At 39.9% G+C, this 122940-nt stretch overlaps 3 protein-coding genes and 1 non-coding gene across 4 annotated transcripts; 2 read left to right on the top strand and 2 right to left on the bottom strand.

The window, feature by feature from the left end:
- The first annotated feature begins 6220 nt into the window (after positions 1 to 6220).
- Positions 6221 to 68397, top strand: LOC135463484 (potassium channel subfamily T member 2-like). The gene is given in 31 exon segments (XM_064740741.1): positions 6221 to 6361; positions 21755 to 21834; positions 22843 to 22939; positions 23404 to 23490; positions 25669 to 25777; positions 27414 to 27488; positions 29149 to 29232; positions 29858 to 29961; positions 31299 to 31489; positions 31883 to 32043; positions 33564 to 33587; positions 33589 to 33701; positions 34573 to 34636; positions 38885 to 38993; positions 40324 to 40432; positions 40974 to 41123; positions 41538 to 41734; positions 42462 to 42557; positions 45007 to 45298; positions 46673 to 46778; positions 49674 to 49846; positions 51466 to 51537; positions 52076 to 52210; positions 56854 to 56965; positions 57678 to 57779; positions 58528 to 58611; positions 61027 to 61176; positions 61551 to 61677; positions 63036 to 63120; positions 64533 to 64697; positions 65894 to 68397. Coding segments are annotated over 30 exon segments (3543 nt in total). The 5' UTR covers positions 6221 to 6242; the 3' UTR covers positions 64669 to 64697; positions 65894 to 68397.
- Positions 68398 to 76360: 7963 nt separating this feature from the next.
- On the bottom strand, positions 76361 to 76433 carry Trnar-ucg (transfer RNA arginine (anticodon UCG)). The gene has a single exon. It is a non-coding gene; the product is annotated as a tRNA-Arg (tRNA).
- Positions 76434 to 76657: 224 nt separating this feature from the next.
- LOC135463653 (26S proteasome non-ATPase regulatory subunit 14) lies at positions 76658 to 87820 on the top strand. The gene is made up of 11 exons (XM_064741017.1): positions 76658 to 76823; positions 78335 to 78398; positions 79624 to 79698; positions 80567 to 80686; positions 82178 to 82248; positions 82943 to 83093; positions 84155 to 84262; positions 84651 to 84725; positions 85134 to 85259; positions 86543 to 86605; positions 86947 to 87820. The coding sequence occupies exons 2-11, from the start codon at positions 78351 to 78353 to the stop codon at positions 87043 to 87045; spliced, it is 936 nt and encodes a 311-aa protein (XP_064597087.1). The 5' UTR covers positions 76658 to 76823; positions 78335 to 78350; the 3' UTR covers positions 87046 to 87820.
- A 4495-nt stretch (positions 87821 to 92315) lies between these two features.
- Positions 92316 to 111854, bottom strand: LOC135463628 (signal transducing adapter molecule 1-like). The gene is made up of 16 exons (XM_064740969.1): positions 111734 to 111854; positions 109266 to 109350; positions 108410 to 108485; positions 107193 to 107291; positions 106802 to 106887; positions 106431 to 106500; positions 105212 to 105284; positions 103893 to 104029; positions 103024 to 103109; positions 100058 to 100152; positions 98910 to 98995; positions 97862 to 97952; positions 96418 to 96472; positions 95757 to 95931; positions 94581 to 94723; positions 92316 to 93773 (listed from the first exon to the last, which is right to left on the bottom strand). Exons 1-16 carry the CDS (start codon positions 111774 to 111776, stop codon positions 93596 to 93598), a joined length of 1578 nt encoding a protein of 525 aa, XP_064597039.1. The 5' UTR covers positions 111777 to 111854; the 3' UTR covers positions 92316 to 93595.
- Positions 111855 to 122940: the final 11086 nt, after the last annotated feature.

Below are 122940 nucleotides of genomic sequence, written 5' to 3'. Positions count from 1 at the left end.
TATTATTTTTAATGAGGGGAAACCAACCTGCTCAGTCTTAAATGCAGCATGCACCTTGCATACTGCCCATGGCCGAGACAGCGCCCTACGTTGCAGCAGCGCTGCCTGTTATTGTTAACACAATGCGGTTCCAAGCTTGTGTGGTCCACATTTACACAGCGTGTGTTGTGGCACAATCAAGCTTGGGATCTAAACGTGACAGCCCCTGTCTGGCCATATAAACAAGTCTACTGATGTATTTCTTCTTCCATCGATGTGTGACGGGGTCTTTGTAGGAGGCAAGGCCATATCGACCATCTCTCGTCAATGGTCCAGTCCACACTCGACAGGCTCCGTTTTCGTTATAAACACTGAAACTTTCAATTTTTGCAGCAATTTCTGCTCTGAACGTCTCCATTTTCAAGCGTAGGAATACTAGAACGTTGCATGTTGTTCATTTCAGGATGCCTATACACATGTTACCCTACACTGAACAGCATTTTACCGATTTTTCATCAAAATGGATATTTTCAAAAAATAAATAGCCCCAAGAAGCTATAAAACGGCTCAATCAATGCAAAACACATCACAGACATACCCACCAAAAATTATCAGGCTGCTGCGAAATCTAAGCGCATAGTGACATTTTTCACATTTTGGTGACTTCGTCAGTACAGGCCTCGGACCCCCATTAATTTTCCATAAGCGACAATGTTAACGTCTAGCACTGTAGCTCAGTCCCAAACATTCCGTGGCCAATAAGCTTTGGTGCATACCTGGCCCAGCCTGTGAGAAAGAAGCCATAAAAATCTTGACATAGGTTGACCGTCAAAATCTGGACCTTTCCATGCCGGCAGCTGGGAGGCGTGCCTAGCAACGCCAAGGGGACGTCACTCGCAGCCTCATCACTACCTCACACCTTGTGTCCTCTCGCCCAGAGTTTCAAACTTTCATCAATAAAGCTCATACCTCCTCAAAGTTTAGACAGTTTCCAGCATTTTAATACCAAGCATGCACCTGTGCACCAAAAATGGACGCCTGGGAGCAAAAAAAGACTTTATACCCTAAAATTCACAGAACTACAATCGTCCCTACCGAAAAACGGAAGTTGTAATGGGGGTCTGTGTCCTGGTGGGAGGAAGTCGGGCTAAATATGGCGGCCAGCATTGTGGTGGGAGGACATCGGGCTAAATTTGGTGGCCAGCATTGTGGTGGGGGGGAATCGGATTAAAAATGGCTGCCAGCATTGTGGTGTGAGGAAATCGGGCTAAATATGCCGTTAAACAACAATGAAATAAACTATCAGTTAAATATATAAGTATATATTGCACTATCGTATATACGCACATTCTCATGTAATTCTATTGCTCTATATCAGCTTGCGATGCGTAGCACTCCTCAGTCTATAAATGTGAAGAAAATAGCATAAGCATCGATACAAATAAGAAAGCTATGTACATACAGCACTGAATTAGGCAGTGATCCTTTTGACACCCTACGTAACCAAGTACATCTAAGCCTAAGACATCTGGTCCATCAAAAAACGGCTTGGAGGCTGGACGGAATGGCTGTGATGCCAGGAAATTCTAGGAGGTCAGAAACAACGTGAACAACCCGACAATTTTGACAGCAAACCGTCTGTAGGAAAGACATCCAGCAAAACGGAGTAGAAATGCCAGGGAAATTAAGATACTCCAGGCGTTTGCTTACATATAAAACACACTTGTGCTGTATCTTTCATGATTATTGAGTAACTCCAAATATTTATCTAGTATTTATAACATGTGATTATGTAGGCCTACGTTATTTGTCTGTTGAAGTTTGAGTCACTGGATGACGGTTATACCTAGTGTATGGTAACTGCGGATTTGACCCGCGCACTTTTGTGTTTATGCTTGTTTGGACTGGCGTCATATAATGCTTAAGTTAGACTCACAAGATCTGCTGCCTTTCGCCATGGTGTCATCCTACAGGAATTAAAAGGTAAACCCACAATGGCCTGGCAACCTCCTTCCGCACACATCCCCCCCCAATGGGGAACCTCACCTAATTGTAACAATCCAAGCGTTGTACTATCTTTTGCTCTATTCTTGTGTATAGTGTATAGTTTTGTGTATAGTCGTGCTGGTAAAGCTCTACAGCGTGACACCAGAGAACAATGTGGGTTTTCCGGGTTTTTTTTGGCACAGACTGGAAGCGGTTGTGGAGACAGGAAATGTTAAGCGACCATAACTCACACCGCACAAGTATATAATGTTACGTAGACATAAGCAGTTGGGCTAATTTGAAATACCTGTAATTTAAAACTCACTCAATTAACTGGAAAGTAATGTAAATATTGGGATGCTATCGTATACTGTATACATTACATGTCTAGACGGAATCGTCTGTGAACTGGTTAGCACTGGGAGAGAGCAAATTCCAGGATAAAAAAGTGAAGTTACATAAGGCAATTAAAAAAACCATTATTCTGTAGTTTGTATGGAAATTACAAAACCTTAAGAGAAATACGTTGTGATATTTTCGTCTGAAATTTACATAATTATTTGTTATAGATATTCGTCATGTTTACAAATCGATCGAGTTTACGCAGCAAAACTTTCCCTGTACGGCTAAAGTACGATTTTGAACAGAAATGTCCAAGCACCATACCACTCAGTTCTAAATCACTCGGTACTTTCCAGTTACCGCACGGCACTGGCCGCTAACTTCACGGTACTGTCCAGTGACTGCATGGTACAGTTCGGTAACCACACGATACTGCCCAGTAACCGCACGCGACAGTCCGGTAACCGCACAGGGCTGTCTGGTTAACCACACGGTATTGTCCGGTAACCGCATGGAATTGCTAGACAGCCTCACGGTAGTGTCTATGAACCGCAGAGTACTGCTCGGTAAACACAATGCTGTCTGATAACCATGCGGTACTGCATGGTAACCACACGCTACTGTCCGATAACCGCACGTTATGCCCGGTAATCACATGGTATGATACTGCCATAACCGCATCGTATTGTCCGGTAACGGCACGATACTGTCAAATACTAGTAACCACACGGTACTGTGTGGCGCTTGCCCACAGCACACTGTGTGGCTGGTCCGGTAACAGCACGGTACTGTCAAATACTAGTAACCACACGGTACTGTGTGGCGCTTGCCCACAGCACACTGTGTGGCTCATAACCGCACACTAAATCTACCAGCTGCTGTGCAGTACTATAAGGTTTATAACTGCACTGCTCGGCGTGACCATTAACTGTGCGATACTGACATCGCCATACAGAACTAAGTACCGGTAACCCTACCCAGTTTTGAACCTTTCGCTACAGGGCGACAGAGCCACATAATGCCGCTGGGTGGTGGCAAAGTACCAGGGAGGGGATACTGGGGAGAAAATTAGATTGCTAAAGCAGTGGTCAATTGATCCACCAAAATATGCCGTGATGTTCGGTTCCATGATCTGTTGATCTTTACGATCAAGTATATCTGTCCAGTAAACAGGAATGATTCTGGGAATGTGATTGCTGAGCAGAAAGTACATGATGCACGTTATTCAGCGTAATACAACGTACATCTATAGCTACCCGGATGTTCCACAATGTACATCTATAGCTGCCCGGATGTTCCACAATGTACATCTATAGCTGCCCGGATGTTCCACAATGTACATGTAAGGCTGCCCGGATGTTCCACAGTGTACATGTATAGCTGCCCGGATGTTCCACAATGTACATCTATAGCTGCCCGGATGTTCCACAATGTATATCTATAGCTGCCCGGATGTTCCACAATGTACATCTATAGCTGCCCGGATGTTCCACAGTGTACATGTATAGCTGCCCGGATGTTCCACAATGTACATGTATAGCTACCCGGATGTTCCACAATGTACATGTGAGGCTGCCCGGATGTTCCACAATGTACATGTATAGCTACCCGTGTGTTCCACAATGTACATGTATAGCTGTCCGGATGTTCCACAATGTACATGTAAGGCTGCCCGGATGTTCCACAATGTACACGTATGGCTGCCCGAATGTTCCCCAATGTATATGTATGGTTGCCGGGATGTTCCACGTGATGTGTGCACTAAAGAGGATTTCTGTTGGTGAAGACATTGTCGGCGTTTCTAGGTGCATGATGGTGAGAAGTTGGTCATGATTCTGTTGGGTCAACTTGTGGCGGTGGTTGTAAAGCGTTTGGTCGGGATCTGGCGGTGGTTGTAAAGAACTGGGTAAGAGCTTACGTTAAGGCGGGGAAACGGGCCAAGAGAGGTATGGTAAGGTGGGAAATCGGCCGCAGAGAGGTACGATAAGACGAGGAATAGGGTCCCATAGAGGTACGATAAAAAAATGCAAATTTCAAAATCCCGGCACAATTCAGTAAATTTCAAAGTCTGAAGTATATACAACGTGGTTGAAGTACTCATGAAAGTTACAAGGTCATAGAAAATTCGGTTGCTTAGTTATAGCCCGTCAAAAATCCACCGTCGATCACAACTCCAATTTTTTTTTATTGATATGAGGCATTTTGTGTTTTATATTTACTGTATGAAGATCGACGTTAACCAGAAAAATGTTTTTCTGAAACTTTCAACTATGTTTTTTCTGAGTGCTGTCAATGTTTCGATTTGGTTGATGTTGTAAAAATTGAGCTTTATAATGTAATCCGTTTTGTTGCCAATATCTGTAAGTCATCCTTCAAGAGTTCGAATCCTTGAAGTTTTTTGTCTTTGGAAACGTACTTTTGTGTGAGTAAAGATATAGGCTAAATTGTGTCAAATAAGTGTTACCACGGATTCGAATCGATAATTGTTAGGGGAAGCTGATACATGTACATAAGAGATGACAGCTATATCTCCGCCTTCCCATAACAGGTCCTTTATGACCAGTATTTTTACTGTTGCTTTCTTATAGTAACCATAAACTGGACGTACCATTTGACAGTGTACTGTCGAAGGACAGGGTTAAAAGATGGTAATATGAGTTGTCGCTTTTAAGTATACCATGACCAAGAAATACAATGACCAAGAAATAAAACGACCAAGAAATACAATGACCAAGAAATAAAACGACCAAGAAATAAAATGACAAAGAAATACCCTAAGGAAAAATAAGTAGATTTCTATAAATTCTTCAGAGCTTTCCACAGTTACAAATGAATTCCTTTCAAGGAAGGTCCGTCCTGAACAATGGAATGAGGAGATTTACACAGAACAAGAGATAATTTAATTTTACACCAGTTACCCGATAGGAATTATGGATCAATGACAGATGTCGGTGACGTTTATTGCAAAATCTGATCAGGAATGTATGCATATGCATTGATTTTATAGCCTTTGTGAAGTGCTTCAGGATCTTGGACACGGGTAAGTCCTTCATCGATCTGTCTCTTGGTGATTTGCTAAGTTAATGCTGTTAGTAGCTGTCATGTTAAAAAAAGGCCTGTTGAGAAAGTAACACATCACCACACCAAAGTAAGAATTTCCGACCACAAAAATGCGTTAGGCTGCAAACGACTTAACATCCAGTGTTGTCAAACGACCAAATGGGTTAGGACGACAAAAGGGGTTAGGGCGACAAATGGGATAGGACGACAACTCCGTTACGATACCCATGCAGTTGTGATATCTCACCTCAGGATACATCCACCTGGTCGCAAATTTGCACGTGGTTAACAAATGTTAACCGCACAGAAACCGTAACATGGCAGCCATACTTTCTCATGTCATACATCAGCTTACACATTCCACCAGCATAATGTCACGGTGCCTCCGTCTTCAAAACAGCCCTCAATATTGCATATGTTGCGCTGTATGCATTGCTAGATCGTATATATATTGATTTCACGATCCTCCGCTTACATCGTTCTTCTAAATACAACAAATTCGTGTTTGGCCTCTCATTCGGTCCTTTGTCATGCAGTTCTTTTGTAAATATTTTTCTTTTCGTGTGTAGTTTAGTATGGTAATGAGACGACCGTGCATGGCGTCTGTTTGGGCATAGCCTTACCGGATCAACGTACAAGTGACAGTCTGGGGTAAGATTTCGGTGTCGGATATCGACAAGGTCTGGCCGAAAACACGGCGCCTCATTTCAGCGGAGTGTTTTCTATCCTCGTTACCATGGTAACTGCCTATATTTTGGTGGCCAAGTTTGATAGATTAAACTCACGTGGACAGTGGAGGGAACCTAACACGCCTGCGCGGCTGTGTACAAGGAAACTCTCACCCAAGTGAAGTAACCGCCGAGTGGTAAACAAACATGGTACTGGAGGGGGAAGCGGTATCCGCGTCGATGGCAGAGATGCAACTTGACATGACGGCACTCGCTACAGAAGTCAAGGGAAGTGTAACCAAAGACAGCACTGAGCAAGTAGACAAGTACGCTTCTTTGTAAATATTTTCGAAAAGATATACGTATGTATCTGTGCTTTGTTGTTTTTCGTATGATTATTTTATATCGCCTGTACGATCCCAATCTTTGCCCCATTCCAACTACACGTGCCTTAACCCTGTATACATATACACAGGTACCCTCTAAACGCCCAACCCTCATCTGTGAACTATCAGCATGCCATTCCACTATTAAGTACGTTGTAAAATAGTAATGAGGCAGTCTGATTTAAAAGGCATATACTTGGATAAGTACCGGTAATTATAGGTATATATACGTGCCTATCTATATCAGCTGTGCCGAATTTCGCGTCCATGTATATGGGTTGGGTATCAGTGTTCTCGTAGATTCTGGCACCATCGTTACTGCGGTTGACGGGCTGCCTATTTATAGAAGGTTAGGCCAGGGTGGTGTAGCCGTTGGGTACAGCGTTACACATATACAGAGCCGTGTATTGTATGCGGCCACAATCATGTCACGTAGGGGACCGGACACACGTGATCTGTGGCGACAGCTTTTTGTCAGCTGTTGCGTTGATTAGTTATGTATGCATTATCGATAATCTGGAATTCTTCCGCGCCGAGACTTTAGCGCCTTTGACTAACGCCAGACTGTTTATTTACACAGCGATAAAACTTTGGGTTCTACAGCCAGTTACAAAGCTGCAAAGATAGATATACTTAGTGTTGGTAACATGTACGTAGAGGCTCTATAAATCTACTTTACGTCTTAATTTTGAAGTATTAAAATGACGTGAGAGGTGTTTGTAACATGTACGTTAAATCTACTTTAAATCTTAGTATTGCAGTATTAAATGACGTGAGAAACATTTAATGATAGCCGGTAAATCGATACGGATACGTGGGGCCATAATGAAACTTTATGTCACTGAATTCTTTGAGACAACGTAGGTGAAGAGCGTCGAAGAGATTGCTTATTTATGCACTCTTACCAGTATGCCTAGAACCACATGGCACTGCTAATTACAGGCCCTTCCTTGGTTCTTATAGCATACATGTACGCCGGAAAGTAGCGAATGTTCTCCTGTCAGTGTACTGTGATTTGGGTGAGGATAATGCCTGCTATTTTCAGGGACGTCAGTATGTCTGATTTAGCCAAATTGGTGTTACTGGTCACATATACATGTATAATACCAGCGGTCATCTAACGCAACTTGACATTTGCCTTAATCAGATTTGCAGGCCTATAATCATTCAGTCTGTTCATAGCGAGGCTTAATTCATTTACTTATTTGCTTGTTCTGTTGGCTAGATGTATGGGTATGCAAGTTATTCGCAAACTTTCTGACGTGTAGCATGTACGTCAGATTAGTGAATATCATTTTGTGAAATTCGTGTAAAACCACATGAGGGTACTACCGACTGGTTACTGAACTCGATGCCACGAAAATGATGGATCCATTGGAATTTTTCTTGCTAATCGAGAATGATATCGAACCTATGTCTCGATTACCCAGTAACTGAAAGACACGCATCTTATAACCACGGAGCCTCGTTCCGCTCCCATAACGAAACAGAAGCTGTACAGCAATGAATACATTCCCAGGGATATACGGCCACTTGACGATACTATCCCAGTCAGGCTTGTGTTCTAGTTTTTCTTGGCAGTGCATGCGTAAACTGTGGCGTTCAGAACGGCCATGACTTGGACACGAAGTAATTAGCGCACTACTAACATATATATATCATGTTACATTCTAACACGTCTCGTGAGCAACGAGTTTCCTGGTTTTTACAACAAAAGATAAGGATAAGGATCCTCACAGCCCTAACAACAAGTGTGCATCAACTCCTTAAGAAAGTAAGTCCCACGGTGAATCGCAGATCTAGGCCTATGCCATACAAACCAGGGATGAATATCCCACAATCGTATCCCAGGCGATAGTCGCAAAACTCAGTTCCAAAACAAACTAAAACATCACTTCCCAAGAAATGTGTGAGAAATAATAATACACACAGTAAAAAAAGCTAGAGACATGCATGGAAAAAGAAACCATCGCGGTTTCCAGTGATGCTAGGAAGACATAGATACTCTAGACATGATAGGCATATCAAATTTCAAACTCGTAGTCCGTGAATAATTTCAAGGTCGAATCCGAATATTGATCTTAGCCGTGCGCATTGATTGCTACTGTTCATAAAAAACACCCTGCTGTATCAATAAACGGGGATGCTTATACATTCCCTAGCGCCGGATTAGGCGTAATTACAATGTAGATACAACTGTGTATGAGACAGATCGCCGAAAATCCGGTACTTTTCTGTCTATATTTGCCCACAAGGGTGTTGTACTCATTATAGAATGAACGAAATCCTTGACACACAAGACACTAGTTTTAGAAGTGATAACGTATGTAATCAATATCATTAAGACGTACAGAAAAGAGAGAAAAAAAAGATCAGCGACGACAATGTGATATTTGGCAAGTAAATGCATAAAGAGTAGCAAACTTACACGCCCACTAGTACCATGGCTTAAGCAGAAGTAGGTAAGAAAGAAGGTAGTGATGTTAATTGCAATTTATTAGACGTCACTAGTTTAGAGTTACTGCAAAAAAGTCCGACATTCGTGTACCGCTAGTAGACCATCGTAGGAATTTCCACTAGAACCTAAAGCAACAGTTCCCAAGGCAACATGTTTAGAAATAATTCTATAAATAGTACAAACAAAGCTGGTAAGATGTAAAAGAGAAGCAATCGTCAGCTTTTAAATGATTCAGCCAAGATAGTGGTCAATCCAAGGATGATATCCAATTTCAAACTGGTAGTCGGTGAAGAGTTTCCAGGTCAAATACTAATATAGGTAGGCTAATCGCTCAGTCGAGCTTTGATTCCCGTTATTCATAAAAGCGCCATGCTGATGCAATATTCATGGATGCTGATACAGCCTCTAGTCCAAGGTTAGGCAGAATTAGATAGTAACAAATGTCATAGATCGCTAGGAATCTTGACTGATGTGTCCAAATTTGAGAGTATTTTACTCACTGCGGAATATAAGGCACGTAACTTAGGCCTTTTGATGGAGCCTGCATGACACACATTTCTTGAATCTGTAACTTGTTTTAGTCCAGTGCACAATTTCTTGCCCTGCTCGTACAGTCAGATGACTGCTGCAGGATGTCATGAACTCATGCGTTGTAATAGATATTCGTATACCAGCCCTCAACCAAAATAGAGGTTCTGGGTCAATAATCGCAACCCTAATCCCACTATAAACGCTCTGTGAAATTTTAGCAGGTTCAAATCCAATCCTTGCTGGTTAGTTATGGTATATACAGGCAATATGATTTGGAGGCTAACTTAAGAATGGATGTAAAATATTGGTGTCTGGAAACAGACCGCACCAGTGATGTAATACATGCGTCGAAACAGACATTCGTATACCAGTCGTCAACCAGTATGGACCGTTCCATGTCAATAATGGCAAAGCTAATTTCCAAAACGACGTTTCACACAAACTATCGGCTAAAAAAGTATATAAAGTACGAAAATAGGACGGAATGATGCAAAGAGAAGCAGTCAACAGTTTTCGATGATGTTGGAAAGACACAGGGTATGCTGTAGGCGAATGAGTGAAATCAGTATTCAACTCGTGGTGGTATGTAAGTTTTCGGTCGTAAATTTGTGTCTCAGTTGTGCTTCGATTGCAACTGTTTATATATCCAACCTGGCGATCTAATTAAAAACGATGAATATACAGCCCTAGTATCTGGTTAAGCAGAATTCAACGCGATGAATACTCATCCCCTACCCTCCGGTTAAGCGGAATTCGACACAATTATGAAGCCGACGACCAATGATTCTGGGCATTCCATCCATATTTACTTACAAGAGAATCATGCTCATTGTAAAACTTAGCAAGCTTAGAGTGAAAGCTTTTGCTGGAATAGGCTTAACGCACTAGTTTTACAGTAATAACTTGTGACGTTGATTGAAACTTCACATAACACACAGGATCTAACAAATGCCACAAGGTGAGGTATGTACACGCCAGCCATATTCAGGAAGACCCTTCGGGGTATTGCTCTCCAAGTTGTGATCATTTTCAATGTCTAGATTGCAAGTATCCTTCTTGTCGTAAAGTCTGCGAGAGATGAACCCGTACTGGTCTTTTTACCTAATTCTCCTTAAGCTATGGTGCTAGGGGGCGTTTAAATTGCTAGTATTTACAGGAACAGTTAGAATAAAATCCTGACTGAGGTAAACTAATAGGAGACCGTATTTCACTGGTTACGTGTGGCCATTTACCAGCTATTACACCGTCGTCGATGCTCTGATTTTACTGTCTATCCCGTACGTCTATTGCACTGTCGTCGATGCTCTGGTTTTGCTCTCTATAATGTACGTCTGTAATCATATTTATACAAGTATAGGCCCAGATAAGATACACTGTCTGGAGAGTCTATTGTTTCCTTTAAATCCAGCGAGATGGATATATATCTTTCATGACTTTTATTATATATGGATTGTTTAAAGCCAGCAGATCATCAGTATAACCAATTAGTGAATGAGAAAGATCGTAAGTCCCATACCAAATCGCTGCTTTGGACTAAATCTTTCCACAATGCCCTGACAAGTCAGGGGACAGAAGGCGGATTCCTATAAACCCATTATGAAATCAGGTCGCGGTGTCAACGCCAATACTTGTTACTTAGTGCGTGGAGGTAAGACAGGTACTTGACAGTAACGTGGTTTTCCGTGGGTTCTATACCCGGTCATCTGCATCCATAAACCCCACAAATCTTCTGCAAGACTCTTTCATGGAGCATCCATGACCATGGAATTCCAGTTGCTTGAACCTACCAAGACCATATTGTTTTCCCTTTTCATGAACCTTCCAGGACCATATTGTTTTCCCTTTTCATGAACCTTCCAGGACCATATTGTTTTCCCTTTTCATGAACCTTCCAGGACCATATTGTTTTCCCTTTTCATGAACCTTCCAAGACCATATTGTTTTCCCTTTTCATGAACCTTCCAGGACCATATTGTTTTCCCTTTTCATGAACCTTTCAGGACCATATTGTTTTCCCTTTTCATGAACCTTCCAGGACCAAATTGTTTTCCCTTTTCATGAACCTTCCAGGACCATATTGTTTTCCCTTTTCATGTACCTACCAAGACCATATTGTTTTCCCTTTTCATGAATCTTTCAGGATCTAAATGCTATAATGGGGCAGATTTAAACACTATGGCACTGTTCATAGCGTATATCAGGAATATTAAGCAGAATTAAGTGAAACATGCAGAGCTGTTAATTGAAATTTGTGAGACGTCGCTGGTCGAGAATTACACAAAATGCTATATTGGGGCAGATTTAAACACTATGGCACTGTTCATAGCGTATATCAGGAATATTAAGCAGAATTAAGTGAAACAAACAGAGCTGTTAATTGAAATTTGTGAGACGTCGCTGGTCGAGAATTACTCAAACTGCTCTGTTGTCATCACATTTACAAGCATGTACAATGGCCGGACCTCGGGAATGTTTAGTCCGTCAGGAGAATTCTGGTTTAGTCAGAAATATAATATTAAATTAAATATTACTGCCTACTGTCAATTTACCTCAGTACAGGTTTTATTCTAACTGTAATTCATCAAATCAGCGAAAACAATTTAAAATGGAGGTTTGAATAATGCTGGTTTCGTCCAGCGTGCATTTCATGTCAAATGCAGTGAAACTCTCTTTAGCTGCGTTGTCCAAAGCGTAACCGTTTCTCCTGTTCTTTGATTAAGACCTCAGTACAAAACTGTTTTGCCTTATTACATTAAGAAGGCTGAGGTGAGGATAAGTTCGATCGCAGCAAATAATATTGCCAAGGTCTGATAAACCCGTGTATAGATCGCACATACGTGAGTCGGACGCATTAATATCTGTTATCTGTTTTCATAGATTAACGCCAAATCCATGTTCTCCCAGCGAAAAAATGGCACGCTTGAGCACTTCCTAAAACTCACTGGCAGGAATTTTTTTGTTTTTTTTTTTTGGTCTGCAATCTGGATTTTGACTTAAATAGACTTAAATGTTTCCTCTACATTATGTATGTTACAGCCGCAAAAGATATGTGTCAATAAAGTGTCCTAAGAGACTGTTTTGCTTTATCTGGCAGAGTATTACTGGCCTAGCTTTACTCCCAGCCTCACATATCTGTATAAGGGAGGTTATGGTTGCCTCCGCGGGGCTCAGTGATTAGCCTGCTACCAGTTACCCAACTCTTCCTGTTTGTGCCGAATTGGTGACAGGAAGCGGTCGGGGATGTTTGTTGAAGACCACTTGTCTTCGGACAATATTGTGTACTTATCTGTACATTTCCTATGAGAAAGATCCCCCAGGGTTTACACCTGGGCTCTCCGGTTTCCCCGACGCATAATACTGTCCGCCACCGAACAAGTGAAATATTCTTGGCGCTAGACCACAATCTGATAGATAAATAAAAATTTATTTTTATTTATCTTTAAAATTATTTAAAAAATAAATAAAAAGATTAAAAGCACAGAATGGACTTCCTGAATGAGTTATAGGCCAGGCCACAGTTTTATGCCTGTCATAATCTCGCAGCACTGCCTGTATAGAGGACAATGACCTGTAGACCGTTAGATCTGGCCTTTGCTCTACACACAGGCCCTGTACCGGTATACGCACTTCTTACTATCGAATTTCACGTGGTTTAATGCGCCTCTGTAAATGTAGTCATGTGTTTGAATGTGACTTGTTTGTAAATAATAAGTTTTCTAAGTGTGATTAGTGCCTGGGATCGCTACCATATCTGCTTGACAGTATTGATTACTGATGACTGCTGCTATTGTCACTGTAAGTGACCGTGTGTTAGATGCATGCTCTTTTGCCCGTGTTAAAAGCTTTGCATTACATGGTTGTTTTTTATATCGGTCACATTTTTTGTTTAACTATTTGGTTGCAGTTTAACTGCAGTTTTATTGGTCAGGGACCTACACGCATAAGCCTGTCTGTGGTTTGTTATTTATATACATTTGGCATCCCCTGTTTCACCTGAGCTATAAGTCGGGAGGTTTGTCACGTGCCTGTCCAAGGGCGATGGTTTACTCTTGGCACGTCTGTTTCCTACACCCATAAATTCATTGCTGAATAGCTCCTTAACCACCACTCAAATAAATAAATAATAATAAAAATAACACATTTAAAATATTTACTTTGAAACCATATTGGCTTTCCTGATTTTACAGCGGTACACCAGACTTTAACAATTATTATCCGCGGTTAATACACTTAGCGGTGCATAGCATATTCCCCGTATAATATATACTAGAAAATTGACTGCGTTTTTATTGCGTTTTCTAAAACTAGTTTATCAACTATGTCCGAGTTGCTGTTATTGATGAAAAGCTGACAGAATCTGCTTATATCTATTTTCTTCACGGACAAATTCATTATTCTTGCCGCAAATTCAAAAAGGAAGAATCAAAAGTAAAATTTTCAAAGCTCTATTTATTTAAATGGAACAAATGCTAAGATGTCCTAATACAACAAATTATAAAATTATATTACCAGAAATCTATAGTTGACCCTACAGAAATGCCCAATTGTTCTTTGCTCGCACCCCTGTTAGGAAATTACAGATAGACAATGCACATACGGTAACAGAAGCTGTTCAACGGTAACACGTTGGTCCCTGTTGACACTCGAGATTATGTGTCCGATACGGCAGTTATAGCTTGCCTCTGTTGTGGAGTTTGTCTGGTTCTTCTTGATGTGGAGGGATATGAGATAATTCAACCTTAAATCTTAAAGTACACAATGCCGGTCTTATCATAATCTACTATAAAAGGAGTTGCAAACCTTGAATACACTTTTGAATCAGTTTCCATGCATCCAGGACAAAAGCCCCGATGAACAAAAGCCCCGCTGGACAAAAGCCCCGCTGGACAAAAGTCCCAGCTGACAAAAGCCCCGGCGAACAAAGCCTCGGCGGACAAAACAAAACCCGCAGACAAGAACCCCGCGGACAAAACTCCCGGCGGACAAAAACCGCCGAAAGTCCAAAACACATGATGTTAAATATTTGTTGAAGGGAATTTATATGGTGTGACTTCATCTGCCATCTGCAAATTTGTCATCAAAATGTATCCGTATGGCCCACTCGGATTCAACACGCATCCCTATCGGGCACTCGGGTTTAGCAGCTCTCCTCTTTTAAATGCTGTACACATACGTTTTAAAAACAGTTTGGCAAAAACTGACTTTCTCTGATGTCAAAATAATACAATTATCGAATGTTTTTGTCAAGCAATTATTAGTTTATTCTCCGAAGCATCTACCACTATAATCAATTTCATTGGTTGAAATTTGTCACCATGGTAGACAGGTTATAGCGTACTATGATTCACAGTATGATCTCGCGGCTGTCATAACGTATGCATTTTGAGTTGGTTTACACGCATTGTATGCAATTTTATGCGTATGCTACAACAGATATATTTTAAAATATAGATAATTTAGACATTAAAACCAAATCAAGGTTTCTCGAAGCTATCAACGCATGTCTATCAACGTATACCCTTAATACTGATCGAGGGGTTTATGTCCACTGGAGTTTTTGTCCGCGGAGATTTTGACTGCGGGGCTTTTGACCGCGGGACCGCCTATTTGTGTCTTCGGAATGGCGTTGCAGTGAGGCAGCACTATTCAACACATTGTCATTGACACCAGACACCTGAGCGGTAACACTTGGACCATCGAGAGAGGGTCGATTTAACCAGAAGGTAACTTTATATCATTAACAAGCGAACAAACAAACATGTAAACTCCAGGTTTCTGGGAAGAATCATGCTGCCCTGTCTATGAGGCATACATATTTTGATAAAGCTCGCTACATATGCCTTTAAGCTGTCAACGCGTATAAACCGATAAGCTTTTCGTTATTCTTTTGTCTAGCTCTTGCGGTAGAGTGTGAAGTCTCATGATTGTTCAGAGACAACCGCAATTTATGAATGAGTTTACCTGTAATTAGTTTTTATACCTGTCGAGGTTTTGTGGTAAACCTTTGGAGTGTGATGAAGGTGTCGATGGCCTCGAGATACCCGTTAACTTTTTAAGCGCCTTATAATTTGTGGGTGAAGTGCCGAGAGTGGGTATGATAACTTAGGTCGGCTTAGTGTGACATGATGTACTCCGAGCTGCCCTGCTCTACCTGCTCCATTTACACGGCCCGATGCTCAAGGGAACACCGGTTCTGTAATCACTCAACCGTGTCCACGTATACGCGCATGTCCGTGACAGCCACATGTAGGCTATATACCGAACACAGTTTCGTGCTACTTACATCACAGACGCTGTGGTTTCTGTCTGTGTAATTAGTCCAGACGCTGTCACAATGAGCTGTCGCAACACGCGCTTGACAGGCTGGACAAGACCGTGGTCGCGGCTGTTTACTTGCCGCTGTGACAAATGCCGTAAACACGACAGTTCCAAGCACAGGAAATCGCGACGCCAAAGTTTACTGTCGAGAAAAAGTTCCACGAAGTCCCAAAGCAGTGAGCACGATGCATACATGAGGTAAGCCTGGCAACGTCCTAACTTTATTACCACGTCTTTGCTAATAGCGGGGCCCCTGCGTTTGTGTAGGCTTCCACAAATTTGTAAGCACACTGGACATAACAGTTTACAAGTGTGCTAATACACATGCCTTTGCTATAAGCAGGTCACACGACTCTAAAGCCGCGAGAACTCTGGATAAGGCATAGACAATCGTGCTCCATGTAAACTTTTCCGTAGTATTCAACATACATCTTCACTCGCTTGATATACAGCGCATTAAACGAGGCGGGTCCAGTCACACGTCTGCATACATAAGTTGTCAGCTGTAATGTATATAGTCAGTCAGTGTGGTTCCTAAATACATGTGTTAAACTCCGCTAGAAAGAATGGCCTCGGGAGTCGTATTGTGTTCAATATGATAGCAACGTTAGTTGGACATACAAAGAGTTGCGATCAAAACTCAACTGAAATGCATATATTTGTTCTATACGCGTAAAATAATAAACTAACATGGTTCACGATTTGAGATATGCTGGTTAAATTTACGCGCCTAGAACATTGGTACTGCCTTTCTAGTGCCCCGGAAAACGGATGACCAACCCTGTTTAAAGAACTCAGTGATATCTTACTTTACACACCTCCTTACTGCTTGGTTAGTTTGTGCTGAACGTTGTTCCGGAAATTGGTCTTGCGGTTATTGACCTTGAACGGCGGTTATTGTTTACGCTTGGTATACGAATGTCTGTTAGGTTACAGGCACACACCCTACAGTCACTCACGTTACAGGTGTACACGTTACATGCGCACACGTTACTGGCGCATACGTTACAGGCACATACGTTACTGGCGCATACGTTGCTGGCGCATACGTTACTGGCGCATACGTTACAAGCGCACACGTTACATGCGCACTCGTTAGACTTCCCTAGATGAATTTGTTTGCCCTGAGCCGTTATTTATGAGTTTATCTTCCCAACACCGTTATGCACACTTCCGAAGATGAATTTGACTTAGGCCTACTCCGTTAGACACACTTTTCTAGATGACTGTCTGCTTCATCCCATAACATTCACTGCCCTAGGTGAATCTGTCCTACTCCAGTTTACACACTTTCCAAGATGAGTCTGTCTGCTCTACTCCGTTACACACTTCCCGAGATGAACCTGTCTTCTTTATTCCGCTATACACACTTCCTACTCCGTTATATACACTTTCCTAGATGAATCTGTCTGCTCTACTTCGTTACATACACTGTCTTAAAATGAATCTGTCTGCTCTACTCTGTTACACACACTTTCCTAGATGAATCTGTCTGCTCTACTCTGTTACACACACTTCCCCAAATGAATCTGTCTGCTGTATTCAGGATTAAACACTTTTAACTCCGTTAAACCCACTTCCCTAGGTGAATCTGTCTGCTCTACTCTGTTACACACACTTCCCCAAATGAATCTGTCTGCTTTACTCTTGTACAAACGTTTCCCTTGATGAATCTGTCTGCTTTACTCTGTTACACACACTGTCCTAGATGAATTTGTCTGCTCTACTCCGTTACGCACACTGCCCCAAATGAATCTATCTGCTCTACTCTGTTACACACACTTTCCTAGATGAATCTGCCTGCTCTACTCTATTACGAACATTTCCCTTGATGAATCTGTCTGCTTTACTCTGTTACACACACTGTCTAGATGAATCTGTTTGCTCTACTCCGCTACACACACTTCACCAGATGAACATGTCTGCTGTATTCAGCTATACACACTTTCAACTCCGTTACACACACTTCTCTAGATGAATCTGTCTGCTCTACTCCGTTACACACACTTCCATGGATGAATCTGTCTGCTCTGCTCCAATATCAACACTTCCCTTGATGAGTTCGTCATGTGTACCATACATATTGGCTGGACAGAAAACCCTTCGGTCATTGAGCAAGCAAAATTGAGTATAATTCGTGTTTAATGGTACCTAGATTAAGATTAGTGTGGCCGTGGCTGTGATAAATGTGTCTCGGTGTGATGTCCTTATAAACCCAGAATTATGTAATATAGGTCCTCTGTTTTGATAAAACTCTCAAAGCAGACAACAGGTGTGACGTAATACAACACACAGGGCGCGACCAAAACAAATGTGATGTAGCACCTTTAGAGTGCTACATAGTAATTATTTCCTTAATGACGTCACAGCGTACAACATCATGAAATGCTGAACCCCATGTGACGTGGTGTTATCCAATGGGATAAATTTACGTGAGGTATAATAATATGTAATAACATGGGTACAATGCACAGTACAGTATGTGAGGTACAACATATACACAGAATAGTCAGCCAGCTACGTATCATTGAAATGCATATTTACACGCTTAGTGAACATTTATTTATTTATTTATTTACATATGTGAATGACCGATACCATATTCACGTCAGCGGTAGGGGCCTACGTGATATCTTCAAAGATTAAAGTACACTGACCGCTGGATACATCTACACCTGACCAGGTGCACCCTGTGTTATCGTACTGGCTTAGTTATCATCAGTGAACAAGGTCAAATATTTCTAGACAAATATAGATGCAGAAATGTATCTGAGCATGTATATGTATGTTTCCTGGTGTGAATCCGGTTTATAATCCCACGTGGCGATCTGCGGGGTTTCAAGAATGAGTTCAACGGGCTGAACTATTCTGTTGATATAGGACTGTGTGGTTCTGATGAATAGGCTGTTCTGTTATGGCGACACGTATTTGTAAGACAAAAGTTATGTGAATGGAATATTCTATTGAGAGAGGATGGACCGAAGTCGGTGTGTAGAAGAGTTCGATAAATCATATGCTGTGAGTTTATATATGAAGATTATATATGAAAGATTGTCCCATGTTCTATTCGACCGGTCGAGACGACATACGAGACCTTGTTCCATATGGTACAGACTTCAGAACTCATAAGCTATGTGCGTGTAAAACAAAAAACTGGTTTGTTTATTAGATATAAAGACATATCATTATCGCAAGTTAAGGCGATACAATAAAAGTTTAAGGTCATATGCTTGACCTTTTATAAAACACATTATTATTTTCTGCTTTGTCATCTCTAATGCCACGTCATATATAAACCTTATCAAAGGATACTTGAAACAGTTTGGTTTTGTTTCTTAATATGCAGTTTAGCATGTGGCCTAACATATAAAACTACTAACTAAGGTCTCTCAGCTGTCTTTTTGGGCTGTAAAATTGGCTTTTAACTTTGGCTTTCCTTAGAGGCGAGGCATCAACCCGGAAATTAACGTGCCAATAGTGGTGACGTTCCCGGGATATTCATTGATGCCGTGATTTCTTAAAATATTCAATCACTAACGCGTAATATGCATTAAATAAAGAGTTTGTTACTAGATATAAAATATATGTCAGAGATATCTATCTTGCCCTTAAAACTGTGATCATCATTTTATAGTTGCTGTTTTTTTAAAGGTGGAGAAAACATAAAAAAATGACATAAAGTTCAGATGAAAGAGTGCGAAAAGTTATTTCCAAATGGAGTCTTCAATATTTTTTCTGATTTTTCCTTACAAAGAAAAAGACACTTGAATATAATTTTTGTATGGTGAGTATTTGGGTCCACCTTTTGGTATTCATAGTCTTTGTTTAATAATGTCATAAATGAGGATGTAACAGGTTTAATAAATATTTTTGCTCTAAAATTTGTTCTTTTCAGCTAACAAATCTATTAAACCTCAATTTGGATCATATTTATATTTTTAATATGTTCATAACGTTAAATGCATATGTTTCGATATAAACAACAAATTTACATTCAAATAAATTTTAGTAGACAAGCATCACATCCTGTTTAGAACATTATTATGCAACAACGATAAATACCAAACGTTGGTCCCAAATACCCACCATACAAAAATTTTTCTCTTAAAAAAAATGCAAATAAGTTTTGACGCTCTTTCATCTGATTTTGGCATCATTTTTATGTTTTCTCCTTCTTTAAGTGAGCTTTACCACAGCTTCTAGAGTATTCCTGAGCTCACGACCTTTACAGCCGACTCCGGTTTGGTGATAATGTGTTTAAAATCCAAGCACTATTTTAGCGTGTATGTAGACCTTTAATTTCATAGCTGCGTTTATAACGCCTTGTGGAAAATTCAAAAGTCACTTCAGGCCAACCGCATGTTTTTGTACGTCTCTGCCTGTACATGTGTGCATACATTTGATATTTATGCGTTCTGGTCGTAATCTAGTACGTATATCAGCAGGGCTTTACCAGACGTGAAGTTCACAAACAATTTATGGCTGAGTGAGGAGAGCGACCATAACATTTCAAATACAACTATCAGTGGGAATCTATGTACAAAATATAAAACGCTCTACTTTCGCCAGTATGCATGTATCAACATGCATTTCTAGTGATGGGAATGAAAGAGGTTGAGTATATAAAATGATGATGACTGTTTAGCAAACTATATACAATGGCTGTGAAGCAAAGGAATAGCTGAACCATCGCCAACTTTGTTAATCTTTTTGAGAGGCGCCATTTTACTGCCTTTCTACCTTTGAATTAAGTCAAAAAGTGTCAAATATGAATTAATCGTTAAAATGTCAACATTTTTGAAGTGATAAATCATAAAACTTGTTAAGTGTTGTGAAATATGAATGCCAACATATTATAATGTTACGCCGCGCGTTAATGATAGTTTGGAAGTTGTAACATGTTAAATTAGAAGATTTTAAACATTTATAATGCGGGACATAACACCTAAAATGTGAATTTGACATAAGATAGTGTTAGATTACAACATTTCCTAAGGATTTTGTCAATTCTCACATTTTAACAGTTTGAAACATTGTAAATGCTTACCCTTCACTACCACTCCCAAATTGTTGGATTTAACAGCATTCAAGTTATACACAACATTTCAAAAAAGAGCAATAAAACAGCCTTTTCGCCACGAAACCACTGGTAGACTGAAAGGCATGGTATGATCTTAGGAATTGTGCATGCGTGAATTTGGTTCTAATACATTCCCAAGATCATTCCAAAATGTTTAATCCGATGCCGACATGATTGCTACTGCCAAACAGGCCTAAAATCACTCTGGCATTATACAGCCAAAATAGATCGAATAATTATGTCGTTGCTATGATTTATAATGTGAGGTCAACTGGCAATGTTAATTGCAGCGACTTATATTCTCTGTACTGTTGTGACATATAATTATGTTGTTGGTGAGACCAGTGCGTTCCTTCAGGCTCTGCCTAGTTTCCCCTATCCATAAACCAGACCAATGTCGTGTTTATCTCAAATGTTAACGCTTCACCACGGCGGTAATCTATATATGTTCTGGGGGATGTATGCTATGATGTCATTAGGACACATTTTTATGGGATCAGGAATTCACAATCCACAACATTTTATACTTATATCACCCATGCGCACTGTTCAGTCAAATACCGTGTCTTAATTCCTATGTATTTTATCATCAAAACGTCAAAATATGGATAAATCTATACATTTTGTTCCTGTTTTCGTGCTTATGTATTCTGTAGGTTGTATTTTCACAATGCGATGGACTTCTAGAGAACGGATGTATGTAAAAGATACAGGGGGGAAGTTGAATGTTCTCAGGCAGAAAATAGGCATAAAAAAAACAGATGAACCTTCTCAAATTTCTACATCGTTGTATTCCAACTGCAGTTTCTAACTTTCCTTCCCATCATGATAATGACTGCAGTTTCGAGCTTTCGTTCTCATCATGATACTCACTGTTTCCTTGTTTCTTCTGATACTGGTATATGCATTTATATATATAGTTATGACAGGTTTATGTTTCTTTCAGAGCCCCTGTGAAGTATTTTACCTACGATTACTCAATCAAGAGGAGATTACAAAGTTTTCTTGTTGGAGATTCCAGATCACGTGAGTACATAAGCTTCCCGCCAAACCTTCGTAATCTTACCAGGCCGAAGTCACCGCTGTCTAAAAACGGAGGTAGAGTTAGTCACGTGTTGAATATTTATTTAGTTATTTATCTGATTTGTGTTTTACGCCGTACTCAAGAATATTTTACTTATACGACGACTGCCAGCATTATGGTGGGAGAAAACCTGGCAGAGCCCACTAAAAACCCACTATCATCCGCAGGTTGCTGCCAGACCGGACGCCAGAGGGGAATGCATGAGCTGGAATTGGACTCACATTTAGTGAGAGGCTCCTGGGTCATTGCGCCGCGCTGGCGTGCTTACCCCGCCGGCCACGGAAGCCCCCATGCGTTGGATGAACGTATATCACATCCAAATATTACATCTGTTTTATTCACCCTATGAATTTGCGCCTTACAAATGGCGTATTGATCCAAGTCTGCAGGTGGAACTGGTTTCTTAATTGTAAACTGTATGTCGGAGTGCAGACGACCCTGGTGAAGTCTTAACTTCAGTCAGTCCTAAATAGGTAACAATTTTCCCTATCTGGAAACATGTTTCCTGATTCCAGTTTGGGACATGTTGGGATTGTTTGAACATGACTTTTTGGGACATGTTGGGATTGTTTGAACATGACTTTTTGGGACATGTTGGGATTGTTAGAACATGACTTTTAACATGTTAACATTGCCAAGTGTGTAGAAAACCGTAACTAACCCTGCAGGCCCCCTACACACGTTTCGTGGCGTTTGCGATTTAATTTTTCTGAGAGAATCCCTTCTCACAGAATGTTGTCGTGTATTGTGGCAAAAAGGTGGCCACAAATTTATGCGCCAGCTCCTATGACAGCTTAAATTAACTATTCCAGCATTTGGTGGATTACGTTTAAATATGTATGTAAGTTAAACTCACGTGGTTATACTGGCGGTCATCGTGAGCGAGGTGTTTCATATGTGCATTTTGTTATATTTTAATAAAATTTTTTTCTATTCTTTTCTATTGATAGGTTTTTACAACACAGTATTTGACTTTGTGATAAAGCTGACAGCCTGTCTACTGTATATAACTCGTGTACAGCTTGATGACACCAGGGAGTATGAGTGGTAAGTTTGACTTATAACGTGTTGAATTTCATTTTTTTTTAAATGATTTAAAAAATTTATGAAATGCTTTTAAATAATCATTTTAAATGGTCGAGACGCTTTTAGAACAGTGCATGTGTGCAAGTTCTGAATTTCAGTTGAGATCACTACGGGTTTCGAACCACCGACCCTACAATCAAGTACGTAATCAACAGTGATATATGTGTACAGTGTAGAGTTGGATATTTTTCTGTCCATATGAATGTAAATTGCACATATACATGTGTACACACATGTTTGTATACTTTTCCTCACATATGTACACACGTTTGTATATTTTTTGTATATTTTTTCATGTCTACACACATATTTGTGTATTTTTGCTTACATATCTACACATGTTTCTATATTTTTTTATCACATATCTACTTACATGTGTGTGTATTTTCTCACATGTCTACACACATGTTTGTGTTTTGTCCCAGTGGAGGCCATCGTTGTGAGAACGGCACAACGGCCATACCTGAGAGTGAGGAATACACCATGGTTTTCTCTTCAACCAGGATAAATTGGTGAGTCTGCTTTAGCTGAATTCCACATGTGAGCAAAACTGGCCATGCTCGTGGCTCAGCTTACAGTTCTGTTAATTATGACGTCATGGGCCCGGTTGTTCAAAAAAGTATTAGCTAATACCGGTATTAAGTCATATCATATATCCACGATTGTAAGAAAACCAAACAGCCAGTACAGTTGTACACAGACCAAACGAAAGGACAGCAGACACAATTTTTTTTGAACTAGTGTAAATCTGAAGACTTGGCTTAAAGTTCAATGTGGTATTAAGTTGAACAACTGGGCCATGGTGTGTATTATTCATGAATAACTAGGTGACATGCAGTCAGAATTTCTGTCGAATTAAACGCTTCTAACAAGTTAACATGTTTATGTGACGTACATCTTTGGCATGTTGAGGACAGCATTTCTCGAAAAGACTGAGTTGCAGATTAACGGTTGCAACAATGCAGATGTGTATTTCTGAAAGCTACGATTGGAACAGTGCAGATGTGTATTTCTGAAAGCTACGATTGGAACAGTGCAGATGTGTATTTCTGAAAGCTACGATTGGAACAGTGCAGATGTGTATTTCTGAAAGCTACGATTGGAACAGTGCTGATGTGTATTTCTGAAAGCTACGATTAGAACAGTGCAGATGTGTATTTCTGAAAGCTACGATTGGAACAGTGCAGATGTGTATTTCTGAAAGCTACGATTGGAACAGTGCTGATGTGTATTTCTGAAAGCTACGATTGGAACAGTGCAGATGTGTATTTCTGAAAGCTACGATTGGAACAGTGCTGATGTGTATTTCTGAAAGCTACGATTGGAACAGTGCAGATGTGTATTTCTGAAAGCTACGATTGGAACAGTGCAGATGTGTATTTCTGAAAGCTACGATTGGAACAGTGCAGATGTGTATTTCTGAAAGCTACGATTAGAACAGTGCAGATGTGTATTTCTGAAAGATACGATCGGAATAGTGCAGATGTGTATTTCTGAAAGGTACGATTGGAACAGTGCAGATGTGTATTTCTGAAAGCTACGATTACAACAGTGCAGATGTGTATATCTGAAAGCTACGATTGGAACAGTGCAGGTGTGTATTTCTGAAAGCTACGATCAAAACCGTGCAAATGTGTATTTCTGAAAGCTACGATTGGAACAGTGCAAATGTATATTTCTGAAAGCTACGATTGGAACAGTGCAAATGTTTATATCTGAAAGGTACGATTGGAACAGTGCTGATGTGTATTTCTGAAAGCTACGATTGGAACAGTGCTGATGTGTATTTCTGAAAGCTACGATTGGAACAGTGCAGATGTTTATTTCTGAAAGCTACGATTGGAACAGTGCAGATGTGTATTTCTGAAAGCTACGATTGGAACCGTGCAGATGTGTATTTCTGAAAGCTACGATTGGAACAGTGCAGATGTGTATTTCTGAAAGCTACGATTGGAACAGTGCTGATGTGTATTTCTGAAAGCTACGATTGGAACCGTGCAGATGTGTATATCTGAAAGCTACGATTGGAACAGTGCAAATGTGTATTTCTGAAAGCTACGCTGAGAAGAAAAAAAAAACAGATCTCACTTCTACCTTCTGTCCTTACGGTGTAGCTGGGAAATCTGGTCACTATACCGACACTGTCTTCCACTGTTTTCTCCGGGTTCCTCCAACCAGAAACCAGACCGTCGCTACATACAGAAAAAAATCTCGAGTACAGCATTAAACACCAACGAATCAGTCAATCAATCATTCAACCAATTACTCAATCTCTCACTCACTCACTCAGTCTTTGTCGATCTTAATTCTGGGCCAGTGACGTCAAATAAATTGCGATTAACATCACTGTATTTTCTTTACCTAATTCTGCAATGTCCTACATTTTAAGCATATGAGCGGTGGTAATCAAATTCTTGCTAAGATAAATGGAGAAGAAGCCGTATTTCACTGTCAATAGCGCCATCATTTGCCAAATGTTATCCTGTCGTCGCTGCTCTGCTTTTGTTCTCTATGCTATATGTGGCTATTTATATTCTTCACATCTTACTCCTGTATTCATCACCTGTCACATGCCGCATTATTTACAGATTCGCTTTTTTAACCTTGACTTCGAAATTCCAGTATATTATCACAGATATAAGCTGTGGCGTGATTGTGCTTTACGGAGCAATTGTATATGTTTTACACAGGTACTTGTTGCTGTGGGTACACAGACCCTTTCCCCTGTGGGTGTTGGAAGTGGGACTGTCAACTGTAACACTTATCAAGGCTCTCATCACAGTGTACGTCACCTACAAGGTATGGCCCAGCAACGACAGGACGTAAATGTACTGAAAAACGCAGGTTTTTTGGTGCTCTCAAGGCAGCCGTTGTACCTTAAGCATGGATCGTACTTAAAACAGTTCGCGATGTGCCATGCTAACATAAAGACCTTATCTTATATAGACAAACGTGAATCTTAACAAACAAAGCATGTAATTTGCGATTGCCAAAACGTGTGTATGTATAAATTAAAACAAAAACGCCTGTTTCCGTGATTTGGGTAACAAATAGAGTACTGTTCGGCCTTTTCTCTGGGCTCTTTACAATTTCTTTTGGTGTCCCTTTTTTGTGTGTGATCTTGACGCCTGTAGAGACGATCGTCTACAGGGAAAATAGAAGCCATTTCACATGTTCTGACTGACCAGGCAGCTGAATCTGATCAGTGACATCTTTCTTGTCTGTCCTTCACATGACCTTGCCCATGACCTTGTACAGAGGTTCATGGATGTCATGCTTCATACAGCAGTTTATTCCTCGATTCATGTACCTGAAAGTTCCTGGATCGGCCCAGGTTCTCCTCCACATATTGTGTTGCACAATATCGCGTTTCTAAAAGTCTGGAACACCGAGGAATTGTTTATGATCAGTAACAGCTTTATTCCCAAGCTTGAATGTACTTTGGCATTCAGCTCCTGGATCATACAGATTATTCCTGATTCACAAGGAAAGAAACAACTCCTAACCTGTTCCAGGGATTAGAACCACGTGGTGGCCAAGACTTATCACATAGTGACACAAACTTGTCTGGCCAAGCCAAGCTGATCGACTCCCAAAAGACCGAGAGTCTTCCAGCGGTGACTCTCTGACTAATTAATAGAATGCATTCAAATGTATTAGTTACGCAAACATGTATGATAAGTAACAGAGTGCCAATCACAAGAAATTAGGCAGCAATTTAAGCAATTATGTACAGCAAAATATTTCTCATCTATGGTAATGTAAAGCGCAACAAAAGGCAGTACAATTACATAAAAATACACAGCACAATACTTTAATGACGAAAATGGTTATGGATGACTACAGCCTTCCGAGACATTTGTACTTGTAAAACACGAGAGCGTTTATGCGAAAGGGTTCTGTAAACTTTATGCATATCTGCTTCAATGTATTTTGTACAGTCAGAGTTTCATTGTACATGATAACACAGTGCGTGAGCTTGACGTCATGCTTAGTCACGGTGTTAGCCTTCCACGCGAAATGCTTTGTACAGAATGAATAGAAGTTGTTGCCCCCAGGATCCATATATTTATTTATACATTTATTTATATGTTTATTTATTTCTTTCATTGGTGTTTTACGCCGTACTCAAGAATATTTCACTTATCTGAGGCCTGCATGATGATGGGAGGAAACCGGGCAGAGCCCGGGAAACCACGACCATCCGCAGTTTGCTGCCAGGCTTTTCCACGTAGGACCGGAGAGGAAACCAGCGTGAGCTGGACTTGAACTCACAGCGACCGCATTGGTGAGAGGCTCCTGAGTCATTACGCTGAGAATCCATATTACTTTGTCTTTTAAATATAAAGTAAAGCTAGGTGTACAGATCCAATTTTAGCTAACACTTCAGTGTCGTACATATAAATGGGTGTATTTTTTGTCATTTATTCCGCAGATGAGTCCTATGGAGAAAATTGTGGAGCCTTTCTTTGTGTTGGAGTTAGTATCCTCTGTGCCCATGATCGTTACAGTAAGCCAGTTTCCATGTAAACCATATTTTAGAACCTCTCTTATTTTGTAAGCTTTATTGTTGTATGGAAGGTGTATCAGAAGTAATCTTTGTAATCATACTTTTTCCTTTTTTCGATATTTTAGTTTGTAAATCGCCGGATTTGGCCGTGGGATATTGGCGTTGAATGCTATCGTTTTTTAGTTTTCTTGACATGTTTTTTCAAGGTCGTTGAGCTTGTGCCTCCATTACCTTGTAAAAACACTTTTTCTTACAACTGTGGTAAGTTTATGATCGAGAGATATTTTACCATATTATTCATCAGTGGTTTTCGAGTAGAATTCTGATGTCGTATTCGACGCTTATATTTCGTTTATTTTTCTCAATTTGCTTCTTCCATGCATATGTCACTGGTCGTGTGAAGAAATAGTTTGGATTTGCTTTCCTTTACCTGTTCTCACTCTGTATAATAACGCTTTGTTCTATTTCACTGTAATATCTGATCTCCAGTCTCCTCGTGCAAAACCTCGTACTATCTGGCGTTAACTGACAACGAGCGGACAGTCCTGTTGTTACGACACGTATATGACTTTCGTGAACTCTGATTACCTTTTTGAGAATTACATGCATGTGCTCGTATGTTTTCCAATGCTCCATTGTACGAAAGTTCACATATACAGGGTCACAATTCCCCTCACCCTAGTTTTGAACTGCCGTTTGTAGTTGGGTATTTCAAACTTTGTTTAATGGTTCCGCTACAAGATTGTCTGCTGGTTGCCAAGTAACGGGATACAGACGAGATTCTGCGAGACTACCTCTACCCCTAAACATGAGCCCTTTCATACAAGTGACACATTCTTGAGTACGGCGTGAAACACCAATAAACCAAAGAAACATACATTGGAAAGTAAAGCATCTTGCTGTGAATTCAGATCTGCATAGACCAAATCTATGCGAGGATAAGTCACAGCAGAGATATGACTACCTTTGTGAATTCGACGACTCTTCGCGATGTTTTGCTCGTATAATCAGTCACAGCTGGTTTTCTCAGATTCTTCAAGGATTCCATTTACGTAGATTGAAACCCAAAAAATTGTTTGCAGTCACACCTCAAATGACCCGTCGACTGGTATGCCGGACAGCTTATCGACGGTAGTCACCTGATAGCATAAAATCATAATGACCTTGCGCATACGATTAATGAAGATGGTTTATGATGCTTGCACAAACCCTAATGATCAGGATTCGTCAGAATTTGTCGATCGTAGCTGATCGCCATTAATTGTAACTGATCGCAGCTGGTTTTTGTACCTGTAAGAACCACCTTCGACCACTCCTACAACACCGCGAAGCGCTGGCGATATCTTCAGCTTCATCACGGTTCGCAAAGATCATCCACGATTCATCGGTAGATCACTCCAAGATTCGTGACAAATACCCTCGATTTTTGCCACGCAGGCTGACCGTAAATGCAGGTGTCACTGGGAATTTAATTCTCCCATTTCAACCGTTAACCTGGTCGCCCTTAATGTAAGATTATACAATCATAAGGCCCTTAATGGAAGATTATACAATCATAGGACCCTTAATGTAAGATTATACAATCATAGGGCCCTTAATGTAAGATTATACAATCATAGGTTTCGTTATCTGATTAGAATCTGTGTTACAATTTATCCAGGTCTGCTGGTGGCCATTGCGGAACCTGTACGTCCCCACCTTCCTCAACATCTGGCTTGCCAAAGAGGCTCTCGAGAGTCTATTTGTGAGTTATTACTATTCATCTGCTTTTGTTTTACTTGTTTATTTTTCTTATTATAGATGTCGTAAACGTTTATATATTGGACGAAAGTGGCCATTGGTTTAATAGAGATGAAGGCAAGACATACACCTGGACGCTGATGCTAGCGCTCAGTTGTTGGAAAGTGTATTAGCTAATACTGGTATTAAGTCGTACTTTATATTTAATTCTTTAGTCAAAGCCAACAACCAATGCAGTTCTCCAAAGTCAAACAGCAGCAGTTTCATTCATAATATAATGTTACACATTTTTGACATGAAGTACAAAATTGAAGATTTGACTTAAAGTTAAATCTAGTATTAAGTCTGAAACGAGTTTTGAACAACCAAGCCCTGTTCTCTAGGCGAGAATGATGTTTTGTTTTTAAGAATAACCATTTTTACAAATGCTAAATCTTGCTTGCAAATCAACAGTTTTACTTTGCAAAACCTATGTGCATTAAAAATTGGTTTGCGTAGAGATCTAGAAGAGAAAGGGTGTTTTCCAACAGGTAAATATATTCCAAATTATAACTGCAAAACGATGACAAACGTTTGGGGTATTTGTTGACAAAACGCTTCAAATTCTGTTGAATCCATTTTAACTGCAGCACGACCTTCACCTCACAAAGCAGAGGTTTCAGTGTATCGCGGTGACGATGTACCAGCAGATGTTGATTTTAACAGCTACCCTGGTCTGCCTCATCATTACCACGTAAGTCAGTAATTACATTTACAGCGTCTGAGGTAAATCGACAAGTGGCCGTATTTCGCCGGTTACGTGTGACCATTTGCCGGCTGTCACACTAATGTTGCTGCTCTGCTTTTTCTCTGTTTGCTGTACGTCTTAATTACATTGTATTCTTGCATACACCAGGATTGTGCTTGTGGACTGAGCATCTCCTAGACCTGGTCCCTCTGCATTGTTTTAATGGTACTGTGTGTTAAATGTGATGACCACCAGGTATTTTGAATAATTCTAGATCAGTGACATCCAATAAATTGCAGTTAACATCACTGCATTTGTTTTACCTAATTCTGCTTAAGTAATGGTACTATTGCGCGTGTAATTTGCTACAATTTATGCATTTACACGGACAGTTAGAATTAAACCCTAATTCGGGGAAATTGACATGAGACCCTATTTCACCGGTTACATATGACCATTTACCAGCCATTACGCTGTCGTCGCTGCTCTGGTTGTTCTCTCCGCACTGTACGTCTTAATTATATTACGTACCGTAGCAATCTGCTGTGTTGTGGTGTACATTGTACTTTCTACCTTGTCTGTTTAGCGCGTGTGTGATATTCAGTGTAACTTTCTGCTTTCAGTGTTTACTGTGTGTGTGGTATAAAGTGTACCTTTCTACGGTTTCTGTTTACAGCATGTGTGGCATTCAGTGCTGTTTTGTTTACAGCGTGTGTGGTATTCAGTGCTATTTCTGTTTTCAGCGTGCGTGTCATTCAGTGCTGTTTCTGTTTACAGCGTGTGTGGTATTTGGTGTAACTTTCTGCTTTCCGTGTTTACAGTGTGTGTGGTATACAGTGTACCTTTCTACTGTTTCTGATACAGCGTGTGTGGTATTCATTGATATTTCTGTTTACAGCATGTATGGTATTCAGTGCTCTTTCTGTTTACAGCGTGTGTGGTATTTGGTGTATCTTTCTGCTTTCAGTGTTTACAGTGTGTGTGGTATACAGTGTACCTTTCTACTGTTTCTGATACAGCGTGTGTGGTATTCATTGATATTTCTGTTTACGGCGTGTATGGTATTCGATGTTGCTATAATTGTTCCATTGTGCTTTCGAGAGCGTGTGTGGGTATTATACGTTTTATCTGTTTACACCGTGTGTGGTATTCAGTGTTATTTCTTTTTAAAGTGCATGTGGTATTCAGTCCTTTTTCTGTTTACAGCGCGTGTGGTATTCAATGCTACTTCTGTTTACAGTCCTTGTGGTATTAAGTGCTATTTCTGTAATACAGCGTGTGTGCAGTAAACAGTGCTATTACTGTTTACCTCATATGTACCTTTGTACTTCTCTTGTTTACAGCGTGTGTGGTATCCAGCACATCCAGCGGGCCAGTCAGCTGGAGCGGCTGTCGCTTTTTGAGTCGGTCTGGTTTGTTATCGTCACCTTCTCCACCGTGGGGTATGGGGACATCTCACCTGACATCTGGCTGGGGCAGCTTTTTATGATGCTCATGATCTGTGCAGCTTTTGCTTTCGTTCCCAGACAGGTTGGTGTTTTGTTTTTAGCCAGGAAATGGGGGAAAGTAGCAACATCGCCAATTATAGTAATCGACTATAGGTCTACATGTAGGCATTATACACTGGCTTCATGGCTTAGGTTTAACAATTCTTATTTTTCTTAAAGGGTTCATTTCTGTTTAAATATCAAATTTTGATAGTATTTATTTCTCTTTAAGAAGTTTTCAATGTTCGTTTCCTAAATTTGTGAATGATCTTCTTCCATGATGTTTGTGTGTTTCAAAATTATTGTTACCTTTATTAGTGTTTATGAAATAGTATTTTTCTCTGGCTGATTTATTTGAGGATTATATTTTACATTGTGTGTCATGCAGAGACTTAAATCTCCTCCAAAGTTTATTTAATGCGTGTATGCATTTCAGTTAGAGATTATAGCGTCCACTTGGATTGAGCGTCAGAAGGAGGGCGGGACTTTCAGTCAGCACAGGGCGTCACGCACTAAACACGTTGTCGTCTGTACCAGCACGCTCTCCGCCGATACGCTCATGGACTTCCTCAATGAGTTCTACGCTCATCCAAAACTAGAGGTATGGTGATGACAAGTTTATACCAATTAAACAATAGTGTGATTGGTGAAAATAGTTCATATGCTGAACTAAATGATCTCAGTTTGAAGGTTAGTAGTTCATCAGTGAGGGCTAATTTGACATTGCAAATTTACTGATAGTTGTTACTTTTGTTTTTAAACTAATCCGTTACCGTAAAATCAGATAATATGATTGAAAAGACAAAATAACATCGTTACAAAATTGGAATCTTTGTACGTGTAGCTCCTTACTTGGGCTTTTAGTCTCCGGTCTGGTGTACTGAGTCACACGAAAAAAAGAGTCCGTCAATAAATGAAACAGCCCTTGACCCGTTGTCCATTCCACTGAATCAAGTTTAGCCTAGAATCTGTCATTCGGCCTAAGCGATATTCCGACAGTTTCTGGACAATGCATGTTTCTTGGTCTCCAGTTTTATTTTTTTATTTATTTGATCGGTGTTTACGCTGCACTCAAGAATATTCCACGTTTACGACGGTGGCCAGTATTATGCTGGAAGGAAACCGGGCAGAACCCGAGGGTGAAACCAACGACCATTCGCTGGTTGCTGTCGCACCTTCCAACATACGGCCGGAGAGGAATGTTCCCGAATTGGACATTAACATGAGCTCATCAACTTAAATACAGCGTTATTTATAATCTTTTGTCTGGCTCCTGTCGGAAGCCATCCAGCTAAAGTTCGGTCGTCCCACTTACCAGTGGAATGGCAGACACAATCCAGCTAAAGCTCGGTCGTCCCAGTGACCAGTGGGATGGCAGACACAATCCAGCTTAAGTTCGGTCGTCCTACTGACGAGTGGGATGGCAGACACAATCCAGCTAAAGTTCGGTTGCTCACTGACCAGTGGAATGGCAGACACAATCCAGCTAAAGCTCGGTCGTCCTACTGACCAGCGGGATGGCAGACACAATCCAGCTAAAGTTCGGTCGTCCTACTGACCAGCGGGATGGCAGACACAATCCAGCTAAAGTTCGGTCGTCCTACTGACCAGCGGGATGGCAGACACAATCCAGCTAAAGTTCGGTTGCCCACTGACCAGTGGGATGGCAGACACCATCCAGCTAAAGCTGGTTCGGCTACAGCTTTCGATCAGGAGATTTGTCAGATACCCGTATGTGATGCAATAGCCAGGTTTCCTTCACCTCAAAAAACAAAAAAAATGATCTCCATCGTATGAGATAAAAAATTCATGATGACTCATATTGTTGTCTTGTTTGTCTTGTTTGTCTTGTTTTGGCGTGAATCATTGTAATGATTGGAACGCCAACAATTTTATATGTGTCTGTCTGTCTGTATGCTACAGAGCCGATGTTCCCTACAATGTTTTTGGCTGCAAATACCAGCTCTGTACGATGTTGTTATTGTTGGTCATTGGTAATTTTTTTTTGTTTTAATATAGTCCATATTCCAGAGTTGACTATTCTATTGACATTGTTTCTGGATTAGCTTCAAATGTAAAGTAATATAATAAGAAAGACTGCGCTCTTCTCCTTGTTGCCAGGATCACATGGTAGTGTTGCTCTCCCCCCAGCGAACTGGACCTCACCATGCAGACCATCCTGAGGGACCCCAAATGGGTCAACAGGGTCATGTACATACGGGGGTCCGCGCTGAAAGACGCCGATCTCTCACGTTGTAGGTAAGACCGTTGTAGGGTCATATATTTATTTATTTGATTGGCGTTTTACGCCGTACCCAGGAATACATCACTTATACAACATCGGCTATCATTATGGTGAGAGGAAACCGGGCAGAGCCCGGGCGAAACTCATGACGATCTGTAGGTTGTAGGGGCCTACAGGCAGAGCCTATCCGTCCCACACGGTGCAATTGTGGTACCGACTTTAGTAATATTCAGCAAAAAGAAACTGTTTGTGAACTGAGGTTCGCTGTTATTAGAAGGGGACAGATTGTATGAAACTGATGTTGTCCTATTTTGGTTCGAATAGTGACGATCGATATGTTCACAGATCAGATCACACCATATTCTCGGTCATATTCGCAGCAGAGTATTTCCTCACTGTATGGTTGATACATTTCTTGGAGAGGATAACCTACTAAGCTCTTCGCCATATGTGAACAGATATCAGGAGTGACAAACTGCTATTTGGGGTGACGAATCATTACTGTATATTTGTAAGCGCGTTGTTTTCAGCTGTGCATGTATATCTAGTGTAAGAAAATCTGAGGGATGTATCGAAAGTGAATGCAAATTTAAATTCTTCGTCGCAAATGAACTACGGTATGGAAATCCGATTCTGACATTACGGGGTTATGGGTTGTTTACATTACGTGGTCATGTTTTGTTGACATTACGTGAACATGGGTTGTTGACATTACGCTCTCATGGGTTGTTGCCATTACGTGATGATAGATTGTGGTATAATGTAAAAAATTGCGACATTGTTTCCTTCGCTCTGGAAATGACGGAGATTTTTGAACTGGTAAAACTGGTAAAGCTAAAGAACTGGCTTTTTCTGTTTTTCTTCAGTTTAATCGTTACTTTGCAGAATCCAAGTCTCTGAGGCGTGTTTTATTTTGGGAAACAGAACAAATGTGGACAAAGATGCTGCAGTAAGTGTGTCTTTTTCTTTCAGCTGATTTGCCATAATAATGGATACGAACTATCTCTTGATAAAATTGTCGCTGATCTTTCACATCTATATCCATACCTTATCTTAACAATAAGATAACACGTTTGGTAACAAGTATGTAACAAGTATGTAATTAAACTGTGAGTTAATTTAGCAAAGTAACATTGTTAACATTGTTCAATTTAAAGATGAATTATTCACTTTATGTTTATAAAAGAAATAGTTAGGAAATTTTGACAGTTCTGACTCGATGTTACAGGATAATAATTCCATCCTGCTTCATGTTATAGGACCATTACATCACTCTGTTTTAATGTTGTAGGCTCATCACATCATTCTGTTTTATTGTTGTAGTAACATTACATCACTGTGTTTTATTGTTGTAGGCTCATCACATCACTCTGTTTTATTGTTGTATTGTTGTAGGCTCATCACATCACTCTGTTTTAATGTTGTAGGACCATCACATCACTCTGTTTTAATGTTGTAGGACCATCACATCACTTTGTTTTATTGTTGTAGGACCATCACATCATTGTTTTATTGTTGTAGGACCATCACATCACTCTGTTTTGTTGTTGTAGGACCATCACATCACTCTGTTTTGTTGTTGTAGGACCATCACATCATTCTGTTTTATTGCTGTAGGACCATCACATCATTCTGTTTTATTGTTGTAGGCTCATCACATCACTCTGTTTTGTTGTTGTAGGACCATCACATCATTCTGTTTTATTGTTGTAGGACCATCACATCACTCTGTTTTATTGTTGTAGGACCATCACATCACTGTTTTATTGTTGTAGGCTCATCACATCACTCTTGTTTTGTTGTTGTAGGCTCATCACATCACTCTTGTTTTGTTGTTATAGGCTCATCACATCACTGTGTTTTATTGGTGTAGGCTCATCACATCACTGTTTTATTGTTGTAGGACCATCACATCACTCTGTTTTAATGTTGTAGGACCATCACATCACTCTGTTTTATTGTTATAGGCTCATCACATCACTCTGTTTTAATGTTGTAGGACGATCACATCACTCTGTTTTAATGTTGTAGGACCATCACATCACTCTGTTTTAATGTTGTAGGACCATCACATCACTGTTTTATTGTTGTAGGACCATCACATCACTCTGTTTTAATGTTGTAGGACCATCACATCACTGTTTTATTGTTATAGGCTCATCACATCACTCTGTTTTAATGTTGTAGGACCATCACATCACTCTGTTTTAATGTTGTAGGACCATCACATCACTCTGTTTTATTGTTGTAGGCTCATCACATCACTCTGTTTTATTGTTATAGGCTCATCACATCACTCTGTTTTATTGTTATAGGCTCATCACATCACTCTGTTTTATTGTTGTAGGACCATCACAATCACTGTGTTTTATTGTTGTAGGACCATCACATCACTCTGTTTTAATGTTGTAGGACCATCACATCACTCTGTTTTCCATGTTGTAGGCTCATCACATCACTCTGTTTTATTGTTGTAGTAACATTACATCACTGTGTTTTATTGTTGTAGACTCATCACATCATCCTGTTTTATTGTTATAGGACCATCACATCATTCTGTTTTATTGTTGTAGGAACCATCACATCCTGCTTTCATGTTGCGGGACCATCTTATTATCTTGTTTTCAAGTTGTAGGACTATTATGTTTTCATGTTGTAGGACCATCATATCAGCCTGTTTTTTTTGTTGTAGGTCCATCATTTCAGCTGTTTTTTAAGTTGTAGCACCATTAAGTTTTCATGTTGTAGGACCATCATATCAGCCTGTTTTCATGTTGTAGGACCATCATATCAGCCTGTTTCCATGTTGTAGGAACATTATATCTGCCTGTTTTTATGTTGTAGGACCATCATATCAGCCTGTTTTCATGTGGACCATCATATCAGCCTGTTTTTATGTTGTAGGACCATCATATCAGCCTGTTTTCATGTTGTAGCACCATTATGTTTTCATGTTGTAGGATCATCTTATGATCCTGTTTGCATGATGTAGGGTCATCTGGTTATCCTGTTTTCATGTTGTAGGACCATCATATCTGCCTGTTTTCATGTTGTAGGACTATTATGTTTTTATGTTGTAGGACAATCATATCAGCCTGTTTTCATGTTGTAGCACCATTATGTTTTTTTTATGTTGTAGGGCCATCATATCAGCCTGTTTTCATGCTGTAGGACCATCCTGTTTTCATGTTGTAGGGTCATCACCTTCTCTTGTTTCATGTTGTAGGATCATCACATTATCCTGTTTTCGTGTCGTAGGATTATCATACCATCCTTTTTTCATGTTGTAGAACTATTAAATTATCCTGTTTTCATGTAGGATAGGACTATCACCTTCTCTTGTTTTCATGATGTAGGATCAGCTCACAATCTTGTTTTCATGTTGTAGGACTATCACATCACCCTGTTCTCTTGTAGTATAGGACTATCATATCCTCTTACTTCTAGGTAGTATAGGACTATCACATCATCCTGTTTTCAGGTAGTATAGGACTATCACATCATCCTGTTTTCATGTTGTAGGACTATCACATCACCCTGTTTTCATGTTGTAGGACTATCACATCACCCTGTTCTCTTGTAGTATAGGACTATCATATCCTCTTACTTCTAGGTAGTATAGGACTATCACATCATCCTGTTTTCAGGTAGTATAGGGCTATCACATCATCCTGTTTTCATGTAGTATAGGGCTATCACATCATGCTGTTTTCGTGTAGTATAGGGCTATCACATCATCCTGTTTTCATGTAGTATAGGACTATCACATCATCCTGTTCTCATGTAGTATTGGACTATCACATCATCCTGTTTTTATGGTATAGTCTCACCACACAATCTTGTTTTCATGTTGTAGGATCAGCACATCATCCTGTTTTCGTGTAGTATAGGACTATCGCATCCTCTTGTTTTTGATGTTGTAGGATCAGCACATCATCCTGTTTTCATGTAGTATAGGACTATCACATCATCCTGTTTTTGATGTTGTAGAATCAGCACATCCTCCTGTTTTCATGTAGTATAGGACTATCACATCATCCTGTTTTTGATGTTGTAGGATCAGCACATCATCCTGTTTTCATGTAGTATAGGACTATCACATCCTCTTGTTTTTGATGTTGTAGGATCAGCACATTATCCTGTTTTCATGTAGTATAGGACTATCGCATCCTCTTGTTTTTGATGTTGTAGGATCAGCACATCCTCCTGTTTTCATGTAGTATAGGACTATCGCATCCTCTTGTTTTTGATGTTGTAGGATCAGCACATTATCCTGTTTTCATGTAGTATAGGACTATCGCATCCTCTTGTTTTTGATGTTGTAGGATCAGCACATCATCCTGTTTTCATGTAGTATAGGACTATCACATCCTCTTGTTTTTGATGTTGTAGGATCAGCACATTATCCTGTTTTCATGTAGTATAGGACTATCGCATCCTCTTGTTTTTGATGTTGTAGGATCAGCACATCCTCCTGTTTTCATGTAGTATAGGACTATCACATCCTCTTGTTTTTGATGTTGTAGGATCAGCACATTATCCTGTTTTCATGTAGTATAGGACTATCACATCCTCTTGTTTTTGATGTTGTAGGATCAGCACATTATCCTGTTTTCATGTAGTATAGGACTATCACATCATCCTGTTTTTGATGTTGTAGGATCAGCACATTATCCTGTTTTCATGTAGTATAGGACTATCACATCATCCTGTTTTTGATGTTGTAGGATCAGCACATCCTCCTGTTTTCATGTAGTATAGGACTATCGCATCCTCTTGTTTTTGATGTTGTAGGATCAGCACATCATCCTGTTTTCATGTAGTATAGGACTATCACATCATCCTGTTTTTGATGTTGTAGGATCAGCACATCATCCTGTTTTCATGTAGTATAGGACTATCGCATCCTCTTGTTTTTGATGTTGTAGGATCAGCACATTATCCTGTTTTCATGTAGTATAGGACTATCACATCATCCTGTTTTTGATGTTGTAGGATCAGCACATCCTCCTGTTTTCATGTAGTATAGGACTATCGCATCCTCTTGTTTTTGATGTTGTAGGATCAGCAAACAATCTTTTTGTTTTCATGTTGTAGGACTATCACATCACCCTGTTTTCATGTAGTATAGGGCTATCACATCATCCTGTTTTCATGTAGTATAGGACTATCACATCATCCTGTTTTTATGTTGTAGGATCAGCATACCATCCTACGATCCTGGGCGGTGAAGGACTTTGCCCCTAATTGTCCTCAGTATGTCCAGATCTTCAAGCCAGAGAGCAAAATCCACGTCAAGTTCGCAGGTACACACTACATGTATATACTCAGGAATGCCTTAGTCGCTGCTGTCCTTTAGGATACCGTACTTGTTCTCTACCATATCGTATAGGTTCTCTACAATAGCGTATTTTTGTTCTCCACGACACCCGATTTTCTACGATTTACTTAAACATGCTTCTTTCTTGACACCATTTAGCTACAAACATTCCACTATGCCCATAACGAGCGACTTTCCTTACACCATTTAGCTACAAACGTTCCACTATGCCCAAAGCCAGCTACTTTCTAGACACCATTTAGATACAAACGTTTCACTATACCCAAAACTAGCTCCTTTCTTGACATCATTTAGCTACAAAACTTCCACTATTCCCAAAACTAGCTACTTTCTTGTCATCATTTAGCTACAAACGTTCCACTATGCCCTGAGCTAGCTACTTTCTAGACACCATTTAGCTACAAACGTTTCACTATGCCCAAAACTAGCTATTTTCTTGACACCATGTAGCTACAAACCTTCCACTATACCCAAAGCTAGCTACTTCCTTGACATCATTTAACTATAAACGTTCCACTATGCCCAAAACTAACAACTTTCTTGACAGCATTTCTTGGCACCATTTAACTGCAAATATTCGACTATTCCCAAAGCTACTACTTTCTTGACACCATTTAGATACAAACGTTCCAGTATCAGTACCATTTAGCTACGAACGTTCCACTACGCCCAAAACCAGCTACTTTCTTGACACCATTTAGCTACAAACGTCCCACTATGCCCCAAACTAGCTTTTTTCTTAACACTATTTAGATACAAACGTTCCAGTATCAGTACCGGTTGTATTTTTAGACACCATTTAGCTACAGTCGTTACAAATGTATGCGATACTTGTATAATTATCGGTCGCGTTGTTTGAATCATATGGCCACAATCCGTCCTTTCGTAGCAGGACTGCACAACAGACACCACTGAGCTACTACCGTTCAAATCCTTTTGGAACGATAGTAGCCTTTCGGGCTGTACAGAGCGTAGCTACGTTTTGAAGAAGACAATCCGAACCAAGTATGTCTCAAACAAATTCTTACTTGTTTGGACATGAAATACCTTTCATTATAAAAATATGAGCATACTTTTCCTTTCTCATAACTTGAACTGATTTCCGTTCTGTGTTTGGAAAACAACAGTTCATTACTTTGAATTATTTAAAGGATTGTTCCAAACCAAGAATTGTTTATTGTTTTGCTTTATTTAAAAAAAGGCTTTAATTGCACCCAGTTTTTTTTTTTAAAATTAAATGTGATACGTATTGGCTTCCCTAGACAATTACAGTGATGTCACATTTGTTGTTCCAGAGCACATCGTTTGTGAAGATGAGTTTAAGTATGCCCTACTGGCCAACAACTGTCTGTATCCAGGGTTATCTACCCTCGTCACACTGCTTCTGCACACCTCCAGGGGAGAGTAAGTATACTTGAATCACCATCAGGTTCCAAAAACAACAGCAAGCTTTACAGTAGACGTCGAAACGAACATTCGTATACCAGTAGTCAGCCATGATGAGTGGTACAGGTCTATGATAAAAAGACCAATATCCAAAAACAGGAAAAACCACCATGGAAATATGAAAGTATACAAAGTACGAAATTAGGACCGATTTATGCAAAGAGGAAAGTCGAAGGGAAGGAAAGACGCAAGGAATGTTTTAGACGAATGGATAAAATCAGTATCATGCTGTCGTGTACCATGATAGGTATTGTCATAAATCAAACTATGTATCAAAGTTGAGTTTTGATTACAACTGTTCATATATCTATGCAATGTGTCGTCTTTTTCACCACGAAGAAAAAAGTGGATTTAGAATTCAACCATTGTAAAAGTTAAGAAACTTCGGGTGAAGGTGTTTGATGGAATACCGTTGACAGATTAAGCTTTCTGTGAATGGTTGCGTCTTTTCTGGTTTGTATAAGCCTTTGTCTTGGTGAAACATTGCCTTGTTGTCTAGAGAGGGTCAGGGAGCAGCGGAGAAGTGGCAGCAGATCTACGGACGTCACTCCGGCAATGAGATTTACCATATTCAGCTCAGCAACAGCATCTTCTTCCGGCAGTACAAGGGCTGGTTGTTCACAGAAGCTGCGGTGGATAGTCATCAACGGTACGTACAATGAGGACAATTCCACACAAAAAAACATTTTTGACTGAAAACTAAAAATCAGTCAGTTATTGGTACAGTAAGTTGTTGAAACTTTAACCGAGGTATCATAAGATGACATTGATGACGTGGCCCAAATTTTAATTGATAGGTCACAAGAATAAGATCCTTAATCGTATTTTCAGATTTTAAAATCTCGTCTAAACGGTTAGGTTTTTTGGTAGGCCTACTGAAAGTTAATGGAATTTGAACGCAGCTGTCTCAAAGTGACAGTAATGATGAGATCGCAATTTAAATTTGTACGGCACAAAAATAAATTCCTTAATCCTATTTCAAGCTAGGACAAAACTGTAAACGTTGCCATCCATGTCTATTACCATCAGTTATTTACGTGTGTGACAATTTTCCTCTCCGTAGATTCGGTGTGTCTCTAGTTGGCGTGGAGGACCGTAGAAGCGTTGATCCTCGTCTCTTGCTTAACCCTGGATCCTCCTACATCCTCAAAGATTCGGACATCTGTTTCTACCTGAGCGTGACCGAGGAGGAGTATTCCAAGATCGTCACAGATCCGGTCGTCCGGGACAAAGTTCGGGCAGTCAAAGAGGAGATCAATCGTATGTACACGGACAAAGATATGGGTTAAATATGTGCTGTATGCGTGAGAGGCGTTTTTACATTATCCCATGTGTTAGTTTGGATTTTTTCACATCCCATGTGTTAGTTTGTATAGGTGTCGTAAACATTCTCACTAAAATCAGACCTCCCTATACTGACTTGTCGCTAACTATATCCAAGCAAGCACTTCCTCCGAGATGGTTCGTCTTCTTTGTATGGGGAGATCAAACCTCAGTACCAATCAAAATCGTTTCAATACAGCAAATAATAAGTACAGGCGTATGAGTATCTCTTCAGAAGCCACAAGTAAATATAGTGAGCGATTTACGACAAGTGACAATGCATTGATTGGACCTAATTTTCGTGAGATTTGTGTTCTACATGTTTTTCACCTGAATGTTGTGCTCCACGCTTTCAGTTGTTACTTGCAAGTTCCACCGAAGTCCACAATTCATCTAGCCATCAAATAAGACTTTCTTTTGTAGCAGTGTAATTTATCATGTCTGAAAATCAAATAGTTTTGTCAAAATTAAATGACAGATATACCAAGTGTAATGTTGCTTTTGACACCAAATTTATCATATGAAACTCAATCCGTAAAAATATCGCTTCGTCAAGTTGGAAAGTTATAAAATGTCTAGTTTGGCATATTTGTATGTCTCGAAAGATAATCCGGGCCAAATGTTAAGGAAAAGAATTTCAGGAGAGGAGTGTATGTTTTTTCAGATACAAATATGCTGAGGTCAGCCTGTAAAGTGATGGCGAATCATACAACAAAAATGGTGGAAAATATTCACTTCTCCCAGACAGAAAACCACCGTGGTTAGTACCCTGAACCACAACCTGTCAAACTGTGGTCTTACACAAATGTGGTTGGCTGGTCAGGGATCACGTGTATATAGGCTTGGGGTGCGAGGAGAGCTAGTTCTGTGGTAACATTGAATGAAGACTGCCTATGCTAAATATGCGCAATATCTCATTAATACAAACACGTAGATCTCTATAACCAAATTTCAATCAATTGCAATTTATCACCTTTACTTTGGCTTCATCCTCGTCTGTTGCTGCGGACACAAATGTACTATTGCATGCCAAATAAACTAACCCGTTATGGTATAGGTTTTTATATCAACATTTTATAAACTTTCCAAATTGTCAGTTCGCTTGTTCCCTTGTGTGGCTACAGAGAACCGGTGTCACATTGTGGTACTTTAAATCTAACTGATGTATTTTAATTACTTGTTTTACTGGTGACAAATTATCACAGTTTCGCTTCCTTGACGGATGTCAGGTTATTGGGCACATGTAGTAAACCACCTGCCCCGTGGTTTAAAGCTTAAGCCTCATCGCAGAGAGATGGATTCGAACCTCTAACCTGAAAGGTCAAGGGGCGACTGGCAGCAGTAGGAAATGGGCTCCTAGTCAAAGAGATTTAAAAGACTCAGACTCATTGACTTGAATGGATGGCCATAAAAACAGAAATGCGTCGCTGGAATCTTTTTTATGGACAAAGACTGTTTATACAAACTCATGAGCCTGTAAGGAGTTGCGTTTTTTGTATAGATGGTCATCAGAAATGTAAGCGGTTTACCATAGACATATTACCGGGCATCATAGCATGGCTTTGTATAACAGTCTTTTGCAAGATGACCTGATTGTTAACAGTTGCAGCAAATGTCAATGCTTTTTATTCGGTCAGCTGTGACTCGGCTGCAATGAGCTAAATCTCCCAGTCAGCTTCTCTCTTCATTAATGATTTAACAAATCAAATATTCATCACCATTTTCAACTATCGCTATAGCCCTGTCTATACGCAATATACAACATTTACCGCTGGTGGTATGTATGCTTCACAACTTCTGAACGATTCTCCTGCACTTCGTTGTGTACTGTTACTATAGTGAGATGTGTGTGGTCAATATGCATGATATGATAGACAATTGCATAGAGAATAAAACGAGAGCAGCGACGACAGTGTGATAGATGTACAGCATAGAGAATAAAACCAGAGCAGCGACGACAGTGTGATAGACGTACAGCATAGAGAGTAAAACCAGAGCAGCGACGATAGTGTGATAGACGTACAGCATAGAGAGTAAAACCAGAGCAGCGACGACATTGTAATAGACGTGCAGCATAGAGAGTAAAATCAGAGCAGCGGCAACATTGTGATAGACGTACAGTATAGAGAGTAAGGCATGAGCAGCGACGACAGTGTGATAGACGTAGAGCATAGAGATTAAAACCAGAGCAGCGACGACAGTGTGATAGCCGTACAGCATAGAGAGTAAAACCAGAGCAGCGACGACATTGTAATAGACGTGCAGCATAGAGAGTAAAATCAGAGCAGCGGCAACATTGTGATAGACGTACAGTATAGAGAGTAAGGCATGAGCAGCGACGACAGTGTGATAGACATACAGCATAGAGAGTAAAACCAGAGAAGCGACGACAATGTGATAGACGTAGAGCATAGAGAGTAAAACCAGAGCAGCGACGACAGTGTAATAGACGTACAGCATAGGGAGTAAATCCTGAGCAGAGACAACGTGATAGTTGGGAAATGGTCACACGTAACCGATGAAACTCGGCATCTTGTCAATTTACGTCATTTAGTTCTATACGCATGTAACTGTCTGGATTGATAATGCATCGCTTGCCCACCTACACACTTATTTTAATACATGCCATTGCATATGCTCACTCTGTGTTCACAACAACATATCAGCATGCAAAATCTAACACTGACACTTGTATAATTTGTAGGAAAAGCATTACTTGATCCTTTGTGCATTTTGTGTTAATGGCATTTTACTGGAGACGCATTTCGTGACAATTTGTGAGAATGAAGCAGTAAAGAAATAATAGCCATGTATTTCAGCTTACAGAAATGGAGAGCTGTTAGTAAAGTTTCTCAACGTACAAAAGTCGATATGTATAACCGACGTAAATCAGTAATTGTGACAAATTTCACGCACATAAATCAGTGGCTGTGAAGTACTTCAGCATTCATACATCAGTAGCTCTTACTTTATTCAGCCGCGATAAATCAGCAGCTGTTATGTATTTCAGCCCTGAAAAATCAGCTCGTGTTATATATTTCAGCTGTTATAAATTAGTAGTTATGTATTTCACCCTTGATAAATCAGCATGTGTTAGGTATTTCACCCTTGATAAATCAGCAACTGTGAAGTATTTCAGCCCTGATAAATCAGTAGCTGTTATGTAATTCAGCCCTCGTAAATCAGTATCTTGTATGTATGTATTTCAGCCCAAATGGCGCTGGAGTTACAGAACCTTAACCAAGAGGAAGAAGAGTCGGGAAACGAGTATGAGGATGACAGTGTCTTCTCACGTTCCATGTCGGATAACTCTCTTCAGTTGTCTCCCTTGGCCCCGGTGATCCACGTGACAGGTCCAGAGGGCGATGAATGCGAAGAAGGCGTGGAGGACCCGCTTCTGCACGGACAAGAGGACTCAGTTAAGGATTCGGGGACGGAGTTGGACAGATCTGGAGACGGCGACGGTGTCCTTAATATTTATCCGGACATGGGGCAAGAAGGGTAAGCGCGGAGTATATAGTTTGAAAGAACTTGGCATAAAGAGTAAAACGAGAGCAGGGATTAACAGTATGATAGGTGGCAAATGGTTACACGAAACTGGTACAATCGGACCACCTTTCAGATTACCTCATTTAGTATTCTATTCTAACTTTTCATGTACATGCTTAAAGGTATCAACTTACACACTCCTAGGCTTGACCCTTGATTATCATTTACCCTCTGCTGGGATAAGAGAAGAATGGCATGAGTACATACGCATTATCATCAATTTATGATCAATGTTTTCCCTGATATGAAACAAGATCCTAGGCCTACTGTGTACCTACTGTGTACTCACCAGCTGCTGACCACATTTTACCCTCATTCGGCAAACAAGGGAAAAGACACCATGATAAAGTGGTGCCAGCAATGATTGTTTTCGTTGACATAGGATGAGATAACGAAAGGTTTATCATTGGACAAGGGGGGTAAGGGTAACCTGCATAATGACCAAGTGGTGACGTATGATTCACCCTTACCGAAACGGGCGGATAACAAATAAGTGAATTAAGGTCAAGTAATGTTAGTTGTGTGCTATGAGTTTTATATTTACCAAGCTATTGAGTGTGTTTATTGTACAGGATGTGCACTGATATCTAACCCTCGACCATGCTACACAAGGTTGATCTGTTTCTGATATGATTTACAGTGCTGTGTGTTTGTTGTACAGGATGTGCACTGATATCTAACCCTCGACCATGCTACACAAGGTTGATCTGTTTCTGATATGATTTACAATGCTGTGTGTTTGTTGTACAAGATGTGCACTGGTGTTCCGCTCACGTCGATGTCCATTGGTACACAAGGTTGATATGCCTCTGATATGATTTACAGTGCTGTGTGTTTGTTGTACAAAATGTGCACTGGTGTTCCGCCCACGTCGATGTCCATTGGTACAAGAGGTTGATATGCCTCTGATATGATTTACAATGCTGTGTGTTTGTTGTACAGGATGTGCACTGGTGTTCCGCCCACGTCGACGTACATTGGTACACAAGGTTGATATGCCTCTGATATGATTTACAGTGCTGTGTGTTTTTTGTACAGGATGTGCACTGGTGTTCCGCCCACGTCGATGTCCATTGGTACAGATGGTTGATATGCCTCTGATATGATTTACAATGCTGTGTGTTTGTTGTACAACATGTGCACTGGTGTTCCGCCCACGTCGATGTACATTGGTACACAAGGTTGATATGCCTCTGATATGATTTACAATGCTGTGTGTTTGTTGTACAAGATGTGCACTGGTGTTCCTCCGACGTCGATGTACATTGGTACACAAGGTTGATATGTTTCTGATATGATTTACAGTGCTGTGTGTTTTTTGTACAGGATGTGCACTGGTGTTCCTCCGACGTCGATGTACATTGGCACCAAAGAGACAATATGTCACCTGGTGGCGGACAGACGTCAGGATTGCTGCCTCCGATGGGATCAGGTGAGTGTCAGGTTTTAGAGCCTGTGTCACACGGTTGGTGGGTGCTCGGGGTTGGGGTGGGGGCGTTGCCTGAGTGGTGCTAACACACACCAGAAGCTGGTTCATCCCCAATGGCGGGGATTTATGTTCGCGATTTTTTTTTATAGAATATCAACCTTCATTGTGCAGATGATTGCACGCTTTTCTGTTACACACATTCGGGATAGCCACGGGGATACGCAGCTTATCATCCACTCTGGTTTTCCGTGCCCGAAGTTGTTACTACTCCAGCACGACGCAATGACCCAGGAACTCTCATCAGTACGGTCGCTGTGAGTTCAAGCCCAGCTCATGCTGGCTTCCTCTCTTGCCGTGTATGGAAAGGCCTACCAGCAACCTGCGGACGGTCGTGGGTTTTCCCCAGGCTCTGCCCGTTTTCCTCCCACTATAATGCTGGCCGCCGTTGTATAAGTTAAATATTCTTGAGGATGGCGTAAAACATTAATCAAATAAATAAATATCATTCATTCCTTATAGAGAAATAAGCTCGACATAGACTCTTTGTTCGTAAAAGTAGAGAAATATATACTTATTCCTACGACTGGTTTTTAACGTGATATTCAAGAATATTCGATGGCGGCTAGCTTCGTGTTTGGCGAAAACCGGATAGCCTGAAGAAAACACCCGTCCTTTGGCAAATTACCGGCGAACTTTCAGTGTGTGACTTTCAGTTATGCACACCATATTAGTGGAGAACAAGGCAATGGTACATTGCACTAATTGACTGCAGGTGCGTCGTCGACCACTTATTGCACGAAGGCATCGTGAACAATGAGGGGTCGGAGGGGGGCAGCATATACACAATTTCCCTGTCCTCTCTGCGTCCAAACAGACATTCGTATACCAACCGACAACCAAAATGAACGTTCCGGGTCAATAATTAAAGATGCCAACTCCCAAAACGATGCTTAACACAAACCACCAAAAAACTGAGGAAGTATATACCAAGTACGAAACAAGGACAGAATCAAGAGAAGGGGTCATTACTTTTCGATGTTGTTGTTGGAAAGAAACAAGGTATGTTGGGCCAGTGAATTGGATGGTTCGTGAACGTCTGAGCTACTGACAAAAAGACTACTATGCGGAGGCTCTAGCTGCTACGCCACCGAAGCAGTCAATACGGTGTATATATAATAAGAGCTGCTAACACGGATTCCTCAGACAGCACCCGAACAGCCGCCGGTACAACCAGCGTATCCAGCTCGACTTGATAGAAGCCAGAAGATCGTTTATTGTATCAAATAGACTTGCTTGTCCCTGTCTTCGAAAATGTGTAGAAAATAATGCAATTTCCCTTCTATACCACCGACCTATATGAACACTGCTCATTCAAGCACTCCCTCTGGACACTAGCTTGTACATCTTCTCCACGGAGACGCCTAAATGGATAACAGTTATGTGGGATGAGCTTACCTCTGTTTCTGAATACGTGTTGAGAACAATGCAATTTGCCTTGTATGCCAAAGACCTGGGAACATAGATGTTCAAACACGCACGGTGGATGGTTGCGGAGAAAATTAGCTTCTCATTCTCACCAGTGGGAAGCCAGGAGAAATAAATTGTACGGTATATAACGCCACTGTCTTTGCTGGAATGATGTGGGTCATTTTGTATTCTACAGGCCTGTGAACGGTGTTCTTTTAAACACACCTCGTCCAGGGAGAGTTGTCGAGAAAATTAGCTTGTCGTCCTCATTTAAACGTAAGAGCGACCCAGGGGAAAATATAGATTGTAGATAAAATAAATTTGCCTCTCTACCTTTGAATTCAGTAATCTGAAGTTTATTATATTAAGCCAATACAGAATTCTCGTTTTTCGCATCTGTTTATTTATTTAGCCTCGAAGTCGGTAGATCCGGGATCAAACCCGGATCGGGTCATACCAAAGACTTTAAAAATGGTATTTGTTGCTGCCTCGCGGGTAAAGAAAATGCATGGTTGACCCGGAGTCAGTATCATGTGACTGGGTTGGGGTGTCGTGCCTGGTGTCTTCAGCATGATACTTCAGTGGCGGCAGAACCTTAGCGTTATGAACTCGCCCTGTCACAAGAAGTTACAGTATATGTACACACACGTAATGACCCCTCGTGGTCATATGGCTGAAAAATTGCTAAGTACCGCGTTAGACCCACAGCATACATACATACATACATATATTTATTTACGTCGTACTCAGGAATATTTCCCTGATACGACGGCTGCTAGCATTGTGGTAGTAGGAAACCGGACCCTTGAACTCATAGTGACCGTACTGATGAAAAGCTCTTGAATCCTTGTATAGCTAGAAGGCTAACCACTCAGCCAGGGAGTCCATCCCTGTCTCCTCCATCCTCCCTTTAGCCTTGAAATTAAATGCAAAAGGTGTAATAAATACACATTTGTACACAAAAACTGCTATTGGAATGAAAGTATATAATGGTGACCACAGGGAAAATGAACACTAACACGAGGAATCTACCAAGTGCGTGAGAATGGTTAGGTGTCGGAATAATGTAGTTTGTCTTGTATATAAAACAGTCCTGTGAACACTGCTGGTGAGATCGCTTGTAACAGTCGGTTGTCATTCTCACATTGGTGAGATCGCTTGTAACAGTCGGTTGTCATTCTCACATTGGTGAGATCGCTTGTAACAGTCGGTTGTCATTCTCACATTGGTGAGATCGCTTGTAACAGTCGGTTGTCATTCTCACATTGGTGAGATCGCTTGTAACAGTCGGTTGTCATTCTCACATTGGTGAGATCGCTTTTAACAGTCGGTTGTCATTCTCACATTGTTGAGATCCAGAAGGAAATTAACTCTATGTGCTAATCTTACTTCTCTGTGTTGGACTACTGTAGTTTGTCTTCTGTTCTGCAGACTTGTGAACACTGCTCATACAAACACGCCCGAGACAGTCGCTGGGATAATCAGCTAATCATCTTAGCTGCAGAGAGACCCAGCAGTGGTATTTACAACTTCATCGTCCCGCTGAGGTCAAACTTCTTACAGCGGGAGCTACTCAACCCAATCATTCTTCTCCTGGAGAATGAGTGAGTACCACAACAAAGTGTCATAATCCTTCAGCCTGTTCTGTATTGTCCAGAAGAAATCTATTATTATCCCGAATCTCCCACGTGACTATGGGTATATTGGCCAAGGTCATTGATGCAGTGAAACAGTTTGTTAAATTTACTGGTTGTCTGCCATTTTTAAAATGAGAAATACTTAAAGACAAGGAAGAGGATAACGTCAAGTATGTGGCAGATGAACAATGTCCATTGAAATTATTGACTTTTATAGAAAGAGGATAAAATACATGTGAAATAGTAAATCCCAGGTTGACTTTTGAATGCATTTGCGGAATTCGCCATGAAGGGAAGTACATGAAGCAAAAATATGGATGTGACTCCATTGATATCCTGTGGTCCCAACAGGCCATCGTAGAATACGATGTTTTAAAACCTATGTTAATCCTTAGGACTATTTTTCAAAATAATAAATCGTATTGTTTTCCTGGACAGTTGTTGGTAGTTCATGTGACATAAACTTCATTTTGCTGTTTTTCTTATCACAAGTGTGATCATGTTTGCCTTTACTTCGTTTAATAAAACTACAAAGAAATGGAGATAAGATTTTTCAGAAAGAGTTTGTATATAGGTAATTGCAAATTCTGTTGATTGCTTGAACAAGCTATTGCGGAGATTTTTAACAAGAAAACGATTAGCTCAAATCCATTCGAAGTTTTGCTGTTATTTTACAATAGCCCAAATAATTACTATTCATAAATGATCAACCTCATCTGTTTATGTGTTTCTGATCAAAATCCGCTACAATCTGGAGAGAGCGTCGCATTATAACGTTTTGAAATTCCAGTTATTTAAAAACTATAAATAGTCCAGGAAATTGTCACATGCATGTATTTAATGGAACTTGATGGCGATAATCTGAGCTAGTCCTGGTAAATACAGAAAATTTGATTTCATTGACGGATTAGCCCAAGATCTCGTGTATAGTAGTCTCTTTATTTCATTGGCGGATTAGCCCAAGATCTCCTGTATAGTAGTCTCTTTATTTCATTGGCGGATTAGCCCAAGATCTCCTGTATAGTAGTCTCTTTATTTCATTGGCGGATTAGCCCAAGATCTCCTGTATAATAGTCTCTTTATTTCATTGTCAGATTAGCCAAAGATCTCCTGTATAGTTACCTCTTTATTTCATTGATACAGTTCTTGGTGGCAAATATCCCGTAGAATAATGTATGTCTCATTTAACCTTAGAGTCTCGTGCCGAAACCTTTAAAAGATTCAAATATGCCCACTTTTCAAAATAACGAGATTAGTGAATTCTGATTGGCTTAATGATCCATGTTTGCACTGGAGAGCAGAGAGTCGTCATCACGAAAGTCATTGCAAAGAGAGTAATTCCAATCAGAGGTATTTGACTTTATATGTATATTCAAGTTGTATTCAAAGGTGCTTTCTGTCCTGACCAAAGGGTATTCCAGCTAACGCGACACGGCACGAGGTTTTACGGTATTGCTCTCTACATGGATGTGGCCAAATATAAACACGACCAGACATCATCTTGGGCTTGGCCAGACATCAGTTTGGGCTTTACCAGGCATAGCTGGCCTGTATACATGTATATCATATTTTATGCTTCATTCCAGACCAGATCCAATCTTCCTTCATAGCATTTCCCAGTTCCCGATGGTCTACTGGATGCTCGGAAAAATCACAGTGTTAGTATGCTCATACAATTGCGAAAAACAGCCGCAGTCACAACACAGTGTCAGCTCTCAAAAATATCTTATCAACCGTTGAAGATAAAGATTTACCAGTAAATCTTTGCCGTGGTTTAGACATTCGTATACGAATGGCCTGTCATAATGGAAATTCCAGGTTAGTAATCGGAGGACCAAAATAACGATCAATACAAACCACCAGTGAGCATGTAAAGTAAGAATCTGGGACGGAATTACATGAAGAGAACTATTCAATAGCTAGCAAATATGCCAGGAAGACGCAAAGGATGTTCTAAGCGTGTGTATTTAACAAAGTTCTACGAAACGTCATTTATTTACTTATTTATCTGAGTGGTGCTTTAAGCTATACTCAAGAATATTTCACTTATATGACCATGGCCAGCGTTATGGTAGGAGGAAACCGAGTAGAACCCGGGGGAAAACCCACGACCATCCGCAGGCTGCTGGAAGACCAGACAACATTTGAGACAATTTGTGATTGAAATCTCCAAGATCGTTGCTGTTTGTCTTCCAGGCTAGATGACTTGCTAAGAGCGGGCATCAACAAAGCGGCTCATATCGTCATAGTGAACAGGGAGGGGAGTCAAGTATGTAAGGAGAACACTCTTGCCGATAGCAATACCATCGTAGCCGTACAGACCATTCATAAGTGAGTACTACATGGTGGACAATGTGATGTAGAACAATTGCCAGGTATTACATGTATTTTAGAAAGATTGGAGGGTATTTTATGTGCTATAGAAAGATTAGAAAGTATTACATGTGTTTTAGAAAGATTGGAGGGTATTTTATGTGCTATAGAAAGATTAGAAAGTATTACATGTGTTTTAGAAAGATTACCGGGTATTACATGTGTTTTTGAAAGATTGCCGGATATTACATGTGTTTTAGAAAGATAACAGGGTATTACAAGTGTTTTTGAAAGATTAGACGGTATTACATATGATTTAGAAAGATTACTGGGTATTACATGTGATTTAGAAAGATAACCGGGTATTACATGTGTTTTAGAAAGATTAGTGGGTATTACATGTATTTTACAAAGGTTACCCGATATTACGTGTGTTTTACACAGATTACCTGTATTACATGTGTTTTAGAAAGATGAGGATGTTAAATGTGTTTTTGAAAGATTGCCGGGTATTGCATGTGTTTTAGAAAGATTACTGGGTATTACATGTGTTTTAGAAAGATGGAGGTGTTAAATGTGTTTTTGAAAGATTGGTGGGTATTACATCTGTTGTAGAAAGATTAGCGGGTTTTCATGTGTTTTAGAAAGATTGCCGGGTATTAAATGTGTTTTAGAAAGATTGCCGGGTATTACATGTATTTTAGAAAGGTTACCCGGTATTACGTGTGTTTTACACAGATTACCGGGTATTACATGTGTTTTAGAAAGGTGAGGATGTTAAATGTGTTTTTGAAAGATTGCCGGGTATTGCATGTGTTTTAGAAAGATTACTGGGTATTACATGTGTTTTAGAAAGATGAAGGTGTTAAATGTGTTTTTGAAAGATTGGTGGGTATTACATCTGTTGTAGAAAGATTAGCGGGTTTTCATGTGTTTTAGAAAGATTGCCGGGTATTAAATGTGTTTTAGAAAGATTGCCGGGTATTAAATGTGTTTTAGAAAGATTAAGGAGTATTACATGTGTTTTAGGAAGATGAGTGGGTGTTACGTGTGTTTTTGAAAGATTACTCGGTATTACTTCAGGTGATAAAACACCAGTAAAGTAAAAAAATAAGTGTATTTTTACAACTCTTTGCAAACTATTATGTATGTGCTGTAGAAATGGCATGAGTAAAGTGAACTTCAGCAGCAGTATTGATTTTTATTGAATTATACTTGATTGTTGTTAAACGCAAACCTGAAAACAGTTCCTCATATACGATGGCGATCCGTTTTATCGATGGAGGAGAGCGGCTTACTTGGAATAAACCATCGAATTTTGGCAAGTTACTGACGAACTTTCCCACATATGACATACCTATATAACACACCATATTGGTGCAGGAAAGCGGAGTGCCACGTTACTGACGAACTTTCCCATATATGACGTACCTATATAGCACACCATATTGGTGCAGGAAAGTGGAGTGCCACGTTACTGACGAACTTTCCCATATATGACGTACCTATATAGCACGCCATATTGGTGCAGGAAAGCGGATTGCCACGTTACTGACGAACTTTCCCATATATGACATACCTATATAGCACGCCATATTGGTGCAGGAAAGCGGAGTGCCACGTTACTGACGAACTTTCCCATATATGACGTACCTATATAGCACGCCATATTGGTGCAGGAAAGCAGAGTGTCACGTTACTGACGAACTTTCCCATATATGACGTACCTATATAGCACACCATAGTGGTGCAGGAAAGCGGAGTGCCATGACGTACCTATATAGCATACCATATTCCCTAGTGTGAAGCTTATTTTGTCCATGTAATCTCAGCACAGTGTGAAGACAAGTGATCTCAGCACCAGTGTAAAGCCTAGTGATCTCAGCATCAGTGTGTAGACAAGTGATCCCATCACCAGTGTGTAGACAAGTGATATCAGCACCAATGCGAAGACAAGTGATCTCAACACCAGTGTAAAGCCTAGTGATCTAAACACCAGTGTGAAGCCTAGTGATCTAAACACCAGTGTGAAGCCTAGTGATCTCAGCATCAGTGTGAAGCCTAGTGATCTCAGCACCCATATTTACACATATTCTTTTCGTCCACCAGTGTGATAGTCGCCAAATGGTCACAGGTAACTGGTGAAATCATACACTGTACATCTCCTGTGTGACTATGATATCGTTTACCCAGGTTGTTCCCGTCCACCAGTGTGATAGCCGGCAAATGGTCACAGATAACTGGTGAAATCATACACTTTACATCACCTGTGTGACTATGATATGGTTTACCCAGGTTGTTCTCGTCCACCAGTGTGATAGCCGGCAAATGGTCACAGGTAACTGGTGAAATCATACACTGTACATCACCTGTGTGACTATGATATGGTTTACCCAGGTTGTTCCCGTCCACCAGTGTGAAAGCCGGCAAATGGTCACAGGTAACTGGTGAAATCATACACTGTACATCACCTGTGTGACTATGATATGGTGTACCCAGGTTGTTCCCGTCCACCAGTGTGAAAGCCGGCAAATGGTCACAGGTAACTGGTGAAATCATACACTGTACATCACTTGTGTGACTATGATATCGTTTACCCAGGTTGTTCCCGTCCACCTGCACCAGTGTGATAGCCGGCAAATGATCACAGGTAACTGGTGAAATCATACACTGTACATCACCTGTGTGACTATGATATGGTTTACCCAGGTTGTTCCCGTCCACCAGTGTGAAAGCCGGCAAATGGTCACAGGTAACTGGTGAAATCATACACTGTACATCACCTGTGTGACTATGATATGGTTTACCCAGGTTGTTCCCGTCCACCAGTGTGAAAGCCGGCAAATGGTCACAGGTAACTGGTGAAATCATACACTGTACATCACCTGTGTGACTATGATATGGTTTACCCAGGTTGTTCCCGTCCACCAGTGTGAAAGCCGGCAAATGGTCACAGGTAACTGGTGAAATCATACACTGTACATCACTTGTGTGACTATGATATGGTTTACCCAGGTTGTTCCCGTCCACCAGTGTGATAGTCGGCAAATGGTCACAGGTAACTGGTGAAATCATACACTGTACATCCCTTATGTGACTATGATATGGTTTACCCAGGTTGTTCCCGTCCACCAGTGTGATAGCCGGCAAATGGTCACAGGTAACTGGTGAAATCATACACTGTACATCTCCTGTGTGACTATGATATGGTTTACCCAGGTTGTTCCCATCCACCAGTGTGATAGCCGGCAAATGGTCACAGGTAACTGGTGAAATCATACACTGTACATCACTTGTGTGACTATGATATGGTTTACCCAGGTTGTTCCCGTCCACCTGCACCAGTGTGATAGCCGGCAAATGGTCACAGGTAACTGGTGAAATCATACACTGTACATCACCTGTGTGACTATGATATGGTTTACCCAGGTTGTTCCCGTTCACCTGTGTGATAGCCGGCAAATGGTCACAGGTAACTGGTGAAATCATACACTGTAGATCACCTGTGTGACTATGATTTGGTTTACCCAGGTTGTTCCCGTCCACCTGTGTGATAGCCGGCAAATGGTCACAGGTAACTGGTGAAATCATACACTGTAGATCTCCTGTGTGACTATGATATCGTTTACCCAGATTGTTCCCGTCCACCAGTGTGAAAGCCGGCAAATGGTCACTGGTAACTGGTGAAATCATACACTGTACATCACCTGTGTGACTATGATATGGTTTACCCAGGTTGTTCCCGTCCACCAGTGTGATAGCCGGCAAATGGTCACAGGTAACCGGTGAAATCATACACTGTACATCTCCTGTGTGACTATGATATGGTTTACCCAGGTTGTTCCCGTCCACCAGTGTGATAGCCGGCAAATGGTCACAGGTAACTGGTGAAATCATACACTGTACATCACTTGTGTGACTATGATATGGTTTACCCAGGTTGTTCCCGTCCACCAGTGTGATAGCCGGCAAATGGTCACAGGTAACTGGTGAAATCATACACTGTACATCCCTTGTGTGACTATGATATGGTTTACCCAGGTTGTTCCCGTCCACCAGTGTGATAGCCGGCAAATGGTCACAGGTAACTGGTGAAATCATACACTGTACATCTCCTGTGTGACTATGATATGGTTTACCCAGGTTGTTCCCGTCCACCAGTGTGAAAGCCGGCAAATGGTCACAGGTAACTGGTGAAATCATACACTGTACATCACTTGTGTGGCTATGATATGGTTTACCCAGATTGTTCCCGTCCACCAGTGTGATAGCCGACAAATGGTCACAGGTAACTGGTGAAATCATACACTGTACATCACCTGTGTGACTATGATATGGTTTACCCAGGTTGTTCCCGTCCACCAATGTGATAGCCGGCAAATGGTCACAGGTAACTGGTGAAATCATACACTGTACATCTCCTGTGTGACTATGATATGGTTTACCCAGGTTGTTCCCGTCCACCAGTGTGATAGCCGGCAAATGGTCACAGGTAACTGGTGAAATCATACACTGTACATCACCTGTGTGACTATGATATGGTTTACCCAGATTGTTCCCGTCCACCAGTGTGATAGCCGGCAAATGGTCACAGGTAACCGGTGAAATCATACACTGTACATCACCTGTGTGATTATGATCTGTTTTACTGCTATCCCCAGGCTGTTCCCGTCCACAAGCGTGATCACTGAGCTCAGTCAGTCGTCCAACATGAGATTTATGCAGTTCCGAGCCCTCGATGAGTACTCGTGGAAGATCTCCAAGCTGGAGAGGGTGAGTGGAATCGAAAGGAGGGTTACAATTATGTGTGAAAGGGAAAGATTGGTTAGAGACGACTTACATCTAGGAATGCTGTACGGACGGTTCGAATCACTCCTTGTCATCTCCTAAAATGACGTTCTTTCTTTACGGCATTGAAAGTTTGTTTTTCTTTTGGCTTTGCCTTTTAATTTCTTTTTGTTTTTTTGAAACATTTCCTTGCAGTTTAGGGAAAGTGGATGTTTGATTCCCTTGATGAATTTGAAAAATTCCTATTGGACAAAATACGGGATATCTAGTGGTCAATTTAACATATGGGGTAACACGTAAATAAGGGTTGGTCCTATGATTATTATTTATTTGATTGGTGTTGTACGCTGTACTCAAGAATATTTCACTTATACGACGACGGCCAGAATTATAATTGGAAGAAACTGGACAGAGCCCGGAGGAAATCCAGGTGTACATATATGTGGCGCTGCTAACAAAACATCAGAGTTTGTAAATGATTATGTAAAGGTGAGAAATGAGTATGGGCCGCGACCAAAAACATTTCTATCATGACCAAAGAAAGATCTTGAAGAAACATATACCTGTGAAAACAGCAAATCGCATCTGACATCTTTTAACAACACTTTTGTTCCCTGCATGGTTAACGATTGTTGTTGATTTTCTAATTTCTTTTCTTCTTCAATACAGTTCACTGTGTTACACTCTTTTTTTTCAGACAATTAAAAACCAAGGTTCTAATTTATCCTACATGTTCCGCATTCCTTTTGCTGCTGGGAACGTCTTCAGCGCCTGTATGCTGGACACATTGTTGTATCAGGTAAGTCCCCTGTGTATGCTGGACACACTATTGTATGAGGTAAGTCCCCTGTGTATGCTGGACACACTATTGTATGAGGTAAGCCCCCTGTGTTCACTGGGAACGTCTTCAGGCTGGACACACTATTGTATCAGGTAAGTCTCCTGTGTATACTGGGAACGTGTTCAGCGCTTGTATGCTGGACACAGTATTGTATCAGGTAAGCCCCCTGTGTATACTGGGAGCGCCTTCAGCGCCTGTATGCTGGACACACTATTGTATCAGGTAAGCCCCGTGTGTATGCTGGACACACTATTGTATCAGGTAAGCCCCTGTGTGTATGCTGGACACACTATTGTATCAGGTAAGCCCCCTGTGTATGCTGGACACACTATTGTATCAGGTAAGCCCCCTTTGCAGATCCCACCTGAACATTATCAAAATGGTCGATTTGCGGAGGGGATTCGCTGTGTTAATGTACAAATCTATACCAGTATGTTGGAAAGGTGGAATACTGCCTTTATGAAATTGGAATATAGAATTCTAAATATAGAACAGATTAAAAAAAATCACGTCAGAGTCGTAAGGCGAAGTAGCAACTCAAGACTCAAGGGTCAGGCAGTACGAGTCAGCCGTGTAACTCATTCAACCTTTACAGGCGTTTACACAGAAATCTGGAACCCCTCCTATTTAACATTTTCTCTTGTATATGTTTCTGTTAACATATTTGCTGTATTGTATAAAATCGTGTACTATTCTGTGTTTCCAGACATTCGTGAAGGACTACCTGATTAGTTTTGTGCGCCTGTTATTGGGCATTGACAGGGTGGAAGGGTCAGGGCATTTATCCAGTGTAAGTTCTCTCAAATACATCTGCATTTTGCATTTGCGTGTTCTCAAGATCCTATCCATCCTAATACGATATATATACATCAAGTCATACCAAAGACTTTAAAAATGGTATTTGTTGCTGCCTCGCTTGACGATCCGCGCTGAGAGGCCAGAGCAAGAAAACAGGACTGTTTGGTATCAGTATAATGTGACTGGATGGTGTGTCGTGTCTGGTGTCTTCGGCATGATGCTGCAGTGGCGGCAGCATTTTGGCGGCATGGACTCGCCCTGCCTCAAGAAGGCACAGCATATGTACACACACCTTATGACTCCTCGTCGTCATACGACTGAACAGTTGTCGAGTACTACATAAAAACCAAAGTTTAGCACAACCGGTTGTGGTTGACTGCCGTCGGTAAAGTGAAATATTCTTGAGTATGGCGTAAAACACCAATTAAATAAATACATAAATAGGCCATTGTACTGACCTGAGATCGACACATTCCTCACAAAAACTGCACTGAAAATGTCGTTGACCGACAAAGACAAGATAAAGCTCGAAAAAAGAAGGAACTAAAAGTCTACAGTGGTGCGTATGATCCCGGGTATCTAGCCGACGTTACAGCTGCGGAGGTGTTATTGTCTGTGATGTCCCTACGAGTAGAGAATGTAAGCTCTTTCAGGAATTTCCTCCCACTCTACTACTGTATGTTAAATATAGCGAAGTAACCCCCAAAACCCAGTGTAAGTCTTCACAAATGTCTCTCACTCTGTCCAGTTATCACTCTCACTCTGCCCAGTTATCGCTCTCACTCTGTCCAGTTATCGCTTTCACTCTGTCCAGTTATCGCTCTCACTCTGTCCAGTTACCTTCTCACCTTTTGACCACCACTTAATCCAATGTAAGTCATCCACAAATTTCTCTCCGCACGGTTCTGACACTTTATATATTATAGAATCAGTTGGTTAGCACAGTAATGACCTAGGAGCCTCATGCTGGCTTCCTCTCTGGCCGTACGTGGTAAGGTCTGTCAGTAACCTGCCGATGATTGTGTGTTTCCTCCGGGCTCTGCCCTTTTTCCTTCCACCATAATTCTGGTCATTGTCCTATAAGTGAAATATTCTTGAGTACGGCGTAAAACACCAATCAAATAAATAAATAAAATATTATAGAAGTTGTCACAGAATTTCTCTCTATCACTTTAAGTTCTCATAGAAGATCTTTCACTTCACGTATATGTACTACAATCTGTCACAGTGACAGTCGGATGGCATGACTTGTTTCAGTTTCGTTCAACACAAATGTTGGTTATAAGACAAGATTAAAGCTAACTTTAATTTCAAAGTTATATATATTTTACAAGAGTGGGGGTAATTTAATATTTTTGTTAGAAAACATTGTAAGAATATGTTTAATTTTTTTTAATGTTTAGAACCACCAAATTAGAATCTCACTAAATAGTAGACGTTCTCACAACTGTGTCACTGCATGCAGTACAAGTTGTTACACAATGTCTCTTATTCTATATATATTCTACAAAATATCTCTCGCTGTATTTAATTTTAAAAAAGCGTAATGACCCAGAAGCCTCTCGCCAATGCGGTAGCTGTGAGTTTAAGTCCAGCTCATGCTGGCTTCCTCTTCGGCCGTACGTGGGAAGGTCTGCCAGTCACATGTGGATGGTCGTGGGTTTCCCCCTGGCGCTGCCCGGTTTTCTGTCAGCATAATGCTTGCCGCCTTCGTATATGTGAAATATTTTTGAGTACTTCGTAAAACACCAATCAAATAAATAAATAAACAAAACAGGAACAAATCAGGTCCCAGAATAGAGCCTTGGGGAACTCCACGCCGCACAGATTAATTGAAGAAAATGTATTTGAGAATGTTACTCACTGACTTGCATTACCGCTACCAGTATATAAAAAATACTCTTTAAGACCAAAATATACCTGTACCTCCTTCACGTTTATACATGAATACGAGTATGGTATATTGTACAGTGTTAAATGCCCTGTTACATAATGGGAGTTCCTACAAAAGACTCCGCTCTAATCTGTATATCACAGAAAGAGTCAGTATAACATTTTTACAAATAGATACTTTGTCAACATCAAGTGCTCATGAAATAACCCGCATTGTTGTAAGTTTTCACTAGATGTTAAGCTAATTTGACCACGTGTATACCAATAAGTTGACATAACGTTGTATGAATGTAGGCTACAGCCAGAAGTGTTTGTGGAGACAGTTACTGTAACGGTTTCGCAGACATCAGTCGGAATTGTGCCAAGTCATTGTAAATCTGAACTGCCGGATGTCACCGGTTACGTTTTACCATTTTGGTAATTATCATACAGTTGTCACTGATCTTATTTTACTGGCCATGCGGTAGTATTTGACATTGTTTTATATGTGTTTATTTTATTTTATTGGCTCTAGATCCGCGTCAAAAAGCAGACCGTCGCAACGTTTCCCACTTACGGACGTCTGTTTCAGAGTCTGGTACTTACAACTGGGGAAATCCCCATCGCTATTTATAGAACACAAAGGGGCGACAACCCTTCAGACCGCCTGGATGAGCATAAGTTGGTGAGAGTGTAGACATTATTAACAAATGTATGAAATATATGTGCTTCATTTGTTTGTTTTCTTCGGCTTTACCATTGTTTTATGCACTATTTAAGTCATTTCATTACAGTGTCTCTAGTTTATGTCTCTTGATCACTAAAATACCTCACGGCAGAGAGGCCTAAAGGTCATGATGCGCCACAGATTATATGAAATGATCTTTTGCAGCAGACAGGTGCGTCTTGGGTTCAGCTATAAAAGTTAGAACTCAAACATGCGTGTATTCACAAATTTTCAAAATCATAATAATCTGATTATGATGTCTTTTTCATATGTTTGTTCACGCTATGTGTAACCGTACAAAGCATATCTTGTGTTACCGCTTCCATTCACAGAGAAAGAACGGGCCTCTGAGAGGACCATCAGTAAAGACACGAAGGCGACAGGCAACGATGAAGAAAGAGGTGGTGCGACTGGTGAAGTGCCGCATGGAAATTCTGGGCTTACCAGACGATGATTACAGTAAGGACTGCACGTGGCTCTGCAAGCTGAACAAGGGTCGTGCATTTTACATGCCACAGACTCACCATCGGTCAACTGTAGATGCCATCTACATATCTGAATGCTGATGTTTTCCAGTTTCGTATTGGAGCAAGTCATTCACGTTTGACTAACCCAAGTTGATCCCATTGTTCCATGTTCATATTTGTCAAACGTGCGCGCCTTTCAGTTGATGGCCCTCGCGAGGTGCCTGTTCTAACCCCATCTTGGGAAGCGAATTTGATTTATTTCATTGGCGTTTACCCCGTACTCAAAAATATTTCACTTATAGGGCGGCAGCGGCAGCGAATTTGTAGATCGAAGCGATCAAAGACACTCATGTGAACGTTTGCATCAGTCTAATGAGCATATCAGAATGTCATACGTGGGAAAAGTTTGTCAGTTACTTGTCAAAAGTCGATGGTTTACTCCAGGCAAGGCGGTTTCCACCTTCAGATAAGTGAATAATTCTTTGTCATAGCGTTAAGCAATAATCAAATAAATAAAAATAAATTTTTCATCTCCGCACTTGACTAACTCTTTCTCCTTTACATCTTAACCATCATTTCCAACTCTATACTTAACCAACACTTTTATTTCCATACTTAACCAACACCTCCATCTCCACACTTAACTGACTCTTCCTCCTTTGCATCTTAACCATCATTTCCACCTTTGTACTTAACCAACACCTCCATCTCCATACTTAACAAACACTTTTGTTTCCATACTTAATCATCACCTCCATCCCCTCACTTAACTAACTCTTCCTCCTTCACACCTTAACCACCATTTCCACCTTATTACTTAACCAACACCTCCATGCCCATTCTTAACCGACACCTCCATATCCACACTTAACCAACACTTCCATCTCCTTACTTAACCAGCACTTCCATCTCTATACTTAACCAACACTTCCATATCCATACTTAACCAACACCTCCATCTCCTTACTTAACCAACACTTCCATCTCTTTACTTAGCCAACACTTCCATATCTATACTTAACCAACACTTCAATTTCCATACTTAACCAACACTTCCATCTCCATACTTAACCAACACTTCCATATCTATATTTAACCAACACCTCCATCTGCTTACTTAACCAACACTTCCATCTCCATATGGGGGTCAACTTTTCAGCTTCATATCTGATCAGGTTGTCATCATAACTCAGTATTTTAACAGTTCCAAATTCTTCCATGTATTTACCGGATTGTCCACTGAATAAGTGCTCTAACCAGTTGTGGCCTTTACATAGTTCCATAGTTATTCATGGATAGCTAATAAATCAGCAATCTCATTGTTCTCGAATTTCTTTTCTTTTTCTTTAGATGACGACCACAGAAACAAGACGGATGTTTCCTTCGTGATTGTCAACCCTTATTACAGACGCCGGCTCAAACGTGGCGATATTGTGTAAGTGTGAGCTGTTTGCCCCTGGTTTTGAGTGAGTGAGTGATTGAGTGCGTGTTTAGGGTTTAACGTCGTACTTAACAATTTTTCAGCCATATAACAACGAAGGAGTCCTTAGAGTGCATGCATGTGTAATATGCCTCCTTGTTGCAGGACGGATTTCCATCGCTTTTTTATCTAGAGCTGCCTCACTGAGACAACTTACCAAAGGCAAATAAGCCACAACACCCAAGCCATAATATTGATACGGGTCAACCATTCGTTGCAAGTAAGCCGCAACACCCAAGCCATAATATTGATACGGGTCAACCATTCGTTGCACTATCTCCTTAATATGCTGAAAGCCAAGCGAGGAAGTTATAGCTTCCTCTTTTAAGGTCTTAGGTGTGACCCTTAGGTGTGAGTCCTTAGAGTGTAGTGTGCCTCCTGGTTGCAGGGCGGATTTCCACCATTCTTTCACGTAGTGCTGCTTCACTCAGCAGGCTTACCGAAGGCAAGTAAGTCGCACCGCCCGAGCCATTATACTGATACGGGTCAACCAGTCGTTGCACCATCCCCTTAATGATGAATGCCAAGCGAGGAAGCTACAACTGCCTCTTTTAAAGTCTTACTTGTGACCCGACCTAGGATTGACCCTGAATCTACTGCTCCTGAAGCGGACGCTCAACCATCTGTGCTATCGGGACCTGTCAGCTGGTTTTAAAGATATAACCTTTAATCTTTATGCCCCTTCCTAAGCGGCCATTTGCATCTGACTGTCTTATATTTAGTGTCTTAATGAATAAATTGCTGTAAAACAAAGAGCTCGGGTGGTTTGGTGGATGCTATGGTAGCTGTGGCAAGCTGAAACCTTTACCTGATCGCTGGGTATGTAAGGAAAAGGCGGCAAATGTGATTGCTGATCGGGAGGAAGTGAAACTATAGCACATGTAGCTCTAAACTTAGAGAGAATGAATACCTGGTGTTTATCTTGCTACACATTGGCATCATTTCGGTCATTTCGTGATGAACCCGTGTTAGAATTCAAATATTTAAAACCTGTTTAAGACGGGTTCAAGTGCGGGTGTTTTTAGATGGTGTGATTTGTAATGGGATATTCTTTTTTACATAATTTTTATATAAACCCAACAAATTGAAATTTGAGCTTACCTTCAGACAACATTCTTTGTTCGTGTTTCTCCACTCTGCTGAAGCACGTGTGAACTAAAGCGTTCATCCATAATTGTTTTTAGCAGTGACAAGAGTAAGACCCTGCTGTGAGTTTGAAATAAAGCTGGTATCAAAGTTGTTCAAAATACTGAGATATTACACCAGGCCTAAAAGCCTTATTAGATTTGTTACATATTTGTTACATATTTGTTACATACTTTATATTTAGTTCGCGAGTGTTGAAATCATTTATTTCTTTATTTTAGCTACGTTATCCAACCCAGTTCTATGTGTGCTGTTCAACCGATCGACCTCAGGCGACGGAAAACTCGTCACTGTAGCACTGAAACTCCGCCCACTTGTAAGAAAGTGGATCTCGTTCACCTTCACTCTGTGCCCTGAATCCCCAATATAAGGGGAGATAACTACAGGTAATTGTGCGTTGCCAAAATACATTCACTTACCACAAAGAAAAGAAATGAGGTCAGGTAAAAAAATCAACGCTGATACTGTGATAATTGTTTCTAGTTACACATAATGTACACTGCATATGATAACAGATTATGAACTTTACAGTAAAGTAACTTTAACATGAAATACAGTGTATTTAAGCATCCCGTTTGACTTATATTCTGTTGGCGGAGAGGGTTTTTTTCTGCTGTAACAACACAGTCATGATATGGTCAAAATATCATGACACGAAACGATTCTGCTGGTGGGAAGGTTGTAGGAATACTTTAGTATCCATTCTGTTGGCGGGAAATGAAATAACATTGGAACTAAATCTTTTGGCGGGCAATGAAGTAACATTGGAACTAAATCTCTTGGCGGGAAATGAAATAACATTGGAACTAAATCTTTTGGCGAGAAATGAAATAACATTGGATTTTTTTTTTTTTTTTTTTTGATTGGTGTTTTACGCCGTACTCAAGAATATTTCACTTATACGGCGGCGGTCAGCATTATGGTGGGTGGAAACCGGGCAGAGCCCGGGGGAAACCCACGGCCATCCGCAGGTTGCTAACAGACCTTCTCACGTACGGCCGGAGAGGAAGCCAGCACGAGCTGGACTTGAACTCACAGCGACCGCATTGGTGAGAGACTCCTGGGTCATTACGCTGCGCTAGCGCTTTAACCGAAATAACATTGGAACTAAATCTTTTGGCGGGAAATGAAATAACATTGGAACGAAATGTGTTGGCGGGAAATGAAATAACACTGGAGCGAAATCTTTTGGCGGGAAATGAAATAACACTGGAGCGAAATCTGTTGGCGGGAAATGAAATAACATTGGAACTAAATCTGTTGGTCCAAAATGAAATAACATTAAAACTAAATCGGAAAATGTGGTTTTGGGAATACTTTCAGCAATACTGTTTGCTGGAAAAATTGTCTTGGTAATAGTTTCAGTATTTCTGTTGATGGGAAATGTCATATTGATGAAGGTGGATTTGAAATGGCTATATATGCATTGTACCTGCAACATTTTTTTTTTTGTTATCCTCGAACAACTGCAATATATTAAACATTAGCATATCTTAAAGTTTCATTTTTTCTTGGAGTTTTATGTATGTACCAGTTATCCATTTTATGTTGTTTGAACTTTTGCATAATGTGCGTGTTGTAGGTATAAGTTAATCAACCGTCAATCATCTGATCGGCCAATCGGAGCGCTTGGTCGCTGCTCATGGCAACAGCTGTCGACTCCGCCCACGGAATACGACAGCATAATGTGAGAACAGTAATAAGCGTAAAATGAGTCAGTGTACCAGTGCACGCCCTCAGTATCAAATGACCATCAGCGGTATGCGCTACTTTTCAAGCAAAGTAGATCATCTCTCCAACAGAACTTGAAAGTTCTTCACCGATATGGATCACCAGTTTTTCAGCTATGTATCTCACATCTTACGCTAAATGATGCTCAGCTGTGAACTAAGGTACAGTAGGATGCTTCCAGCTACACAGTTGTATGTGAGACACATCTTCTACAGAATGGTCAATGCTTCGGGCTGTACAGCTGTTTGTGACACATCTTCAACAGAATGATCAATCCTCCGGGCTGTACAGCTGTTTGTGAGACACATCTTCAACAGAATGGTCAATGCTTCGTGCTGTACAGCTGTTTGTGACACATCTTCAACAGAATGATCAGTGCTTCGGGCTGTACAGCTGTTTGTGAGACACATTTTCAACAGAATGGTCAATGCTTCGTGCTGTACAGCTGTTTGTGACACATTTTCAACAGAATGATCAATCCTCCGGGCTGTACAGCTGTTTGTGAGACACATCTTCAACAGAATGGACAATGCTTCGGGCTGTACAGCTGTTTGTGACACATTTTCAACAGAATGATCAATGCTTCGGGCTGTACAGCTATTTGTGACACATCTTCAACAGAATGGTCAGTGCTTCGGGCTGTACAGCTGTTTGTGACACATCTTCAACAGAATGGTCAATCCTCCGGGCTGTACAGCTGTTTGTGACACATTTTCAACAGAATGGTCAGTGCTTCGGGCTGTACAGCTATTTGTGACACATCTTCAACAGAATGGTCAATGCTTCGGGCTGTACAGCTGTTTGTCACACATCTTCAACAGAATGATCAATGCTTCGGGCTGTACAGCTATTTGTGACACATCTTCAACAGAATGATCAATGCTTTGTGCTGTGTAACTATCTATGGGACACATCTTTAACAGAATGAAGAATGACCCCTGCTATAGGTGAGACACATCTTCAACTGAATGAACAGTGCTTCTTGTTATACAGTTGTACGTGAGACACGTCTTCAGCAGAATGATCAGTACTCCGTGCTGTACAACTATTTGTGGGACACATCTTTAACAGAATTAAGAATGATTCCTGCTATAGGTGAGACACGCCTTTACAAAATGAACGGTGCTTCTTGCTATACAGGTGTATGTGAGACACGTCTTCAACAGAATGAACGTTGCTTCTTGCTATACAGTTGTATGTGAGACACGTCTTCAACAGAATGAGCCAGAGACATACCTTCAACAGAAGAAGCAATAATTCCTGGTACAGTTGTATGTATGTCAAACGCATCTTTAACCGAATAAGTAATTCTTCTTGGAACAACTGTATGACAGAGATACCTTCAACATAAAGAAGCAATAATGCCTGCTATCAATTATATGTACGGCGTGTGTTCAACAGAATGAAATATTCAACAGAATGTGCAATGCTACCAATTATATTTACGGCATGTGTTCAGCAAGGCAACACCTTTTTCAACCGGGCTGTATGCGAAACAGTAATCTTTCAAAGAAAATCAATCAGTGGGGTAGATGTATGTGAAACACCATTTTAACAAAAACTGTTACAGTGATCGCTGCATTTGTAAGGCAATTTTTAAACAGAATAATCAGGTCTTCCTTTCGCCATGGCCACCTACCATGCCTTCGTGTCATTGGGCGATGTGGGAGAAGAAAACTGAAACGTCATTGAATTTAACACCAGTTGAGGTTTGAAACGCCAGTTAAAATGATTCCCAGCTCATCGTGTTAGGTGTAAAGTTTGAAGTTGATCATTCTCTAAGCCAGCATAATGGAGAGAAAAAATGTGCTGTATGTTCCGATTTGATGAAATGTTGTATTTGTGTTCACTTTTATGTACAGTCTAATTATATATAATTAGACTGTAATATTTATAATTATATAACAAATACAAGTCGTTTACTGTCCATACAATTCAATGATTCCGTAAGGTACTTAAATTATGCAATATACATGTATGGTTTTAAACAACTTATTTATATTATTTACATATATTTATCTCTATTACCATGTTGCTTGCATGGCGTGTACCAGCAATGGGATTTTCAGCATATAAATTTGTCATTCCTTGTATAGTGAATACGTAAATGGAAGTGTTTTGTTTTTCTTTTTTGCAGGAGTGGTTGTCAATTTTTAACTTTTGCAAACCACCTTAGTTTGGATATTCTCAACCTTATATTTGTGGTACTTGTGATACATTAGCATATGTAAAATACAAATGTTGGTTTTTCAAACGTTTGCCTATTTTTTTTTTTTTTGTTCAAATTCTGTGTCAACCCGGTTCCGGTTTTTAACTTCAATCCTGTTTTCTTTGTCATCTTCTGCCTATCTCTCTTACCACATAAATTAAAGACATCGGAAAGGCTATGTGTATTCAAAAATAACATGTTTTTTGTCTTTGAAGCATGTTTGTCAAACAGAACATTCATTCGATTCTCCAGATTTCTTTACAAGTGGCAATGAACTTAGAGACTCACGCAAGTTCGCTGTAAGGAATAAGCTTGTAATACAGTCACACACACACACACACACACACACACACAAGCAACTACGATTCAGTAGATTTTTTTTATAATCTGACGATACCCCAAGTCGATTGTTTGGTACTCGGACCCATGTCCCATTGGTTGAATTGGAGCATCGGCGATAGCATGCTCGTACAACGATCCCATTCATCACGTTTGTGTTGTTCAGACATTGTGAACATCATCATCATTTTAAGGACGGAAATGTGGCTAAATATGTATGTGTGTATGTATGGCCGTGGTTAATGTACGTCGTACCCAACAGTTATTCAGTTAGTTGCGGACGAGGAGTCACAACCACAATGCTGCCCGCCGTCGTATCAGTGAAATATTCCTGAGTACGACGTAAATAAATGTATGGACGTATACATGCCTGGGGTTTAACGGCGCGCTTAGCAATTTTTCATCCATATGATGACGAATGGTCATTACGTGTGTGTCTCCTGTGGCTGGGTGAGTCCATGCCGCAAAGGTGCTGCCGTTAATGATGTACATGTATCGTGACGAAAACACCAGACGTGACACCCCACCCAGTCACATTATACTAACACTGGGCCAACCAGTCCTGTTTACTTCCTTTAACCTATCAGTCCTGAGCGAGGTAGCAACAAGTGCCGTGTTTAAGATAAAAAATCGATAAGAGACTCGAGAATACTTATTCATTTGATTTTTTTTGATTGGTGTTTTACGCCGTACTCAAAAATATTTCACTTATACGACGTCGGCCAGCATTATGGTGGGTGGAAACCGGGCACATCCCGGAGGAAACCCACGACCATCCACAGGTTGCTGTCAGACCTTCCCACGTACGGCCGGAGAGGAAGCCCGCATGAGCTGGACTTGAACTCACAGCGACCGAATTGGTGAGAGACTCCTGGGTCATTACGCTCCGCTAGCGCGCTAACCAACTGAGCCACGGAGGCCCCCTGGAGAATACTGCTTTGTTGTAGTTAAACTTTTCGGCTAGGCTATACTTCTGATAGCACTTTAAAAATTTGTCGCTCTTGTTCAAAGTTTTACGTAATAGTATCTCTTTATGGAGGGTTGTACTTTCTGGTCTAGACGGTTGACATGTATTACTGGATATTAGATGCTTGACTCCGAGGTCGCTGGTTCGAATCTCGGAGTGGTCTTATGTCCAGAAAGTGTAATCTCTAATTACCATTATACATATAGGCTAACCACTCTTAGCTTTGTCGCGATAAGGAGGTCTGGTGTTAGCTGGACACTTGGCGCTTGCACAATGACTGAGACACCTTCAGTGTTTAGTCTCATTGCTTGAGGCCGCGGGGAACAAATCCACTGTTCCCGAGGCCTTAGTGCATGACAACAGCCAGTATATAGCTCTCGGACAACATCGCCAGTATATTTTTAAACGCAACACCTGATATTCTGATAAAATGAACTGCGTTATTAAATTCTTTCCTATACTGTTTTTCGTGTTGGGGGTGGGGGTGGGGGGCATAAAATGCACTCTTAGCAAAATATTCCCATAACTGATGGAAACGGCCAACCGATGAGGCAGGTTAGGAAGCGGGGGTGGAGGCAGTTTGGGAAATTCCACACTTCAGTACCGAGTATGTCGGCCGTTTACCTGCTGCACTGTTTCATATCGCTGTCGCATAGACCTGATGAGATGGTCAGTTGTTTTTCCGCTCCAGAGTGAAAGCCAAGCCCAACTCCGCAATGTTACCCGAGATTGGATGTCGCCGACGAACACGCCAGTTGTGGACATCCCACAGGTGCAGAAATGTTACCCCATTGGGCGCAGGATTTCATCACGGTATCTTAACCGCCTTCAATTTACCGTCGATAAAATTAAGTAGAGTGCGATGCCCACGGATTATCCCCGCCTGGGGGGCTTCTTCACATAAAGAGAATGCACGTGTATAAAGTCTTTTTGTAGAGAAAGAAAGATTGAGACAAAGTTTTTGTGTTTCATGACATCACTTCCTGCCTGATCAGTGTGGACCCAGTGACCTCGGGGTTGTTCGGGATTTCTGTACAAAATTTGTGACTGGTGATGTAAAAAGCGAACACGGAGAGCGACACATGCATGGTAAGGAGTATAGGAAGGACTATGAGCGATGTATCTAAAATCTGCCCATTTTTTACAGATCTTTCCTTCGTCAACGAGGAAAGGAGGAGAGTAAAAATGTACATGTGGGCTCTGTGGGCTCTGTTTTGGCATAATAGTGTGCTGAACGACATTTGTACATTTTCCGTTTTACACGTTTGTGTAATCTGATCATGTAAATAAACCTGCAAAAAAGATGTAACCTATCCTGTTATTACCGACCTACCCGGGTTACGGTGAAACAAAAATCAGACTGTTACAGTATGTGATTCATAAATCCCAAATTGAAACCAAACATTTAAATCTTTATACAAGTAGGTGAGAACAAATCTGTAGTACTTTTTGGCGTTTTCTACAATGAGCAAACAAAATAAACACTTTTAAGCTACGTGTATGTCAAAAACCGGAAGCAAAATTTCAAAACAGAAATTGATCACACTAGATTCGGGCATGCGCTTCTAAACCGAGATTTTAATTGCCTAAATATTATAGGCATATACAATTAGCGCTACACGAGCCGTGATATTTCAAGATAATAATTAAAAACTTTTTAACGACTGGACGGCCTGCAGTTGCGAAAACAGTATAGACGAAATTAGTAAAAAGAAAGAAAAAGCAAGAAAGAAAGCAAAAAAAAAACAAACTTTAAATGATTCTTTTATTTAACTTCTTAAATCCATTTCTCGTGGCTTTTTTCTGAATGACGTTGTATAAGTCAAAACGTCGACTGTTATGCAGCCAGAAATTTGCGAAGTAATTCGGGAATAATTATTGTTCGTAAAGATTTTTCCAACAGAACTATCGACAAAATAACAAGTCAAAAGAGTTCATTTATCTCAAAAAGCGTAATCTTATTCACAGAGATGAATATAAATTTCCAAAATCTAACATTGTATCAGGTTACAAATGATAATCTCAAGGCTGTAAACATGTGAGGCTGGAATTGGCCGCGGGGCGGTTAATTTTTGATAAAGTGTAATGCATTGCTTTGTGGAATCGCTGCCAGGGCAGAGCACAGAGAAAATCATCGCGCTCGGTATGCCAGCTATATACAGAGACATGCAATATCGACTGACCTAGCCAGTATAGGAACTAGCTTCAAGCTCATTGCCTGTACTGAGAGTGGCATTTTGGGGGTGAACCATTTCGAGCTCATTGCCTGAGGTGAGAGTGGCATTTTGGGGGTGAACCATTTCGAGCTCGTTGCCTGAGGTGAGAGTGGCACTTTTGGGGTGAACCATTTCGAGCTCATTGCCTGAGGTGAGAGTGGCATTTTGGAGGTGAACCATTTCGAGCTCATTGCCTGAGGTGAGAGTGGCACTTTGGCGGTGAACCATTTCGAGCTCATTGCCTGAGGTGAGTGGCATTTTGGAGGTGAACCATTTCGAGCTCATTGCCTGAGGTGAGAGTGGCATTTTGGGGGTGAAACATTTCGAACAGCGAAATTCTGAACAAAGCCATGCAGTTCGATGCATCACTTTAATGTAATGCGTATGTTGTATTTTTGAAATAAAGTTGAAAAATGCCTGGCCAAGAATTGTACGATGTTCGATGTTAAATGTGGCACGTTTTCCCGTGGAATTGCTTTGTTTACCAATTTGAAAGACAAATCTGAAGTTCTCTTACATCATTTATAAAACGTGAATTTCATTGGCATAACCTGGACATCCTGTGTGACATTTGTTTATTGTTGATTGGTTCAAGAGAAGAAAATGGCGGATTTTTACACCTGTTTTACACCTGTTGGATAAAACCTGAATGGCCGTGGTAAACAACTGATATATTTGTTATCGTAACTTGCGACACAGGTTTTGATATGCAGTTTGGGTGGTCTGCTGGCTTTCATTTCCTTGGCTGTGTTTGTGACAATGTAGTATGTATACATTAACAAGGCCAGCAAAGGCCTTCTTGTATACGAACAGTGCGGTGTTTAACACAGGGCCCACTTGTTCAGAAGTGTATTAGCTAATACTGGCATTAAGTCATATTTTATACATAGGATTTAAGCCAAATTCAGCAGCCAATACAGTTTTCCAAAGTCAAAACATAACAGCAGAGATTTAGTTCATACTTAATGTACAGTTACACAATTATTTTTTGGGCTACGTACAAATTTGAAAACTTTGATTAAAACTTAATCTGGGGTTAAGTCATCAAACAGTTTTGAGCAAACGGGCCCAGGTCAGCAAGGACTAAATACGTTAGCTGTGAGCTGCTCGGTTTGAGTTGAATACAGGCCCTGTATTATGCTAATGAGCGTTTTAGGTACCAGTCAGGAAAAGTATACAGAAGCCTATCAGTAGGCTGGAATTGTCCACGCAGGTGAATGGCCGTGCTGATTCATGTTCATCACCGCGGCCATTGAGCGAAAGACCACGCAGGTGAACGGCCGCGCTGATTCACGTTCATCACCGCGGCCATCGAGCGCCAGACCACGCAGGTGAACGGCCGCACTGAGTCATGTTCATCACCGCGGCCATCGAGCGCCAGACCACGCAGGTGAACGGCCGCACTGATTCATGTTCATCACCGCGGCCATCGAGCGCCAGACCACGCAGGTGAACGGCCGCACTGAGTCATGTTCATCACCGTGGCCATCGAGGGCCAGACCACGTAGGTGAACGGCCGGGCTGATTCATCACCGCGGCCATCCAGCGCCAGACCACGCAGGCGAACGGCCGCTCTGATTCATGTTCATCACCGCGACCATCGAGCGCCAGACCACGTAGGTGAACGGCCGCGCTGATTCATCACCGCGGCCATCCAGCGCCAGACCACGCAGCTGAATGGCCGCGCTGATTCATCACGGCGGCCATCGAGCGCCAGGCCACGCAGGTGAACGGCCGCGCTGATTCACGTTCATCACCGCGGCCATCGAGCGCCAGACCACGCAGGCGAACGGCCGCTCTGATTCATGTTCATCACCGCGGCCATCGAGCGCCAGACCACGCAGGTGAACGGCCGCACCGATTCATCACCGCGGCCATCGAGCGCCCGACCACGCGGGTGAATGGCCGCCCTGATTCATGTTCACCTGGCTTCGTGATCTATTTTAAAAATGTGCAGAAAAGTGTATACAACTAAATATCAACTGTCAAATTTTTAATATCTGTTTTAGTTGGAGCACGTTTTATATACATGTAGATCGTTATCCCCTCCATCTCAGTCTGATTTTTGGAGAGAAGACACTAAATTCTTCGGATCGACAGATCCACAATACAGAAACGTTAGTGGGGATTATTAATTGCTTAATTAACTTCTCAATTATTAATGTCATAAAGGAAATTACGGATTTTAAGGGAGAATGAAGTGTCGTCATTCTGACCGGAGATGCTGGCTGCATTGCTACGGGTGTTCAAGGGGTGTATTTTCCCGGCAAGTTTTTTCATCTCTGGTTTTACCTGGGTGGCGCCCGGTGTCTGCGACGGTTTACCCAGTAAGAATAGAACCGACTTTTCCTTATTTCTGTATCTGGATGAAAGGTGTATTTGAGTTTGTGTACACAGCGCTGCTGGCCTCGTCACCTGGCATTTAAGTGATAAAACCTGTGTTGTGGAATGATAAATGTTTTCTTTTCATTTGAGCGTAGCGAATTAGAACAGAAATGAACTTGCATTCACTTGAGACCTAAGACCTTAAAAGGAGAAGTTGCAACTTCCTCGCTTGGCGTTCAGCATTAAGGGGATAGTGTAATGATTGGTTGACCCGTATCAGTATAATGGCTCGGATGGGGCGGTTTACTTGCCTTCGGTAAGTCATCTCGGTGAAGCAGCACTAGAAAAAAGAGCGGTGGAAATCCGTCCTGCAACAAGGAGTCACGTTACATGTACTCTAAGGACTCTTTCGTCGTCATATGACTGAAAAATTGTTGAGTACGACGCTAAACGCCAAGCACGCACGCATGCCAAAACCAAAGTGTTGTCGGTTTCAAGCCTATTCACCATTTTGACACGTCAGACACGTGTGGCCCTATCTGTAGAGCTCAGTGATCTGTAATGTCTTCCCTGGCACCCATTACCCTCAGGTGTACAAAAGACCACCCGTACAGTACAAGCTCTGTCAAAAGGCACGATGCCACGAAACCAACGAGAGCGCACCATCGACATGCTCGACGCTGGAATGAACCTAGAACTGTAGCCAGAACCCTCAACGTTAATGTGTCAGCGATCCGTCAGAAGACGTCATGAAGCATTCAGCACAACGGCTAGTCGTTCGCATGCCTGACCGCGTAACGACCCCGGACTAAGATCGCCATATTCGCCTCCTCCACTTCCGCGAACGTTTCAGGTCAGTCACTGCCACAGCTAATGAAATAATCGGGCTCCATAATAACCGGATTTCTACGGAGCCGTAAAAGTGACATGGTTAGAAAAAAAATTGTAAATAGAAAAAAAGAATAATAACAACACAACTTTGAAAGTTTCTGTCAAATATTTTTTTTTTTTTAGTAAGTCGTTCGCACGACTTAGTAAAGATCTCATGCGCACGACATAATTGTGCATTTCTATTGGCCAGTTATCTTGTGTTCTCGAGATTTGTATTAAGTCGCGCGCAGGGTATCTTTACTAAGTCGTGCGAACAACTTGTTTTTAAAAAAAACATACCGGTAACTGCAACTTAAAAAGTTGTGTTGTGTTATTTTTTTCTACTTTCATTTTCTTTTCTAACTATGTTACAGTTCTGTAGATTTCCGCTCAAACGGGTCGGAACCGCTTCAGAGAAGCGAATTTGCGATCCCGTAGACCACTCTACGGTATAGACCTTAGCCCAGCGCAACGCCAGTGTCGGTGTGACTGGGTTAACATTCATGCTCATTGGCCTGTGGCACGATGGCTACGTGTTATAATTTTAGGCGAATCCCATTTTAAGCTGCACAGAGCCGATGGGACTAACCGAGTTTGGCGGCGAGACGTTGGTGGAGGGGGGGGGGGGATAATTCATGACCATCGCACTCAGCTTCACGGTATAAGTTGAATGCAGTAGGATACCGTGATGAATTCCTGCGCCCAATAGTCGTCCCATTTGTCCGGCGCCATGGGGTAACATTTCAGCACGACAATGCCGGTCCCCATGTTGCTGCTGTATGCATAGCGTTTCTACAGGCCGAAAACATTGAAGTGTCCCCAAATGAACACCTGTGGGATGTCTTCGACCGGCGTGTTCATGAGCGACTTTTTCGCAGCTCCAGGTAACATCGCAGTTGGGTTTGGTCCTCACACTGGAGCGGGAAAACATTCCGCAAGTCCAGGCCTGTGTGTCTACGATGTGTAGAAGTGCAGCAGCCAAACGGCGGACATACTCGGTACCGAAGTGTGGAATTTCCCAAAATGACTCCACCCCTGTTTCGTAACCTGCCTCAGCGTTAACATATCGACCGTTGTCCGTTTCCATCAGATATGGCAGTGTGTTGCTTAGAGTATATTACATTTCCTTTTCCCGGTAGTGAAAGAAGTTTGATAACGCAGTTAATTTTATCAAAATATAATTTTGTGTTGCGTTTGTATTTTTGCTCAGTTTGGATCTGCATAACCCATGCAGGATACAAGCAGGCCTACGGAGTTGAATTCGTCTTCGGCCTTTGATAAAAAAATACATTTAGCTAAACGTAATGTATTACTCTAGTCAGGACCATCAACGTGTATGATAATGTACGTACGTTTATTTATGTTTTATTATGAAGAGAAGAAAAAAAAATTCGACCCCGACGAGACTCGAACTCGCAATCTTCTGATCCGAAGTCAGACGCCTTATCCATTAGGCCACGGGGCCCCACACAATGACCTCCTAGAAATTATCGTATATAAATAGCTGCATGTAAATGAATAACCATCGTAACTTGTCGTTTGACTTTTTCCAGCAAAATATCCATTGTAATTGCTACAAGAATAATTTTACACCATAGGCCTAAAACTTACAAATGAAAGGAAGTTATAGTCGTGAAACGAGGACGGCTTTCCGATCGTTTTACCCAGCATGCAACTGGCCTGGGAACAAGCGGAAGTGTATAAACTGCTTGTCATGCTGACAACTTTGATTCGAAATTCTAGGTAACCTCCTTGTCATCAAGAAGATCGGGAAGAAACAATAGTCAGGTGCACGCGGAGCCGTCCCACCCTGGTCTGCGAGTATCTTAGCCCAGCTGGTTTCATCGTAACTATAGTGAGAATGTTATTTTCTGACATTTTGATCTTGGCTTTACAACAACAACGCCCAACAACATTGTTCAGATGGCTTTCTACTATTCATTGCTGGCAAGACCTGACATTACGTTCAGAGATTGTTGTTCTGGCGATAAGTTGGTAGTGAACGTATACACGTTTTGTGAAAAGAAAGATAAGAGATATATTTTGTGAAGATGTCTCAAATTTTAGTTCAGTTAAATTAAACGTTGAGATCTGTTTTCAACAATTTCTGATATTTAGGCCTACCTGCCTCAGCGTTTAATCGCTGAATTCGAAAACTGGTAGGTCCATTTCGCATGGCACTTCGCGGTATGAAGTGAACCTGTAAATCCACTTTATAACAGCATCACCAATTTCTGTTGAGGATTGAAGGGGAAATGATGCTTTCAATCACACATTCATGTTTAAATCTATTTCAGACTAGATATATGCAGAAAATCTGATGAAGTGCTACTTTTCTGCCTTCAAAATCCCTGTGTGCACACATGACTCATCGGGTGCATCCAAAATCCAAATTGTATATGCTCTGATAACACAGCAGAGGTGCATCTGATAGCTGCAAGCATGGACTGGAAGCTTTAGAATTAATTTTTCAGGCAAATTGTTGTTTCTATTCTACATCCATAATGACAGATGAAAGGGCCACCATTTTGGAGTAGATATTATGTAATGGCCCATTTTGTTAATGGACCTACCGTGTTTTTGAATTCAACAATTAAACGTTGAGGCAGATAGATATCAGAAATTGTTGAAAATAGACCTCAACATTTAATTTAATGGAACTATCTCAGATTTGTGATTTATTTCTGATATAGCCCCAAAAGACTCCAACCCGTTTTGTTATGCTGGCCTAGAGTCTTTGGAGCCTTGATGCTAACAATTTTAATTTCATAATGTACAAATGTCCAGGTCGATTTTCTTCGACTTGTGCGAATAAAAGACACCAATCTAAGGACCTGCTTTCTGCACCCACCATACCGCCTCAATATGTCCCTATTCGATTTATTATAGCCATATGAAGGCTCTCTTTGGATGCTGCCACCATCTTGAGCAGCTAAACGCATGTCCTGCTTCACTGTGGACCATTGAGAAGATGGCTCTAGTTGCCGAAAAGTGTGTGCCGTGGAAGCCTTCATGGATATAATAACTCTATTCTAAAGCAAATAGGGACACTCATTGAGATCAGTTCCATCGAGTTGGAGTTCAGAAATCTGATTTTTCTGTGATTTTCCATGATGTTGTGAATGCACCCACTGCTGTAAGTTTAGCACCAGAGAAAACCAAGATGGATTGACAAGGCAGTGATGGATTCAGTGGAACAGTGAATGTCAGAATTTATAGTATCACTATAGACAAGGACGATTGCAGTTGACTTTTTGACAGGTTATGGTACTGTCACTCTAGCCGTGCAGGTCTCTCACATATTTCATGGTCATTTTGTGCTACTCCAAATTGCAATTGTTATTCTGGTTGCCTTGTATTACACAGGTAATCCCAAACAGGCATGGACCGTTTGCTAAGGCTCGGTGGCGGTATGCCAGGTCTTGGACAGGTATGTTCTATTAATACTGCTAGGTGAATAATTACATTATTTTCTCACTTGGTCGCTGCTAGGTGAATCATTACATTATTTTCTCACTTGAACCCTGCTAGGTGAATAATTACATTATTTTCTCACTTGTACGCTGCTAGGTGAATCATTACATTATTTTCTCACTTGGTCGCTGCTAGGTGAATCGTTACATTATTTTCTCACTTGGACGCTGCTAGGTGAATCATTATATTACTTTCTGACTTGGCTGTAGCTAGGTAAATCATTACATTATTTTCTCACCTGAACGCTGCTAGGTAAATCATTACATTATTTTCACACTTGGACGCTGCTAGGTGAATCATTACATTATTTTCTCACTTGAATGCTGCTAGGTGAATCATTACATTACTTTCTCACTTGGCTGTAGCTAGGTGAATCATTATATTATTTTCCCACCTGAACGCTGCTAGGTAAATCATTACATTATTTTCACATTTGGACGCTGCTAGGTTAACAGAAACTTTAATAATACATGTCCATACAAAATCAGTCACAAGTTGCAGTGATGTCCACTCATGTTATCAGTCCTAAACTGTCTGAATGCTTCTGTTATCATTTACATGTAGATTATTTGGGGCACTGAAAAACTGTGAAAATTAGCTGCTGATAAAACTTAATTGTATGAGGCTCAGACTTGGGATTTTAAATATCTGTTATACTTAATGAGCTGTCCTGCGGAAAATGCAAAATCCATAGTGTTGGAAAAGGGAAATGTTAAATGTGGAGGCTGTAAATGTAAGTCCTTTCATGTAGGTAGTAAAAACCTACTTAATCATAGAAATGAATGATTTGAATATTTTCTGTTTTCATGAATTACCACAGCTCCTTACTACTTTTAAACATATGAAAATATAACATCTGTTTTTGGTTGTAAACTGACAAATTTGAGCAACAGATATTTTTCTGCAGGTTTACCATAAATCCTTACCATATTCGACCAGTAAGGTATTACTTTGGATACAGTTGGAAACTATTAATCACAAGATGTTCAGTACTAAAAATATAACACTGTTTATGTAGGGCACAGATGGACTTCATAGAAATTGTATAAAAAAACGTCTAAATCAGATAACATGTTTCTAAAATGCCAAAACAGGCACCCCATATATGTCAGTGGTCAGATTTGTTAAGGATTTCAGGTATTGTTGTTTGTTTTATTACATGAAACATTTTTGATTGCCAGGGAGCTCCACCCACTGATGCACCTGTGGTAGATACAGCTGAACAAGTCTATATTTCCTCATTGGCTCTTCTCAAGGTAACATTATATTTCACAAAGTGTATTTTTCATACTCATCTTTCTAATACATCAGATTGGTAACAGATCATGGGTCCTTGACCATTTAAACTGTGTGTTTGAATCCCGTTCTAGATGTTGAGAACCTCACATATGATGTTCCGCTGTACAGCAGAATATTGTCACAAATAGGTTGATATTACCCATATAGAACCTGACAGCTGTTGAGCAGCTGCTTTGTATATACCATAGTGTAATAACCTTAAGGAAGACATACAACACTAATGCCAGCTGCTTTAGTAAAATTTTGCACATGTAGCCATCCACTTTGACCAAAGGTCCTATTTTTACCAAAGATCCTATTAGACTTTATTTAATTCTCTGCCAGATACACGTAGCTAGCTACTATTCCAGAGCTGCCTTTTACTCATAGCCATACTAAAAGCCCTGCCAATCAGTCTGAGTCAAACTATTTAAATAAAATTCATATCACTGGGGATGTCTTCCTCCAGTGACATGACCGACAAGCCTAACTCTCATTGTGTTTACAAGCATGAATTGTGTAAAATGTAAAGAAGTAAATCAGTTCACATTTACTGGGTTATTTTTTTTTTTTTTTTTTGAGGAAAATGTCACAGAATTCAGAACAAATGAAAGAAGACTAGTGGCACGTTGTATGTTGTGTTATATCGTTATTTTCATATTAAACATGGCTGCCAGTATTGAGAATGGCCTATGTGGTTCCAGCGAAAACAGAACATTTAAATTGAACAACATTTAACATTTTGAGAGCACAACTTCACAATAAGTCATCGTTTTTTAAATGCAGTTTTAGTGTACCCAATATCTGAAGCCTTCTGAACTTTTTTTTATCCTTTCAACTTGTCAGATGTTGAAACACGGCCGAGCAGGTGTCCCTATGGAGGTGATGGGTTTAATGTTGGGAGAGTTTGTGGATGATTACACAGTGCGGGTTATAGATGTGTTTGCCATGCCGCAGTCAGGCACAGTAAGTAACATATCTTATTATGAAAGATTGTGTCCACAGCTGGACAAATCAGTCTCCATGATTTCATCATATATTGTGTCCAATCTTTGCTTTCTCCATTAAACAAAAAGGGTGTAGATCCATTGGCTTTACACCTAAAGGAAAAAGTCCACTGTAACAATTCGACAAAAAGGGTGTATATCCATTGGCTTTAGACCTGAAGGGAAAAGTCCACTGTAACCATTAGACAAAAGGGTGTAGATCCATTGGCTTTACACCTAAAGGGAAAAGTCCACTGTAACCATTAGACATAAAGGGTGTAAATCCATTGGCTTTAGACCTAAAGGAAAAAGTCCACTGTAACCATTAGACAAAAAGGGTGTAGATCCATTGGCTTTAGACCTGAAGGAAAAAGTCCACTGTAACCATTAGACAAAAAAGGTGTAGATCCATTGGCTTTAAACCTAAAGGAAAAAGTCCACTGTAACCATTAGACATAAAGGGTGTAGATCCATTGGCTTTACATCTAAAGGGAAAAGTCCAGTGTAACCATTAGACAAAAAGGGTGTAAATCCATTGGCTTTACACCCTAAGGAAAAAGACCACTCTAAATGAAGTATATATCAGATGAAGGATTATTAAAAACTGTCCAGGAAAATAGGTGGATAGGTGTCTGTTGGTGAGAATAGCCAGAGGCCCATTATAGAGGCATGAAAAAATGTGAAGAAATTGTTTGAAGTAGTTTCACCCAAGTACGCCGTGTCAGTGTGCTTAACAAAATAGAACGTGTGTTATGGTCAGATATAAGCTTACTGTGTCGCCATTCCTCGTAATCTGGATCAGAGATTAAAACAATGGGGGATGGATTATCACCATCTAACATAACTTTCGCACCTACCCTGAGCAGTATTCACAGAGATGTCACTGGTTTTAGCACTTGTAATGAGTAATTTTAATCAACAACCAGTATTTCAACCCCAGTGATTATTTCTTGATAAACGCAGTCAAGTAACATGATTAGTTTTTTGATTGTTTTTGGTTTTAATCATCCTCTGTAGACAGTCAGAAACTCGCAACATTGAGGTAGCTGTCAAAAGGCCGTGGTGTTGTTGTAAGTAGTTCACAATTTGTTAGTAGCTCACTCATGGTCTGGTGGGTATAAAACCCTTCCGTCTAGTGCCTTGAATCCATGCTTTCCTAAGGGCTTAATTGTCTGGAAACTTTCAAAAACTAACTCAGGGTTCTTCGACAACCTGTTTTTGCAACCATATGTACAGAGGTAGTTAATTATAATATCCAATCTGGTCACTAATCCTTTAAGTGGTTGAATGGTTTCTGTCAGGTTTCAGCCCTTGCCTACCGATGATGGTTATCGTTGGCATTTGTCAGTAATAAGCTACCATGCATTATTGGGCACTAATTTGTATGGTAGATTGTACATAACATTTACATGTGATCAATCAACAACTTGTATGGATACGTGCTTAGCTGGAGCATGTTTTGTGTTGGTAGGGCGTGAGTGTGGAGGCTGTAGACCCTGTGTTCCAGGCTAAGATGTTGGACATGTTAAAACAGACAGGCAGGTAAGTCCACGAACCAGGCTGCTCAGTGATCATTAGCACCAGGTGGTTATAAAGTGGTTCAGATCTTATGTTTCATCTGAACTGAAGTCCCATTAATTTGGCATTAGAGCCAAACACAGAGTGTTACAAGATTTGATGTCTGTAGCAACTTTAAATGTATTTGTACAAAAAATGTGGATGTTTGGTATAGGATAACAGGAAGTTTTAATAATGCAGCTGTTGAGTGAAAGTGGAATTTCATGTGATTTTTCATAAAACCATACATATTTTGTGAAAGTGATAATTCCCAATATTTGATTTATTGATCCTGTAGCTTTATTTCTGAATGATGGAATGTTTGTGAAAAAAAGAAAAGCTTGGTGAATTTATGTTAAATTCCCTTCTCTTGGACATAAATCTACCATGAACAATGCCCTGGATTGTACACAAGGAGGTGGTGCTAAAAGCAGGGTTTAACTTAGCTAGTCTAGGAACAGATGAAATTGTCCATTCTAATCAATTCTCCTCTGAGATGGTTTCTTTTCAGACAGTTTTCCTGTTTTACTGTAGCCGGATACCTAACCATTCCCATGCAAATGATGTGACCTGGGTCACAACATAAATAAATAAATTTATCTTAGTAGGCAGTTAACACTTGCCCATTGACACTTGAGTTGATATCTTTGTCTAATCTGGTAATACGACTGTCCCCCAGGCCTGAGATGGTGGTAGGCTGGTACCACTCTCACCCTGGCTTTGGCTGCTGGTTGTCAGGCGTGGACATCAACACACAGCAGAGTTTCGAGGCTTTGTCAGAGAGGGCTGTAGCCGTTGTGGTCGACCCAATACAGAGTGTCAAGGGAAAAGTAAGTAGGACATCACCAGTTTAATTCTGTACTTTACAGGCCTGTCCACTGTAAAACCCCAAGAATGGAATAAGAATAAAACTCAAATTTTGCCCGATTATGAATTTTTCATTTTCTTTTTTTTTTTAAGGCTTCTGATCATGTAAATATATCTTCAACACGAAAAAAACTGTCAGGATAATCTACATTTTTCACAAACCAGATGATTTTCAAGTTTTTATTTTCATACCTTCCTCCAACATTGGGGAAAGATGTATTTTGCCCACAAAACAACAATAAAAAATTGGCGTGGCCTGATGCCCATCTAGATAAATCTCCTCAAATAGGGAATCCTGGATATTTTTTCCAGCATTCACTGCTCTCATTGTCTGTGCTGCAGACAATGCTCACAGTATTATTCGGGTGGTCAACGCTTGCCTCTTACCAACATGGCATACAAATTGAGCTTGCTCTGCAGTTAAATGTGAGAAAGCTTGTCAGTTTTTTGCCAAAAGTTTGTGGTTCACTCCAAACACTCCATTTCCCCCAAACAGGATTCTTGAGTTCTGTCTGAAGCAAGACTCAAATAAGCAAATTTAATCATTTAAATCATCAACAAATGCTTTGTACAAATTTGTATAAACAGATTATCTGTAGTTTTAGCAGAACTCGTAAGGTGCAGAACATACAGGGATTAGGCCCAGCACTTGCCTGGCCAATGTCAGTACACTTTGACAGAGAATGACATCATATCTGTGTATTGGATATGATTCACTTGGATGTGCCTACTTCAAGTAAGTGCATTAGTCATACAATTGAAATGTTTTCATAGAAGCCCCTAACATAAGCCCTAGGCCTGACTGGGTCAGTGGTACAAGAGGCCCCTCTTACCGGAGACAGCAGCTTCTTGACCACTGAGATGTCATGCTTACCCTTTGAATTCAGTCATGGACATTAAAGCTCATGGTCATGTATGAATATGTGAGGAAAATATTTTTGAAATGAAATACCAAATAAAGTAAATAACTATGAGAGCTTGTTGTCAGTTGGTTTTATCGTACTGTTGTACATTGCTTCATTAGGTGGTGATAGATGCATTTCGATTGATAAACCCCAACATGATGGTCCTGGGGCAGGAACCAAGACAAACCACCTCAAATCTAGGCCACTTAAATAAACCCTCAATCCAGGTAAGACTTCACAGTAAACCACTTGGCTGTGTTGAGAGGCAAATGATTACCAGCAAAGAGTAGGCTATTCTTCTGCGAACGGTACAGAGATTTGAGGTTGAAAGCTCCACACAAGACATTTATCATTATTTGCCTGCCTTTGCAGAGTAAGCCAAAGTATTGTGAGAGACTGGAAAAGTAGTTGTACTGTCAAGTTTTTATTGTTATTCCCATCCCTAAAAGATTTTATAATGATGGGTGATTGAATTTTTTTTAACTGTTTTGCATGTCACTGAAATTGGAGAGATTTTTATGTAATCAACTCCTGTTGCACTGTCGCACACTTCATTATCTAAAGTGAAATATCCTTCGTAATTGAAATAACTGAATAAATTCATTTTGTTTTCAGGCTCTTATACATGGTCTGAACAGGCATTATTACTCAATTGCAATAAACTACAGGAAAAATGAACTAGAACAGAAGGTAGGTCACTATATTTCAGCGGGGTTTATTTTGTTAGTTGAAGGGCTCATCCAAGTTTGAGTGACAAAATGGACAAGATTTTTTACTTAAGACCTTTTTTTACAACATCGATCATTATTATTTTTTCTCTTTTGGGATCTGGTTTGATTTATTTTTACCACATTTTGACTTCATCCTATATGGCAAGATTTCAGTCTTCAATTTGAGCTGTGATACATGGCATGCATGTTGAGATTGAAGCTGATTACAAGTAATGGTGGATTGAATGCCACGTTTTACTGAAAAGCGGAGGAAAAAAAAGAGTAATTCCCACACAAAAGCGATGTTAAGCACAAAGTAATTTCTATTGTGCGGTTAAGCTGTTGATTCCCTCCCTTGTGTAAAGTGTCTGCCTCTGTTGTCCTGCAGATGTTGCTGAACCTACACAAGAAGAGCTGGGTGGATGGTCTCATGCTACAGGACTACAATGACCATTGCCAGACTAATGAGAAGGTTGTCAAGGAGATGCTGGAGCTGGCCAAAAACTACAACAAGGTACGCTTCAGCTACAGCTGGCACATCTCACTTATCTAGTATTTCGTGTTTCTTTATTTGATTTCGTCTTTGTCTATTTATTTACTTTCGTGTTCGTCTGTTTATTTGATCTCATGCTGTTTGATCTCATTTGATGTTTCACACTATTCGAAAAATGTTTCACTTTTAATATGATGATGGTTAGGTATTTATTTGGAAAGAACCAGAGAAAGAACCAAACGGTTTTCTATGTACCTGCTGTGGTTGCTTGGTTTCCTCCAACCGTAGACCAAGCCATAATCAGATAAATAAATTAATTAATAAATGAGCTGAGTGATCTAAAAAGAAGTTTTGCTTGTAGCTTGTACAATTTTTTTTTTTTTTTGCATTGTTCTGTATGATCTAGCACAATTCAAATTCATGCCGACTTGATTTTCCCAGAGCATTTAATGTCCATGGCTGGTCAGGGTCCAGTTTTACGAAGCTCTCTTAATGTTCCAAGCTCACAACTACCATGACGACATAATGCCTATAGTACAGGTTGCCGTGCTACACTGTAGTTAAGTGAATGGAACGTTAAGAGTGCTTCATGACACCAGGCTCGGCCCTTTAACCCACTGAAACAGTGGTAGCTCATGTAACTTTCCAGGTGTTAACACTTGATTGTCTGTGTATTTACCTGTATGTTTCTTGTAATACACAGTTGTTTGAGACTTTCCAGGTGTTAACACTTGATTGTCTGTGTATTTACCTATATGTTTCTTGTAATACACAGTTGTTTGAGACTTTCCAGGTGTTAACACTTGATTATCTGTGTATTTACCTGTATGTTTCTTGTAATACCCAGTTGTTTGAGACTTTCCAGGTGTTAACACTTGATTGTCTGTGTATTTACCTGTATGTTTCTTGTAATACCCAGTTGTTTGAGACTTTCCAGGTGTTAACACTTGATTATCTGTGTATTTACCTGTATGTTTCTTGTAATACACAGTTGTTTGAGACTTTCCAGGTGTTAACACTTGATTGTCTGTGTATTTACCTGTATGTTTCTTGTAATACCCAGTTGTTTGAGACTTTCCAGGTGATAACACTTGATTGTCTGTGTATTTACCTGTATGTTTCTTGTAATACGCAGTTGTTTGAGATCATAATAATCGTGGTCATTATTTTCATTTTAGGCGTGAACATTTTTTAACACAGGCTCAATTGTATCTTTTCCTGTATGTATTTGAAACAAATCAAAAGTAGGGAAAATAGTTAAGGTGCTGAATGTTGCCTTTTTTCTTTTTTTTGTTTGTCTACAGGCTTTAGAAGATGAAGAAACGATGACACCAGAGCAGCTAGCCATCAAGAATGTGGGCAAACAGGTGAGTTGTGGTGATTCCTTGTGGAGGGGTTGGAGAAGGAAATGGAAGGATCTGTACATTCATACCTGTATGATCTATGCTTTGTGGGCATTCAAAAGAGGTAACAGCTGGTTACAGTGAGCAGCATTTACCGGGAGTTTCTGATGAAGGTTTGTGCAGAGCGGTCGTTTAATGCAGCGCTGGTAATAATCCCTCCTCAATGTGTTAAATTTCTTTTGTTTAGAATCAATGCGATGCTGCCAAAGGAATAGAACGTACTTCCTGCCTCTTATCGTGGAATGATTTCTTAAAAATCATATAACTTCGGGATGTATGTAACCCTACCTTGTTGTTGTTTTCAGGACCCTAAGAGACATCTGGAAGAACATGTGGACGTGCTGATGACATCAAATATAGTGCAGTGTTTGGGGGCCATGCTGCATACTGTAGTGTTCAAATAACACAGTGCTGACTTACATGTACTGTTAATCTCAGCTCAGCTTGGCTGTCGTTAACATCAGCAGGTCTGTGTGCTGAAAATAACCCTGTCCCAAGTTTGGCCATGTTGTGTTCATTTCAGAAATATTAAACATCCATTCTCCCTTTCTCATTTGGTTTTTTTGCAAGAACAAGACCTCAGAGATCTTATTTTTACTGGCATGACAGGAGAGGAGAATGTGCCGGTGTGCACTTGGGACAAGGTTGTTTTAACCCTTTCCAGACTGAATATATTGAATATGTAAATAACAAATATGCCACATTTGTATGACTGAAGTATTTAAGGTCTTCTCTTTACAAACGTACGTATTTCACAAAATTGAATTAAAATGCATTTTTCAAGGTGTGGAGATGAAATTATTAATTATAAAGTGCTTTTTTTCAGCACAGACATTGTCATGTTTTCAAACATGCAAACATTTTGCTATTTATTTTCTCTTAGAATTATTTGAATCCTAATGTAAATGTGCAAACTTACAAAAGTTATGGATTTTGCGCAGCGGTGTACTTATATCTGTCATATGATTTTTGTGCCTGATTTCAGGTTTACTTTCAATAAACACAATTAAAATACACCAGTAAGAAGGCCTGACACACAGACTATGAGTGATACAGCTCTATCTGTTGTATAGAATACTTAGGGGTTGCCATGGAAACGCAAGAGAAGAAATTGTCCTAAAAGTCATGAAATTTGAGAAGCAGTGTAAATAAATGCAAATAAACTAGATCATTCAAATACTTCCCATGTCATTTTCTGGATATCATTACTTAGTGTAAAACAGAGAGTTATGCACTTTTTGTTGAATGCACAATAGTCTTTGTATGTGTGATACAGCAAATAACAGTTTCTATCTTTGTTCAAGCACAGAGCAACATGACATGTGTCACAGAAGAAATGGGACCTATGTCTATCAGTGTCATATGACCTGCCATTTTCCACTCGTGAAGCCTCCCCACTCATACAGGCACTACCACTTCTAATAATCTTTTCATTACACACTCTACAGTCCCGTCTGGCCAGTGAATACAAAGGCAAATGTCTTCCAACATTTTGAAGTCTCTGGTCAGCAATTGGGTCTCCGATCGAAGGCCTCCCCTTCTTATTTCTATATGGGCGGCCACCTATCAAACATTTTGCTATGTCCATTTTGAAAGCTAAGTAAGGCCTCTTCTGCATGCCGTTCAATCTAACAACAGATTCTATCACGTAAGCATCAAGAAACGACACTTCTAAGAGATAAAACAAAATTCTTTTCCACCACTTCACTGATTTACGACAACTGTTGTAGAGTGCTACTAACCGATCACCTCTGACCACTCCACCCATATTTTGTGCGTAATCCACCAAGGCAGGGGGACATTTTACATCAACTGAACTTCCGTCTTTTTTGTGCCTGGTAACTGATGGTAGATCCTCAGAATCAGAAAGGAATGGAGGGTGAACAGTCCTGCTGGTGCAGATGTCCGCACTGTGCTGGAATTGTTGGATGCACCCTTCACCAGGTGCAGGATGAAAGACACCTCATGCAGTGAATGGCTCAAGAATTTCCACTAAACCACCTGTCTACAGCCAGGCTTGTCTACCCTGTATGGTACCTATAGGCACCTGTGGTACTGACTAAACTCTTATCAAGCAGGAACAAGTTAACTGACATACCTGCTGAATAAAAGCAAATTTTTATCGCTCATATTGAAACACAGTGTCTTTTTTCATTTCTCAAGCAAGGACCCTTGCGAGTGTGTTATTTATACTACTGTCAGAACATGAGGGAGAAGAGGTCAAGTGAGCTCCGCTACAGCTCAGTGTTAAAGCAAAGCATAGCCAAGTTGTCAAGACACACAAGGTTAAACCCTGACCTTTGAAACTCCCGTATAATGTACTTCCAGTGTTCCACCTATGAAATATATACATGTACTGTAATTCTTCAACATTTTCGCTTGTTTGCACACATTGGAATTGCCGAATTGGCCAGTCCAGCTGCTGTAGTTTAATGTTCTGTCTCCTAATTGTAAATGTACATAAATTGCACTGAAAGTTGTTCTTTCATATGCGGAAAAGGCCGAGGAATTAGGGTAAATACTAGAAAGGGGCCTTAGTGGCCTAGGGGGGTTAGCACGCCAGTCCAGCACAGTGATGCAGGAGCCTCCCACCCGTGGGGTTGCTGTGAGTTCTAGCTCATGCTGGTTCCAGGGGTTTGTCTTGGGTATCATGGTTTCCTCCACCTGTGAAACTGACCAAAGTTGAAAGCACTCCTGCTCTAACTTTGATGACAAAAAGGCACCAAAGATACTAGTATGGCAGGATGCTTTGAGGAATATCATGAATGTTACGACAATGTAGTAAAAAAATATACATGTAATGGAGACCAGTGAATAGCTTGTCCCTGAATACCCCCTCCAACATGTCCATTCCCAGAAAGCTCAAGTTGTTCAGATAGAAAGACCAATTAAACTGCCATTAGACGGTGCTTTTGGAACCTTGTTATTTGTAGGTTATTCAGTGCACCACTGAATGTTTTACTTGGGCCAGTTTTCACCAATGTTTTTGAGCAACATATTACCATGCTTAAATCGTCTTCCATTTAAATTTTTTTTTTTAAATTTTCCACGTGGGACTTAGACAAGCCGGCTAAACAGTGAACAATTTACTGAACTTGAAAGTTTCGTGAAACAGTGCCTTGGGGTTCAGTATTTAAGGGAAACACAAAAATATAAAAGAATCTCCTTTGATGATGGACAATAACGAACAACGAAATCTGACTCGTAAGACCACTTTATTTACAGTGAATCAATGAAGACCTATGCAAAAGAGAGACCACAGTACTGTACAATACTGAGTACTCAACGTCAGGGCTTCCTCTCACAAAACTTTGTAAATCAATGTTTTGTACAAACTTTGCTTGTAGATCAGGTCACCTTTTGGTGCTACAGCCCAGACAAAATGCCATACCTGTATGCAAGAAAAGATTTATGCAATTTTGTTAAAATGAGCCCCAGCTAGGACTGAAAACATTGCAGGCTGGCTTTAATAATAGCATTTTGAACAGGTTCACAAGAAGAATCCTGAACCATTGACAATACCACAGGTATACGGAATCATCCTCCGTGTTTGTCCAGTCCCTTGGACAGTTGTCGCCACACCACTGGAGGTCGATTCTGAATGCCTTTGGTCATGTACGAACAAACAGAAAACACAGTGTACACAGTTTGGAATTACCTAGAAAGTGGTTTGGTTCATGAGGATGTATTAGTATATACATTTTATTACATACAATAATTATGTCCATATACATGCATTACATTGCGAATGTGTACTATGTCCATGTTCAGAAATATACATCGAACTCTCGAAAAATAATACAAAACCAGGAACTTGTGATTACACCTAACACCTAGACTACACCTAATCTATCAACAATCTGTCTCTCACCTCGTGCTGATATATATACACACACAAGGAAACAAAATACAGGTGTGAATAATACAAGAAAGGATTATACAGCACAACACACTCTTGCATATGAAAGTGTTGTACAGGTACATGTCATAAATACACAATAAATGCTATCACATGGTACACACAGTTCAAAGTTTTTAGTTTGATACGATGTCTCACGGCATTTCCTCTGATGTAGGCTACGGTACATAGTAATGCGGGTTTAGCCAAGGATACTCCAGTGCCTAAAAATAGTTTTTGTCACATCAGAGATAAACAAATCATTACCAAATGTGCCACTGTCATAGCAACGAATGTCCTGGCAAAACTCACATCAGAGATAAACAAATCATTACCAAATGTGCCACTGTCGTAGCAACGAATGTCCTGGCAACAAAACTCACATCAGAGATAAACAAATCATTACCAAATGTGCCACTGTTGCAGCAATGAATGTCCGGGCAACAAAACTCAGCCCTATGATCCCTATGATTTACTCTGTACATGTAGAAATACTTGTTAAAATATCCAAGCACACATTTCGCCTTGTGTTGTTACATATTTTGTCACAACAATTCGAAATATCAGAAAGTCACTGTTAATATGTACATGTAGACGAAGTGATGTAAATCTGAAGACATGCACAAAACGGCCCTGTAAATTACCCTATATGACCTAAAATTTCACTCACAAAATTGCATTTTTTGAAGCAAACAAATGTCACAACATATTATTTTTGGTGCTGAAACTTACAATTTTCAAGCAGAATATCATCGCATGTTTCAAGAAAACATCTTTCTAAAATCAACAGAACTCTCAGAATTGGGAAAAGTGGGCAAGTTAGTCATGAACGAAATTTATGGTCACTTAGGGTAAGCTTTGAGCACAAACCTAAAGCGTTTTCTCCAGAATGTTCTGGACATATTGACTTGTGTCTTTACCTGCAAAGTTATGATGGTATATATATATATATATATATATATATATATATATATTTATATATATATCAATGATGAACACACTTAAATACATGAAGACAAGATTAAAGATGGGGCACAAAAGCTGGAGGATTTCTGAACACTTGAGAACAAGAATAATCCACACAAAACAGTGCTCAGGTATGGGTAGCCGAAATGACATCAAATTTGTGTAGTCGAGGTCCAAATAGAACTGTTAAAGAACTTCATCATTGCAAAATGAGAAGAAAAAAAAAGCAGAAAATCACAAGATACTGAGGTGGAGATTTTTGGAAACTGCTAAACCTAAATCCTACAACCGAAACACTACATATACAGAAAGTTTAGTCTGAATTGCACAAGCCAAAAATTTGCATTCTCCAGTGTAATTTCTTTAACCATTATCTAGAACATAATACTACAGGAAGCATCCAAACCACACGGCAACAATCTAACAATCCCTTGAACTAAAGTTTAAAAAATTAGCAGATAAAAATGGAAAGTAAAACAGATACATAAGCTTCAGTGAAAGCTGTCCCTGCATGCAAAATTATGAAATCCTGGGTTATGATATTTACGGTACTAATAAGAACAAAAGTTAAAATAGGTATCGTATCACCTGCTTAACTGCGATAAATTCACTATAAAGAGCCTCAGATCCTGGGAGAAAGCAATAATATCGCAAACCAAGTTGAGAACTCAAGCTACATGTACAGTTCAAATCACAAAAAATTACTTAAACGATGTACAGTAACACCTGAAACACTCTCGCCGACGAATATTTATAAAGATTGATGATACTCTTGTATTAACCTGCACTCAGATTCACATATGTATTTATATATATATATATATATATACATTCTATATACACGCACCTACAGGTGTGAATGATTCAAGACTAGTTTTGCTAATTTGTAATGAGCAGGGCGCTGATGCGAGGTGGGGTAGCCATGTCACCAAACTGACGTTTTTAGTATAAATTATGCCATGACTACTTAGAGCAACATTTACAAACAAAAACACTACTAACCAGTATCTACAATCAGACTCGATCAGCCGTCCACCGACCACGCTGGTGTATGGCATTCAAAACAGTCAATGGTGTGCTTTATTTTGTATATCTTAGGCCAAATTGAAAAAGCTGCTTGTTTACTGTAACTAGCACAATTTGTGAGTTTTGGTATATACATGCAAATTTGGTCTAGATTTTTTTTCCACGTGATCATGAGATTGAGATAAAATCACTGCTACACTTAATTGCTTCATGAACAGAGAACTGTTCACTCTGAGGTCTTCACATGCATTCCAGAGAAAAAAAAGGTGGCTAATATTCTGAACTTGTCATGGCATTTGCTCGGTGGCATCACTAATAAGTTCATTTTCCTTCTTACATGCATACTTTAATTCCTCAACCTTTTCCCAATATTAAAGAGCAACTTTCAGTGCAATTTATGCACATTTAGAATTTGTTTTTGGTGACAAAACTACATTGGTTGGACTGGCCAATTTCAGGGCTTCAAAAAAAGAATAATTTTATCAATCTACACAGGATAATGCCTTCAGAATATGCTTGAATAAGCACCTTGCAAACCTGTGAAAAGGTTGAAGGCTTACAGTAGTTCACTTCCTTCATAATCAAATATTAATAACATGACAGTTCCATTTATAAGTGAATTTAACCTCTCTTTATCACATGAATGAAATAAGGAGAAAAATAGCGTCAACTTCCGGAGACTTTTTATAAGACTTTATCCCAATCTCACCATCATTTGTGGATTAATAAGGCTCTTCACATTTAAATTTGAAATCCTAGGGAACAACCAAAAGATGTCCAAATGCTACACACTTAATAATGCGTAATTTGAGGCCTCTGCTCGCAGGTCAATAATGATTATCTCCCCTGACATCATGAGTAGTCTCCCTTGAGTATCTGGACACCGCTGATTGGGAACTGCATGATGGGTCCTATCAGAGACGCCCACATCTCCACAGTCCATCAAGCGACTACTGGAAAGCAAACCCCCACGAACACGGAGAGATATTAAAACCTAGGTAATGTATGTACAGGTTAAGTCCTGGGACAACGGACACGGCGTGGATTAAGCGTGGCAGGCCCATCTATAACAACGGCTGCTGCTGCGCCTGGTACATCTGAGGAGGCGCAGACATCTGGTGCGTCGCATACATTGTCTGCATATTCATTGATGGCTGCATTGCACTCTGAGAAGGCTCGCCTTGCGGGTTGTAGGTGGAAACTTGTGGACCATAACTCGACACAGATATTGATGCGGGGGCACTGCAATAGACAGATTTAACAAGAAATTTATCATGACATTTAACAGGAAATTTAAACGACACAAATGACATTAAAAAAATTAGTCTGATGTAAATTTGATCTCACCAACCACAGTCGTTCAGGTGAGCACATGTATTTCTTACTTAAGTCTCAATATTCTACATGCATGTGCTTCGTTATTACTTAACTGTAATGCCTTAGTGGTCCAATGTTATGAATGAGAGTTGTACCAGGCAGAACAATTAAGCAAGGAGAAAATTAACATGTCTTAGTAATCTAAGCAGACATATAACATATCCCAAATCCACATTGTTCTTAAGAATGGAGCCACAGGGTGTATTTAGAGAATAAAGAGCTGCGATATTGTCTGGAGCTAAAAAGCAGATTACACTAATTCTCCTCATTTTGGGACAGATATTAGCACTGTTAACTACAATATTACATTTCTTTATCAGCCTTTTGGAAAGTAAAGGTATGAATATGTTGTTCATTAAACGGTCTATGTGAGAAAAAAGAAACTCAATATTGCTACTACAATGACATATATATTGGCTAAAATGAGCAGACCAGGTGTCCCAAAATTGAGAAGAAATAGGGTAGGGTAGATGACCAAAAAATTTGTCCCAAAAGGCATTTTTGAAGGCCAAATGTCAAACAAGTTACTTTTGGTGCTGAAAACCATAACTTTCCAACAGGAAATCACATTACATTACAACTGAACACTCAAAATCAGGCAAAATGTCCAACACAGACACGGGTGATGAGTGGAGGTCATTTACTCTAGTTAACAGTGCTTGATAAACTTACCTATTATAATGTTGTTGTTGACTGGGTTGAGCCATGTGTTGTCCCTGTGGTTGTTGTTGTTGCACCATGCCCTGTGGGAGAGTTGTCTGCCCTTGGTGTAAACCTCCTTGGGGCATATATTGTGCCTGGCCGTTATAAATAGGCTGAGGGAAGATAACCAAACAGGCCATATATAATGCAGCGCGCTGTATAAATGAAATCCTTATATACTGGGCGCAACCAGCGGAAATGCTCACAGCCGACCGGCACAAAGGGATTGTAGCCACAATCGACTATAGACCCTACCATTGAGTTTGCACTTGATTGTAAAAACAAGCTGCGTCGCTTTCACAAAGGAATTGTAATGAGATTGTAAATTTTTGAGGTCACAATTGTGATCATAGGCTAAATAAAGGTGGCCTGTGAAAACGGACAATGTACCAAGTTTTCTTTCCTTTATTTTTAAAAGTTCTAAATCATAATAATTCACCAGTTAACAGCAACATGCTCGTAACATCTTTTTGAGACAACCAAGATATTACGCATTTTTGCAAACTGAGTCCAACATAACTAATAGCCCACCTACGTAATACGCAAGTAGTTGCACTTAATGTTAATTTTTCAGCAATTGAAAATGTTTACAACAGTGTCAACCCGATGGTAATTTCTGATTGTAAGTTACAACTCTCATAGATTATAATCCCTTCATGCAAGATGGCGTCAATTGTAATCCAGGGCTATACTATCGAGATCTTAGTGATTTACAATCAACTTAGGCTTATGATTCCTTCATGTGCGGGGCCCCAGGAAAATTTCTTGAGCTTTGTCATTTGTCCCTCAAAAACATACATTGATCAATAAAAACTTGACAGGGGCATCTAAGCATAACTTTAGCTCAATACATGAAGTACTTAAGCTTTACCTTAACTTGGATCCTAATCCAAAAAAAAAAAAAGACATGAAGTCCAGAATGTTACAATTTACAGAAATGACCACAAATCTAGGGTATCAGAGATGGACCATCCCCACTGGGTTTCGTTCTGGTACTCTACATGAATGCCCAACCTGTTTCCATGCATGAAGTACATTTTGAGATACCACTCTTAACACGGATTCCCACACACCAGAGGCTTATAATATATGGTCATTAATCTATCTCACTGGTGAGAGGCTCCTGGGTCATTCTGCTGCACTTACCTGTGGATATTGTTGTTGTGGGAGATGATGATGTTGTTGTTGTTGTTGAAGTGAGGGTGCAGGATATTGATTTGAAGGTTTGCCCATGTACCCGGGTATCTCCTTCATCAAACTGTGGTACATCTGTAACGCGTCTACCACCTTTGCGTTCAACTCCATCAATGAGTTGTGCTTCCTACAGTGAAAAACAAGATTCCCTCTACCTCACCAAAACAGCTGATTTATGTGTATTGCTTGATTTGACAGCCTACACGTACGAAGAATTATTTCCTTTCAGATTTATTCAGTTATCAGGTGCCTGTTTTACAAAGTCATGTTTTGCGTGTATTTAGTCATAAATATTTTACTCATATGATCACAGCAAGCGTTGTGATGGGAGAAAACAGGGGCAGACCCCTGGGAAAACCCAAGACCACCTGCAGGTTTATACTGTCAGACCCTCCAACGTATGACCAGAGAGGAAACCAGCATGAGCTGGACCTGATCAACTTTGTGCTGGGCTGGAACGATAACCACTTGACCACAAAATGTTCCTGATTGACCTTAATATAACATGATACATATAGTAATAAAGCCTTAATGGACCACAAGAAGAAGCCAGCATGAGCTGGTATTAGCAATAGGAAGACAATCATGTCCGGCGACATTGGTTACAACTTACCTGTCCACCTGTTCAAGTTCCATGTCAATCAGAGGTCCCATCCCTTTACATTGCTCTGTAACAAACACATCAAACAATCAGCAGGACAGTCACCTATTCCACCTCAGATTTAGTTTTTGTCACAAGTGACACATTTATCCACATTGTAGGACCACACACATGTAGGAGTTTTTGTCACATGTGACACATTTATCCACCTTGTAGGACCACACACATGTAGGAGTTTTTGTCACATGTGACACATTTATCCACCTTGTAGGACCACACATGTAGGAGTTTTTGTCATAAGTGACACATTTATCCACCTTGTAGGACCACACATGTAGGAGTTTATGTCACATGTGACACATTTATCCACCTTGTAGGACCACACATGTAGGAGTTTTTGTCACATGTGACACATTTATCCACCTTGTAGGACCACACACATGTAGGAGTTTTTGTCACATGTGACACATTTATCCACATTGTAGGACCACACACATGTAGGAGTTTATGTCACATGTGACACATTTATCCACCTTGTAGGACCACACACATGTAGGAGTTTATGTCACAAGTGGCACATTTATCCACCTTGTAGGACCACACACATGTAGGAGTTTTTGTCATAAGTGACACATTTATCCACCTTGTAGGACCACACATGTAGGAGTTTATGTCACATGTGACACATTTATCCACCTTGTAGGACCACACATGTAGGAGTCTATGTCACAAGTGGCACATTTATCCACCTTGTAGGACCACACACATGTAGGACTTTTTGTCACAGGTGACACATTTATCCACCTTGTAGGACCACACACATGTAGGACTTTTTGTCACAGGTGACACATTTATCCACCTTGTAGGACCACACACATGTAGGACTTTTTGTCACAGGTGACACATTTATCCACCTTATACAGCCACACAGAGTTTTGTGAAGATATTTTAAACTAGGAAAAAGTATTGAGACAGAAAGTATCGTTGTAAGGCCAATTTATGTCTTTCTGAAAGCGCATTTTTATACAACAAAGGTTAAGGTGAAATAAAGTACACTTGATCTATTTAATAAGATAATCAGTCAATTAGATGGATTTGGGCATTCCTTACCCCTTAGGCATAACAACACTTCTGCCGAAATGTGTACATGTAAACTGTAAACAAATCTGACACGTACAATGTATCTCTCAAGTTTTGAAATGAAGTAAGACAATCACATAGAATTCTTTAAGTCCATTTTTCTTCACAGCATGCTGCACAGAGAGAGAAATCAACAATGAAAGAAACAAAAACATAGAGCATTAATTTCAATGGATAAGCTGTACATGCTTTCTGATTTGACCAGCAAAATGCCTGTGACTATTCAGAGGAAATCCTTGCATGAGAGTGTCAGGTTTGCCAATGTCACGGAGGCAGTAGAGTCTATCTAACAGCATGCAGCTGTTCTAGGTCTTACCTTCTAGATGGATTAATTCCGGGGTATCCGGTTGAGTTTCTCCTGTGGGATCCGCATTTTGGATCATCTGCAAACACTCCTCTATTTTCCCCTGAAAATAAACATATGCAATCCTATCAAAGTCTTTCATTATTCACACGTTTGCACTGCAGCAGGGGTTTCACAAGCTGAGATGGCTACAGCGCTAGCTCAATGAAAATGTCAAATTCTTCACCAATGAAGTGTTTGTATACATGTATCCTTGGGGTGCCATTTTACGTCGGACATGTACTTTACAATTTTTCATTCATATGACAACGAGTACTCATTAGGTGTGTGTACATATACTGTGTGTTCTTGTGGCCAGGCCATGCCGCCAAAATGCTGCCGCCATCAGGCTGAAGACACCAGACATGACACCCTACCCAGTCACATTATACTGACACCAGGCCAACCAGTCATGTGTCCTTGCTCTAAACTCTCAGTGCAAGAGAGGCAGCAACATTTACTTATTAATGTGATTGGTCTTTTACGCTGTATTCAAGAATATTTCACTGATATGACGGTGGCCAGTATTATGGTGGGAGGAAACCAGGCAGAGCCTGAAAGAAAGTACTGTTTTTTATAAGGTCTTTGGTATGACCTGCCCAGGTTTGATCCATGTCTCCCGACTTCAAGGCAGACGTTCTAACCAAGCAGCAGTTATGATGTATTTGAATCCAACTCTTGCTGCTTTGTCTTCATCTACAAATCTGGAGGTTTGTCAGATACCTGCCAAAGGTCAGTGGTTTACTCCGGGCACACAGGATCCCTCTATCCACAAACCTGATCTCCATCATACAAGTGAAAAATTCCTAATTTTTCATCTGCTTCTGAACAAGTGCATAAAGTCTGTATGTACAGCAATATAACAAAATTTAAATCAGGCTTAAATCTTTATATCACTCTCAACCTAATACAGCCTAACTATCCATTTCAGTCTATTCTAATATCAAGCCTGAACTCTAACTAATTCCAAAGAACTGGACCCATGACTAACATATGTTATTGTAGAGTTCTCCCCCCTTACCTCGTCAATCTCCAGTTCCTCTGCTACAGGCTCTACTGTCTTCACCTCCACCTCTTCACTAAACTGAACTTTCTTCTCTGATTTGCCTAGAACAGAGACAATAGTTTTTAATCAAATCATCCTGAACCATACTTTAGACAACAACAAACAACAGCCACAGAATTCCGTCAGCAAGACCAATGCCACAGACAAACTGTTCCAGGGAGACAATAATATCTCCTCGCTACTACAGTAAGTGAATTTCCATTGAAATTCGCTGAAGGCTTTAGTGTGCTGTAGAAGAGGTTACATGGGTCAATCTCAGAAATCACCATAGTCAACTGGGCTTTGCTTCGCAAAGCAATCATAGGCTAAGTCAACAAGTACCATTACAAAGTATGTCTTTAACTTGCGTCCCAAAGGAAAGGAGTGAACCAGGAATACCCCGGCCGTGCAGGAAATATATACAGGAAATACCTTTCAACATTAGGGAGCTAAAGTAAACGTGTTGTCACCATGCTGTCAATAATAGAGACACGTTGAAGCTGAGACAAGACAAAGTTTCACCAAAGTTTTACTGGGTTGAAATAAATCTAAAAAAATATTTCATGCCGGTTTAAGATACTTTGAATGGTAGTCTTTCAGTGGATATAAACATTAGTCAGGTGCTGTCTTTCAATTAAAAAGGCAAAGGAAACTCTAACGTGAAGTAAGTATCAGATGACTGACCATTAAACACAGTCCATTTTAACAGCTTTCTTTTTGTATAAGTTTTCAAATGGGGTAAACTGGTTTTAAAACATCAGATTCAATGATGGTCTGCAGCGACACAGAGGGTATCAGTGATATCAAATAAATATTTTTTGCTTGAAATCGTTTGTTTCAAGGTCCATTTGGTGAAAGTGTTCACACACATAATGTGATGTCACTTGTCCCAAATCCAACATGGTCAGAAAAAGCCAATGTTGAATCCAAAGTTCCAACGGGAATTTACTGGGTAAAAAAATTCAACAGAAAACAAGCCAGTGATTTAAGTCTTTCATCTTATGTATACTTCATATTTGGGTTTCCTTTGCCTTCAATGCTTTTAGCAACACCATATATTTAAAATCATATTCGAGTACGAGTAATGTTTTATAGGTTAAGTTTAACACGAAGGTCTGTCTCACTCTCTTCTGGCTCGACACTGAGGTCAGCTGTGACAAAGTTTGCTGGGAACAGTCCCTCTCCTCTGTGGTTATATCCCTTCCACCAGTTGGCATCACTGAAACAAAACGTCACAAACAAATATATCTCAATAAAATACTTCACAACTCATAACATCCTCAATCAAGTACTTCACAACTCACAACATAATCAATCAAACACTTCACAACTCACAACATCCTCAATCAAACACTTCACAACTCACAACATAATCAATCAAACACTTCACAACTCACAACATCCTCAATCAAACACTTCACAACTCACAACATAATCAAACAAGTACTTCACAACTCACAACATCCTCAATCAAATACTTCACAACTCGCAACATCCTCAATCAAGTACTTCACAACTCGCAACATAATCATCAAATACTTCACAACTCATAACATAATCATCAAATACTTCACAACTCAAATACTTCACAACTCATAACATAATCATCAAATACTTCACAACTCGCAACATAATCAATCAAACACTTCACAACTCATAACATAATCAAACACTTCACAACTCATAACATCCTCTATCAAGTACTTCACAACTCACACCATCCTCAATCAAGTACTTCACAACTCACAACATCCTCAATCAAGTACTTCACCACTCACAACATCCTCAATCAAGTACTTCACAACTCGCAACATAATCATCAAATACTTCACAACTCATAACATCCTCAATCAAGTACTTCAGAACTCACAACATCCTCAATCAAGTACTTCACAACTCACAACATCCTCAATCAAGTACTTCACAACTCGCAACATAATCATCAAATACTTCACAACTCATAACATCCTCAATCAAGTACTTCACAACTCGCAACATCCTCAATCAAGTACTTCACAACTCACAACATCCTCAATCAAGTACTTCACAACTCATAACATCTCAATTAAGTACTTCACAACTCGCAACATAATCAATCAAGTACTTCACAACTCAAATCAATCAAGTACTTCACAACTCACAACATCCTCAATCAAATACTTCACAACTAGCAACATAATCAACCAAACACTTCACAACTCACAACATAATCAATCAAACACTTCACAACTCACAACATAATCAAACACTTCACAACTCATAACATCCTCTATCAAGTACTTCACAACTCACACCATCCTCAATCAAGTACTTCACAACTCATAACATCCTCAATCAAGTACTTCACAACTCACAACATCCTCAATCAAGTACTTCACAACTCGCAACATAATCATCAAATACTTCACAACTCATAACATCCTCAATCAAGTACTTCACAACTCACAACATCCTCAATCAAGTACTTCACAACTCATAACATCTCAATTAAGTACTTCACAACTCGCAACATAATCAATCAAGTACTTCACAACTCAAATCAATCAAGTACTTCACAACTCACAACATCCTCAATCAAATACTTCACAACTCACAACATCCTCAATCAAGTACTTCACCACTCACAACATAATCAATCAAGTACTTCACAACTCGCAACATAATCATCAAATACTTCACAACTCATAACATCCTCAATCAAGTACTTCAGAACTCACAACATCCTCAATCAAGTGATTCACAACTCACAATATCCTCAATCAAGTACTTCACAACTCGCAACATAATCATCAAATATTTCACAACTCATAACATCCTCAATCAAGTACTTCACAACTCGCAACATCCTCAATCAAGTACTTCACAACTCACAACATCCTCAATCAAGTACTTCACAACTCATAACATCTCAATTAAGTACTTCACAACTCGCAACATAATCAATCAAGTACTTCACAACTCAAATCAATCAAGTACTTCACAACTCACAACATCCTCAATCAAATACTTCACAACTCGCAACATAATCAACCAAACACTTCACAACTCACAACATAATCAATCAAACACTTCACAACTCACAACATAATCAAACACTTCACAACTCATAACATCCTCTATCAAGTACTTCACAACTCACACCATCCTCAATCAAGTACTTCACAACTCATAACATCCTCAATCAAGTACTTCACAACTCACAACATCCTCAATCAAGTACTTCACAACTCGCAATATAATCATCAAATACTTCACAACTCATAACATCCTCAATCAAGTACTTCACAACTCACAACATCCTCAATCAAGTACTTCACAACTCATAACATCTCAATTAAGTACTTCACAACTCGCAACATAATCAATCAAACACTTCACAACTCCCAACATAATCAATCAAACACTTCACAACTCATAACATCCTCAATCAAGTACTTCACAACTCACAACATCCTCAATCAAGTACTTCACAACTCACAACATCCTCAATCAAGTACTTCACAACTCATAACATCCTCAATCAAGTACTTCACAACTCACAACATCCCCAATCAAGTACTTCACAACTCGCAACACAATCATCAAATACTTCACAACTCGCAACATAATCAATCAAACACTTCACAACTCACAACATAATCAATCAAACACTTCACAACTCACAACATAATCAATCAAATACTTCACAGCTGGCAACATAATCAAATACTTCACTACTCACAAACATCCTTAATCAAATATTTCACTATTCACATCACCCTCAAGCAAACACTTTACTACTCGATCTCACCATGTCAACCACAACGCCCTACTCATTCTTTCATGGTCCTACGAATACCGGATAAATTACAAAACAGGTTTTTACTTGGAATACCCTAGCTGACTACCCACAGGCTTTATTTAATAAGAGATTATGAAAAAATATTAAAAGATAACTGCACGATATGCTCAGACCTAAAACTGTACAATTCAAATGTTCGCCTGTACTTTATATTTTGATCAAAGAAATGGATAAACTGCAGAAAATTGGATAGGGTTTTCAATGTATTTCAGGCTTTCTTCGCTTTCATAAAGAAAGCAGTTATCTTACCTGTCATCTAAAACACTAATTAATTCTCCAGCCTTGAAAGTAAGCTCATTATCCTCCGCCGCCTCGAAATCATACAACGCTCGTACCTGCAAACAGAGGTATAGTGTTTGATTATGACAAGGTCTAACAGAGGTACACATAATAATATGTAACATTTAGCTACATTTATAACAACTCAGTAGCGCACAGATGCCATCATCTACACACAATATGCATCAACGGAGATCAAGTAGTGGGTTCACATGATGCTGATTACCAGATCCGTCTAACCACAGTCCAGTCTAGGAAGTAAAGTTCAGGATGCTCCTTGTCCAGTCATTGCAGCACACACATGAAAGTTTGCTTCATGACTATCATTTCCTACCGGCATTAATTCTTTCTGCATCGCACTGCTTAAACTTAAGTCAATCCACACTTCAGAGAAAAACTAGCTGGAGCAATAAAAAAACACAACAGCTTGTATATACTGTATGCAACGTATTCAACCAAAAATAAGTTGTACGCCACATTCGTTTACAGTTTGCTTAAAAATAAACATGGTGGCTATTATCCCACTTCAAACCCACAATGCATTGCCAACTTAAAAATTCCACAATATGAATATATATGATTTTCCCATTTTTTGAGGATTTTCATTCAGATAAATGCGTCTTTATCAGGAGCCATTATTGGGACAGTCTACATTTCCAACAAATTACATCGTTTTTCAGTTTTATTTTAATACCCTCCTCTGGCACAGACAAAAAAGATTCCTTCTGACCTTAAAATAAAAATTTTAAGTTGTTAGTCCTGGACACAGTTTGATAATCTGGGTCGCTGAATGACCTTAAGAGTTTCACTGTCTCCACCCTTGTCCACCCATGACCTACCTTGCGGACCTCCTTCTGCTTGGGGGCAGTGAGCGGGGTACTGTAGGTAGGGTAGGAGGTCATACCTGCAGTGGGGTACAGGCTAGTCACCTTGGCTGGCTGTGACTTCTCAGCCTCCTTTAGTGACAGGGCAATTGCTGAAAAACGAGGCATCACATGGATCAACAGAGAGGATAACAGAAATGTGACGACAACCTTGATGGTCTTACAGAGTGATAATACTACCATTATAGTCCATCAGCTAGGGCATTTATCAGAGGTAATCAGGCTTACGTAAAGGGGACGGGCAGGCAGACAGGACCGAAGGGAAATCCCCCTAATTCCTCAACCTTTTCACATATAAAAGAGCAATTTTCAGAGTGCTTAATTCACATTTTTACTGTGATTTTGGAAACAAAATTACATTGGTTTGGCCAGTTTCAGGGCTTAAGAAAAAGTATAATTTTATCAGCCAACACAGAATAATGCCCTCAGCATAAGCTTGAATAACTACCTTGCAAACATGCCAAAAGGTTGAAGAATTACTGTATGAATTACTGTATTCAAGATCTAAAATAAGCAAAAACTGCTCACTGTTGATGTGCTAATATTATCAACTTTTCAGGAGTTTCAATCTTTTAAAAGTGTGTCCTATAACACCTGTCAGTTTAAGGACATCCTGTTGATAACTATAGGGGAGCTGGTGAAACAGAAATACACCTGTATTCACAAAAGCTGGTGGCCCTAATAAAGCTCCAGTCACAAAAGAACTAAGACGACCTACAACCTCAGCGATTCATCAACATTTTTTGATAAACTTTATGATACCCTGACTGAAACCTAACAAATCGTTGCTGTCACACCTTTTCTGACCTATCGACCACAAGTCTCCTATTTACCCATGGTAGTCACATGGTCGTATGAAATCATAGGCACTGTGACAAAAATACGCAAACCATTCATGAAGACCGTTTGTGAAGATCGTTTGTAAAGCCCGTACATAGCTCATACAACAACATCATTCAGGTTGGTCAGAACTATGTAGATTATAGCTGATCACACCTGGATTTTGTGCCTGTGACCACTCTGAGTGCCTTGCTATCCATGGTGATATCTTCAGATTCATCAAGATTTGCTAAGATCTCCACCAATTACAATCGTATGATCAAAAAAGATTTACGACAATTACCTCTAATTTTTCAATCGCAGACCTGTGTCTTAAGTCGTAAGTGTAGTTGTGACTTGAGCTTACAGTTACAGTGTTACAATGTTACGGTCACTCACTAATTTTAGAAATGCATGTTGCATGCAGTTATTTAATAGCTGTGTGACATAGTTACCTTTGGCAATATCATCTTCTTCTTGCTGACTTTGAACAACATTAGGGTCTGTGCTGACCTGAACTGTCTTTGGCTGTGACAAATAAACACAATATAAAGCATAAAGAAATGTAACCCAGAAATGTTCAACTTTTTAAAGAGAGAAACACTGTTAAATTTCAATGGAAAAAAATGGTAAAACGTTCAATAGGCTTTTTTTATACATCCACTACATACAAGACAGACTCATTTTTTACCTTCATGCAACAAATTCCACAAAATTCAGCGTGAAATGGAAAAAAATACTTCTTACCCCGAAATTTACACAATAATGCCTTTTTTAGGGGCAAGCTGAACGTTGATCAAAATCTACACAACATGGCTACATGACTTATTTATTAATAATTTCTGAATTTCTTCAATATTCTGGTGCATACTGTAATTCTTCAACCATTTTGCATATTTGCTCAGTGTTTATTCCAGCATATTCTGAATGCATTATTCTGTGCAGACTGATAACATTTTTGTGAAGGGCTGAAATAGGCCAACCCAACCAATGTTGTTTTGTCTCCAAAAGCAAATTAAAAATGTGCAAAAATAGCACCGAAAGTTGTTCTTTCTTATGGATAAAGGTTGAGGAAATAGGGTATCATAAATGACCTAAACAAAATCTGACCCAGATTTTTAGTAAGTCAGAAAGTATTATCCTTTGTGCTGAAAATTACATTTTTAAGTAGGACATCCTACCTGCCAAACAAACTGAACTTCAAATCACCTTTCTAAGGTCAAAAGAACTCACACAATCAGACAAAATGTGAAACATAGCCCAGAGCCGAAACTTCCTTCACCCTAATTCCTAAACCTTTTCAAATATTAAAGGACAACTTTCAGTGCAATTTATGAACTTTTCAAGTTGATTTAGGAGACAAAAACTGCAGTGGTTGGATTGACCAGTTTCTGGCCTTAACAAAAAGTATTATTTTACAAGTCAACACAAAATAATGCCTTCAGATTATGCCTGAATAAATACCTTGCAAACATGTGAAAAGTTTGAAGAATTACAGTATAATAACTTTGGTTTTCGCAAACTACTGACTTGAAAAAAAAGTGTGAAAAGTATGATAACATCAAAATGTCATCTAGATAAAATTCAGAAGCTGTTCATCCATAAGTAGAGTTTATCATCTTATTGTGATACAAACTGGTGACTGATCATGTAAATATGTCAAGTGAACCTTACCGTTGTGCTATCTAAGTCAGCAAAGTCTTGACCATCATCCTTGAGGCTTTTGTAAAACGAAGGGATCAAACTGAAAACAAAATACAGAAAACAAATTAAACACGGCTGATTTGAATTTTCTCGTTTCCTGTCAAGTTCGCAATACTGTGCAGTCAGACTGTCCTGATGCCAACGTATTCACAGACAAAGAACAGCCACTGTCCTCTGCCCAGTTACACAGTAACACTATACTGAAAATTGCTAACGCCCACATTCACCAATATGCTGTGCCTCCAGCAAATCTGGTTACAATGTTAAATTTGTACACAGTTTGACTGAACGATTTTGACTCATGAAAGAACACAATCAACCGACATGACACAGATACTCACTTGAGTGCAGGGTCATCTTTAAATTCTGACATCTCTGCCCACTTTTTTATCAGCAATTTCAACTTCTGTGCAACCCTCGGGTGTGCCTGATTTATAGGAAAAGTAAGGGTAAATAAATAAGATGCTGAAATTATATACAGATGCAAATATATAAAAACACACCATTTTTTAATTTCTTTGAATACCATGAATATGACTTTGGGGAAATATGAGACCCTTTTGCCTTTCATGATATTCATTTACTTATTTATTGCAAACAACCACAGTTTGTGCTCTTTTACTAATAGACAGCAAGTCAGCACATAAAATAACTCCATGTCAATAGGGATTTTCCTCTGTATGTTCTTGATGTCATGTAGTCCTTGATAACAAAAAAAGAAAAAAAAATGACCTTCTGTCCTATCAAACTCCTGCACTCCCCGACAAAGTCACGAGAACAAATCTCCAGGTGGAAGTTCCTGCCACAATTCTTCACACAGGCATCCAACAGCTGGAACCAACACAAAAAGCTATTAAATAAAGCCTCATACCCTGCATTTATGTGATTATTAAAAGATAAATGGAAACTCTCAAATGAATCTCATAAGAATCAAGATTTTGAGGGGCTTTTTTTATTTCATCTGTTGTTATTCATTATCAGTTGTTTATTATCATTTTTTGTAAGCATTACTGCACATAGTAAATACAAGTAAAATACATTGCATACAAATACAAACAAATGCATGGACACATGCACACTGGTAGCGATGTTTGATTGGAACACACAAACCAGTCATGTGCATGTAGTTAGTCTCAGAGAAAGTATAAATATTGAGTAGCCTTCAATAGATCTCAGTATTCAAATCCCTTGTCTGACCACAATATGGCTGAGATATTGCCGATGTGGCGTTAAGCCATAATCAATCACTCATTCAAATCCCTTGTCTCGCCACAATATGGCTGAGATATTGCTGACGTGGCGTTAAGCCATAATCAATCATTCATTCATTCAAATCCCTTGTCACAACAACTGCCACATGTCAGCAACACAGAAAGCATTTTCTTCCAACGAGCATTCAGCTGAGCAAGAAAGATAAAAAGTGAAGGGAAGTGGGAACACCATGGGCTACAGTACATGTATTAAAATGTACTTTGTATCTACTCTTAACACACAAAATGAAGCTTTGTTTTACGGGCAAAATGGCAAGAATGTTAACACAACAAAATTCGATGACAGAGTATATGTACATGATTTTGTATGTTGTCAATGGTGAAGTAGGAAGGCTTGTGCAGATAAATTGTGGCAGATTGCTGTTTGATGAATAAAAGTACATGTAACTTTCCTAAATAAGCTATGGTAATACACGGATTGTTTGGAGCCTTCATTTAAGCCCTGCATTGTGATTTATATATTCATTTACTGATTTATTTGGTTGGTTCTTTACACTGTACTAAAGACTATTTCATTGAGGAAACCCACAATCATCCACAGATGACTAGCAGACTGCCAAGGAAGCCAGGATGAGCCGGAGTTGAACTACAGATCGAACTTCAGAAGGATTGGATGACAATTACACCCTCGGGCATTTGCCTGACAGGGAGCTGGTCTTATATGGAGGGGCGCCTTACCGTCAGAGCCTGCATGGAGACGTGAGGGACACGATGGTTCATTCTCTTCACTATGGATCTCAGACAGTCTTTGGAACTGCAACAAAATCTCTCTCTGTTCAACATTTGTCTATATTAAATGCAACTTTTAACATACACTTTCTCCACTTCCTCATTTCACATTTGAAAACTTACAACATCACATGACATCTTTCATTTCTCCACTTAAAATAATCCAGGGCAAACCTGTGACATATATTTTATAATACAAGGTACCAAACAAAAGGTGACAGTTACCTACAACATTTCAAGCTTATTTCAGTGAACTGCTGTCAATTTGTTCTCTCCAAATTGAAAACTTTTGCATTTTAAGATAAAGGTTAAATGATAAAAAATGACAAGATAACCCGGACTGCTTTTCATACTCACGGTATAACCAATTTGTGTGGTATCCATATGTAGAAATCTTACAGAAACCAAAAATACATGTACAACAACAAAACACACTGCACTGAAACACAAACGGCTTGTGTAAACATTATCATATTAAATCTTGAAGGAACCAGAGAATCAGTTCTCAATGGTATTCTTTCATATACTGTAATTCTTCAACCTTTTCACATACATGTATTTGCAAGGTGTTTATTCACGGATATTCTGAAGACGTAATTCTGAGTTGACTGACAAAATTATACTTTTTATGACACCCTGACACTGGCCAATCCAACCAATGTAGTTTTGTCTCCAAAAGCAAATTAAAAATCTGCATGAATTGCACTGAAAGCTGCGCTTTCATGTGCCAAAAAGGTAGAGGAATTAGGGTACATATTATCATATAAAATGCAGTACATCCTACATGATGTGATGTGAAGCTTACCCTGATGATGACCTTGTGACCTTGTCACACACCTCCATTATCACTGCCCAGTCCTCCTGGGTATTCATTTCATTTGTGGCTTTCTCTACAACATATGTCAAATTAAAAACCAATTATAAGATCAACTTAACTGATTTTGTTTATTTATTGATTGGTAATTTTCTTACCAAGTTAGCCTTGCATTTTTAGTTTATTTATTTGATTGGCGTTTTACGCCATACTCAAGAGAATTTTACTTGTACAACAGCAGCCAACTTTATGGTGGGAGGACACTGGGCAGAGCCCAGGGGAGACCTACCACCACCTGCAGGTTGCTGGCAGGTGTTACAATGCACAACCGGAGATGAAGCCACCATGAGCTAACTTAATGCATTTTTAGAGCAAGGTGAGTAGTTTATAAGGCATTACATCAAATTATAGGTCACTTACTGTAATACTAATTTCATTTGACTTTACTGCCGTAGAACATTTCACTTAGTTTTACAACAACATTCTCTGGAGTAAACCATCCACCATTCAGGAATTATTCGATCTCATGCAATTCATCAAAGGTTAATCAGAATACCAACTTTCATCTTTATTCTTCATTTTATTGTCTTGTCTTCATAATGAAGTGAGGAATGCTCCATGTGGCTGCAATGTATGATGCTTATGTTTAAGGCAGTGCATTAATACATGTAAGCTGGAACTGCATAATGGAAAATGGAAAAACAAATACATGTAGCTTTGACACATACAGATGCAAATGACCTAAGCAAATGTGTCCCAAAACTACACACTGTGCAAGGAATGTTTATTTCAAAAAATTATGGTATCTTCATTACAGTGTAATCTATTGTACCAACATACCCTATTTCTTCGAAAATTTGGGACACTTGGTCTGCTCATTTTAGCCAATATATATGTACCTTTAGCAAGAATAATGAGTTTCCTTTTTTCTCACATGGCTAGACCATCTACTGAAAAACATGCTCATACCCTTACTTTTCCAAAAGGCTGGTAAAGAAATGTAATATTCAACTTTCAACACTACTAAGATCTGTCCAAAATTTAAGAAGAATTTGGGTACCTTAAGCATCATGCCTCAATGTTTACCACCTGTTAGATGTGATCCCTGTTTCACCCAGTGTTAATTTTTTAATTTCTACCTTCCCTTTGACAGCCCATATGAAAGCTCTGTTGGTATAACTTCAACTATTCCTTGGGCTTATTAACTTTGGAAATAACTCTTTTTGTTAACTTTGCATATTACATACACTGTGCATTCATCTTATGAGCACTGCTGATGACAGTAACAGTTATTTCAAGCTAGCTGATCCCTAGTAGATAGAGTTCTGCCGCACTCATAATTAACTTCACAAAGAATTATATATAAGATTACAACTTGAATCCGCCCTAATGTTTGGTATACATTTAACCCCAACTCACCATGTGCTAAAAATGTCAAAACTGACACTGACGATCCCTCCTATAGCAATAATCTAGTCTTTGAAATTTTTGAGTCGAAAATTCAGACTGAAGAACACCATAACACATAATCAAACCTTGGGAAAGGTACAGGCTGGTGGTTCAAAAATTTCTTCTAAAAATGGCAGTGTTTGATAGCTCTGCAAGCCGGCTGACTTTCAACATTAATGTGTACCAAACATCTGGAAGAACTAATTTCCTGCTACACTAAGTACCCAGCTGTTCAATGCTGTACATGGTAAGTAGAGCACTGTTCAAGTGGGCAATTCTTATAAGACAGTTTATGTGGACCATGTGTGCCATTACTGAGTGGAATATACCTGGGATGTTGTGTGTGCAGGTGCGCTGAGAGTTAAGAGCGCACAGATGACACCTCTTTTGGACTACAGACATTGTTTAGAAAGGATTTATCGGGCATGACGTGAAACAATGTATGGTTTACCATTGGTTGCCCCTGTAGCTACTTACTTTGAAATGGCCACTTGGGACTAGGTGACACCACCCCCTCCCCCACCAACCCCCAAACTCCTCACCTACAAACTTTTCAGACACACTTGTAACAGATATTGTAAAATCAAGGACATCATCTTTATGGGGTAAGCAATGGAGGTACAACAATGCTGGAAAGGCCATCGGAACTGAGCAACCAACAATGGCGTGTCAAGCTGATTGGAGTTTTGTGTTTTGAGAAGAAAAAAAAGTCAAAACGAAGACTCAGTACCCACGAAGCGGACAGACTGGTTCAGTGTTCGTGGAAATCCGATACAGAGATACCGACTGATCTCTGATCTGATCACTGCATAAGACCCGTTGGTTCTAGTGTTTAAATATGGTGGTATATGACTTGCGAAAGTGACTCGTCTCGAGTGTTTTCTTGACACTGACAAGTGACAGGCCAACAAGAAGTTGTTGTTGTAATGACCCATGAATCCTGGAAAACAAAGCAACAATATTTCAGAGAAACAAGGCCCCTCTATGTAATTTTAGTCTTCGATACATACCCACGTCTCCATCAAACGGCGAAGAACTGCTGAACCACGGCATTTTGAGCAGTTATTTAGAATAAGGTAAATTTTAAGATCCACTGACGGTATCTACCGATAAAATTGTCCACCTAATCTTAGCTACTGCGCATGACAGGGTGCTCAGCTGACGTCATCCGCTATGTTTTGCTTCCGGGTGGACGCACGTGCTTTTGACAGATCAGTTCTCGAACTATTGCACCGTGATTCATCATTTCTTTACTTTGTCGAATCTTTGTGAGCTGTACGCAACAAAGACTACATGAAAATCATTACTTCTTCATAAAATAGATTAAGTACCTATATTTGTTTATTTATAAATGCGTCTGACCAAATAAATAACTTTGCATATACAAGTTAGATCTAGATTTTCTTTGGTTTTCACAAATAATGCGAAGTAAGGAAGTATTCAAAATTATATTCAGAATTTTATCTGAGTAGGTTCTTTTACCGACCGCTTTAAACGTACACAATTAAAAATATCATCAAAGATGTTAATCTATGGTTGCCATATAAACTTTTAAACTCGGAACACCTTTTTTAAATTTGGAATCCCGACTCCTAAACTCGGAGCACTGTCGGCAGCACGAGAACATGGCGATGATCAATCGCCGACGGTCCACCGTCGGTAGGAACCGGTGTGGTTGAAACGTGTTCAACTTTCCTGGTCACCGAAGGTACGCAATATCACGAGAACACTCGAGCCGCTGGCTCCGATGCACTCAACCGTCATCCACTGGCGATCATCCTGGGTGAATGAGAACTTTAAACCTCGTCTTCATAGACCCGGCATATAACAGTGGACCGGGGACTCGAGCGTTCTCGTGGCATTGCATACAGGCGGTGACCAGGAGAGTGGAACGTGTTTCAAGCTCACCGATGCCACCCGGCATGTGCTCATGCAGCCAGCGGAAACCTATGAGAACCAAAGCTTAGTATGCTATGTTTTTTTTTATCTTTAAAGCTACGAATTTAATCTTGTATAACTTCCCGCCCAAATCTTACAACATCTTTTAATGTCTTTCACAATATCACCTTTTCAGCTGTATACACCAAAAAGACAATTTAGGAAAAACAACTCTGCCACAAAAACTTGAGATGTGCAAAATGTGTTTAAGCATCTAAGAACATTATTTCCTCTGGAGATTTCCCTGAAAAACCTAATCTTATCGTACAGTTTATAACGATCTTCCCTGCTTGATTAACCGGGCCGGGTTGCCAGGCACTCCATCTGTTTGATACTCAGATTATGAAAATTGAGGATGATATGTGTTTGTTTCAAATTGTTGACACCATAAGACTTGATTGACATATATAAAACCGTTAGAACAGTCGGCATTTATACGAGATGTACATCTGGATGCTGTGAAGCAATAAAGCTAATCTTCAGAGAACTTACGGATTAAGGGGGGAACAACTCTCAGCTCCTTGTTAGCTATACAAGCTTTACCATGCTGTGAGCAGAGGCACTTATCCGTAGATGTATTAAATTTGTTCTGGATAAATCTTGAATTGGTACACATTATTTCATGTTCATAGCACAAGGAGTGCTGCTATTTCTAAAAACTAAAAAGATAAAACTAAAGACATTTCTATATCTTCAAATTTGCTCTGTATTATAGGCGGTCCAGTGAAAATTTGTTTTGCATTTGTTTTTATGTTGCACAGATTGAATTTGCGATATAGCTGGCTAGCAATTTAAATAGTTTAATTAATTTGACAACGCTATGTTTTGTTTGAATTCACGTTTTTGTTTGTTTTTTTTGTTTTTTTAGTTTTTTTTTTTTTTTTTTTTTTGGTTTTTGTTTTTGTTTTTACTTTTGAGTCATATTTTATATCTCTTAACAAATCCTTTATTTCGTGCATACCTTCCGTCATTGGTCCATGAACTTCCTGGGAACGTGGGACCGGAGCCCGGCTTCACGAAGCACTCTTAAAGTTACATTCACTTAACTACAAGTATTGTATATCCATTAAGTCGTCATGGTAGTTGCGATCTCGTAAAGTTAAGAGAGCTTCGTGAAACTGTGCCCAGATAATAGCACCTGCATTCAGGTGCTTCCCCTATACCAGACAGAGTTGTTTTGACAACTACACGTATCATTGTTGACGTCTCGACTGCAGAATGCTCGGTTTCCAAAATGGCTGCTGTGGCCTTAGCAAACCTACATGTATTCTCCTCGTGCACGGCTCGCAGCCTCTCGTCTACTAAGGATCGATAGATTCGAATGGTCTGTAAAATCTCCTGTGCGTAATGTACAATTTCTTTATAGATTACCGGGCCTCAGGATCACGAGACGATCTTAAACTTAGGTCCAAATTTCAAATCACTTTAAAATTGTTATTTCTTATGTAACAAGGTTAAAATATTGCTTGACAACATAAATGCTGGGTAAGTCATTGTAATTAAAACAAATTCCAGCTGAAATAATTGAAAGGAACATACCAAGTTTGATGACTGAAACTTTGACTTAAGACTAAGATCACTTCATGATCCCGGGGCCAGGTATTAAAATTTAATGTAAAGAAAAAGTTTAACTGTTGTTTTTCGTAATCAAATGATACATGTAGGTGCATTTTTTTATTTCTTTTTATTTCTTACGAAAAACAACTATATATATATATATATATATATATATATATATATATATATATATATATATATATATATATATATATACCCAGATTATTTACCCAGGAGCCTCTCACCAATGCTGTGAGTTTAAGTCCAGCTCATCCTGGCTTCCTCTCCAGCCGTACGTGGGAAGGTCTGGCATACCACCTACGGATGGTCGTGGGTTTCCACCCACCATAATGCTGGCCGCCCTCTGCAAGCGACCGGCCCGGATAGCACAGTTGGTAGAGCGTCCGCTTCGGGACCGGTAGATCCAGGATCAGTCCTTGATCGAGTCACCTGATCGAGTAACTTCCTCGCTTGGCGTTCAGCGTGAAGGGGATAGTGCAACGACTGGTTGACCCGTATCAGTATAATGGCTCGGGCGGGTCGGTTTACTTGCCTGGGGTAAGTCGTCGTGAAGCAGCACTAAATAAAAGAGCGGTGGAAATCCGTCCTGCTACAAGGAGGCACATTACACGTACATGCACCCTAATGATTCCTTCGTCGTCATATGATTGAAAAATTGTTGAGTACGACGTTAAACCCCAAGCACTCACTCACTCGTACAAGCGAAATATTCTTGAGTACGGCGTAAAACACCAATGAAATAAATAAATAAATAAATAAATCTAATCATATACTGTATAAAATGGATCTTAATTTATTATTACATGGTCCTAATGAAATCAAAACTAATTAAAATAGTATGTGAACAATGGTCTGAATTATAAGTAATATTTGAATATGGTTTATATGTAGGCCTATGTGTACACTGACATGTTAATTTTAGGTTCGATATTAAAGCCAGACACGCAGGCCAATACAGCACGGTCAAAGACATGTACGTCAACCGGTGTGATTTCTTCCTAGAAAAGAATGGAAATGAACTGTGGTATTTACAGAGCATTTAAATTGTGCCTTACAATATGTTATAAACATATTTATGTTCAAATAATACGTGATCAAATAACCTTAATTGTTACTCGAGCCAAACCAACGCACTGTACAGGCATCTGACTCGTCAATAATTTAAACAATTTCCCGCGCCCATGGAGGGGCGCGCATTTGATTGGACCCATGTGTCACGTGCTCCACGGAGGGAAAACGAAAGAGAAGAGAGAGAGGAAGAAGAACGCACTGCAGCAGCAGAAGGACTGTGCTAATATTTGACACTCATTTGTTGCTTTCCAGAGAGGTAAGCTGACTTTGTGTGTTGACAAAAGGCTGTTATAATGGTAGACATATGCTACCCACGTGATGTCATAGTATCGATGACACTGAGCTTGCGATATATTGTTGGGTTTGACAAGGCGTTTAAAAATAGAAAAAAAAAAGTAATCGGAATCGACCGTCATACAGGTAAGTTCGATATGAAATCTTGAGAGCTGAAGGTAATGTTGTGACGGTGCAACAAGCTGTCAAAGCCAGGTAAGCTTCTGAAGTTCATTATAGCTGAAGTATATGGACTATACGATATTCAGAAAAGCCTAGAGTGTCTAACTTGTCAGTTATAGATGTCGACGGGCATATACGCACATACGGCTGTAATGTTTTCAGGTTTGGACAAGAAAACATAAAATTTGTCCTCCTTTTAGAGGAATTCCTCTTTATTGATGTTCGGTCAGATGCAAGTCGTAAGATCTCGACTTCCCATCGTCACAAACAATTTTATTATACATGAACATTTATTACCACGTGTATAGTATTAAACAAATATCAAATATTGGATATATTCTATAAAAAATTAAATTATAAAAATATTCCACGTATTACATTCTGATGACAGTCAAATTCACTGTGTACATGTGCTAGTGACATTTCTGTTTACATAATTAAGGTATACTTCTCAGAATATCGCCCATAGGTGAGGATTAACTAAACCCTTTTTGTGTACAGTAACTTTCACCTGGCTGTCTGGAAATTCTGGTCTGGAATAGGGTGACCTGCTCTGTGATTTGTGATTTGAAGGAAAGAGTACTGGTTAGTCAGGTGTCAGTATAATGTGACTGAGTGGGTTCTCATGATCCCTCAGCATTGGCAGCACTAGAGAAGCATGGAGTCGCCCTGCCACAAGAAGACACAGTATAGGTACACACACCTAATGATGACTCCTCATCCTATGACTGAAAAATTGTTAAGTGTGACGTAAAACCTAAGCATACATATACACTGGATCACTTGTGTGGACTATGGGATTGTGGCATAGCCTTTACTTTAAGAAATTTGTCAGTTCGTCACCTTCAGAGATGGGGCAATTTGCACCATGCATGAAACTGACAAACATCAATTCTGTTGATAAAACAGGTGACTTCTTGAGCATTCATTAAGAAATTTTATAAAATGTAACTCAAAATGATGCTTTCTGTGAAGGAAGCCTGTAAAGGAAGAAATTTCTCTTCTGTATATGTAAATAACATCTTTTGTTCACTTTACATGTTAGTTTTAGTACAGTTTGATTCGTTTGGGGACCCAGCAGTTTTGAAGCACTAACAGTTTCCGGAACTAAAATGACTGATCAAGATATGAAACACCAATCAAGTGTATAAATATACAGAGGTTGGGTGCAATTCAGTGGGGTTTGGACAATACAGAAATAAATCGCTTTTATTGGCTGATCCAGGCATTCGACTGTCGCTGGATTTTATGCTTCGGTTTTGTAGTGTTGGTTTCAAAGATGAGAGCAGTGCTGACCTAGTTATCGCGGACATTAAGCACCTTAGCTTAAACACAGGGTTTCAATAATTTTACTCTATTATATTTAAAAAACACAGGAAAAACATCCTTTGTATGCAAGAAAGATGAAACAAAATTGTTCATTTATAAATAAATTTTGAGAAAAAAATTATATGATAAGATTTAATTAATTTATGCATTGTTGAGTGAGATACAGTTTTTTCATTTCCCTAAACCTTCAGTATCTCAGTGGTGTATCTTGCATGCCAAATGCAGGCAAAAATCGCTGCGGGCATGCTATAGCCTCGCGTAGCCTGCCCGATCAGTCAGCCACTATTTCTTTGTACCCAATCTCCCTTTCACATAAAGTCAACTCCAGTAATATCCTCTGACACACATGAGTTCAACCAGTCGAAGGGGAAGTTTTCTGTGTTCTTCGTGACTTGGCTCCTTGTGGTAGTGTAACCATAATGGTTACATCCAGTTCGATAAGCTGGACAGAGGAGAGTTTGTAATTTTAATGTCAAATCTGTTGCTATCGAGAAGCCGCCATTTTGTCGCAATGCACCGTTTTTTAACCAACCTTTCTCCAAAAAAGATAAAGCTACTATATCGTCTGATTGTAATAGGTTGTATGACCTAATAGGTTGTATGAAAATGTCAAACTCAATCCATCACCAAATGATCTGAAGGAAAACACTGTTTTCTACAGATCTGTAGCCCGTCAAAGAAGTTGATTTGATAGGCACAGCACATGTACAAACCACAAGACATTTGTGAAAAGACTCAAAAATGAAGCTTTGAATGAGCCTTGCAGAACTAAAATTGTCAGTGGCTTTTCTGAAGTTGAGAAACAAAGTCTGTTAATCCTCTTCAGAATATAGTACGCGGTGCTGAAAGCTGGTAAACCATGGACAGACTTTTCTGTGTGAACTGGACAGAACAAAGGGACTGGATGTTGGGAACACATACATAAACAGAAATAGTGGTATGAACTTTGGCAGATAGATTGCCCATATCGTTCTCAAAGAACTTTGTACATATTTCTGGGAAGCTGAATTTTTTACAGTCATTATTAATGAGGCCACAGATGCAAGTCAAAAGGAACAAGTTGTTGTTTACGAGCAGTTTTCGTTAAATGGGAGAATATTTTCAAAGTTTTGTGGAATTTTTACTGTAGATCGAGCTAATGCTTGTCAGATTTGTGATGGTCTCAAGGTGAACTGAAAACTGAGGCTAGGGTCGGAGGCAAACAAACAGATTGTAAGTTAAAATGGAACAGCAGAGAATGCAACAGTGACGGTTCAGGAGAGAACAGAAGCGACTGCGAACAGGCATTCATATAATGACATTACAGAAGACAATGAAAACAGAACTGTGGACAAAGAGATGACAGCAGTGGATGTTGAGGGCAGTAACACACACTTGGACAGCAGTCATGAGCATCCAGAGGATGTGCTACAAATGGATATGAAGTCTGGGGATCAAAACTTCACAAATGATGATTCATCAGCATTTGACTCGGTGATCATGATGATCCAGGTCAGGAATATCAACTTGCAAATGTCGATCAACCCGCAAATGTCGATCAACCCACAAATGTGACATACACTCCACTTTTGGTGGGTATGGTTAGTGATGGGGCAAGTGTCCTTAGTTCAGGCAGTATTATCAGTTGAGGTGAACTGTCATCTTTTGTATATATGGTGTGTATCCCATCATTTACAATTAGGGATGAAAGATACACTAAGTAAATGTAAGCTTTTTAATGAACTGTATGAATTCCTACTGTACCAATACCATACCAGTGTAGTAAATGCTGCTTTTAGGGCAGTTATTAAAGTCAAACAGCGCAAGGCTGGTTGTGCAGTAACCTGTGTAGATGGCGCCAGATGGATTTCCCATATGTGCAATGCATTAAGAAACTTGCTCAACACCATTGACTGTCACCTTGACCACCTAAATGCCATACAAGTGGCAGAACGCTACATTGATTCTCAGAAATGGAAGGTTTGACAGATAACGTGTTTGGCGAGTTCTCAGTTTTTATCTTCGACGTTCTCCAAGAATTGTCCAAATTTTCACTTTTCTCTCAGAAAGCGAACACGAGCATTACAGCCATTCAGTATGGACACTCTTTTTGACTGCCTTACTCACTTAAATACTGAGCCTAGAAAATCTTAGACAGCCTATGTGTTACAAAAAACATTGTCACAGTCTGGAAACCCAACTGCTCACCTGGACAATCAAGTGAAGCGTTACACCATTGACAGTTTGCTGACATGCATTAAACAAAGATGTTCACTTTCTACCTGCGCAGAATTAGCATCCAAAGTCCCAATCTTGCACCTAGCCTCTTGGAAAAAGGACAGTTTATTTCATCTTGTGAATGTTTGCACCAATGGATGTAAAACCTTCGCGGCCAAAGAGTGGATGGATGGAGAGCTTCAGGAAGCTCTCAAAACTAAATAGGTTAGTGATCAACTTGTGTATGCTGGTGCAGACGTTGAGGAAGTGCCTCTTGAATGTACATCTGCAAAACCCTACCTACCATCTCTTACCTATCATCTCTCAGATTCCAAATCTGATTCTAACCGAACCTCACCAACTTTATCAAGGGCAGATATCCTTTCCAAACTGTCAACCAACTCATTTGTGAACCTGAGCATTTTCCTAGATTTTCTGAGTGCATTTGGCTTATCAAGTGCAGAGGCAGAACAAGGATTCAGTCAGCATAAAGTTGTTAAGACTGATAAAAGAACAGTTCTCCAGCAATCACCATTGCAAGATGAACTACTGGTGAAATCATGTGGCCCAGAACTATGCAAATTTGACCCAGTTGTTGCCATAGAAGCTTGATTAAGGAGTGTTTTGGACAAGTCTGTTAGAAGCAAACGGCCCTCTTTATGGATTGTCACACAGGACATTTTGGCCTAAAACCGAAACCGAGAATATATAAACAGTATACTAGTCTACACTAATACTAACTAATATGCTTGGATCGTCAGAAAATCATATCGATACCAATTGTTGTATAAAAGGTTTTTTTATTTTTTTTATTTTGTCATTAGGCAACAATCAATCAATCAGTCACACAGTTTGTTTACCAGATAACTTTGGCGGTGTATGAGTAAACAATGGAGAAACTAAAAGAACACTAATACATGTACTTTCAGGTATGATCGGTGTATTTAATATATGTTATGCATATGCTTCATTGTGTCATCCATTCCGTCGAAAGCATTTTAGGTGGTAATGTTGGACTTTTCCACACATTGGCCGTGGGCAAGTAGATTTAGGCAGTTTGCTTGCCCTGATGGCAGGCCCTTTCCAGTGAGGGCAGGCTGCCCTGATGGCAAGCCCTTTCCAGTGAGGGCAGGCTGCCCTGATGGCAGGCTGACTTGAGGTGCAGGCTGCCCTGTTGGCAGTCACCAAAAAAAAATTAAGTTACACCACTGCATCTGTGATGAATTTCCATTGAATGATAGTTGTTATTTAGCAGCTGCATGCTGACTATACGCTAACATGTATAACACAAATGTATTTGTATAATTTGAACCGGCCGTTTAAGTAGGCCTAAGGTCTACTGGGTAGATGAATGCGGTTTGAGCGAAGACAGTGTGCTGCTGTCTGACATAATTTGTGATACCGTCGTTGAATATTACACGGCTTGTAAATCAACTGATTTTACGTCGGTGGTGGCCCGTAAATGATCTGTCCCACAACACTGTGTGAAATGGCCCTTTGACTACATGTAAATAAATTGTTATAAATGATCTTAAAATGGTGTCTTATGCAGTAGCTCTGTGTTATCATTTGTTACTTCATGGAGTGAATGGGTAAAGGCTATGTCACAGCTTAGGCCACGCAATCTTATAGCAACTTGTTTGATTGGGTAAAATTCTCAAGATGGCTGCTTCGACTCACACCAGCCATTTGTACAGTATCGTTATTTTGTTCTACATGTTATTCGGTGAAATCTCATTAAAATAATAAAGTGTGATACTTTTTAGAAAGCTTGACTATCCTACTTTCGATTCAAATATGTTTTAGCCAGGTGCTGTCTTGTCCTTGAATATATGCAATAATTATTTTTGTCAAAGGCATTGCCTACCTACAAGCATCGCCTGCTCACAAGCATTGCCTACCTACATTGCCTTCTACACACCTTGCCTACCTACATTGCCCGCCTAACTTCAGGCATTTCCTACCTACCTACAACCCCTGCCTACCTACCTACATTGCCTGCCTACATTGCCTGCCAACAAGCATTACCTAACTACATTGCCTTCTACACGCCTTGCCTACCTACAAGCATATATATATATATATATATATATATATATATATATATATATATATATATATATATAGAAATACTGCCTGTTAAGTTACTCATCTGTCGTACTAATGACAGCTTGGTCATATCAGTGTTTGACAATTCCTCTTTGCCAATCTGTCCGTAATCTTGTGGACTGGCTCCGATACTTTAGTTGGTAGGGCGTCCGCTTTGGGAGTGGTAGATTCAGGGTGAATCCTGGGTCAGATCACACCTAAGACTGTAAAAAAGAGGAAGTTGTAACTTCCTGGCTTGGCATTCTGCATTAAGGGGATAGTGCAATGACTGGTTGACCCGTATTGGTATAATTGGCTTGGGCGAGGCATTTCAATGAAGCAGCACTAGATAAAAGAGCGGTGAAAATCTGTCCTGCAACAAGGAGGCACAATTCATGCACATTAAGGATTCCTTCAACTGAAAAATTGTTAAGTACGACGTTAAATCCCAAGCACTTACTCACTCACTAATAATAAAAGTTCACAGGCGATTCTTTGGCTTACGATTTCCTCTCTCGCTGAACAAAGTCGGTCTTATAGAGCATCGAGGGGAATAGGGATCCAATGCTGGTAGATGGAAATACCTGTGAAGTGTTTTCACCCTTACCTGTTTGGATACCCAAATAGATAACGGCGAAAATGATGCTGTAAAATAATGTTGCCATATTTTTGTGGGATGTATACTTTACTGAACTGATGACTAGTGTCCTTGTGTTTCCACACAGGGAGTCAAGATTTCAGTTTAATGACTCATTTTGAGGGATAATCATTGAAAGATGTTCAAGGAAACAGGTCACCACTGCCAGATGCTGAGAAAACTTTGGTGGATAGAAACGGTATCTGTTCAGTGATACATTGTTATGAATTGGAAATGGCATTACTGACATTAGAAGGGGCAGGTGCATTTCTAAATGGATATAGGGAAGTTTTCATACAAACTCAAAGCTGATATGTTACATCCTTTAACCTTCGTGCAACACAACATGATTTTGGCTGTCCTCTTCCTCATGTAGTAATGTTTTGGACTGTAAATTAGCTCAAAGCTGGTGATCTGAGCTGAAGCCTTCTTGGGTGCTGACATTCTTCAGGGTTTTGGACAGTATGTAAATTGAATGATGTATTGAAGATAGAAGAAATGTTTGATTTTTCACATGAAGGAAGAATCCCCTACATCTCACAAAGATAGGAAAGCTCAAAATTAGGAAAATGGAAACAGATTTCTCAGTATAAATTTTATTTTACTATGTCATCAGGTTCCGCTTCACTTAGTCAAAAGTATCAGCTGGACTGGATTCTGGTTATATTTTCACACCCTAGCCCCCTTTTGGGCCTGAAAATGCTAGCACAAACTGTTGACTTCAATTATGCAGTAGTACTCATAAAATTGTTTAACAAATGTCTGCCTGTTAGCTTTATCGCAAAGGTCTAAGAATACTTGTGTTGAGAAATGCTAAATGTAGGGTGATATAATTTTGTACTGTGTTCTGATCATTGTTGAGGAAGTTTAATTGTGTTCAATCTGTTGAACAGGATTCTACCATTGTTCTTCCCTTATGCGAAA

The sequence above is a fragment of the Liolophura sinensis genome, chromosome 3 (assembly GCF_032854445.1).
Source record: "Liolophura sinensis isolate JHLJ2023 chromosome 3, CUHK_Ljap_v2, whole genome shotgun sequence".
NCBI lineage: Eukaryota > Metazoa > Mollusca > Polyplacophora > Chitonida > Chitonidae > Liolophura > Liolophura sinensis.
Note: the sequence above shows the minus strand (reverse complement) of the source record. Positions and strands in the feature narration are given on the sequence as shown.

Bases quoted from the DNA above. Each gene is read 5' to 3' on its own strand.
- LOC135463653 (XM_064741017.1), top strand. From the start codon at position 78,351: ATGGACCGTTTGCTAAGGCTCGGTGGCGGTATGCCAGGTCTTGGACAG. The intron at 82,249-82,942 runs GTAAGTCCACGA...ACTGTCCCCCAG, and splicing joins ATGTTAAAACAGACAGGCAG to GCCTGAGATGGTGGTAGGCT. The intron at 83,094-84,154 runs GTAAGTAGGACA...TTGCTTCATTAG, and splicing joins TACAGAGTGTCAAGGGAAAA to GTGGTGATAGATGCATTTCG.
- LOC135463628 (XM_064740969.1), bottom strand. From the start codon at position 111,776: ATGCCGTGGTTCAGCAGTTCTTCGCCGTTTGATGGAGACGTGG. The intron at 107,292-108,409 runs GTAAGGCGCCCC...TGTTGGTTCCAG, and splicing joins TCTCCATGCAGGCTCTGACG to CTGTTGGATGCCTGTGTGAA. The intron at 94,724-95,756 runs GTAAGTGCAGCA...ATCTTCCCTCAG, and splicing joins CACAACAACAATATCCACAG to CCTATTTATAACGGCCAGGC.